This window comes from Strongylocentrotus purpuratus, unplaced genomic scaffold (assembly GCF_000002235.5).
Source record: "Strongylocentrotus purpuratus isolate Spur 01 unplaced genomic scaffold, Spur_5.0 spur5_scaffold_9, whole genome shotgun sequence".
Lineage (NCBI taxonomy): Eukaryota > Metazoa > Echinodermata > Echinoidea > Camarodonta > Strongylocentrotidae > Strongylocentrotus > Strongylocentrotus purpuratus.
Window position 1 is genome coordinate 29,358,441 of NW_022145615.1, and position 144,179 is coordinate 29,502,619.

At 36.8% G+C, this 144,179-nt stretch overlaps 4 protein-coding genes across 6 annotated transcripts in view; 3 read left to right on the forward strand and 1 right to left on the reverse strand.

The window, feature by feature from the left end:
- The first annotated feature begins 10,569 nt into the window (after positions 1-10,569).
- LOC105436409 (polyubiquitin-C) lies at positions 10,570-16,283 on the forward strand. The gene is made up of 2 exons (XM_030976721.1): positions 10,570-10,696; positions 13,070-16,283. The coding sequence occupies exon 2, from the start codon at positions 13,076-13,078 to the stop codon at positions 15,587-15,589; it is 2,514 nt and encodes an 837-aa protein (XP_030832581.1). The 5' UTR covers positions 10,570-10,696; positions 13,070-13,075; the 3' UTR covers positions 15,590-16,283.
- A 1,331-nt stretch (positions 16,284-17,614) lies between these two features.
- LOC105445538 lies at positions 17,615-21,399 on the forward strand. The gene is made up of 2 exons (XM_011681210.2): positions 17,615-18,333; positions 18,837-21,399. The coding sequence occupies exons 1-2, from the start codon at positions 18,027-18,029 to the stop codon at positions 20,987-20,989; spliced, it is 2,460 nt and encodes an 819-aa protein (XP_011679512.2). The 5' UTR covers positions 17,615-18,026; the 3' UTR covers positions 20,990-21,399.
- A 2,511-nt stretch (positions 21,400-23,910) lies between these two features.
- LOC582487 (fibrillin-2) lies at positions 23,911-112,292 on the reverse strand. Of its 3 annotated transcripts, XM_030977241.1 has the most exons (63): positions 111,890-112,292; positions 98,490-98,661; positions 90,568-90,650; positions 89,945-90,046; positions 88,317-88,415; positions 87,602-87,697; positions 84,884-85,084; positions 83,763-83,888; positions 82,957-83,097; positions 81,595-81,783; positions 80,397-80,675; positions 79,577-79,699; positions 78,257-78,382; positions 76,537-76,662; positions 73,644-73,766; positions 72,664-72,879; positions 71,891-72,016; positions 71,263-71,388; positions 70,688-70,813; positions 69,942-70,130; positions 68,927-69,052; positions 66,406-66,558; positions 65,401-65,490; positions 64,795-64,920; positions 63,899-64,024; positions 63,147-63,272; positions 61,913-62,038; positions 61,208-61,330; positions 60,518-60,643; positions 59,525-59,650; positions 58,724-58,852; positions 58,020-58,142; positions 57,375-57,500; positions 56,750-56,875; positions 55,714-55,839; positions 54,772-54,942; positions 53,825-53,896; positions 52,952-53,077; positions 52,142-52,273; positions 51,477-51,650; positions 50,701-50,772; positions 49,708-49,833; positions 48,885-49,013; positions 48,095-48,220; positions 47,173-47,295; positions 46,369-46,494; positions 45,772-45,897; positions 45,142-45,267; positions 44,129-44,275; positions 43,418-43,612; positions 42,588-42,713; positions 41,479-41,601; positions 40,714-40,839; positions 39,336-39,461; positions 38,397-38,549; positions 37,480-37,638; positions 36,431-36,553; positions 35,662-35,778; positions 32,991-33,119; positions 32,098-32,217; positions 30,786-30,908; positions 29,887-30,007; positions 23,911-26,245 (listed from the first exon to the last, which is right to left on the reverse strand). In XM_030977241.1, the coding sequence occupies exons 2-63, from the start codon at positions 98,564-98,566 to the stop codon at positions 25,795-25,797; spliced, it is 8,520 nt and encodes a 2,839-aa protein (XP_030833101.1). In that variant the 5' UTR covers positions 98,567-98,661; positions 111,890-112,292; the 3' UTR covers positions 23,911-25,794. The 3 variants fall into 3 exon arrangements, with proteins under 3 accessions (XP_030833101.1, XP_030833102.1, XP_030833103.1); XM_030977242.1 differs by lacking the exon at positions 88,317-88,415; XM_030977243.1 differs by lacking the exons at positions 42,588-42,713; positions 43,418-43,612; positions 44,129-44,275; ... (1 more) ...; positions 45,772-45,897; positions 46,369-46,494.
- A 10,524-nt stretch (positions 112,293-122,816) lies between these two features.
- The window catches only part of LOC100892095 (ankyrin repeat and death domain-containing protein 1A), a 42,495-nt gene continuing 21,132 nt past the window's right edge, over positions 122,817-144,179 (forward strand). Inside the window, exons 1-10 of the mRNA XM_030976603.1 lie at positions 122,817-123,209; positions 124,341-124,444; positions 125,830-125,928; positions 126,487-126,585; positions 127,044-127,196; positions 133,098-133,232; positions 136,559-136,657; positions 137,690-137,788; positions 138,329-138,427; positions 139,582-139,590. Coding sequence (XP_030832463.1) covers positions 123,176-123,209; positions 124,341-124,444; positions 125,830-125,928; positions 126,487-126,585; positions 127,044-127,196; positions 133,098-133,232; positions 136,559-136,657; positions 137,690-137,788; positions 138,329-138,427; positions 139,582-139,590 — 930 coding nt within the window. The 5' untranslated portion in view covers positions 122,817-123,175. The remainder of the gene's footprint in view (positions 123,210-124,340; positions 124,445-125,829; positions 125,929-126,486; positions 126,586-127,043; positions 127,197-133,097; positions 133,233-136,558; positions 136,658-137,689; positions 137,789-138,328; positions 138,428-139,581; positions 139,591-144,179) is intronic.

The window sequence follows — 144,179 nt, forward strand, 5'->3', positions numbered from 1 at the left end:
ATTTAGCTCAAGAAGAACGGGTCAGTGTTTTAAATGTAGCATATGAAAACGTTCTACAATATACATTATATAATGTATACTTATCAAAGAAATATTCAGAAAGGAATAAATGTTTCTCAAATAATGAACAGAAACATCCGTTATCTGAACTGAAGGAAGGTTATGCAACTAAGTTGCGGAAAATAGATATTACGCAACTGAAGAATAGGTTTACAAGAGACGAAGATAACAATTTTGAAATGGATAGAAAACAAAGAAAACAAAGAAAACAAAATGATGAATTATCAAATGTTGATTTAGCCCGAGAAGAATGGGTCGATGTGTTAAATGAAGCATATGAAAACGTTCTACAATATACATTATATAATGTATACTTATCAAAGAAATATTCAGAAAGGAATAAATGTTTCTCAAATAATGAACAGAAACATCCGTTATCTGAACTAAAGGAAGGTTATGCAACTAAGTTGCGGAAAATAGATATTACGCAACTGAAGAATAGGTTTACAAGAGACGAAGATAACAATTTTGAAATGGATAGAAAACAAAGAAAACAAAGAAAACAAAATGATGAATTATCAAATGTTTATTTAGCTCAAGAAGAACGGGTCAGTGTTTTAAATGTAGCATATGAAAACGTTCTACAATACACATTATATAATGTATACTTATTAAAGAAATATTCAGAAAGGAATAAATGTTTCTCAAATAATGAACAGAAACATCCGTTATCTGAACTGAAGGAAGGTTATGCAACTAAGTTGCGGAAAATAGATATTACGCAACTGAAGAATAGGTTTACAAGAGACGAAGATAACAATTTTGAAATGGATAGAAAACAAAGAAAACAAAGAAAACAAAATGATGAATTATCAAATGTTTATTTAGCTCAAGAAGAACGGGTCAGTGTTTTAAATGTAGCATATGAAAACGTTCTACAATATACATTATATAATGTATACTTATTAAAGAAATATTCAGAAAGGAATAAATGTTTCTCAAATAATGAACAGAAACATCCGTTATCTGAACTAAAGGAAGGTTATGCAACTAAGTTGCGGAAAATAGATATCACACAACTGAAGAATAGGTTTACAAGAGACGAAGATAACAATTTTGAAATTGATAGAAAACAAAGAAAACAAAATATTGAATGATCAAATGTTGATTTAGCCCAAGAAGAACAGGTCAATGTATTACATAAAGCACATAAAATTTTTCCTTTGAATTTTTTTTTAACCGAGCATTTTAGAAATGTCCCTGATTTAGCAGCTAATATTGATTCAGGTGGTATGAACTACAGAGTAAACAATTTTGAAAACGTATTATTTCCTACTCCAACCAAAGATTATAAAATGATTAATGTGGTTTATCACCTTAATTCTACAAAAGCTAATGGCCATGATAACATAATAATACAAATATTAATGATAATAATAATATTATTGATAACAATTATTATGATCATAAATTAAAATACTATGGCGTGAGAGGTCAAGCTCTTGCTTGGTTTACTAATTATTTACCAGACAGAAAACGTACAATACGTATCTTTAAATGAGAAAAAGTTATAGAGGAAAGAAAGAAAGGATAACATCGGAAGAGGTTTTAGAAGGAAGAAACCGGGCATGGGGGCTCAGTGGTTAGAGCGCCCGCCTCATGAACGGGAGGTCGTGGGTTCGAACCCCGGCCGAGTCAAACCAAAGACTTATAACAATGGGACCTTCTGCCTTCTAGCTAGGCGCTCAGCATATTAGATTGGCGAAGGGTAGTAATAACATATTATGTTATGCAGGGCCCACTGGAAGAGCAGTTTCATAACTGAAGTGGCTACCCTGGGTAAATAAAACGTTATTATTATTATTATTATTATTATTAAACAAAGGATAATGCTAAGTTCACACCGACGCCGAATTGATGGCGCATTAAATCGGCGAGCAAAGCGGCGGCAAAGCGTAAAAAAGCTTAATTAAAGACTTAATTAATTGAAGACCGTAATAGAGCATGAGAAAGCTTTGAGCAATTCGGGACATTCGGCAAGAGCGCCAAATTTGTTTAAACTGTTTAAAAATTTGAGGCGATCTGTCACGAATTGCGTAAAGCGGGGAGAGCGTATTAAAGCTTATCAAAGTTTTGCTCAAAGCGTAGGAAAGCTTAACAGAGTTTAAATTTTTGGCGCTCTACCGAATGTCCCGAATTGCTCAAAGCTTTCTCACGCTCTATTACGGTCTTTACGCTTAAATTAAGCTTTGTTACGCTTTGCCGCCGCTTTGCTCGCCGATTTAATTCGCCATCAATTCGGCGTCGGTGTGAACTTAGCATATTATGCCTAGTTCACACCGACGCCGAATGTCGCGCCTTAAATCTTAAATCTTAAGCTTAATTAAAGCGTAAAGACCGTAATAGAGCGTGAGAAAGCTTTGAGCAATTCGGGACATTCGGCAAGAGCGCCAAAAATTTAAACTCTGTTAAGCTTTCCTACGCTTTGAGCAAAACTTGTATAAGCTTAGTGACGCTTTGATAAGCTTTAATACGCTCTCCCCGCTTTACGCAATTCGTGACAGATCGCCTCAAATTCTTAAACAGTTTTAAAAATTTGGCGCTCTTGCCGAATGTCCCGAATTGATCAAAGCTTTCTCACGCTCTATTACGGTCTTTACGCTTTAATTAAGCTTTGTTACGCTTTGCCGCCGCTTTGCTCGCCGATTTAATGCGCCATCAATTCGGCGTCGGTGTGAACTTAGCATAACATATCTCAGAAGATCGTTAGATTTTTTGAAAAAATGACGCCGAATTGATCGCCGATTTAAAGCGCGACATTCGGCGTCGGTGTGAACTAGGCATTATGCCTAGTTCACACCATTCTTATAACCATAAGAATGGTTATATAAGGAAGAAACAAAGAATAACATAAGGAAAGGTTAACATTAGAAAAGTTTAAAGAAGGAAGAAACAAAGGATAACATAAAAGAAGGTTATCGAAGGATGAAACAAAGGAAGGATAACATAAGAAAAGACGGAAAAGAAAATAACAAAAGATTGATGATAGCAGGTTATAGAAGTAAGAAACAAAGGATAATAAGGAATGTCTATAAAAGGAAGAAACAAAGAATAACATAAGAAAGGTTATGAAAGTATATACAAAAACAAAGGATAACAAAAGGAAAATGTTATAGACGGAAGAAACGAAAAATAACATAAGGAAAGATTATAGAAGGAAAAAGCAAAGGATAACATATAGGGAGACACAGAAATAGAAATTGCTTAAGAATATATAATGAAAAGTAGAAGAGAAAATAAAAGATGGAAAAACAAAGAATAACATAAGAAAAATAGAAAGAGAAATGATAGAAAGCAAACAAAGAATAACATGAGGAAAGATAGAAATGATAGAATAATTATTTGTCTCCACTCCACCATACAACACAGAATAAATTATATTTTAAAGAAGAATTATAGAATCAATGCCAGATTATGTCAAGACTAACATAAACATGTAGAAGGTTAAGAAATGACTATGTTGTTATTAATAGTATCAATTGTTTTCAGTTTAGTCTTGTTGTTTGTTTCTTTTGGCAGCTAATTTAAAGAAGAATTCATATAATGAGAATGTAATAAAGAGACACAATCAATTTTTCAATTGAATTCTTCAATTTGTTTATTGTCTTGAGACTGGCTTATGTGATTAATATTGATAACATTAGGTCATAGAGATAATGTTAAGGTGTAGACTGTCAAAATCAATTTATTTAATAACATTAATGAATTAAGGAGAATCAAATGACAATTTAAACACACAATGTCAATAATACTTAGGGTAATATATACTACAGAAATCACTTAACTATACTGAAGTATAATTGTCAATTGTATTATAAGATGTATGAATGATGAATATTTTGGTCAGAAGAGTATCTGATTGATTGAATGAATTTGTGCATTGATGTGAACAATAATAGTTGGCATTGGTTAAAAGACATTGTTAAATTCAATAATTGATATGAATCATGTACTGCTTTGCTAGGAGGTATGATATATGATTAGACATAATTATAATAATAATAATAATAACTTTTACTTATATAGCGCTTTTCATAAAACATTTATATCAAAGCGCTTTACAATATTGATACAATTAAAACTTAACAGAGTAATGACAAGAAAACAAATGAATGAAAGTGAAATTATGAAACATAAGATAACAAGGTAAGGTAACAATATAAGAACTTCTCTGATTAATGATAGATTGATGATTGGTTGGCTGGTTTAATAACCAAATGAATGATTGGTTGATTGATTGCCTGCGTGGTTGATTGAATGATTGATTGATTAAATGATTGTTTGGTTAATTGGATGATGGGCTGAATGATCGATAGATTGATTGACTGATCGGTTGATTGGTTAATTTTTTATTTGTATTTAGTTGGTTGGATAGTTAGTTCATTGTATCTAATCGTTTACTAATCGCACAAGCAAACTTTATTGTATTACAATGTGCAAATGTTGAATAAGGGTGTTATTTTATTATTTTGAATTATTATTTTAAATCGGGATTTCTTTTCTTTCTCAACGATAATGTGGGGCAGAAATCATTATTCTACATGATACAATCGACTCAGAAAAAAATCTGATCAGGAATGACGATACATATGGCCAGAGGCAACGCTCCCTGGGGGCAGGGGGCACAGTGCCTCCCCCATTCTTCAAATGCCCTAAAAGGTCATAGGAAAAGAGCCCCTTGATTTTGACAAGTGCCCCTATTACTTTGTAAAAGTGCCCCTCCCCTTTTTCACCTCTGATAAGTGCCCCTTTTCCATCGACGAGTTTCTATTTTCCTTTGCAATGAGTATCCGTTTTTCATTCTAATAAGTGCCCTTTTAAATATCTAGTAAATGCCCCTTTTTAGGTACGAGAAGTGCCCCTTTTAACCTTTGATAAGTACCCCCTTCACCTCTGATATTTGCCCAATTAAAATCCGAGTTGCCCCCTTCACTTTGACATGTGCCCCTTTTCTTTTGTAAGAAGTGCCTCTTCCCATTGTAATAACTACCTCTTTTTAACTCACCTTTTAATTTCTAATAAGTGCCCCTTTTTCCTTATACGGCCCAATTAAAATGAGAGCTCTTTCCCCTTGTCACTTTTCATCTTCATAAGTGCCCCTATTTCATTTCTGGAAAATCACCCTTTTCAGGTACGAGAAGTTACTCATTTTAACTTCAGGTAAGTGCCCCTTCCCCGGCCTCCTGATAAGTGCTCTTTTTATTTCTGATGAGTGCCCCTTTTTAACTCTAATAACTTCACCTTTTATTTTGACATGTGCCCCTTTTACTTTCTAATAAATTATCTTTTTCTTTTTGATAAGATCCATTTCCCCCTTATCATAAAAACCCCCCTTTTGCCGTCTAAGACTGTACGTTTTCCTGTATTAAAAGTGCCTCTTTTTCGTTTCCATAAGTGCCCCTTTTTATATTTGATAATTTCCCTTTTAACAATGATACGGCCCCTTTTACTTTATTAAGGGACCTATCCTCTTTTCATAAATGCCCCCTTTTGACCATTTTTAAATGTCACCATCAAAATCCTTTTCTTGTTTAATAAGTGTATTATCCCTGTCGATAAGCGTCCTATTTTCCTCTCATTACACGTGCCCCTAATTTAAAGCGACCAAAAGACTTTTCCCCCTAAGCTCGATCGCATCTATAGATGATAGAATAATGTTACTTATCAAAGGTCTGTTCAGTCTTCCGTTATGAGAATGTGCTTATAACCCCATCAGGATTGTTTTTTCTCTCTTTATAAGATATAATTTTTCGCACTGCGACCTTGCAAATCTTTAAAAAAAAATACTCGCTCGCTCGCAAATAAATGTTCATAGTATGATGCTTACGCAATGTATTGTATGATGTATAAAGAGAAATAAAAACTGAAATCATCCCTGATAATGTAATCACAAGGTAGGGGTATACACCAATGTCTAAAATTGTATATTTTCGCATTGAGATTTTCCTTTGTAGTTGCCCTTTTTTGTTGGTGCCCCCAACCCCCACCCCACCCCACACTTTGGAAGTCACTTCGCTGCCCCTGCACATGGCATGCCTCTATTCTGATATTGAACCTTTCTTGGGCTATCACGTTTGAAACAAAATACTGATTGTATGAGTAAGTATCCCATAACAAAGCAGGGTGCAATAGGAGTCTGAGGGAAATTGCCCTTCAAAATTCTTTGAAAATGAGAAATGCCTCCTGTTTTTCTCACAGCTTTGTATTAGTAAAATGTAAAGCTTATGACTATTGAGTCAAGTGACTGACCGGGGTGACTGACTGGCTTTTTTTCTTCTTTGGTATATACATAAACTGAGCTGTAAAGGTATGAGCATTTGGCTACACCAATAACCGACTTCTTGTAATGGCCAATTATTAAACTGACTGAATCTATGCGCAGCACAAAACGTACGACCATTCAGTACAATCAGTGGCGTACGCAGGATTTTTTAAAGGGGGGGGGGTTAAAATCGGGCCCGAAAAATTTGCTCCCGCCGGCCGAAAAGTCGCTCAGTGGGGGGGGGGGGGGAACTTTTTTTTTTTTTTTTTGTCTCGAAATTTGAAAATTTGACATTTTGTTCCGTTGGGGGGGAGGGGGTAAGGTCACCTTTTTTTAGGTCAGCCATTGGTATAATTTTTTCACAAAAAACCATACACAAAACATATACATAAAAAAACTAAAGGGGGGTTAACCCCCCCCCCCCCCCCCCCCCCCCCCCCCCCCCCCCCCCCCCCTGCGTACGCGCCTGGGTACCATAGTCTGAAAATCAGACTATTACTTATTGACTTGGTAGCACTTAAAGGAAAAGTTGAGTTCTGTTGCAGAGGGTGCTACACAAAATAATTTTTGTGTGAGATAGTGAAAAACTGAGTGTCAAATTTAAAAGAACATAATATTTAAATGACAAAATCATCTTTGTTTAATCAAAATCGGTTCAGAGACGGCTGAAATATAACGATTTCTAATACTTGTGTATCACCACAAAATATAAGGTATTTTGAAAAATTTGAAGAAAAAAAAACCGTTGAAAAAACGAAATAACGCCTTTTACGTCGAATTTCATCCAATGCCGATGTTGGCTTTTTTGTTGGCATTTTCGTGTTGCTTATATTACGCACAACCAGCCAGCCCATGTATTGTTATATTTAATTAAATAATTAATTAACCGTCACCGTGTTTTTTTAAGAGGAGCTGAATTGGAATGCTCGTATTGGCTAAATTTCACATATGTTGGGGTCTAAAGGACACTAGAAATGTCATAAATAAGAATAAGAGCAATAACAATGCACTTTGAAGGCATTTGCGGTCTGAAAACAGAGCTCTACTATTCCGTTAAGTCGATTCGACAACTATAGTAGGCTAGGCGTTATTTTCCCATTTAAAGACATTTTCAAGCCCCCTCTTTTTTCAGGCAAGTTGTAAAGTAGTATTATCTTTCATATGCCGTTGGAATTTAACCTTTTCATTTTTTTGGCCTGCAAATGGGACATAGTACCTTTAAATAAGAGAAATAATCTTTCCGGCCTGCTTATGAGCCAGAGGAAATGAAACAGCGCCATCTAATGATCACTGATAAATAACTCGAAAAAAGTATAACCAGGCGGAAATAATCTTTTCAGATTGGACCAGGGAGCTCATCTCCCTGATTGGACAGCCTTATAAACCCCAAAAGAACAACAGCATCATCAATTTCCTAACTTTCGAAACCGAAATCAGCAGGGATAGAACTTTCCCAGCACAGACCTTCCCCACTCCAGTGCTGATGAAATATTGGTCAGATTTAATTAAATATCTGATTATTTAGCATAACGTATAAGAACAGTGGCAGTGGCGAATGTTGCAAATGGTGTGATAATTGAATAAATATTGTTTTGAAGTTTGAACCTAAAATCTTTGTCCAAAAACCTATGTCTTTCTCTTGTTTGTTATATGTTTACTCCATTTCACAACAACCGCTCACCTCTTCTACCATACTTTGATTAAAATTACTTCATGTCAATATAGATCAGGTGGCGAGTTTTAGTTACCATGAACAAACATGTTTAACATGATATCATTTACAATCAACATCCTTGACATGCATGGTATTAAGAAAATGAGTAAAAACAAATTGAGAAGAGAAGATTTAAATAGAAAATAATTTGTCTTCTCTCAGCGGCTAGGCAGGCCCGCTACAAACATTAAATAGCGAAGGTTTACAACAGAGAAGAAAATTAAAATGGATACCAATGACAATTATCATAATAAAAGGAAGATGATAATAACTATATAATAATAATGATATAAATGATGATGATGATGATAATAATAATGATAATAATAACAATAATTATGATAATGAAATAATGATATATAAATAATGCTTTTCTACTAGTTAACCAATAGTACAGACTACTACTACTACTGCCACCAATAATGATCATAATAATAATAAAAACAATAATAATAACGAATGATAACAGTACAGATAGAAGAATTAATTAAAGAATTAGATTTAGGATCGAAGAAGCCTGAAGAACTAGATAAGAAGGAAGGTGAAAAAGAAGAGAAGTAGAAGAGGAAGAAGAATTGGGAAGAACTTAGAAAAAGACTGGAGGAAGAAAGTCAAGCCATTTACTAAAATGGGGCTCCTGCTCCCACTTGTTTTATTTGTTGTTGTAAGGGGCCACATCTAGACCTCTACCTATATATAGGGAGGCACATCTAGACCTATACCGATATATAGACCCCCCCCCCTATACCCTTTAATTTATTTATTTTTGAATAAAGAAAGCAAACTACGCCACTTAAGTCTGGTGCACGATTGGACTTAATGCGTGCACAACTGTAATTGTGAAATTAATTCTTTCATAAAACCATTCACAGAGGGATCCAGGGGCAGCGGAGCATCGTTTAAAGTAGAGAGGGGGCACCAACCAACAACAAAAAAGCATTTTCTTGGAAAAGGGGCACCCGACAAAGGGAAACCTCAAAGCGGAAATATACAATTTTACGGCTTTGGTAAATGTACCCCTATAAATTGTGATTATTATCAGGGATGATTTCAATGTTTGTTTCTTTCTTTCAATTGCTGTTCAGAGCACATGTCAAAGTAAGAAGTGGAATTACCAGAGGTAAAAATGGGGGCATTTCTCGAACCTTTCAGTGGCACTCACCAGTGGATGAAAAAATGCACTAGTATGACAATGGAAAAGGGGCAGTTATTACAAAGGAAAAAGGGCAATTATCAGAAGTAAAATGGCAGTAATAAGAAAGGATAAGGGGCACTTTTCAAATTAAAAGTGGGCTTATCAGAGATGAAAAGGGGCACTAATTATCGGAGATGAAAAGGGGCACTTATAAGAATGAAAATAGAGCATATAGGAAAAGAGGCACTGCGCATTGTCAAAATATAAGGGACACCTCTCAGATTTGAAAAAGAGGCAATTACAAGAGGGGCACTCTTAGAAAGAAAAAAAGGGAGCACGTGTTAAAATAAAAAAGGGTACTTTTCAGGGATGAGACTAAACGGTAAAGACCAGTAATGGTAAAATTGGGGTTCAAGGGTTTTAGGTGCAAAATATCCATTCAATATTGTATAAATATTGCCTTCAGGGGTTAAATGGCAATACTTCACCCTAAATTCGCAAAAAACAGAAATAAATGCCCAATTTCCAAAACTGGTCTCATAGGCATCACTCATCACTGAAGATGAAAATAGGGGCACTTATCAGAAGGGGAAAGGGCACTGACCAGTTCCAAAAGAAAAGGGCACTTTTTAAAGTAAAGTGAGCACCTCTCAGATTTGAAGGGGGGGGCAATTATCATTGGTGAGTTATTAAGGGGGCACTTATCAGAGGTGGTATAAGCATGTATAAGAATATATTAGAAATAAAAAGGGGCACTATAGGGGTAAAATATCCATTCAATATTGTATAAATATTGCCTTCAGAGGTTTAGATGGCAATACTTCACCCTAAATTCGCAAAAAACGGAAATAAATGCCCAATTTCCAAAACTGGTCTCATAGGCATCACTTATCACCGTGAAAATAGGGGCACTTATCAGAAGGGGAAAGGGCACTGGTTCAAAAAGAAAAGGGCACTTTTTAAAGTAAAGTGAGCATCTCTCAGATTTGAAAGGGGGGGCAATCATTGGTGAGTTATTAAGGGGGCACTTATCAGAGGTGGGTAGATCGAAGCATGTATAAGAATATATTAGAAATAAAAAGGGGCACTTCATAGTAAAAGGGGCACTGAAAAGGGGGCACTACAGGGGTACTTGAAAACAGTGCCCCCCCCCCCCCCCCAAGCCCCGCCTCCGACTCCGCCGCCTCTGGAGCGATCATTCCAGAAAATTGCATAACTTTTGGAGTTGTCGAGTCACTGTATATCCTTTGTTGCACCATAATTATTCCGACGCGGGGTCAAAATGACGTCATATGCCATAGATACACGTCCTATCTTTATTACCCAATGACAATGTGTAAAATAGAGCATGTGACACAGAATGACCAATCCCAAGCCAACGCAAGGACCGTACCCATATATATCACATACAGAAACATCGCCGCGTCAATAATAGTGATTTCCGTGCTCTCGTCTACACCCTAGTATCTCAGCTCAAGACGAAAACTTGTTCGTTTTTTCTGCCTGGAAAACCCGCTTTTTGAAAGTAAGTAATCGTAAAATCAACTTAAAACAGATACCTTAATTATAAGAAGTAGTCAAGAGGGAAATTGAGCAGCTGTATAGGCTGAGTAAAGCTTTTGTTTTAGCCTTTTTTAGCGACTTACATTTACAAAAAAAAATGCCTTGCAAGTTTCACTTCACTTCAATTAAATTAAATCTATGAGATAACTCATTATTCCCAGACCACTTTTGTCATATTTTAAAGGGTTGTTTACTTGTTTAAATGTGTATTAATTAATAAAGATAGACCCTAGGCTAATCAGTTTTTTTAGTTTTACTGATGGAAAATGCCAGAGCCAGAGGCAGAGAATTGGGAATGAGCATGATCATGATGAGCGAGCGAGTTGTTGAATGTTTGGAACAATTGCAGAATACCCTACCACGGTTTTACAGAATTAGATCTAGAACTAGTCTATAACAGTCTGAAAAATATTAGAAATATAGTCTAGAACTAGAGTCTAGGTCTAGAAGCCAAATTCCAACGACCATCGACCAACAGTCTGACAAATATATTAGAAATTGAAACCAACGACCATCGACCAAATACTATTGAATGGAAGAGTCCAACGACCATCGACCAACAGTCTGACAAATATTAGAAAAAGAGACCAACGAACATCGACCAAATAGTGAGGCATATTTGTTTAAAAGAGCCAACGACCAACGACCATCGACCAAGGACTCCCAAATATTAAAAAAGAAGCCAACGACCAACGACCATCGACCAAGGACTCCCAAATATTAAAAAAGAAGCCAACGACCAACGACCATCGACCAAGGACTCCCAAATATTAAAAATGAGGCCAACGACCAACGACCATCGACCACCCACCAATACTAGTCTAGTCTAAGCACAAAGCTAATTTTTTCTTTTGTATTTTTAGCACGAGACATTCCACTATTATAAGCACAAAACTATTATTTTTCTTTTGTAGATCTATTTTTAGAACGAGACATCATTTTTAGAACGAGACATCATTTTTAGAACGAGACATCACTTGTTGATTAAAAAAGCACAACACTATTATTTTTCTTTTGTATTTTTAGAACGAGACATTACTTGTTGATTAAAATATCTAATAGGGTCTTAGAAAGCAGACTAGCAGTGTAAGAGAGGGCACAAGGTACAAACAAATACGTGTGTGGGACTATGTACGGGCTGGAGATTTTGTGTTACTGAAATGTGCTTAGAATTCCAGTAATTCATCTATTAAATGATTATAACAGACAATAAACAAGACAAAGGTAAGGACAAGAATCAGTGCTTATCAATATAACAGACATTTTGCATGAAATACCATCAGGAAAGCCATCTAAATTGGTCACAAATTAGCGACAAACACACCAAATTCAGCGCTGCAATGACGCACAAAACCGCGTAAAATTCAACTTTTCATCCACCAAATGAATTCAAACACTTGCATTATACAATCTTCAATACCTGTATCACCGTTATCACAAATAATAAAATCACAATCTATATCTACGGCTAATATATGAAGACTAACGATATGGTAGGGTATTCTGCAATTAAGCCGAATGTTTTGTTAGACCGAAATTTCTGTCTCTTTCGTTTGTTAGCCTCCGAGTCTAATTTGGGTAGGGTCGGCTCCTCTCTGACCCTACCCAAATCAGAGGCTAACGAAGGAAAGAGACAGAAATTTCAGTCTAGGGTCAGGGAGGGGGTCTAGTTGAGTGTTGTTTATTTGTTGGAATCGGGATGCCTTGCACAGATGGGAATGATGTCGCAATCGCATGAAATGACCAGCCATGCTACTACATGTTTGAGTAGAATATCGCATCTGGAAAAATACTAGAATTCTAGACCATTAAATATACATGTTGTCTATATCTGACTCATGAACGAGAAGAAGGTCTAGGCCTAGCTGAACCTTGTCAAATGCACTCACTACTAGACCTACTCTAGATGGACCACACCCTAACTATTTTTGTTGAATGAAAAGTACATGTGACATCATAATCATATTCATAATCATATGACTGTAGAAAGATTGAGGAATCGATTTGAAGTAAGTAATACTTTATGGGAATGGATCCCTATCATTTTAGATAGTAGACCTAGACAGAAATAGTTATTTTGATGAAATATTATTCTGTAAATTTTTGTGTTTGTTTTCAGTTTGGTTTCAGTGTTTCTTGTATTTTCCGCACAAGAAGTAATTTTTATCAACTTGCCTTTGGCTTTGTTTTACCTTGTGTTAGAAAATATGTGGAACCACTGGGTGATTGTGCCAGTATTATTTTTGGGTGTCAAATTAAAATTATAAGGTTAAAACTTGATAGTTAATATTGTACAGGAACTATCCAAACATTTTTGTTCTTTTACTCTTTGCAGGTCAACATGCAGATCTTTGTCAAGACCCTCACCGGCAAGACCATCACACTCGAGGTCGAGCCAAGTGACTCCATCGAGAACGTAAAGGCCAAGATCCAGGACAAAGAAGGCATCCCTCCCGATCAGCAGCGTCTCATCTTCGCTGGCAAGCAACTTGAAGATGGCCGCACTCTCTCAGACTACAACATCCAGAAGGAGTCCACACTTCATCTTGTTCTCAGGCTTCGTGGTGGTATGCAGATCTTCGTCAAGACCCTCACAGGCAAGACCATCACACTCGAGGTCGAACCAAGTGACTCCATCGAGAACGTAAAGGCCAAGATCCAGGACAAAGAAGGCATCCCTCCCGATCAGCAGCGTCTCATCTTTGCTGGCAAGCAACTTGAGGATGGTCGCACTCTCTCAGACTACAACATCCAGAAGGAGTCCACTCTCCATCTCGTTCTCAGGCTCCGTGGTGGTATGCAGATCTTCGTCAAAACCCTCACAGGCAAGACCATCACACTCGAGGTCGAGCCAAGTGATTCCATCGAGAACGTAAAGGCCAAGATCCAGGACAAAGAAGGCATCCCTCCCGATCAGCAGCGTCTCATCTTCGCTGGCAAGCAACTTGAGGATGGCCGCACTCTCTCAGACTACAACATCCAGAAGGAGTCCACTCTCCATCTCGTTCTCAGGCTCCGTGGTGGTATGCAGATCTTCGTCAAAACCCTCACAGGCAAGACCATCACACTCGAGGTCGAGCCAAGTGACTCCATCGAGAACGTAAAGGCCAAGATCCAGGACAAAGAAGGCATCCCTCCCGATCAGCAGCGTCTCATCTTCGCTGGCAAGCAACTTGAGGATGGCCGCACTCTCTCAGACTACAACATCCAGAAGGAGTCCACTCTCCATCTCGTTCTCAGGCTCCGTGGTGGTATGCAGATCTTCGTCAAAACCCTCACAGGCAAGACCATCACACTCGAGGTCGAGCCAAGTGACTCCATCGAGAACGTAAAGGCCAAGATCCAGGACAAAGAAGGCATCCCTCCCGATCAGCAGCGTCTCATCTTCGCTGGCAAGCAACTTGAGGATGGCCGCACTCTCTCGGACTACAACATCCAGAAGGAGTCCACTCTCCATCTCGTTCTCAGGCTCCGTGGTGGTATGCAGATCTTCGTCAAAACCCTCACAGGCAAGACCATCACACTCGAGGTCGAGCCAAGTGACTCCATCGAGAACGTAAAGGCCAAGATCCAGGACAAAGAAGGCATCCCTCCCGATCAGCAGCGTCTCATCTTCGCTGGCAAGCAACTTGAGGATGGCCGCACTCTCTCAGACTACAACATCCAGAAGGAGTCCACTCTCCATCTCGTTCTCAGGCTCCGTGGTGGTATGCAGATCTTCGTCAAAACCCTCACAGGCAAGACCATCACACTCGAGGTCGAGCCAAGTGACTCCATCGAGAACGTAAAGGCCAAGATCCAGGACAAAGAAGGCATCCCTCCCGATCAGCAGCGTCTCATCTTCGCTGGCAAGCAACTTGAGGATGGCCGCACTCTCTCTGACTACAACATCCAGAAGGAGTCCACACTTCATCTTGTTCTCAGGCTTCGTGGTGGTATGCAGATCTTCGTCAAAACCCTCACAGGCAAGACCATCACACTCGAGGTCGAGCCAAGTGACTCCATCGAGAACGTAAAGGCCAAGATCCAGGACAAAGAAGGCATCCCTCCCGATCAGCAGCGTCTCATCTTTGCTGGCAAGCAACTTGAGGATGGTCGCACTCTCTCAGACTACAACATCCAGAAGGAGTCCACTCTCCATCTCGTTCTCAGGCTCCGTGGTGGTATGCAGATCTTCGTCAAAACCCTCACAGGCAAGACCATCACACTCGAGGTCGAGCCAAGTGACTCCATCGAGAACGTAAAGGCCAAGATCCAGGACAAAGAAGGCATCCCTCCCGATCAGCAGCGTCTCATCTTCGCTGGCAAGCAACTTGAGGATGGCCGCACTCTCTCTGACTACAACATCCAGAAGGAGTCCACACTTCATCTTGTTCTCAGGCTTCGTGGTGGTATGCAGATCTTCGTCAAAACCCTCACAGGCAAGACCATCACACTCGAGGTCGAGCCAAGTGACTCCATCGAGAACGTAAAGGCCAAGATCCAGGACAAAGAAGGCATTCCTCCCGATCAGCAGCGTCTTATCTTTGCTGGTAAGCAACTTGAGGATGGTCGCACTCTCTCAGACTACAACATCCAGAAGGAGTCCACACTTCATCTTGTTCTTAGGCTTCGTGGTGGTATGCAGATCTTCGTCAAGACCCTCACAGGCAAAACCATCACACTCGAGGTCGAGCCAAGTGATTCCATCGAGAACGTAAAGGCCAAGATCCAGGACAAAGAAGGCATCCCTCCCGATCAGCAGCGTCTCATCTTTGCTGGTAAGCAACTTGAGGATGGCCGCACTCTCTCAGACTACAACATCCAGAAGGAATCCACTCTCCATCTCGTTCTCCGACTTCGTGGTGGACAATAGAGCTGTGACGTATTTGCCAGATGAACCCATTTTTCCCATAGGAAACATCCCTTTCTAATAATGTTTTGAAACTTTGAGAAGTACAGTTTTCAATTTAATTTGTTTTTAATCTTAAAATGAGATAGCTATAGACATATTGAGAGAGGGCATATACTTCAAAGCAATCAGTTACTTTTATTCCATCAAATCTATGGTGATTAATTAATAGTTGATGAGATGCAGGGACCAAAAATCAAATTGGGGAAAAGAAGGTTTTTCATACAGATGTCATGTTATTCCTCAAACAAAACAAATACAAAAAGTGGCATTGATTGTGATTATTAATGAATATGGTACCTTTTTACTGGTCCCATTTTACCCTCGTTTGTTGACCTCCATGCTAGATCAGGAGCATACAAAGGTACATGAACCTTTGTGCATCTCATCAAACATATTTTAAAAGAACACCGTTTTACAATCATGATTTTTAAAACGGTGTTTTATTTCCTGCAAGTATATCACGACATGTTAAACTGTTGGGATAGGGACAAGGGAAAGGTCTACACGTGTATTACGCTACTGGCAAATTAAACCTGAAATGATCTACTTTTCTTTTTCAAGTTAACTTCATTCCAATTTATTACTTTTTATAACCGTTTGGGAAATTTCAATCTGGAAGAAAGCTGATAAATTAAAGAAACAATGCAATGTGAAATATGAATGTGTTTGTAATTCTGTTACCTTTTCTGATATTGACACTTGATATATTTGCTTGATGTCCATGTGATGGTTTTACTTCACTAAATTGTGCAGGAGTTGTGGAATATGTTGATGATTTGTATGTGAATTACAGTTAACCCTGCATAGCGAAAAAGTCGAATTTCCCCCAAGTCGTATCAATCTTTTGGACCAAACCATGCAAAAGTTTTTTATTTTATTTATATGAAACCATGCAAAAGTTGTTATTTATGCTTTCCTAGTCAATTTTTCAAGCAACACATTCGACTAATGCAGAGTTAACTGTGTTTACAGTGAAAGACATGTGCATATTTTATTTTAAAATGTATTTGAGTTTGGTGCCAAAGCATTTTTTTGATTATCTGGATGAAATGTTTCTCTGTATGGTGTTTGATATTGTACTTTCATACTATCTCCTTTCTCTCTCTCTCTCTCCGTATTTTTTCCATCTTTTAAACTAGCATAAAGTTCATGGAGTATAGTGTATAGATTTTTATCTGTCGGCCTCTCATCTATTTTCTTTATATTTATCTTTATTGTCTATCTCTCTCCTTTCTTTCTTTTCTTTATATTTATCTTTGTCTATCTCTCCTCTCCTTTCTTTATTGTCTATCTCTATGTCCCTCTCTCCTCCTTTAAAAAAAAAATATTTATCTTTATTGTCTATCTCTAGATTAGGGCGCTAGATTTTTCTTTTATCTAATTTTTTTCCTTCAAATTATTTTTTTATCTTATAATTATAGTATTTTATTGTAATTTTTTTTTTTTTTTTTTTTTTTTTTTTTTTTTTTTTAATATATCCTCTCCTTCCTTTCTTTTCTTTATCTTTATTGTCTGCCCCTCTCTCATCTCCTCTTTCATTTCTTTATTTTCTATCTCTCTATCCCTCTCCTTTCTTTCTTTTCTTTATATTTTTCTTTATTGTTTATCTCTGTCCCTCTACCTCTTTCCTTTCATCATTCTATCTCTATTCAATACTCGCCTTTGAAGATACGTCGACAAGAGAGAGAGAGAGCGCCCAAATAGGTCGACATTGTTCATCTGTTTCCTTTTCTTCTTCTCTCTCTTATTCGCTCTATTCTACTATGTTTACTTTCCACTTCTCTCTTTTATATCTTTGTCCTGCCCCCCCCCCCTCTCTCTCTCTCTCTCTCTCTCTCTCTCTCTCTCTCTCTCTCTTTAAACGAATGGTGATTGTGTTATAGTGGGAAATGTATATAGGCCGATTTAGGCCTACATCATATATAGTCGGGACTAGTAAGAAACGCATAATGAAAACCCAAAGGTAATATAGTGATATAGGAATTGAATATTATGCAGGGATGTGAGAGTTCCGCGTTTCCGCGAATTTCCGCGTTTTTAGATCGCCCCGTCGCGTTTTTATTTTCTCCATTGAAAAAATCCGCGTTTTGCCCCAAGACAACTTATTACTTTAAGGGTCTGCGAATGCGAGACTAATACAAAAGCAAAAGCGCGCGCGCGCGCCTGCTTCAAAGATAGTACAGCGCCTGCATCGAGTATTGCTAGCTCAGCGCGCCGCGTGCGCCGGGCGTACCGTGCATTTCGATCGCTATACTATCTACGGTACGGTGTTTGCATTGATTCACATGTCTTCGTGCAGTGTGCTATTGATTTTTGTTACGATATTTCAATCAGAATCGGCGTTCTCTTTTGGAAATATGTATTACTTTCAAAGAAAATCTGTGAAATATGAGACAACATGGCAACTCGAGATCGGAATTTTATTGAGCGAGGAACGAAATTGGACTCGGAATCATTGGAGGAAGATAAGCGGGATCCACTGGTTAAAAATCCATGGAAATGGTCTTGGATGGACTTCACGCACAAAGATCAAAAACTTTCTCACTCTTTCCGTCTTGTAAAAAAAGCTGGCTACGCCGTGTGCGTAGTGTGTGATAAGGAGTGCAAATATGGTTCTCGTGGACGAGTTTCATTGACTGATCATTTGGACTCTGTTGCACACCAAAAAGTTTTGAAACTGAGAGCAGCAAATACTTTACTTCCAGGTGAGTTTACAATTGTATTTTAGAAATTAGAATCGCGGACCCCTCAAAATCCTTTAACTGATCAAATTGTTTTCTTGTGTGTGTGTGTGTTTTTTGTTGTTGTTTGTTTGTGCTGTAGGCCTATGCATTTTTATAATTATACTGGAAAGTTTTATTAATAAGACTGGTACATTCAAGTTACATGTGTCAAATCATGTCATTTGAATGGCATCAGTGATTTTGCTGGCCAGTGCCTAGGGGGGTGTTATGCTGCCCAAATTTTCATGTGATGGGTGTGTGTGTGTGTGTGTGGGCAGGAATTTGATTTGTTCATTTCTACATATAAATGTTGGCATATATTGTCATGCATTATTTCGTACAGAACATACTTATTTTCAAAGAATTTGGGGTGAGTACAGTGATACTTGGGCAGGTGCATGTATATGAATGTAACCTTGTTCATGAGTTTGCCTTTTTTGTATTTATTCATTTATTTATATATTTTTTTTTTGTTTGTCTTGTAGGTCAAAAACAACCAATGACTACTACATCAACATATGGAATTCACCCCATGTTCAAAAAACAATTGGATAAGCATGAACAACAGTTGAAAGGTGGACTCTCTGAGCCAAATGTGTCATTGCCCGACAGACAGGCATATGCAGAAGCAACCATACTTGCGTTTACAGCTGAACATTCCCTGCCATTTTCAATCGTGAATGATCTTATTCATCTTAACCAAGAACTTGCCAAAGATAAACAAGTGCTCGAAAATTTATCAATGGACAGAACTACAGCTTCGTATAAGATGACCCATGGATTATCAAAAACATTTCATGAAGAACTCATTGAGGATTTGAAATCCTCTCACTTCTCACTGAATATTGATGAATGCACAAGTGAGACAAATCAACGCGTTGTAACTGTCCTAGTCAGTTATTTTTCAGAGAAGGAGAACAAAGTAGTCACAAAACATCTGTCATCTTTTAAAGTAGTGACCGTAAACAGCGAGACTCTGTACAATCATTTAGTAGCTCTATTTGATAAGTATTCCCTTAAATGGGAGAACTTGGTTTCTATTTTGATGGACTCTTGTGCCGTCATGCGCGGTTCAAAAAGTGGACTTGAAACACGCATTAGAAGTAAGAAAGCTCCTCAGTTGCTTGACATAGATGGAGACTCATGCCACCACGCACATAATGCTGCAAAAGCCTTCTGCCATGGATTTGATAACTACATCGAGGGACTTCTCAATGACATCTATACTGATTTCAAGTGGTCCAGTGACCAAAAAGAGGTCTTGCGTTTCATCTGTGATGCACTGGGCATCAAAGCAACAATTCCAGAGCGATATGTGCCCCATAGGTGGCTTTCTGTATACGATGTTTGTGTAGATACATCTCGATTGCTAGATGCTCTGATACTTTTTTACTATCCCTTTTTGTCTGGATCAGACAGTTCAACTTATCTCCCAGTTGTTGATAGCATGTATCAAAAACATTCAATCAGTGAATCAGTAAAGAAGGAAATCTGTAAACATCAGTCTAAAATGTCAAATAAGACAAAAACAATGACCCAGGCTGGAAAAGACCGTAAGAAGAGGATTGTGAAGAAGCTGTTCCATACCCCGAGTAAAACCAAAGTACTTCTCCACATTTACACCTCCATTCTTCCTATGCTCAAGAAGTATGTCCTGTATTTTCAGTCTGTGACACCACTTGTCCACAAACTCAATGACAAACAGCAGGATTTACTGAAGGACTTTCTTGTATGTTTCATTAAACCTGAAATCTTGAACACACAAGCCTTGCATAAAGTAAATGTGAGTGAGGAGAACATACTACCTGACAATGCGGTGTTCCTCGTCAGGTACATCAAGGAGAATTTACAGGGACCTGCTGCAAGTGAACTAGTGAACAAGCTAAAGACTGCATATCTGAAATGTGGTCAAACCTTACAGAGAAAGATGCCAGTGAACAACAAACTGCTGAGGTGTGCTTCAGCTATTGATCCAGCATGTAGAGGCCACACAATCACACTCCAGCGCTTACTCCAGCTACCACAATTAGTGGCATTTGCTCTGAAAGATGTGCAAACTCATGAATATGAGAAGGAAGCAAGGCAGTATAATACAGACAAAGAAATTGTTAATACAGAAGAGAGAATAGACATATTCTGGAGTTCATTACGAGAGAAATATCCAGTTATGACAAGAGTGGCACTGGCACTGGTTAGTTGCTTTCATGGACCACAGGTGGAGTCATCTTTCAGTATAATGGGGAATGTTCTAAACACTGAAAGGCCCAACTTGCACATTGAAACATTTTCATCCATACAAACAGTGAAGTATGAGTTAACAGCAAGTGGAAAATCAGGAATCAGATATTTCAGAAGAAAAAATTACCTGAAAGATCAGGTAAATCCCAAACTCTGCAAGAATATGAGATCAGCATACAAGTCATATGTACAGGAAAAGGAACACAAGTCTGGAATGTCACAAACTGTACCCAGAAAGTCTGCTTGTCCTTCAAAGAAACAAACTAAGGAGAAAGCAATTGAAGATGCTGACAAGGCACGGGTGGAGCACACACATAAACTGATGAAGAAAGTGGAGAAAAGGAAATCTGAAATGCATGAACTACCTTCTAGTAGCAAAAAAGTACTGAAAAAAAAATGACTGGAGTAAAGAACTAGCAAATGAGAAATACTTAGAGCATCAAATACTTAACTTTAGGTACGTTAATCATTTTTTATTGTAGACCATAATAGAAGATGTTTCTGGATTTGGTATCATATGGAATGGTGAAGAAATTTAGTAAATGATGCTCTATGTACTCTATTATGTATATTGTAAATAATATGGAAAATTAAATGTTTAAAACATTGTAAAATTATAATCTTACCCCTATGAAATAGTGTTTTCTCTACATTTTAAAATGCAAAAACCTCTGGTTTCGGGGGGCTTTGCCCCCTCGACCCCCATTAGGGGCTTTGTTCCTGGACCCCCAGCCATTGGGTATGAGTCTGCTCGCTACGCTTTGCAAATCTCCTCTTTTTTTAGTTTGCTGCACTCACATCCCTGATTATGCCATTGCAGCCATTATTGTATAGGAATATATCTTACAGATAACACAGACACAGCGATACAGACAGCAGTGGGTCCTATTTATTTTTTAAAGGAAACTTCTGTCCATCATAATTAAACGTAGCCCATACGTTACGAACTAAAGGCATGTTTTTACATGTAATTTGGCAATGTGACTCATTTATATATCATTGTACATTATGAGCGAAGACATGTCTGTTAACAAGCAAACATAATACATGTAGGCACACTTGGAAAAGAAAGAGCTCTATAGGCGGGGAGCCAAATACACGAAGCATGATTCATTGCAGCATATTGCATTTTGAACAATGGATCCTACTTTGAGTTTTGGTGGTATGATTTTGCATACAATAATGATTCAATGCAAATAAGATTAGGTCATAGCCATTTTAAAGCACCATCGATCGATCCCATTGTATCCGTTTTAGATATTTTCAACGACTCATAATCAGGAGCGGTTCCAGGAGAATGATTTTCGGAGCGCTAGATTTTTCTTTATCTAATTTTTTCCCTTCAAATTATATTTTTATCTTATAATTATAGTATTTTATTGTCATTATTTATTTTTTAAATATTTTTTTTATTTTTTATTTTTTAAAATATATATCTCTCTCTGTCTCTCCCTCACTCTCTCTTTATTTACTGTTGATATATGGGGGAGAAGGTGATTAAACTCTCAACCCCCCCCCCCTTCCTCCCCCGATTACCACGACTGTCACTAGCAGTTTCCGACTTGATATGCCATTGGATTGCATGTCGGTGGTCCACGTTTCCCGCCTGTTTAATCAGCGAGGCCGATCAAGGTTGACGGACAATTTGATGTGGTACGTGCATACATGCAAACCAAGTACAGACAAGTCTGTTGAGGTACCCAAAGGGGGATGCATGACGGTATAGCAATATTATGTGTTATTCCTTTTAAGATTAAAAAACAACAACTGTATGTTGTGCGTATAGGATATATGAAATCTATTCCAATGAAGTACACGATGGATATAGAAACTATATTACTCGAAAATATATATCAGATTTCAGGATTTCATAGGGCAATCGAAAGCGGATCTAATAGATGAAGATATCGAGGCAGTCAAAAGCGGATTTGTTTTCCTCTCCACCCTGTGGTTAGCCAATATATAGGCCAATACATGTTTGTCCCATTATGAGTTGATGACGTACTTCAAAACAAACATTGCAAAAAGCGAACCAAATATGGAACAGGCGAATAAATATCAAGAAATGCTCCCGTCAGCATAATTTTAACAGTCTTTAACATTCGTTCCTGTTATGTCATAATAGAAGTAAATCTTTTCCTGTAAGTTCCATGTGACTCTGTGTCATGATATGGTTTGGTATCTTTTGATATTACAAGTAGCTTGTATATTTCCATTTCCCGTTGCAACTATATATTTTGGGGGACGATGAAGAAAATTGTATAAATGTAAATTATAATACTGAGTTTGCTGTAGGCGAACATTGAATATACCGGATACCATCTATCTATTAGGGAAAATTTAACATAAGGATAGGTTTAATAGACACAATATTCAAATATTCATTATGCGGAAAAGATAATTTCTTTGAATTTCCCTAAGATAAACATTTTTGTCACTAAGACTCGTTTTGTTTAAATATTTTCCCCTGAACTAAAAACATGTTTTGATGGAGTTTGGTCCCATTTATGTATAGTTCACCATTTATGTTTTTTGTTTGTGTAATGCTGGCAGGTTTGATTTATAGTCTTAGTTTCAAGGATACAAACAATCCCCTTTCCAAACGATTTATAGCCGTTTGGTCTATCCAAATTGGTCTATTCCCATATGGTCTACACCCAGCACTTCTACTATTTAAATGGACTAACTTCCAGTCGGTCTAATTAATCTCAAATAATTCTACTACCCATTTGCTCTATTTGCTTATTTAGTCTAATTACCAGTAGGTCTGATTCAGTTTGGCTAATGCCCATTTGGTCTACCATCCATATGGTCTATGAATCATTTAATCATAAACTATAATAATAATCAGATGTTTACGAGAATTTATGATAATGGATGGTGGACAAAATTGGCATTGGACAAACTGAGAATGACAACAACTACCAAATGAACATGCAATAGACTAAATGGAGATTAGACCAAATGGCTGTCATAAAAAATGATAAGTTGACGAAATGATTATTAGATAGACCATGTGAACACTAGATGAACTGGTTGTGGACCAAACAGCAATTCACCTTTCAAGTACAATGTAGTACCATCACATTGGCGATAGATACTAATTCTTGTTTGGCAAAATGTCAGGAAAAAAGTGTTACATTCAATTCACTGTGAAATAAAAAAATAATTCTGTTTCAAAAGCCAAAAAAAAACCAATAAACCTTTAAATCAATAATTTTGTATGCCTTTTCTGTTGGTGTGTTAAATATAAAGTCGTGTCTGACCATACATATAACGGAATGATTTCAGTTCACTGCGAAATTACGACAGTACACTAAATTTTCAAGTCATAAAACTGTTTCATTTATTATTTATTCACGCAATTTATTACATGTACACCTTTGTTTGTGAGACTGTTACAATGAATATTGTTATCACTTAATGACTCTAAAGTACAACAATCTTTTCAGATAGTGTCTTGAGTTCATATCTTGGCATCCTTGCTTGTATCTGAACACAATGACAATGATGAATAATTTGTCCTTCTTCTTCATCGTACTCATGTTAGAATAGAATGGTTTTCCCCACAATGACAGTGACTGCATGGAGAAAGAGGATAAAGCTATAAACACTGTTCTATCAATTCCACGATTACTTTTGATGACATAGTTTACTTCCTCATTCATTTTGCCATGTGTAGATACATGTATAAATTATGATGGTTCTGTCCATGCTATTTGGAAGAATAAATCTATGCAAAACATTATTATTATTACATAAATATTGCCTCTAAAAAGCAAGCACAGACATCTTTGACAAATAATCACATTCATTATGTGTTAAATGTTTGAGTTAATTTCTATCCCACAACCCACAGCTAATTTGGATACAAAATCAATATGATTAAAGTAGAGGAGGCCTTGCATAGTTGACAGCAAACATGATGTGCAGTGCATTGTAATACTTCACTTTGAGTTAATTAGATGCGGAATGTTTGGGCTAATCAATGGAATGGTTCGACTTGAATTCAACAAGTTTCTCAAAAAACAATGTGCTTGAAGGCTCACAATGTACTGTTTGTTTTATGTAGCTATAATTGTTTGAAAAGTGAACAATATTTGTCATAGTTAGAAAATGGAAGATCATTTTTCATCATCAAACTTTGTTTTCTTTATTGCTCGATAATCATATTCCATATAAGACACTAATGATTACTGAAGGCACCTTTGGAATACGAATCATATCAACTGCTCTTTTTACATTAAATGAGTAAAAAACAGACATATCCGGGTAAAAGAATGCCCGATATAGCCATCTACTGATAAGTTAGATAAATGAAAACAAAAACACATATTAATAACTGTACATGCATATTAGTTTTAAAAAATACACTCACTCTTTAAGCAAGCTTGTATTAATCATCATTATTGGTGATATACCTTCTTTTTTCATGACTGAATATTTACGTATCTAAAACTCTACTACATAATAGACAAACACAATGATACAAATGTTTTTTTTAGTCATAACGCTCCCAGCCCATAACCCATATATATATAGTCCTACCTACAGTACATATAATACAACAGGTGATTGAAAGAAATAGCACACATATGAAGATTAGGCAGCATTTGAGCATGTCAAGAGTATTTTGCTACGTTACTTAATGTCAGCCTTATCTGTTAACCCGAATAATACTGCATATACCCTTCGCTTTAATTATAATAAGTGTACAGAATTGTTTCGTGTTATTACATGCATAAACAGGATCACTGGTAATAATTACCCAAATGATGCACCACGAATATTAATTCCTTTCTCTCTCGTATTGGTTTTTGTTAACCGTAATGATTATCTTTAAAATCATTCTACAGATAAATATTAAAAAATCAGGAATTTCTTAAGTCTCCAAATTTTGTGTTAAAAATTCAATTTCATCATCCGAAATTACTTATTCATATTTGCCACTCAAACAAACGGAAACCAGATACCGATAAGTCTTTTTTTGTTGTTGAGTAAGCAAAACTCTCTCTTATCCTCTGCTTGTCTAGTAACTCTTCTATCTAACCTACATACTTTAGAGTCTTGATATGTGACGTGCTATACCGTATCCATCACATATTGGTATGTTTTCCATGCATTATCCTTGTTGGATAGAGCAATTCTGAATCAATATTTAAGCCAAAACAATTATGAAAAACATAATAACTACTGGGAGACACTCTATTCTTCTTCATCTGCTACTATTTGAACTTGAATCTGCATTGCAACAGGTTCCTCTACTACAGTTTGAACTTCAGCTAATATCGTGTCATTTTTCCTTTTCAGCACACCTTCAATTTCAAGTTCATAGAGACCCGTGGCCTTCACATGTTTGCTGAATCGTAGCAGGGACATGCCATCAGATTTCTTCTTCATCATAAAGATGTTGTCTTCATTACCGCTCAGGATGACGTACTCGTAGCGGGCCACGATCCTGGTGTAGCCGGTCTTGAATTTAGCGATTTGTTGCTTGGGGACGGCTTTGGAGAGCGGGATATGATACAGGATGGCGGTGTTGTTGGATATCAGTGTTGATTCCTTGTCGTTAGTCTCTGTAGCACTTCTGCGCTGTCTTGGTTGTCTATTGCAGCTGTAGCACGGTTGGACAGAGTCTCGATCTGTCACACAAGCTCTGTCAAAATAAAACAAATTCAATATTTGGGTTAGAGCTCTTATCTGTGCCATCGGAGAGAAAGAAAAAAATCGGCATGCTCTATGCAGTACCTTGGATATTTAAAAGAATGCAGTGATTTCCTAACAATGGAGGGTATAGACTTTACCAGTATGCAGTAATTATTAATACTAGAAATGGATGTTTTTCACAAGAAACTGGCTGAAATCGTTTCGAATTATTCATTGCACACTGACACATAGTAGACAGAAGTTTTGAATAAGCAAAACGTAAAAACATAGATAAAAGAATTTTAAAAAATTATAACAAAATCACATACACTGAAAAAACATAAAAACACACATACTTGAGTAATTACATTACATGTATATGTACATGTACTAGTTCTGGATCTACTAAGTGCTTTTCCTTGCTCATTACTTTATAGCTAACACAAATTTCCTAGCAATTTGTTGGTCACAATTTTACTAATTTGTAGTACTGAACAATTATTTCAGTGTAAATGTTGTTGGGTTGCAGGAGAGTTTTGCATTTCATTATCAACATTAAAAACAAACCACATTTCATGCTAAAAAACATAAATAAAACATGTATGATTGAGGAATTTGTTTGAAGTCTTAGTATGTATGTTCGATCTTCATTCTAATATGACTATAGTTTACTCAGACCGCTCTTTGATTGTCAACGATGACACATCTAAGCCTCTCACTGTTGCTGGTTATTATGATTGTTAGCATGTCAAAACCCTGTACACAGGAAACTGTAGCTGTCCTAGCTTCCTGTGAAACGTTTGCCAGTAAAGCCTTAGCCAAATGTACAACAAACAAAGGCTTGATTGGAAATTAAATTACAGCATGTGTCCCTGGGCACATTCTAAATAACTAAAGCTCCAGTTATTAAGTAATTTTTGTGAATGGAGACCCTGACTGAGCTTAATCCTCCTATATGGGTACACAAATGAGAAAAAAAATAATTTGAAAACATCTCACTATCTTGAAGATTACATCTCTTGTAAATATTTTTGATCAGTAGATGACCATTTTTCAAGTTAATCAGTATACCTGTGTTTATTAGGTAAAATGCTTATCTTCAAAGCATCAACATCTTGGTCTCTAAACAGACAGACTTAGGAGATTACCCAAGGATGGACAATATTGTTTTTGCATAATGTCCGGGTGTGCTTTTAAATTAAATCTGTACAGTGCATAGAGGTCTGTACTTCCACATATGAAGACTGGATTTGCTGGTAGTAAATGGATAGATGTTACCGTTATTAACCTGATACATGGCCATTTTTCCTACTTCGTTCTTTTTTTCTTCTTTGATTCGTTAATATTTTATTATTATCATTATATATATTTTTTTTTTGGGGGGGGGGGATAGGTAGGTAAAGAAATGGACAGCGATTAACATGAAAATATGACATAGAAAACGATTTAACAAAATCTAAAAATTTCTCTCAGGTAAAACAAAAACGGGGTCATTGGATCAAACTGGATCAAACTGGCCACCCTGCTTTTAAAATCTTGATAACAAAGAAAAGCATGTTGACTAGAGATCAAACTGTCCATGATCTATATCGTTTGGAGGTTGATATGTTTACACACACTGACATACAAAGATACCTCACAGTTCATAGGTCATTCTTGTTTATTAGTCTACTTAAAGTGAAATATAAACTGGTAGATAAAAATCTGTATTGATGCTCTATGGCATACCCTCTTATAGTACTTTACAAATTAATTGCTCTACATAAAATCTTCCCATGCAAAAAATCGAGGTACACATGTTTGGCCAGCAAATATGATTGCTGGTAGATTTAAACTGCTCTTTCAAACAAACTCGAAGTCCAAAATTGACTGGGCAGGGATGATTTGTATATATTACTTTCTAGAGAAATACCCTCCTCCCTTTTTAATCAATACATAAATACTCGGTCAAGAAAATAAATTCAAAATTCCTCTTACTTGTTACCATGTACTGGTATAAAATAAGACATAGAGTGTGAATATTGGGAAACATAAGTGTATATCACATGATTGGAAGTTTGTTGCCCTTTGTCTATATTATTCTGCACTTGCACAACAATGTGAAATAAACATGGTGGTGAAAATGAATTTTGTAACATGTGCTGAACTTGTATTAAACTTAACTGGGACCTACAACTGCCTGCAGGTATAATACTTCATAGTGTAAGCTTTATACATGTATTTGAGTTGAATAGTTAAGAGTGCTTTGTTCCAATATCTTTTGTTGAAACTTCCTGAGAAACAAACACTGGCAATAAGGCATGCAAGCAAGTAAGGTGCCCCCAACTCTTCACATTCCTCCCAGCTAATCCCTTCTATCAAAGGCCTTTGTCATCATGGTTGGATAGGTCCCAAGTCCATAAAAACTAAATTTTTAAAAGATCTTGTCTTTTGTTTGAGCTTCCTGCAGTGTGCTAATAGCCATCTAATGGTTCAGACAGGGCCTTTTAAAAGTATTATGGTCGTTGTTTACAACATAGGAAGTAGACCTTTTGTCCAAGATTTAGAAATGCTAGGCCTATAATTGGGAGTGCCTATACTTTGTACAAAAAAGTATTCTCTTTCTTTCTTATTTCTTAATCTACATCGTATTTTGGGGAAAATTGCAATTAAGAACAGGAAGAAGAGAAGTCTTCAGAAATGTTCTGATCGGCAAAAAGCATGTTAAAAACTAACTACATTTCACATATAATATACATGTAGAAACTAGAAAACAATATCTGTTGCCCCTATTAAATCTTCACAGAGTCCCCAGAGTCCCATATTTTAAAATGTAATGTGCTTTCCCATCTGGTGACATTTCTAAAAGTGAATCGGTAACATTGTTGAAAGTTGAAGAAAAAAACTGGCTAATTTTTGTATGAATTACTGTTACTAATTATATTCTTTCTACTGTTTCTACATGTTAGAGGGTTAGTTTCTCTAACATGCAATAAATCCTGAAAAAATTCTCTCTTAAACCACAAAGTTTTGTATGGTTTTGTTTGAAAGCATCAAAGAAAGCCTCTAACAGAAAATTCTCACAACCAATTTTTGAATTACTGGTATCCCAACTGTTTTCCATGAAAATATGACATAGAACAGGCTTTTTAAAATCTGTCAGCACTTAAATGTTTGGAAAGGTATATAAGGCAAATTTATTGCTTTGTGACGATTAACATTCACCTAAAATTTATATAAATTATAATAATATAGTTGGCAGAATTTTGGAATCGATCCAATCACTTTTTCCCAATTATTAATGGTCTGTTTTCACTCAAACTTTCAGAGTATCTTTCATTGTACATCTAGCATTGAAGTCACTACCTTAACACCATTTTCTCTCATCTTAACAATGTTACCAAGTCCCTTTAAAGCCCATCTGTACTAGTTTAGCCAGGAGGGATTAGACCACCCAGCATGGTCACTGACAGGTGGCTATCTCATCAACTCAGCTCTCAATTAACATAAGAAAAAGAGGATCATGGGGGACCAATGGGCACTGCTTAGGGATTGTTTTCTATATAGATGGAGCAAGTAGCTACAAGTAGGACAGTGGGGCTGTAAGTAACTTTTATACAATCTTATCATATATTTCATAACCTTGCATGCATGATGACAGTGTGAACTCACCCCTGCACCACGCTGGTGTACCCTGGAGGACAGCCGCAGGAGAAGCTACCATCTGTATTATCACAGCTATACTGACATGGACTGTTCGTATTGCCATATGACCCTTGACACTCATTCACATCTGCAACAACAAAAACAACAAAAATAATAATAATGGTGATGAAGTAATTTCACATTTGAAACATAATATTCACTTCTAAATTATTTTTGAGAATTATGCATTAGCTCTGACAGCCAGTGCATTGCAAATAATAAATCCTACCAGCTAGCCGTTTACTTCTCCTGGGTATGGAGAAACAACTGTGAATAAAAAGCCTGGTCTAAGGACAAAGTACCCGGTACATTTTCATTCACATCCGTCTATTTGCCATTATAAATAAATAAACCAAAACAAAAACAAAATCTAGTTGTATATTGTGTGCTGAGTACCAATACATTATTTCCCCATTAAAACGAAAAAATTAGTTGATATAACCCATTGGAAATATTGTTGACATTGATTTCACTATGTGACACCTATAACAATAATATAGAATAGTGAAATGTGTTTTGGCAAAATGGGGAAGTTTGAAGCACCATAACCTAATGGATGACACAAAAATGTTACCACCCTGTATTTCTGGGTAATGCACCTCAGTGTCACAAGATGGCGCTATACACAAAAATCCACAAGGCCCTGTATGAATCAACTCTATTTTCACAACAGCTTATTTCCTTTCCCCCATTGCTAGCATATGCATAATAGAGTTAAACTTAAATAGAAGGAGTAAGGTTCACTTCAATGAGAACATATTCATACAGAGCCAGTGGTGAATAACCTATGATAAGGATCAAATAATCTGATAAAACGACGAATCCAGTTTTATAGAAATGAATTACATGACCATTTTTTGACATACCATTGCAAGCAAGATTCTGTTGATCAAATGCATATCCATTGTTGCATCCGCATTGGTAGCTACCCTGAGTGTTATAACATGTAGCTTGACCACATTTACCGGACTGTCTGCACTCATTGTTATCTATAAATACAAACATAATATAGACAACATAAAATACACATTCATTGTCAAAGTACGTGTTCTACAACATTATATCATTAGTGCCGTGTTTGTGCCATCGAACTGGATCGACCAAATCAATTGATTCATAATATATATATATCATATTTTTTCCCGTAACATGAAAGTAATTTTAATAGTTTCATACTATTAATTAAATGTAATGTTAACTGTTATTGTATAATTGTTTTAAATGGGGGCACGCTACAGTCCTGTCTCGCACCCTGGGGCAAAGTGTCTGACACGGCCGGTTGTAGCAACTACTCCGAAGATCAAGATTACAGTAATCTTGATCTAAGGAGACACGAACGAACGAACAACATTATAGTTCATTATTGTCTTTGGCAAATTTATATACATGCCTATCAGCAAGAGAATGATTTAGCTTTTTCAAGGACCTTTTCAAAGCACTCAGCTTCTAGACCTCGATATATCCTTTCCTATCTATACTGATATATGTTAGCTCATTAAAAATACATACATTGATATTTGAGTAGAACTGTCTGAGCTTCTCACGGTAAATGTTGATTTCAGAGGGTAAGTTTCCATGTTGCTTACTCTTTAATGTGTGAGTTTCTCGCAATAACCTAGTTCCTCATAGTTACTATTATGAGTTTATCATACCACTTGTTTGAATTTCTCACAACAATTTCGAGCTCACTATAGAAAACTGAGTTTTTCTTTATAACTGCTAGAGTAGAGGTTTCGTGGTCGAGTGGATACCTCACCGGACTGTCGATCACAAGGTTCGCGGTTCGAGTCCCGCTGGGCACTAATGTCCTTTGGCAAGATATTGATCTACATTTGGCACACTCAACCCAGGTGGTATAAATGGGTACCTGGCAGGAATTAATTCCTTGAAATGCTGGAGCGCTATAATGGCAGCTAGGCTAAAGCCGGGGTAATAATAAATGCGCCTCGGAATAGAATTTCTAGATAGACGGCACTATTGAAATCAGTCATAAATGCGCCTCGGAATAGAATTTCTAGATAGACGGCGCTATAGAAATGCCTATTATTATTATTATTACTATTGCCTCTTACAGTATCTATCTAGGTTTCTCCGCAGTGAAAATTTGGGTTCCTTACAGCAGCTATTTGTGTGTCTAACACCAATGTCTCGCAGGAAATTACAGTATCTGTTACTCACCAATACACCTTCCATAGAAGTTTTCTTCAAAGCCATCTGGACACACACATCTGTACCCACCAATGGTATTCTGACAGCCATACTGACAAATGTCTGGTTGATCCTCACATTCATTGATGTCTAAAAAAAAAGACAAACGTGAAATAAGAAAATAAGCCAAACCGTCTACAATTTGTTTTTATTCTCTCTTGTTGGGAGGGGGAAGGGGATGTTGGGTTCTCATTTGCTGTGAAAATTGTCATTAATGTATTCTTTTCTTTTCTCATTGATATACACATTGCATCACAGTACATACTTTCATCAACACATGAATGCTTTATTGTCTTCATCATGATTCTGCATCATTACTATTCTTTTATCTGTAATATTATTTGTTGTGAAAAATGTTATTGATGTATCCTTTTCTTTTCTAATTGATATGTAAATACACAATCCATCACAGTATATACTATCATCAACATGTAAATGTTTTATATTCCTAATCATGATTCAGATCATAATTACTATCCTATTATCTGCAATACCATCACATCATTCTCATTCTCAGATTCAATTACACATTAAATAATGCAGCAGATGAATTTTTAATAAATGCCTGACAACTGACAGCATTTGCTATTATCAAAGGATACTTTATTATATAACTTCTATTGATGTTATAGTAATTCTACAACCAAAAGTAGAGCGATTTTTTTGTTGTTGTTGTATATTTAGAAATGTTTTGTTTCAAAGATAGCATTTCATTCAAGTAAGATTTCCATTTGAATGGATTATGTACTTTAACTTTTTATTGATGTTCTCATTTTACATTGCAGACAATAAATCCAGGAACTACTTGGTATAATAAAATAAACCAAATTGAATTGCTGCGAACTGAAATGAATTGAACTTACCGACGCATGTGTTAGTGGATGGATCTGGTCGGAAGTTTCTCTGGCATTCGCACCTATGCCCACCCTGTGTGTTCTGACAAGTACCGTATGCACCGCAAATATCTGGAGTCTGTATACACTCATTCACATCTAGGAATACAATATTAGAAAGTAGTAAAGAATAACTGTACTTAAAAAACTACATTAATGTTTATGGAAATTCTAAAACAAGAAACTATTTCACTGTGCATTGCAAACTTTAGCACTGAATTGGAAAGGCAAAATAGGATTCTTTTAAAATTGTATAGAGAAATTGATTTGATTTGTCTGAGAACTCTCACGTTAATTGATTACAGCAACAAGGATGATCTGGTTAGTGACTCTCATATTCTAACCATTTATTTAACTCTACAACCATTTCTAGACATTTAAAGAAAAATCAATTTTTTCCAAATCTACATCCGTGGCCTGTACCTAAAATGCACGTAATTTACCTTAACCCTTACTGTACTGGGGGGGGGGGGGGGGCCTGGGAGGCCCCCCCCCACGACATTTTCAGAGATTGCGCCGCAACCGCTTGGAATTTTGAATTGTCGTTTCATGACTTTTTCCCCTCAAGTCTTACGCACATTTTGATACCATTTTCGTCGAAATCGGATATACCTGTAAGGCGTTACATAACAATTAGTATGCGCATGTCATCAAAAAAAAAAAAAAAAAATGAAAATCGCATCAAAATTTGCATAAATTATCATTATTAATTACATTAAAATAACTTTTTTGTGTTAGAAAAGAAGTTTCATATGAATAATGAGTTTCAACATTCAAAAAGTGGAGTTTGACACGTTTTCGGTAAAATGCATAAAATTAGTGCATTTTGCATAATTAATTAGGCTAACGACAAAAATTTGCATATTCGGAAAAAATTATACCATCTTGTTCCTTACGTAAATATCTCCAAACATGCAAATTTTCGTGTTCATCGGACAATCGACGGCCGAGATCATAGGGGGGGGGCCTCCCAGGCCCCCCCCCCCCCCCCCCAGTCAGTGGGTGCTCAAAATAGCCCAGTACAGCAGGGATATGTGAGTTAAATGGATATTCCGTCTCGAAAGAATTTCCCGAGGGAAAGATATTCAAGATTAACTTGGCTTAACAACAAGTAATGTAACCCTCTTCAGCCATCAAATCCATCAACAGCCGCCCTTATCAGACCACAGATGCCCTCTGGCAATCCAAATGTTACGAAATGTTACGCAACACGGTCTGCTTCCCTAAGCTCTCCAAACACTTGGTCGTAAAAAAAAGGCTTTGAAGCCATGCGAGTCACCGAGAAAATGACGTCATACTCATGGAAGATGTATATAGCTATAACATATAAAATACAAAAATCGACAACTTATGGCACAATACAACCTTCTATTGGTTATCAAATGCTTTCGCTGTGCTCGGATAACTCTACTGAAGACTTAGCCATCTGAACCAGCGAAATCGACCAAGGAAATCGTGAGTTAGAGTGAATGCAACTTTCTCATCATCATCGTGTTCTCTTCTAATTATTGACATTTTCCGAAAGTTTCCGAAATTTTTACATAGCTAGGAAGGTAGTCCATAAGTTTATCTCTTAAAATAACTAAATGAAATTGTGTTGTATATTTGCGCATTTGGTTTAATGAGGGTTAGAAGTTGTCAATTCATCACCACTTTTCACCCAGAGTACGGGCAGGCGACGCGCAAGCCGCCGTGCTCGCTGGGCTGTACATGCTGGATGTTGTGGGAGGAAACACACATAGCTGCATTACTACCCTGGCCGTATATTAAAAATTGTGCTATTGATTCTCAACATTTCAAACATCACTGTACAAAACTCAACTGATTTCACTCAAAGTCAGTACTTTAGTGACAATTGATGACACCTAAAGAGCATTAAAATACAATTTGTTAAACTTTCCGATGTTAGAAAGAATAATTTAAAAATTAAAATCGTGAGTCTACTGTCAAACTTGCCGATCAACCGCATCGGTATAATTATGTGCATTTGTATGTCGTGAGTGTATTGACTATTCATGTATTCAAATGCTGCCTATTAATTTACACGTACTGCAGTGCTAGTAGTCAATACGCATCAACTATCTATGTTTTGCTGGAGTGGCCTACGCATTCACGATGAAACCATTTAACCATACGTTCTGGTTTGCTGCAACGATTAAGATTTTCCGTTGATGGAATTTCACACGTGCATATTAAACTTGTGTTGGTCTCCAACTTCCCATAAATTAAATCTTCCTCAAAACCAGTCAGAAAGTCTAAATCGTCGCCTAGCAAATACTCATCCCTACTGTATGCCGCCATTTTTGTTGATAGCAGCCGATGTGTATTTCCAACAATGCATTTCGCGAGCCCTATGTCACTCAGTTTCGGGAGTGAGATTTACGAGCTGTGCGGTCCGGGAGGGGGATTAAGGGGATTATGATAGGGGAAAAAAAGACTCTCGGTGCCTCGCAGTGCTTCAAAGGGCCCTCTTAGATGGGGTATCCATTTAAACTCACATATCCCTGAGTACAGTAAGGGTTAATGAAAGTTCAATGTTTTAAATTCACTTTCTTCATAACAACTGTGTATGTAGAATTCATACATGACAGGATTTCTTCTTTGTGATAGCATTACTTATATCTAGACTAAGATGCCATACCTATACATGTAGATCCATGTTGTATATATCCTTCTGGACACACACATCGGAAGCCGCCTAGAGTGTTTCTGCATTCAAACTGACATTCATGGATTCCCATTGAACATTCGTCTTTCTCTGCAAGTAGACAAGAACAGAAATTAAACAAAGAAAACAGTTTTTAAAAGTTGACACTTTAACCCCATCTGAGAGCATCCAAAGGATCTATGTGGTAGTAGTAATGGTTTATTGAAATAAAAATCAATCACAGCTCAAAAAGCCGAATTACAGGTTTTGTAAAAGCAAACATCAAAATTACAGGAAACAAAACAGGTAATAACATGTTAATTAAAGCAATGAGATCATAATGACAAAGATTAATTACAAATATAAGCATACATTATTTTCTTACTACTATCAAATATGCTTCAGCATATCTGCATATCATATCGGCATCAAGCATGTTAAAGAAAATCTGAAAATCATGTAAATATTCTTAGGTACACCAGTATTATATCAAATTGAGTCAAAGTATTGGTTTACTCCTACTAACCGCACACTATAAAATGAGCCATGTATAACATTATAACTTTCATGCAATGCTAGGTTCCTCTGAGAAAAGTGTTGCAAGAGGAGCAGAAGCAAAAGCTCCTTACTATTTATTGCATGACTGTTATATGTAATATGTCAAAGGTCAGAACTTTTTTGGGGGGTGAGAACAGAAATCAGTCACTGGCTGCATGTGCTGCATAATTGTATAATTAATGTCGAAGTGTAGTCGGAAACCTACCTCTGCATGTGAGTCCATCTTCACTGAGTAGATAACCCTGAGGGCAGCCACATCTAAAGCTCCCTGGAGTGTTCTTACACTGGTAGCTACATGGAGGAGGTGCACGGTTACACTCGTTCTCATCTGTATTAAAGACGCATAGAGTGAAATCACATCAGCCATATTGGTAATCATTAAACATAAATATTAATGCTAAACTTGGCATTAATTTGAGTAAAGATAAATTAACAGTCATCATCTTTTAGAATGATCACATGCCTTCCTACCTATATCTAGCAAAAGTAAGAGCCAATTCGCTGGCCTCTGCCAGGTCCCTCCCAGTGCATGTGTCAGCCAGCATGGCAGAGCTCAGAAGATGGTCCGTGCATGGTCTGACGGCCCTGCCTGCCTGCACTCACAGTCTTCCTCTCCATCATTAACCTCTTTGTACATGATAGAATTTTAGTACAGACGCATGAATGACTTTTTGGCTAGCATCTTTACTTTTTTTGACTTCATCTAAACCACAATGACGGGCAAGCACATGTAGATTATATTAAGTTAATCAAAGTATTCAAAATTGCTCCTCTCCCTTTACGTTTCACCTTTAGGCCAACCTATCTTATACTTCCACCCATGTTCTCTCTCCATTTTTTGCTCTATCCTACAACAAACAAAAGACAAATATCTATTTGCCAGAAACTACAGTCAAGTTACCTCGGGTTTGTAATGATCTAGTATGATCTTACTCAATGAGTGAACATTCCTGCTTTGAAACTGTTCCTGTACCTTTACATCTTGGCCTCCGGGCATGTACAGTATAATTTTGAGATCATCTTGGGCAATAGCTTTAATCGTGCCCCTCAAAGTAATCGATATGTCTATAGTTATTTATCATCCGATGGGTGAATTTTCCAGCTTTGTTCCTGTACCTTCATACCTTAATCCCGGGGCACAGTACAGTTCCGAGATCGCCTTGGGTGATAGTTTTAACCATGCCCCTCAAAGTAATCAACATTTGTATATTAATCTATCATTTGACTATTCCAGCTTTGGAACTGTTTCTTTACCTTCACATCTTGTGCCATCTGGGCTAAGGATGTATCCTGGATTACACTGACAAAGGTATCCACCGGAGCCTCCCAGACAGTGCCCGTTTTCACACAAGCCCTGAACGATCTGACATGGATCCACTGGCGTGGTGGCGGTGCAGAGGCGGTTGTATTCAACTGCAAAGAGAATGATCAATGAATTTGATTAGGTACACATTTAATTCCACTGCAGCAGCAATAATGAATTTTTTTGATAATGTATATATTGTGTATATGCTGTCATTGAGGGAATTTTTTAAAAAGGTCCTTCATTATCAACTCAACTATTCCAGTCATTACACAAATACCGGTATCAACAATAACATCGAAGTTGGAAAAGCACCATATAGTGAAAAGTATGATTTATCTGAATAGATGTTATTGATTGCTCTAATAGCACAACAAGTGTTGCATATCATTAGAAAGTTCAGAATCTCTAGTTTCAGAATAAAAACTATTTAACAGGTGTGACTGCAACTTGGGTTAACAACTAAATTATTCAAACCCCTTGTAATTTTGATGCTCTTTTTTCTTTCTTTACATAACTCAACAATGAAAGGTTAACTGGTTGAATTAGGGCCTTTATTGAATACTTTTAGATGTAAGCTGTCATATGTCACATTCTCATGAAATATAAATTAGGGACAAATCAATTTTTCACATACATAAAAAATTGAAAAAAATTGGTAAGGGTATGAATGATTAAAGCCTCGGTCACAAATGCCATTACGAACTGCTACGAATGCCGTACAAACGATTTTCAGACCATGAAAATTTGGGAAGACCATAGAAAAACAGGGAGATTCGTACGAATGCATCGTTCGTACGAACCTTTGTGACCATAGCTTTAGTCGTAAACTGTACATATGGTTTTTAGCCAACATCTACAAACTCACTTGTTCCATATACAGGGCATATCTGGCACGTGGATCCCCAAGCCCTTCCGCCACTGCAGCAGCATGATTCCATAGTGACTGGTTGCATACCTCCCTGGCTGGACTCGCATCCACTGGGTGGCACGTAGGCGTAGCAGAAACCTGTGCGTCGATCTGTCATGTCATGGTCGAAACATGTTTATTTCATTTCATTTATTTCATTCTCCATAAAAACCTTTCAAAAATACAAACATGGTATACAGATAAAAGGTTGATTACAAGAAAAATACAAAGGGAAGGAGCAAACAAAATTTTATGGGAATGTGGGGTAAACAAAAAGGGCAATTAGCCTTATGAACGTCAACCCCTTAAAAAGTATACACATAAATAAGGAAAGCATATGCCTTCATTTTATTTTGTGCATGACAATAAAGAAATTCAATTCAATTCAATACAGCATAAGTCATCTTCATCCTTGGATTGATTTAGTCAAAAGCTTTGTATTTTAGTCTGATATTTTAATAGAGATGCTTGTAGAATCCAATTTGATACTTCTGGCTTAGGATATGATGAATGAAAGAAATATCAACATCCTCGAATGTATGATGAACAGATACATCCAGATGGAAGAACAATCAATCCAACATACGTACTTAAAACATTTTTGAATGAACATACATTTCATCTGTACTTTCCCCCTTTTTGTTATTTGCATTTCTCTGACAAAGCTTTATCTGTAAACGTCATCTCAATTTACTAAAGGGCCACTAATGATGGCCAGCTTTAGGGGTTTGTTTCATAAAACTTGGTATCTATAACAACTACTAAATTTCTATGACAAATTTATTCTCAGCCAATCAGACGCCAGGATTCAGTAGCTTATAACATTAGCTTGTAACTTGTATTGGTATTGAGTTTCATGAAAACAGGGCCCTGGTTTCATCAAAGATGACAACTCACCTATGCAGTCTTTGCCAGAGGGACCAAGTGTGAATCCTTGGTTGCAGATACACGTGTGGCCGCCTTCTGTATTCCTGCAGCGTCCATTCTGACAGACACCATGGTTGGTGATACATTCATTGATATCTGGTAAATAAAAGGGAGATTTCAGTGAGTTTAATTCTGAGTTGCATGTGGCACAAGATCCAATAGCAAAATCATCAATGTACTTGACATACTGATATTGATTAATAAATGCATACCTTTCTATCTTTCACAGCAAAATATAGGAAACCCTCAAGGCAAAATAAGGAATACAGTCGCTTTGTATGCCGGTACCTTTTACACAGAAGTTTTCAGAAAAGAGAGGAATCTATGATTTGTAAGATTAGTCTCAATGCCCCAAAATAGGAATCATTGCTCCAAAATAGGAATGGTTGGCAGTTATGCTATATGTAAATATTCAATATGCATCCATTTATTTGCCCTTGCATCTCCTTCTCACCTCTGCAGGTACTTCCATCTTCATTATCAAATGGATGAAAAGCCTTCACCACAGAAACTTGTAAATTCTGTACCCCAATCTCTTCAATTCTTCAGTCATCTTCTTTCTGATCTAGTGACATACATCTATCCATCCATCCATCCACCCATTCATGAACTATCTACTCATCTGTCCATCCCTCTCATCCTCCCTCTCATCCATCCGTCTATCCACCTATCCCTTAATAAGCTTTCTACTTATCCATTATCTACCCATTTCCCTATCTGTCTATCTATCAATCTACCCATACATCAACCCCTCTCATCCACCCTCTCATCCACCCCTCTCATCCATCCATCTATTCACCCGTCCTTCCATCAACTATTCATCCATCCATTTATCGACTATCTACTCATCCATCATCTACCCATCTGTCCAACTATCCATCCCTCCCATCCATCCATCTATCCATCCATCCCTTCATGGACTATCTACTCATCCATTATCTGTCCATCCATCCATCCATCCATCCATCTATCCATCCATCCATCCACCCATCCCTTCATCGACTATCTAGTCATCCATCATCTATTCATCTGTCCATCTATCCACCCCACTCATCCATCCATCTACCGGTATCCATCCATCCATCTATCCTCCCATTCATTCATCAACTATCTACTAATCTATCATCTACCCATCTGTCCATCTATCCATCCCTCTCATCAATCCATCTATCCAGCTATCTACTCATCCATTCATCAACTAGCTAGTCATCCATCATCTATCCATCTGTCCATCCCTCTCATCTATCCATTTATCTATCCACCCATCCATTCAATCAACTATCTACTCATCTGACTGTCTATCCATCTACCCATACATACCCATACCCAAAAAATCCAATCTACCTACCTCTGCAGTTGTTTCCATCCCCACCAATCGGTGTGTAGCCTTCATCACACTGGCACATGAACTTGCCGATGAGATTCTTGCAGCGGTAGCGGCAGGTGTTAAGGTTAGTATCACACTCATCCAAATCTATAAAAAAACAATGAGATATACAACTCAACTTCTACATATCCAGCATTTCATATACAATGAATGACAAGACAAACTATCAATCAGCTTTTCAGCAAACCTATCCATTACACTATTTGGGATATAATATTAAGGTGTACTCTGCTGGGCAACATCTTTTGGTAAATGAAAAATTTAACACGCGATTAAAGCTTCCAGGGCCCTGTATTATAAAGGGTTGCGATTGATTCAATCAATCGCAACTGAAATAAATTGCTACTGTGTACTTAGGACATAGGAGTTGTAATTAATTTCAAGTTGCAATTAATTTAAATTAATCGCAACTTTTTCTGTCATTTCAGGTGGCATAATGACCAATTACCAAGGTCTATGTAATCACTGTTAATGCTTCTTCTTATTCTTCTGATTAGGTCTGCCTCCTTCAATTGCCTGAAGATTCTTGCAAACTATGTGCGTTTGTGTACATATATGTTAACCGCAATTTACGTCCATTCGAGTGCTATTTATATTATAATACAGTTTATTTACAAATATTGACAAGCTCATGTAGTTTCAGAATTCTCTATGAAAGTTCACATAGGAACATTGCATAATAATATGGTATGCAAGTCTCTAGAATACCCTGCATAACCCACGTACCTCTACAATGCCTGCCATCATCAGTGAGGGTGTATCCATTAGGGCAGAGACACCGGAAGGATCCAGGCAGGTTCTGACAGCGGAATGCACACTGGCCTCTCCTTCGACGGCACTCATTGATATCTACAAACAAAGAACGTAGGAAAGATGGTAGATTTAGATTACAGGTACATGTAATAGTATAGAGACAAAGCTCTTAAGAATAAGATATTGAATTTGACCTATCGTCCAATGCAATAGGGCATTATAAATCCCATTCAGGTCAAACACAAATTAGAAAATACATTGCTTTTGTTAACAGAGGAATAGTCAAAGGTTAAAACTTTTGTTCCTCATCGACTACTTTGTCTCAGACTCTCAAAAAAATTCCTGGATTTAGCTCATGCTGCAATGATACAAGCTGATCGCCTGTCTGATTATCAAGATATATATGATTGGAAATCGAAACCAAATTTTGCGTTTTCCTAACACTAGTCTATTGGGGAAAACTAGTGTGGTAAAACCGGTCACTCAAAGAATTTTACTTTTTTGAGGCACTTCTTGATCATTTTGAAGCGCAATTTTTTTAGGGCTTCAATATTACACCATATGGCAGACACTGATAACACGTAGGACCGTGCATCTCAGATTTAACATTGTTAAATGATGGCTTTAATGGCTACTGTTGCCCATAAACCATTTGAAACAGAAGGAGAGATACAATCTACAAGGTGCTATTGATACATTTCTTTCTATTAGCTGCAGAGAATATCATATTCATTTATCAGCTAATATACAAATAATACACAGCAGTGAGGGTATTAGTAAGAATTATCCACACAAGGTACCTTTGGAACAGTCTAACACGCCCGAGGTGATATATGGGTGATATTTTTTTCATTTTTGGAAAGTTTAAGATCATTCTTTGCAAGTTTCAAATCATTCTTTGCAAGTTTCAAAATGATGTGTATTATTTGTTTTATAAAATGATGTTTTATAACTTGATTTTACTTATGACCGGTCATTAGTAAAATAACGTGTTAGGCAAAATAAATGCCTGGTCATGTGTACGCTCTCAACCAATCATTTGATTAGGATCCGCTTCATCATCTTATACGGTCTTTTCTCACCTTCACAGGTTCCTCTCCTTCCTACTTGGTATCCCTCTCCACAGTTACATTCAAAGGATCCCAGAGTGTTGTAGCAGGTGGAATTGAAGCCACACACATTGTAATTCTCTTGACACTCATTGCGATCTTAAAAGGAAGATTGAAAGAACATGTTCATTGTTCGTGGGTGCAAAAAATGAGAATGATATTATGTGAGGCAATGATATTATTGATTTCCTAGCAGATCATCTTAGTATATATATTGGGCGGTAAAAATGAGAAATAAAAAAAAATTCCTCACAGAAATTCTTTGGACTTATCATTTTCATCTGCACACCTTATTTAAATCTCTGTATTTCTATGCGCATAAAAAACTTTAACTGGCAAGGTAGTGCACTATTCATGATCCTCATCAAACAATATCGTATCTGATTATGCAATCAAGTTAACTCCAGTTACAATTACATGTACATGTGTCTTTTTCAATGCTTACCAAAATAACAACATTTTCAACATCATCAAATGAACGCATGATTCAAATAATTTTAACGCATCTGAGTGTGAGAATGAATATTTCATAATGAATCCTGGACTAGTTGGTGATTTTAATAATTTTATTGATGGAGAAACTTGACCATAAAAGTTGTGCAAGACATTGATCTACATTTGCCACACTCCACCCAGGTGAAGTAAATGGCGACCTGGTAGGACTTTATTCCTTGAAAGCAGAGTGCATGACAGCTGCTCTGCTAAAGCCAAGGTAATTATGCTGCATTATTGTAGAGCGCTTTATAGAGACTTCTGATAAAGTAAATGTTAGGCGCTATATAAGCAAATATATTTATTATTACCGACACAGATGCGACCAGTGGTATCGAGGATGAATCCAGGTTGGCATTGGCAACGATAGGACCCGTCTGTGTTGATACATATACCGTTCTCACAGATTCCAGGGAACACCTTGCACTCGTTGATGTCTTCGTAGAGGTCAGGGGTCAAGCTCGGTGCGTAACCAGGACCATCAGGGCAAAGTTCAGTGAAGCTTGCTATAAAGATACAATCAATAAAAATTTCATAAGTTTTGGTCACAGTAGTAATTGAGATTTTAAGCGCCATGAGCTTATTTATTTTTAAACAAATGTAATTGTACAAACATATAGAAGTCAATACATGCACTATATTACAAAAAAAGAAAAAAAGATTAATAGGCTACCAGCTAAACCAGGGCCATTGAAGTAAAGATCAGTGAAGTAAAGGACGTTAAATGGAGGCCCTGTGTACAGGAGAGTCACCACCCTCACACATTAAGAACCCATTGCACTATTCGTATAAGGGTAGGGGGAAACCCCGGTGTAATGTTCCACCTGCACAGCCCAATCAGGCCGAGTATATACGGCATCTGCAAGAATCTTAAGTATTGAAGGAGGCAGATTATCTTGAAGAAGAAGGAGAAGCAGCTGTCTGTAGAGGTCAGGAAAATTAAACCAGAAATATGTCACAAGCTTCAGACACAATATTCAATACCAAGCAAAGGTACAAAATAATTTGAATGTTGGACTCACCATCTGAGGGTCTTGGGCATAGATTGCAGGGACTACTCCAGCCAGCGCCAAGAGAACAGCAGCATTCCTTACGAGTGGCATTGCCTGCCCTAGCATCAGTACACTGGCCACCGACAAAGTCATTGTAGCAGTAACTCCTACGCATGTCTGTTTAAAGAATGAAGGAAAGTGAGGAGTAAGACATTTCTGAAAAGCATAGGAATGTATAAAGCAAACTAAGAATGAGACTACAAATTCCTTTGAAAAAGTAACTACTAGGTTCTCTTAACATGGTAAAACACTATACTTTATGGACATACATGAAAATGAGATCCATTCTTCTTCAAAATATCAAATCTATTAATCAATCCAAAGTTACCTTTTAAGAATGTTCATCTATACAAATGGCATGGGTTCTATAATTAGAAAGTCTGAAGTGGCTGGGACTTCACCCCATTCTAATATATTCAAGTTGTTGAATAAATGGCAGGGAACTGTGTCTACCCCCCCCCCCCTCAAAAAAAAAAAAAGAAAAGGGGGAGGGGAATATAACATGAAATATATGTTAGATTCTATTGACATAAAACAAAATCCCTATCACCATGAGCCTGAGGTAATGTCTCATTTTCATTTCATTCATTTATTCATTAATGGGATGCCAGCAAACATGTACATGTAGTTATTATGGTTTCATGAAAGGACACTTAGGTATTTAACAATTTAAATCTGTTCCTCATAGAATGAAAGTCATCGGTATAGATTGGAGAGGTAAACATACGGCACGCTATAATCAGTGAATTATCATAAACCAGGTCTATTGAAAATTACTTATGAATATGGGCAGCATTTTTCAAAATTGATATTGATCTATTTTGTCCACAATGTGGAAATATGCTTCCTACCAGCACACATTATCTGACATCGGATGTAGAGCGTGTTTTAAAATCAAGCCGTCATTTAATGGGATAAAGGCAACCATGTATTCATGAAAGTTTTATGAAATGATACTGTGGTTGTAGTGATGTTTTACTGACCTATACAGATGAGCCCATCACTGCTGAGTAGGTAGCCTGGAGGACAGGTGCACTGGAAACTTCCTTGAGTGTTCTGACAAACACCATTGCGACACATGTCAGGAATAATCACACACTCATCGGTATCTAAACACAGGGAAAGATTGTTGGATTGAATTAGATTCTTTGAGGTATCAAAATCACTGATAAGTGAATCACAATCACTGACAAATAAATAAGGTATCATTACGACACATGTCAGGAATAATGGCACACTCATCGGTATCTACAAGCAGGGAGAGATTGTTTGATTGGATTAGATCAGGTATCACAAAACTAGATATCATAAGTAATTTTTTTTTCTAAAGAAGATAATAATAAAACACTGAAAATCCCAGAGACCTTTGTAAAAAGGATTGGTAATAAGACCTGCAAAAGCATTGATGCTGCAAAGTGACAGAATCACAGCAGTTGACTTTTTTGTGGTTCATGGAAATGTTCACAACTTGTGGAAGTTTGGGAAAGTCATAAACTATGTTTAAACTATCTGGGTAGGTGACTCAATGCCGAGTTTTGCCAAATCACATGGTTAAACTGTATACAACTCAATAAAATAGCTAATTAAAAAGAAATTGGCATGTATGTTCTTACCGATACACTCTTGACCAGAAGGTGAAAGTTGGAAACCATCGAAGCAGGAACACCTGAAGCTTCCAATAGTATTATCACAGCGACCATTCTGGCAGATATTCAACCTCGAGATACATTCATTCTCATCTATAACAATCAAAATGAAACAGTCATTAACATGAATCTAATCCATATAAAGCCGATTAAAAGGAAACAAGGGGACCTTACAGGCAGGTAGTCTGAATAGCTGAATTAGCTATACATGAAGGTTTCCTTTTATACATGCATCAAACAAACAAAAAGGAAAACTAGGAAAATCATCTATTACAAGAGGTCTAATTTTCAACAAAATAGCAGATACCTTGTTTTGCTGGGACAGTGCATTATGTCAAGGGTTTAAACAAGCATTCCTATTTAAGTATATTTAATCGCAAAATCTTGTAGATCAGTGACTAGGGTTGAATAAAATCTTCAAGCATGGTCATGTAGCAACTTGAACTTAAAAAAAGGTCAGCATAGTCAAATATCTGTTTTGAGATCTCTTTACTTGTAAGTTTAAACTCATAGCTACTGAATATTTGAATACAAAAAACAAGAAAATCAGAAGATAATCATCACCTTCACATCGGAGTCCTGATAGAGATAGAACGTATCCCTCAACACAATCACAGAAGAAGCTGCCTGGAGTGTTAACACACCGACCGTTGGGACATGTGCCTTGCATCGTTGCACACTCGTTGATATCTGCATGAAGGAAAGAGGACACATCCACAAAATCATTCTAAATCAAATCTGATTGATTATACGCAGTAGCCAAACCAAGCATATCCATGAAACAACTTCTGATTTTTATGGGTTTAGAATTCTGTTACATCTGTACAATACAATCTCTCATATCATTACAGGTACAAGTAATTATCATTCAAGCTGGATGTAATCAAAGAATGGATTTCATAATCAATGATTGAGAGAAAAACTGTTTTTTATTAGAACTTTCACATTATTTATTCACTGGAAGGCTTAAATTTAGAGGGTACATCTCAAGGAAATCAGCAAATAATAATACCCACAAAATGGTGCTGGCATTTTGTTCATACCCTTCATATCGACAGTTTAGTGTCAAAGGTTGTCTCGTCTCATATCCATACTGCCATTATTATTTTCCTTATTGTCATGACACTTCGTAAATGCCACGAAAGAATATATAAAATATGCCACTGCATTGACAGACTTTACAGAGGGAATCCCTGATAAAAACACCCTTAAAGTGGGGCACATTTTCATTACCTACACTACGTTATATATAAGCACACAGTGTATGGCCAGTTTCTTGACCTTAGGATTAGTACTTTAGTACATCAACGTTGCTATGAAAGTGTTCCTGCTTGAGATAACGCTCTGTATAAAATGCCCAGCACTCACCTGCACAGTCTCCATTGATAGTGAGTTCAAAGCCTCTGTTGCAGCTGCAGGCAAAGTCTCCCACCACATTCTGACAGGTGCCGTTTCCACATCGGTCTGGGAAACGGAAGCACTCATCAATATCTGTGAGTACGGACGGATGGAAAATCATCAAAATAGTGGCATCTTTCAAAGTGTCTTAATGTAGAGCTAAATGGTTAAAGAATGTAATTGGTGCAAACATATATAACAACATATCATTTTGCATCAAGGCATCTATTGCAAATGTTACACATAACAGTATTACACTGTGGGGTTGTACAGGTATATCAGTGGAAAAGAACAATATATACTCATTTCTAAAATCAGCTTAAAACAGCCAGAGCTATCCTGCGATCAGTGCATTTAATCTACATTCTATTGTCCTATCTTAATATATATATATATATAAATGTAATTTGGTTACTTAAACTTTATATATATCTGTATATACCATGCACATTAATATGGGCCTTGATTAAAAGTTTTCTTTTGTTAGTCTTCAGGGCATCGTTTCATGAAACTGTCATAATATACAAGTTCACCGACATCCCACTGAAACACGTTTTAATAACAATACACACATTTCAATGGGATGTCGGTGAACTTGTACTTATGACGGTTTCGTAAAATGATCCCAAGATCACTAGCTGTCGATGATGAAACTCAACGTTAGAGTTGAGCAAATTATTAAGGAATCCAAGAATACTGGATGTTATTGTACACTTATAGAAAACACAATCCAAAGTTTGGACTGTTCTACATATACTAACAATATTTCAGTCCCTGTATTGTCTAATTATTGAGAGGGACAATAATTTCAGCAATCAAAACTAAACAGTTAAGTAGAAATTTGATAAAACCGTTTTGTTATGACTTTCTATCTGGAACATGATGAACTTACCGTTGCATTGGGTCCCATCTGCAGAGAGTTGGAAGCCTTGGTCACAGACACACACAAAGGAGCCAATTTGGTTGGTGCACTGGCCGTTTATACAGGTACCAGGTCTGGTCAAGCATTCATTAATATCTGGTGACAACAGGGTGGAGTTAAAATCACAGTAAAATCAAGTAGGCAGCAAGACGTGGGAAATAGTTTCAATGTATCTTCTATGATCATCTGTTACAACATTCTGCAGTTTCATGGACTGAAATCATTGTCTTCATCTTTCATCTCTTGCTACAACCTTTATTCATCATCCTCATAACAGTTAAACAGCCATGATCTACTATAACCATGAGAATCATCATCCTCATTACTGTCGCCATCAATAGTAATCATCATACGCTACCATTCCTTAAAACTTTCTATTAAATCTAAAATAAAATACTGCTATCTTCCCCTTCTTTTCCTCCTCCTCTCCTCCTCCTCATTATTAGCATCAATATCATCATCATCATCGACGTCATTGTCATCATCATCATCCTCATCATCATCATCATCATCATCATCATCATCATCATCATCATCATCATCATCATCATCATCATCATCGTCATCATCATCATCATAACCATTACAATCACCATCACCAGCATCACTATTGTCATCACAATCTTTCCTATTTTCTTTCCATATCCATTCTAGACGGGTGACGGTCTACTCTGAATGTTTGTCATCAATATCATCATCATCATCATCATCAAGGTCATTGTCGTCATCGCTGTCATCATTGTCATCATCATCCACTTACCATCACAGGATAATCTGGAAACAGAAAGTTGGTATCCAGGAGGACAGATGCATTCATGGTTGCCGGGTGTGTTCCTACAGATGGAGTTTCCTACACATCGATGCATGCCTTCAAAGCATTCATCAATGTCTGCAAGTGGTAACAAGAGGAAACACAGACGTGGCCATTTTTAAGTATCAAATTCATGGTACATCACCCTTATGAGACTATAGAGAGATGCACTTACAAAGTATCTTCATATTACATTATAAATGGGTGTCATGATCATTAATGTCCTTTTCAGCTGGTTGCTTTGAAGTAAAAATCCAGAAACACAACAAAGTCTGAGCAAAATTGGCTAAAAATACTTCCAAGCTACATTATTTTCAACTGCTTTAATATGGGAGAAGACAAATAGAAATTTGAAAAGAATAAGGAAAGCTATGGCTAGATATGAATGTAATTTAACATGTGATAATCACAAGATACTAAGATATTATGGGTCCGTATTCTACTATTCCAGATAAACCCAACCCTGGGTCTACAATCCTGTATGAAAAAGGAAAGCTTAGACCTTAAACTAACTTCCTGTGTTAACACATCTTCACCAAGAACTTAAAGGCCAAGTCCACTCCAAAAATAACTTACTCTCAATAGAAGCAGAAAAATCAGACAGACCAATCAAAAAAAATTTGAGCAAAGTCAGATAACTAATAAGAAAGTTATGATTTTTTGAAAAAGTATGTAAAACTATGGAATAATGACCTGTACTTTAAGCCTAGAATTGGTTTAAAATTTTGATCGGGCATATAAGTTTTCATAGATGGAACAAGCGTTCTCCTACCTTCACAGATATGTGTAGCCATGTTTGCCCTGTAGCCTGGTTGACAATCACAACGGAAGCTTCCGGGTGTGTTCACACAGATACCATTAGCACAGATACCATCTATAAGCCTGCACTCATCCACATCTATGTACAACAATGCAAAGAGATTCAATCAGGTCCATAGTTTAACAATACACTAGCATTATGTTCACACAGAAAAAATGTATATTGACTGGGTTATTTCCAATAATCAAACATATGGTTGAATCACATAACATTAAATCAATTTAAATCAAATGAATAGGCATCATCCTCAGATTCAGTTTGGTAAAAGTATCAGTATAAATCTTCATTGTATTTTTGTTAAAAAAATTATAGTAAGAACCTGAATCTGTTTGAATATAAAACAAAAATATTCCTCTTTCTTGTACAGCATATTCATAATGTGCAGGTATGAAAGATCATCTTAATCCACTTGCAAACTCAATGAAATCATTAAACTAGATTGAGCTGTGGCAAAGTATTCATACATTCCAAATTTCAAATGTTTCATCATGTGTCTTTCTCTTACAAAATAAAATCCCTTTTTAACTGATACCATGTTTTGGCATATGGTTTCTGGTATCCTTCATGTAGATACAACTCTCAAAATATAACCAGGGGGGTGTCCTAAGCTGAACTTATCTCTAAGTTGGACTTAATGATTATGGAAAGCCGTTAGCATTTTTGAAAATATTTTGTAAAAGCTATTTCAAAAGGCATAGAATGTTGATTCAAATCATTCAAACTTTCTATTATCAAGGAGATTTCATGTTCTTGATGTGCTACAAATGGCTCTCCATAATTTTTAAGTCCAACTAAGACTTAAGTTAGACTTAAGATCTTTGTAAAACACCCCCAAGAGCCAAATACACTTCTAACCCTCTGAGGGTCTGTCAAACCTTATCTATTGAGCTTGTTTGTTCACTTTAAATTTTGAGTTTATTTCTTCGCTGCATATAATGGCTTTACCTTCAGGAAGGCCAGTTTCGGGATTTACAACAAAGCCAGGTGAAGTCGCACCGCACATCCTGTAATAATCCTCTGAAAGAAAAAGAAAACAAGAAAAAAGCTAATTACAACAAAAAACTACAATTATTAAATTATGTTCATCAATCGAAAGAGTTGATCGCTTTCATCACAATACTGCCCCCTGTTCCTTCTCCTCCTCCTCCTTCTACTCTTTTCCTCATCCTCTTCTTCATCATCCTTAGCACTATTGCCCTCCTCCTCCTCATCGTCATCACTTTCTTTATCATCAACATCATTATCATCATCAGCAGCAGCATCCTCATTACTACAGCTACCACCATGACAATGGAAATCATATCAATTTATATATATATTTATAAGATGATGACATGGATCCTAAGCAAATGATTGGTTGAGAGCGTACATGTGACCAAACATTTATTTTTCCTAATGCGTAATTTAGATTATGACTGGTCATTATAATAATAATAATAATAATTAATAAGATTTATAAGGCGCCAAATCCACTTGACAGTCAAATGCTAAATGACTGGTCATTATCAAAATCATGTTATAAAACTTCATTTCATAAAACAAATAAAACATAATCTTATAAAACAAATAATACACATCATTTTGTTCAGGCATTAGTAAAATTACCCACACTTGGTACCTTCAAAACAGTCCAAACACCCTCGTTAGACTGTTCCAATCGTACCTTGTGTAGGTAATTCTTACTAATGCCCTCACTGCTTTTTATTATTTGTATACTGTACCTGTCATATGAGCTGGACAAGGAGAGCACTCCTGCCTAGTTCCCCATGCCGAAGCCATGAGTGCACTGCAGCAGCACACTTTCTTGGTGAGACTCGTCATCAATGGACTCCCACACTCTGGCAGTGGGAACGCTGATTGGTTGTAGGACATGTAACATGTCAACTCTCGGATGTCTGTGGTGGTGGAACATAAAAAGTGAGCACGGTTCCATCATTAATCATAATCACGACCAGTAGGAATACACTGAATACACAGAACTACATTGAATGATTGAACACAATTATCATCATCATAGACCAAGGTATAAAATGTCATTAGTGTTGAGGGGCAAGATGTATTGGCCAGTCAGAGTGGCACAAGTCCAAAGAAATATTATGCTGACTGGACGCACAAAGAGAAATCCATTGTTACCAAATTCATGATTCTGATCAAATCTTCTGTATTATGGACTCTAGGGAGAGAGAGAGGGAGAGAGGGGTAGATAGAAAGATAGATAGAGAGAGAGAGGGAGAGAGAGAGAGAGAGGAGAGAGAGACAAAGAGGGAGAGAGAGAGAGAGAGAGAGAGAGAGAGAGAGAGAGAGAGAGAGAGAGAGAGGAGAGAGAGAGAGAGGGGAGAGGGGGGGGGGGGGGAGAGAGAGGAGAGAATGAAGATAAGATACTCACCCATGCAGTTCTTTCCTGTAGGCATGTTCATGAACATGAATCCCATTGGACACATACAGGTATAACTGCCTTCCATATTCATACACGTCCCTGCTCCACATATATAAGCACTCAGCTGGCATTCATCAATGTCTGAAATCAAAAGAAATCAATAAGATGAATACTTTAATATTGATAGCATTTATCATTATAGAGTACTTATCCAAGTGCACAATAAACTGATTTAGAAAATGTACCTTGTATCATTAACCCTTGAAATAAGCATAGGAAGGTAAATTTCAGGCTTAATTTTCACCATGCAAGGTTCGATCAGGCTTACCCTTCAAACATCTGATAGGGGTTCAATGGACAAATACTAAAAGAATTATATTTTTGACTACTGCCTACCTTTGCACGATACAAATGCCAATTTCAGTCCAACATGTTCACATCTATTTGCAACACGCTCAAAGCGTGTTGTGTACACACATCTGAAGGTATTTCTTCATCTTTCTTTATGAAGTATGAAGCCATGTTTCTTCTTACCGGCCTACACACATATCTGTTCCTCCTCTGGAACATGCACATATGAGGGCATTTCTAATTCTATCTTCAAGTTTCAAGTTTCAAGTTTTATTTCAATTCAAATCCATAAAAAACACATAAGATACAGATTATATACAATATAGAAAACAGAGAACACACTCAAAATGGAAAACATGTCTATAAATATACTGGAATTATACAAAGTTAATCAGCAATAGAAATGAATTGGGGAAACTGTAAATAAAACCATTAGGTTCTGTCGAAGCAGCATGGCACAGTACTTACCAATACACATCATCTGTTCAAAGTCATACTCGTATCCTGTAGGACACACACATCTGAAGGATCCCTCTACCTGCTGGCACTCTCCACCGCGACAAATGTTGGGGAAGTCCCGGCACTGGTTGATTTCTGAGAAGGAAACAATATTTCATTGACTCACAGAATCACTAGGAAAATAGCATGCAAATTTATAAGGCTACTGATTAGGGGGAGGGGGGTGCACTTTTCCCCTTCTCCCTTTTGCTTTTTCTCTTTTCTTGCTTTTTATTTCTTCTTTCCTGTTTGTCTATCACTCGATGGGGGTATTAGTATGCAGGAACCAGACTCTTCTACCATAGAAACATACAGTTTTGTTAAGAGCTGCCCTGAAAAACTTATATGTCTTGTATATGGTATTTTTTCTGTGAAGTAATGATATGAGAAATGATTTCTCCTCAGCTAGCTAAATTTGTTTTGGATATGAAATAACGCTGACGCCCCCCCCCCCCCCCCCCGATTTCTTTCTTGCTATAATAGTAAGATATGACCTATCGATGTACATCTATCAGACAGCCTGGGAGACATTCTAAAGGTTCACAAGTCAATTTTAATGAGATCAGCACTGCGCATGTGCTTTTTAATACAGTCAAACCTATCTACAGCGACCGCCCAAAGGAAACACAATGTCATCTTTGTAGACAGGTTCCTTTAGTACATGTTTCAATAAGAAACCATTTTCAAGGGAAACAAAAAATGAGGTCCTTGTAGACAGGTGGTCTTTGTAGAGAGCCACAGGTGGTCACTAAAGCAGGTTTGACTGTAAATATATTTATAATTTTTCAAGAGAGAGAGAAAAAAGAGAATGTGACATTTCAGCATTTATATCTTTGTACATACCATTGACTGGGCGGGTGGCATTAGGATCAATATGTACACCGATTCCATATGGGCAGAGCAAGAAGAATTCAGCTGTAGGAAAGAAAGAACATCATAGTTGTGTTGAAAGCTATATTTACATGATAAGCAGATGACATTGAGGAGTTTAATTGTTTTCGTACCGTTCCATGTAATCACAATTTTTTGGAACTCTTTTTGAATTATCCCATCAATTCATATCAATCTGCTTTGTTGGTATACAAAAATTACTTGAGGAAGACATGAAAAATGGTCTTTATATTTTGATAGATGGTAAAGCCCTGGTCAGACCTCGCTGATATGCATTGCTTCTGTCCATCAAACGCTATGAATAGAACCTCCATCCTTTCTTCTGCCACTGACATCACATCAAAGGAGTGCAATTTTTAGCTCACAGATGTTATCGGCGAGGCTTTACTTACCCTAAAAGAAATTGATGGCCGAGCGATAAAATGTTTATGGGAGGCTCCTTTGCATAAATAGTTGAGTTCTGACCTACCAAAACAATTTCCAATTCATTTTTCCACATAAACAACAGTTATGGTTATGGATGAGGTCTGACCAACCCTTAAAGATAAAGTTGAATTCTGGACGTGCGTTTGCATTGTGAAAGAAACATTGTGGAATCGATCAGAAAAGGGTGATCATCTAGCATATAAGTATTGGTGTGTACTGCCATGTTATGGAATCATCAAAATGATAAGAAATTTGTTCGATTTTTATGATGTTACATGCCATATTTAGAATATTAAGGCATTTGAAGAGCCATGCTTTTCAGGGAACATTTGTTATCTGATGTTCTTCCACACTTGCATAATACAATGATAACACTCACAAATTATTGTTCACCTCTTCCCAGAACTCAACCTTCTCTTTAAGACAGCTTTGACTTGATAAGAATAAGTGAACATAAATTAGACGGAACTCACTGGTATTGACTAGAGGACACAGCTCACATGGATCTCCCCAGCCTTTGCCAAGTTCTGAGCAACAGCATTTAGTCCTTGGGATACTGGTACCAAGAAGGAGACTGCATTCGTTCACATCAAGTCGAGACTCCGCCCCTGGGCCATGGGCGTAGCACAAACCGGTTCTCACATCTGAAGAAAAAAAAGCAAGTCACATAAATTTTCCATCTCACGGCATATCCTTCAATTTAATTTCCATATTTTGAGGAGTAAAAGAACAGTAATGGATTGATACAGAGAGAGAGAGAGAGAGAGAGAGAAAAAGCAAGTCACATTTTTTCCATCTCACTGCATATCCTTGCATTTTAACTTCCATATTTGGAGTAAAGAACAGTAACGGAACAGTAATGGATTGATACAGAGAGAGAGAGAGAGAGAGAGAGAGAAAAAGCAAGTCACATTTTTTCCATCTCACTGCATATCCTTGCATTTTAACTTCCATATTTGGAGGAGTAAAAGAACAGTAATGGAAAGAGAGAGATAGAGCAAGAGCGAGAGAAAAAAAAAACAGATTGAGAGAATATTGAGCAGAAAGTACATGAAAGACAGAACGTAGACATGGATGACACAAACTTTATCTATAATTTCAAATAATTTTGATGTAGTCATTATTTTGTGTAATGTCATATTCTTCTTTGCCGTTTACTTGTAATTCAATATTCTTAACATGTTTCTTTGGTATCTCTCACTTTTCCTTCCTTTTCCTTTCTTCTTTTTCTTGCGCTTATAAACATTAAAATTAAGCGCTTTATAAATATAATGTATTATTATTATCATAAAGTTGTTCAACATGTCTAAAGAGAGAGAGAGAGAGAAAGAGAAAGGGAAAGGGGAAGGGGGGGGGGAGAGGGGTAGGGAGAGAGAGAGGGGAAAAAAGGGAGGAGGAGGAGAGACTAATCTTACCAGCACAAGTTGTTCCATCACGAGATAGCACCCAGTTTGGAGGACACTCACAGACGTAGGATCCCATGCTGTTGGTGCAGAGGCCACTAACACAGTATGTGCCAGGGTCCTCACATTCATTCACATCTAAATCAAGACAAAAAAACACGAGTATTCATTAACTAAAATTCTTGTATCAGAAAGTACTTTTGCATGTACCAGAAGCCTTTTTCGTGCCACTGTGTGTCACAGAAGCACCCACAGCAGATGGCTCACATAACAGAACTGTCCAAACTGATATATAAAATCAGAAAATAAAAAGACAAATGAGAAGGAAATCTTAACAGTCTAACATCCTAACTTATCTTTTTACAACTTGATATCTTGAATTCAGAAGCCTCTTTGAGCATTGTTTTGGGGAACAGCTACAAAATATCCCACCACATAAATAATCCTAACCCTGACCCTGACCTTAAAACATACCGGTAGTACTGATGCATGGTGGGGTATTCTGCTGTTAATCTTCGTCTTCAATATGAAAAAACAGACAAGGATGCATGGATTCGACATACCTACGCAATTGCCTCCTTCTACATTCATTTGTAATTCGTAGGATGTCTGCAAAAAGGCCATAAGTGCTATACATTGTCGACGACAGTTCAGTTTTTGTTTTTAAATATCAAAGTACGTATGAAGAGCTCGGCTCCAAAAGGTACTACATGTACATCGATAAATTCAAGTTCTGATAACACAATTCTTTAATTATCATAGTCAGCAATGTCAGTTTGGAATAATACTTTGGCTGATTATACTATTGTATGATACAAGTATGAAACCACTCTTTAAAATAATCTAAGTCTGCACAAATATTTTTCGTGAATTTTTTGTTTTTTAAATTTTAGTGGATGTAGTACCTTTTGGAACCGAAATTGGATGTAGTACTTTTTGGAACCTAAAATCTTTCATACTGTATGCAAGTTAAAATGCATGACTTAAATGAATATAGTACCTTTTGGAACCGAGCTCTTCATATAAGGGATACACTGAATGGACATACCTGTGCAATTGCCTCCTCCTATATCCAGCATATATCCTGGGTTGCATTCACATCGGAAGGTTCCTGGTACATTGATGCACTGACCAAACACACAGATATCCGGGAAGTTGGAGCATTCGTCAATGTCTAAACAATTACAAAAAGATATTATATAAAGAATATGATACTGAAATTGTTAGGAAATCAACTTGAAAGGATCTTGGAAAGAACAATGAAGCTAACAATTGATGATGGGTCAGGGATTACTGTCCTTTTTTACTGGGCCCTGTTGCATAAAACTGTAACTTTGAAACTACCATGGTAACAGGGCTCAACAACCAATCACAATCAAGGTTTCCATGGTAGTTGCCATTGATGGCAAAGTTACCATCAATGGTAAGTTTTGTACAACGGGCCCGGAAACAGATGAACAAATTTAAAAGGTTACTACGTATAGCAAGGAGACAAACAGATGATTAGTATTCAACTATCTCGGGAATAGGAACACGATTGCCTCCTCTTTCCAACACTCAGATCATCACTGCCATCTTCCATAAGCCATCTAACACTTGCTTGCTTAAAAGTAAAGATCAATGGTGATAAACTCCACTTATTATTGTGATGAAATAATTGGAGTAGAACTTACCTTCACAGCTGTCTCTGCGCTCGGTTGGATAGAATCCCATTTCACATTCACACACATAACCACCGGGATTGTTGATACATTGCCCATTGACACACAGGGCTTGGTTCTGCATGCACTCATCCACATCTATTCAGATATCATAGATAGAAAGAAGACAAAAAAAAAATCAAATTTAAGAAATCAATCAATAAAACGTTTTTATCATAGAATTATTCAATAGACTATAAACTATTCAATATTATAACAAAGAACACAAAACATGACAATTTCCTCGACAGATACAAAAAAATACTGATACAAGGCCCTCTCTTATCTGAAAAATTTCCATGAAATAGCAATAAATGTTGTAGCGATTTTATGGATGTAAAGAAGAAAAAAACAAAATTAAAGAAATCAATCAATGTTATAACAAAGAACACAAAACATGACAGAGACAAAAAAGATACATGAAACAGGAGGCCTTCTCCTTAAAAAAATCTAATTGAATAGCAGAAATGTTGTAGCCAGTTTTAATATGGATACACCACCTATAGTAGCAGATATAAATGTGTTCCAGTGAAAAATGCAATATATTTTGACCATGTGATGCCTTTAGTTTATACATTAAACTCAATTTAAAAACAAATGGAAACTAAACCAACTTACCTATGCACGAAAGACCATCTCCAATGAATCCTTGATTACATTGACACTGGTAGGAGCCAGGGATGTTCACACAGCGAGCATCTTCATGACAGTCATGGTTGGAGCTTTCACACTCATCCACATCTACGAGGAAAAGAGAAGAGGTCTTCGAGATTAACAAGCTCACATTCTGAAACATACTGGTAGTAAGTATTTAGTGCTTTACCAGGAAAGTTAATTTGGAGTCTTTGCATGCTTCACAGAAATAAACCGATGAAGATACATACTGAATTACCATGGAGATATTTGTTGCATCTTTAGTAGGTAAATGGAGTGCAAGATTTTGTACATGTAAAAACCCCTCAATATTTTCTTCAACAGCATGCAACTTTCTACAACAAGAGAAATTGTGATATCAATTCAACTACAGTATGGTAGATATTAGCAGGGGTCAATGCTACATAAACAGTAAAATCTAAATATTTAATAAGTTCAATCTCCTCTATCTATGGTATCACCTACTTAAGAGTAAGACTGGATTAAAAAAAGAAAACAAGAACTGTGATTCAAAGAACTTTTCTGATCAAAGATTGATCCAATAGGATTAAGCGTTCGCCTACATGTACTTATACAGCATATCATATATAGACAATTTTTCCTCCTTTCTTCAGAATTGTGATTTCCTGAACAAATATCAAAGTATAACTCGATGGGTTGTGACTTACCTATACAGATGTTAGCATTCTCATCAACGATGAAGCCTGGGTTACAGCGACACTGGAACGAGCCGATGGTATTCTCACACTGTGAGTTGATGGCACACTGGTGCATCTGTAGCATGCATTCATCAATGTCTACGGAGACAACAAGATTGAAGAAAAAAGCAATGTTAACCTTGGTTGTTTTTCACTTTTTGGAACAACAGATAGATGAAAAATATATTTAGAGTTGAAAATAGTAACATAAACATATTTTCTGTGCTGTTTCTAAACTATTTTCTGACTATTTTATTTTGACTAGAGCATAACTAAATATGTCTTAGAAGGAAATGATTATGAAGATAGATAATGAAATACACCAATGAAACATATTTGGAAAGAACAGGATTGAACACTGGTCCTGAAACAATTTCAAAGTCAAGGCCTCCATGGCTTTGAGTAAAGTATTATGTCATTCCAGCCTAGTGATGCGCCGATGGAGCTTACTTCCGTGATAGCATTAATGGTGCTGTTACAAGTTAACTATTTCATCTTTATATGCACATTCTTAGAATCAAAAGTGATGTGAGTTCACTACTTGCTTTATTCGGGATACCAACTACCGGTACATTATATACACTGTACACATTTTTACAATGAGTTTCTTCTGAAAAAGATGAGATTTGGATGCAATAGAAAGAATTTAAATGAAATGAAATAAAAAAGATCATGACACAAATTCAATTCAATTTTTTATTTTAAAGAATAAAGGATGAAACATTTCCCATCAGTTGATTATTTCTTATTCTAGAAACAACTGTAAGTTACCTGAGCATCCAGGAATGCCTGGTTTCATAGAGTATCCTTCAAAGCACTGACAGGTGAATGAACCCCGGGTATTCTTACAAACACCAGCAACGCAGACACCAGCATCTGTACTACATTCATCAATATCTATGTCGAAAGGAATATTGCAAAAGAAAAGCAAATGTAGTCAGTAACGATTAGTTTGGAGGCAATGGAAAGGAATTTTTGTTTTAACATCTGACAATTGACATGTGGACTACAGTTGTTACTTGTATATTATCAATTCAAGATAATTTCAATCTCTCTCTCTCTATATATATTTGTCTGTCTGTCTCTCTGTCTCTCTCTCTCTCCTATTCAAACACACATGTGACTTAAATATTCTGAACCAATATTCACTTCATGTTTCCTGGAAGAAAAAAAGAAGAAAATGCAGAGAATGCTAATTAAAGAAAGATACTGTGCGCTGGGAATCAAAAGACATTTAGACAAACAACCTTCAAACAGAATTTGTGTGTCATTGGACAGAAGAGCAGTGAGAGATCTCAAGATAGTAACATCATCTCCATCTTCCTATCAAAAACCTTCAGCAGATGAAATGAAATAAAGTAAACTCTGCATAAGTTGAAATTTCCTTAATTTGAATCAACAATTTTTTATCAAACTATGCAAAACATGGGATATTTACACTTCAAATTTGGCATAAAACTTTTGCAGTCCCAACAGCTCCAACCTCTGTCGTTCACAAATACCGTAAACAGGCTGGTTTCAAATTCTTTAAGTCCTTAGCCCTGCGTCTCTGGATCAAACTTCCCTCATTCTTAAGAAATAGTACTTCACTAGATTTCTTCAAAAAACTGAAAACATACCTGTACAACACCTCTTAAATTGTTGATAGTCTTAAGAGACAGCGCCTTGTATCCTTTGGAAAAGGCACTATATAAATCCAATTGTTATTACTATTATTATTATTATTATTCGACTTCTGCCGATTGAACTGAACATTATCTTTACCTAGACAGCTCCTGAAGTCATCTGCTGGTCTGAAACCCACGAAGCAATCACATAGGTAGCCTCCCTCTTGATTCTCACACTGTCCACCACCACAGATATCAGGGTTGTCAGCACACTCATCAATATCTGAAAAGTTCATACAAAATGATACAATCAATGAATCAACAAGGGCTAAGAATTTTAAATAAATGATGTTGAACTAACCAAAGAAAAACATGAAATGACACTTTTAATATGAAATATTAATGTTCATGTACATCTAGAAGAACCATTTTGATGTCTTAATCTTAAAAGCACATGAAGAGTGCCTACATTCCTGAAAGCATTTGTCTTCATTACCTTGAAGCAGCACTTACACTGGAAGAAGAAGCATATTATTGTCATAACAATCAAGGCAATCACATCAGGGACTGCTGGTGGGGCAAAGTCATGTGCATGGTAAGAAAAAAGCTGAAAGCTGAAACAGTAATTATTACACCAATCTAGATTATAAAGACAAATATTAAAATGGTAAGTGCTAAAAAAAACATTATACAGTACTCTATGACACTAAATCCACATCCAGAAAGGCTTTTGTGTAATTATGCAGACTATAAAAGATTAAAAAGAGGAGATATTAGATAAAATAGAAGAAATATTGTCATCACTTGTCCACTGCAAAGAAAAGAACCATAGAAGCAAGCAACTCACCAACACATGTTCTGCCGTTGACTCTCAATGAATATCCAGATTGGCACTGGCATTCATAACTTCCTTGTGAATTGACACAGTTATGATCGCAGCCACCATTGTCCATATCACATTCGTTCATGTCTACAAGAGAAAAAAAAACAAGGAACACAAAGCTTTTTACAAGAAATATACTAAAATAAATCAAAAATATACAAACTGTAACCTTGTACAGAAAGTGACAAATGTAAAATATAAAACAAATACAAGTTTTATTAACCTTTTCAGTTTTCAAAGTGTAAAAACCCTGCTCAAGTCAGTTTATGGAGGAGTTGCTCTTTTTTCTTATAACATGGAATGCATACACCTAAGATTACACTTCTAAAATTTAGTTGTGTCTAGACCTACAACAGAGAAGACAAAAGAAAATATGGGAAGTCTTATAAATAAATACCGGTAGTGCCTTGTTAATAACTAAATTGTTTGTAGGGGTTAAAATGCAATTATCTTTGCGAAATATTAGATCATTTATGTATTTCTAACCTGTAATGACTTTGTCACCTTCAATTATTCAATATGATTGTTTAATAGGAATTGATGATTACTACATTCCAAATAAAATGGTTTTAAGTTTATACATTATTTTGTAATTAATCCCTACCTTAATTAAAACTAGGATGTCAATATTCAGACTAGAAACAGTAAATGGATAAAACTTGAACTTACCTTCACACGCCCTGTAGTTTGCTGTTGGCCTGAATCCCGGATTGCACATGCATCGGTAGGTACCAACGATGTTGTGGCATTCACCGTTGGAGCAAATACCTGTGCTGATGGAGCATTCATTGATATCTGTTGGAATTCATAAAAACGAAACAGACCTTGGTAATAACATGGTTCTTCAAAATGTAATATGCATCAATGGTAGATGACGTAAACTATGTAACTTACTACATTCTTTCCATCTTCCGGTAGATTTAATCACTTGTACATGTATATCTCTTCTGGGCCCCATTTCACAAAACCTTTTTTCAATGACGAATGACAAAAATCTGTGATAACTCTGCTGTTAACCAATCAGAAGCAAGGATTTCAGTAACTTATAACAAAAACTGTCATTTGTCACTGATGACAAGTTTTGTGAAACAGAGCACTGGATCTTCCTTTACTCACCTTGTAAATATCTGAAGGTGCACAAAATTCTCAGTTTTTTAATGCAAGGGTTTGAGAAACTAATTGATTCAGATTCCACCAAATTAGTGCATAAGTGCATTCTAAATCACTTTTCGCCAGAGTTTTAGTCCCTTTTTGTAAGTCTACCACTTGCTGCATGTATCAGTAAACATAACACTTTGCTTTCTAAGTATGATAGACTTGATTGAACGCACATTCAAACCACATGAAAGCAAACCAAAACAACCAACCCAACAAGTTGCGTCAAAACTAACCCAATTGATCCATCAAATAATGAACCAATCAATCAACCAATGTAACAAAAATCAATCAATAATCCAATCAAATTTTGAAAAATGGATACAGTTTATGACTACTTAAAGAGACGGTTGAGTTCTGGGAAGAGGTGAAAAATAATTTGTGAGCGTTATCACTGTTACTATGCAAGTGTGGAAGAACATCAGAGAAAAAATGTTCCCTGAAAGCATGGCTCTTCAAATGCTTTCATATTCTAAATATGGCATATACAGGTGTGATATCATAAAAATCGGGATGGATTTTTATGTCACATGTTCGTGTAGCCCCATATACATTTTTCTGTGTACAGTGCTTGTAACTTTACAAAGACTAGGCAAAATGTCTTATCATTTTGATGATTCCAGAACCTTCCAGTACACACCAGTATATATATGCTAGAGGGTTAACCTTTTCTGATCGATTCCACAACGTTTCTTTCACAATGCAATTACATGACCAGAACTCAACTTTATCTTTAATGAGTACTTACCCCTACAAGCCTGTCCATCTGGTGTCAGCTCTTGTCCCAAGGGGCAGTCACATCTGAACATTCCTGGTAAGTTAGTGCAGGAGCCACCTCGGCAGAGACCTGGTACTGTCTCACACTCGTTTATATCTAACATGATGGAAAACAAACATCAAACCATCACTCATAATCTCATGAAATGAAAGATATTGTTGACTAGTCCACAAGCTACATGAACACAGGACCCCGTTGCACAAAACTTACCATTGATTGTAACTTTGCCATCAATGGTCACTGCCATGGAAACCTTGATTTTGATTGGCTGTTGAGCCCTGCTACCAATTGCAATTGATGGCAAAGTTACCATCAATTGTAAGTTTTATGAAATGGGGCCTAGCTGATAAGGAAATGTTGTGAAAGTGCAACAAAATAGTGATTGACATTCTTGGCTTATGATTTCATTACTAGAAATGTAAGAATTTCACACATATAATGACTTCTGAAATTCTCAATCTTCATTATTATAATGTTAATTGTAGACATCAGCAACAATAATAGAAACAGCAAACCAACGACAAAAATCAATGCCAAACCTCAACAAACACAATGTTAAAACATAACCAATATTGACCACAATATTTTGTATTAAAAATTATTTTAAAAAATTGCTGTGTAACTGATAAATAAAATGATCAATGATGCCAATCGAAGAAGAACAGCCAATTCATTCAGTCCTACATGTATTCATTGTCTGTGATGAGTTCGTACATACATACCCATGCATGAGCGCATAACTGGATGAGCTTCAAATCCTTCATAGCAGTTACACCTGAAGTCTCCAGGAGTATTCTCACAGGATCCATTCCCACAGGCACCAAATGTGATTCGACACTCATCAATGTCTACAGAAAAGAAAGGTGTAAAGTTACATAGAAGAACTGCATGTATTACCCCATCTTAAAGCCTATCTGCACTAGTTTGGCCAGGAGGGATTAGAACTCCCTGCATGGTCACTGACAGGTGGTTATCTCATCAAAGTAGCTCTCAATTAACATGGGGAAATGAGGATCATGGAGGACCAATGGTCACCGATTAGGCACTGTTTGCTATATAGAGGGCGCAAGTAGCTATAAGTAGTACAGTGGGGCTTTTAATCATGATTATGCTCAGTGCTCATGTCTAAATCATCTTGTCTGTCATCATATCACGAGAAACCCGAAGGACTCAGTTGAAGTAAAATAATTTAGCCCTTAAACAGGATATTACAATATATTCCCACATTTTAATTAATATTTTTACAAGTTCAGAAAATGTATTTGATAACCCCTAAATTATTAGCTAGACAGCAACATCATTATCATCTACATCATTAGCATGCACAGGTTTCAGTATTTAAAAAAAAAATGATCATTACCATTTATATCATGAACAAGTTTACAAAAAAGAGAGGAGTATTAAATAGAGAGAGAGAGAGAGAGAGAGAGAGAGAGAGGGGGGGGGGGGTGGAAAGAGAAGAGGTGAGAAGAAACGTAAGAGCAAGAAATAGAGCAAAAAAGAGAGACAGAGAGAGGGTCGAAGGAAAAAATGGAGAGAACGATATACCAAGAAAATGAAATATAAATTGTTGCACATTTGATTTGGAATAATTGACAGCAATGATTTCTAGACTTACCCACACACTGATAGCCAAACTCATCCATAGCAAAGCCTACATCACATACACAGTCATAGGATCCAATGATGTTGGTGCATTCTCCATATTTACAGATTCCATCATATGCGTTGCATTCATTGATGTCTGTACATAAAAGAAGCACAAAGAGGTTATGAATATAATATTACAAGCACTTAGAATTTTAAATATACATTTTGCTGAGTAACTAGCAATGAAAGACAAAAAATACACAAGAGTAAAAAGCATTTTAAACCTAAAAACTAAAAGAGAACTTGGGGAAGAAAATAAATAAAAATCATATCCAAAAAAAAATATCACATGTAAAAAGAGAACCCTAAAGTGCTCCTGTGAAAAAAAGAATTTTTCAGAAAAATTATCCTACTAATGAATATCAACAATTCATGTAATTTAAAACAAAAATAAATCAAAATGTACATTTCCACAAATTTTGAATACTATCATTTGTTGGATAGCCCTAAATTTTCACTAAAAGAGTTTGTTTGTAAAGATAATACATCTTTTTCAATATTTTAAAGACAGGTTGCAACTTGCTCAAGAAAATTAACCAATATTCAACTGTGCAGCTTGTAATCCGTATCTTACCATTGATGTAGACAGTGCCATCCAAAAGATCAGGGCGCGGCCTGGTATCAGCAAAACCACGTCCTCTTGGGCATAAGACATCAAACTCAACTACATGGCAGGATTAAAAAGAAAAAAGAAGAGACACTTGACAAAAATATGTCACAAACAATCAAGCAATTGAATATCCTTTTTTTTCCATTTAAGGGTTTAGAATGCTTATTCCCTAGAGAAATTCAACATATTTTGCCCAATCCGACTTTTAAAAACACTACATTATTCTAGGGTGACTTCTTGTTCTGCTGCCAGCTTTTCAAAATCTTCAATGAATCATCAAATTTGTATCAACTAAATTATCTTGTCTAACAATTCAGTATGTGAACAAATCATTGATAACCTTCCTTACAAAATTTATATTTTGAACAAAAGCAAAACATGTGTTGATCTTTGCAAAGTGCATAAACACAAACAGAGACAATTGAAACTTCACTAGATTGAAATTTTGGCTGAATATCTTTCATCCTTCTCACATGTTATCTGGGCCCTGTTTCATAAAACTTGTTATCAATTAACAACTGCCACAGATCTATGACAAATCTGCTCACAGCCAATCAAATGCAAGGATTTCAGTAGCTTATAACAACTATTGTTACTTGCTATTGATAACCATTTTTATGAAACAAGGCCCTGGGGGGGGGGTGTTTCATGAAGATCCTAAGTTAGAGTTAACAATCATGGAAAGCTGTTAGCATCTATGAAAAGATTTTGTACAAATTCTTTTAAAAGGCATAAAATCAAATCATTCATATTTTCTATTATCAAGGAGATTTCATGTTCTTGATGTGGAATTTATAAAAAGTTTAAAATACTTGAATTTTGGCTTTTGAATCTATTTTATTTTAAGGCTACAAATAGCTCTCCATGATTTTTAAGTCCAATTTGGAATTAAGTTTGACTTAGGATCTTTGTGAAACACCTTCACTTCTACACAATATGTTAGAAACATTTGTATGACGGTCAACATACCACTGCCCTCCTGTGGGCACTCATAGCATCTTCCCTGGTCACCGTAAGAGTAGCCCAATGAACAACAGCATACAGAGTTCCTGTAGAGACCCGGGATAGGACTGGAACACTGGCCTTCAGAGTAGTCCAAGAAGCACTCGTAAGAACGCAGGTCTGAAAGACATTGGGAACAAAGAGAAAACATGATGGTGATACAGACAAAGGAGAGAATAGGAATGGTATGAACAGATATTCAGAAAATGAACCACAACAAATGAGAATATGGTGAGTATTGTAAATTGAAGAAAATGTTAAATAGAAGATGGATAAGTACAATATGTCTGTGAATATGACTCTCTCATTTAGCCTACAACACATTAATTGACTTTACATAATTCTTTGTTTTCCTTTCTTATGCCATTTGTTCTCTCTTCTCTCAATAGTTTAAGAAGAAAGGGATTATTCAGTTCACGAGCACTCGTATGTATGCTGAAGAAAATGTTAAACTGTTTCGTCTTGTGAAGACACTCTCAACGCCCACTCAATCTTCACCTCTTCCAGATCATTCTTCTGATAGTGAACTCGCCAACAGATTTGCTACATTCTTCAGGGAAAAAGTCGCCAAAGTTGTATCCTCTTTCCCTAATGTAGTACCAGCACCAGCTTCAAGATCTTTTGCTCCAGGCCCTCGTCATGAACTCTCTGATTTCTGCCTTGTATCCCTCTCACAAGTCAGGAAGCTCATCACTTCACTTCCTTCTAAACACTGTAAGCTAGATCCGATTCCTACCTGGCTTCTAAAGGAAGTCCTCGATGAACTCCTTCCTCACATAACCAAACTGTTCAATCTCTCGTTATCATCCGGAATAGTTCCAGAGTCTTTTAAGACTTCTCTGCTTCTTCCCCTCCTAAAGAAGCCGAGTCTCGACACGAATGGACTTAAGAACTACAGGCCCATCGCAAACCTGCCATTCCTTGGGAAGGTTTTGGAACGTATTGTGTCACTACAGCTGAAAGCCCACATTGACAATCTTGGTTTGTTTCCAATCCACCAATCTGCCTATCGGAATCATCATTCTACTGAGACTGCAACTGTCAAGGTCCTAAATGACCTACTTCTAGCTGTAGATAAGGGTAATGAAGCTGTCCTCATCTTGCTTGATTACACTGCCGCATTTGACACTAACAACCACGACCTGTTACTCCATCGCTTAGAGAACGACTTCTCCATCACCGGCACCGTACTTCAATGGATTCGCTCCTATCTCATGCACCGAACTCAGAAGGTGATCATCAATGACACCAACTCGGAATCATTTCCCCTCATCTGCGGCGTTCCTCAGGGTTCCGTGGTCGGCCCCCTCCTGTTTATTCTTTACACCAGCCCTCTCTCAAATGTTATTAACCTTCATCAGAATATTCAACACACTATGTATGCAGACGACACCCAGATTTATGTAACTCTTCACCCAAACAGCAGGACAGTAGCCGCGAACAAACTCACCAGTTGCCTCAATGAAATCAAAACCTGGTCTTTTCAAAACTGTCTCTGCCTTAATGATTCAAAATCTGAAATGATTCATATTACTTCTAAATTTCGGAACTCAGACCCCTTTCCTGATCTTGTTATGAGTGATGGCTCTCTCAGTTGTTGTGCTTCTGTGCGTGACCTTGGTTTAAATATTGACAGCAATCTTACTTTCAAACAACACATTAGTAATATTTGTAAGTCTGCTTCCTTTGGTATATATAAGATCAGTAGAATCAGGAGGCTACTTGACCGACCCACAACTTCAAAATTAGTCCATGCTTTTGTCTCGACCCATATCGATTACTGTAATTCTTCTCTTTCTGGCCTCCCTCAGTCACATCTAGTCCCACTTCAAAGGATACAGAATAGCGCTGCTCGGCTTGTGACTCTCTCGCGTAAATCAGAGCACATAACTCCAATATTGAACTCACTACATTGGCTTAAAATTCACCACCGCATATCCTTCAAAATTCTTCTCCTGTGCTACAAAGCTATCAATGGCTTAGCCCCCTCTTACCTTTCCGATCTCATATCCTTACGTTCCCGTACGTCGTCACGAACACTTCGTTCATCTTCCACATTACTGTTAACACCTGGACCCCGCACTAACACCCGGTATGGTGACCGCGCCTTTTCAGTTATTGCCCCCGCTCTCTGGAACAAACTGCCCGCCTTTATTCACTGCGCCCCCTCTGTATCTCAATTCAAATCTCTACTCAAAACCTATCTTTTCAAATTGTAAATTGCAGTTGTGCGTCGGTCAATGGAGGTGCGCACCATATTTGTCTTTATTTAGTTGATTGCCACTGTTTTTCTTACCTTATCTATGTTACTTTTGTATTTTTGCTTTTTCTTCTAATTTAATTCTACGGGTTATAGTCTTCTCTTAATCAGAACACTGTGCGCTTAGAAACATCAGTATTAAGCGCCTAATAAATGTTATGTATTATTATTATTATTATTATTGACCTGGCCAAGCTTTCAAACCACTAACGTAAAGAGCTAACTCACCGACGCAGTTTCTTCCGGAGGTATCCAGGGTGAGTCCCTCTTCACATACACATCGGTAGGAGCCCATAGTGTTCTCACATAGCCCATTGTTGCACACCATCGGGTTGAGTTCACATTCGTTCAGATCTGAAGTAAATAAACATCAAAACATTACACATTGTACATATACAGTGAAACCTGTCTATAAAGACCACCCAAGGGAGACAAGAAAAGTGGTCTTTATAGGCAGGTGGTCTTTATGTACAGGTGCTTATAGTACATGTTTCAATGAGAAATCTTTTTCAAGGGAAACAAAAAATGTCACCAAAGCAGGTTTGACTGTATATACATAATATGTCTTTATAAAAACTATAGTACACCAATATATAATCTACTTGTAGCTTGACTCTTTCCTCCATAAGGTAGAACTCATCAATTTGATTTAGTTGGCTACATGTACATGAACAAGTGATAAAACCATAATCTATTTTCACATTTCTTGTAAACTATTGATAAGGAAAAATGTAACATTATCTACATATTGATCAAAAAGCACCTATACCTAGGAGAAAAACAAAGCAAGCTTTCAATCACTCTCATTCTCCAGTCTTCTCAACATGGATCACTGATTGGGGATTACTCTATCACTGATGTGAATGTTTGAAAGTGTTTTCAGCTACTGCAGTGTAAAAACGTAACAATGTCTCGTCACATATTTCTTGTTGTTGCAGATAGTCTGACATTATCCTTCTCCTACTCCTTCGAACTTGCAACCAGCAGTACAAACCAAATCACCAATGTCAGTCTTACTATAAGGAGGCGTGATAGCTCAGTTGGTAGAGCAGTGGTCTTGTAATCTGGCGACCCAGGTTCGAAACCAAGTCAATGTGCTAGTGTCCTTTAGTAAGGCATTAATCCTCATTACCAGGTCCCTCAGAGAGGACCTAAAGCCTTTGGTCCTCTGGTTGATTACTAACAAGCATTTATGCTTTCTTAGCAGTCAGGTAAAATAACCACCACTACTACTGCAACTCACCAACACATTCACTGTTGATCTCAGAGAAGCCCCGAGGACAGTCACCGAAAGCAAGAGGGCAGGCTTCGCAGGGACTACCCCAAGCTCGGCCAAAGGTAGAGCAGCATTCATCTCTCCTCATTGGTCCCATGATGTCAGCCTCGCACTGACCGTTACTGATGCGGGTCCAGCAAGTGGCAATGCGGTTATCTGTCGGGTGAGACACAGAGAAATTAGGAGACATTAATTGACTTTACAAAATGAATTCAAAGAAAATAAGATATGATATGAATAAAGAAATGGAGGAGACATGAGATAAAACCAAATAAAGTGGGATACAGGCATGGACAGAGAGAAGGGCAAGGAAAACAATACTGATGGAGAAACAAAAGACATAGACAAATATACACATACAATAATACAGGAGGGGACAAAAATAATGCGATGGGCGGAAACAGAGGGAGAGAGGAATGCATAAGGCAGGTATAATCAGAAGGTAAAGGAAAAGAAATAAACAAACAGAGGAATGAGGACGCAAGAAAATCAAATGGAAAAATTACAGTATAATTGAGAAGTGCCTTCAATTCTTTGACCTTACATGTGAACGAATGTGAAGTTAATAAATCAATATAACACAAGACACCTACATGTATGGTTTAATATTGAATACAGCCATTTTTAAGTGGAGTTCGTTGAAAGAAGGTAGGGCATTTTACTAACATGAATATTGCCAACAACTACCCTTCATATGATAACTTGAGACTTACCGACACAAATGGTTCCAGTGGGGTCTAATTCAGTGCCGGGATAGATACATTCACATCGATAGCTCCCTCTGGTGTTGATACAGCGACCATTGTTGCAAAGACTTGGATTCTGACACTCGTTGACATCTTTGAGGAGAAAATGTACATGTATGAACAAACAATACTGTTAATATTCTAATAAGGTTTTTCTAGAAATACAATAGTTTGCGTATTCTGAGCTATGTGATATTAAAACCTCTCTTTCAAATCAACGTTCCTAATAGAAAACTGGTCAATATAATTTTAAATACACAACAGAAAAAATATATATTAAGGTGCTAAACTAAAATGACTATCGTTTTATATTAAACACTTCCATTTATTTGCACATTACATGCACTTTTCATTCACATTATTCAAAATGACATTCAATTTCCACATTATAACTGGTCAAAAAAGAGTTTAGAAATACACATTTACACATCTGGAACATCTAATTCTGTAACAACATGTCTTACAGTTACATTTTTTCATCATTATGTTTGTAATTTCTCTTCGATTAATATGAGTAGATTATTATAATCATGAAAACCCACCTTGACAAACTGAGCTCCTTGCATCCAATTCATAGCCATCTGGGCATTCACACACAAAGCTTCCTGGGGTGTTTCTACACGCACCATTGTGACAGAGTAGTCTGTTGTAAGAACACTCATTCTCATCTGAAAAAAGGGCAAATTGGATATTAAGTAAGACAATGCAATCATGCACTAGTATATATTTCTTCCTCAAACAGGTCTTAATGATTTGTTGAAATTACAGAACTCAGTGGACATCTTGTTATATCACACTGATAGAATCACAACCATAGCATAAAAACTATGGACTTTTATCATGAAAAAATAGTCTCTCTCTAAACAAAAACCAGATCGTTAAAACTCAAAGCTATTGTGAGATATTAATTCTGAATCATAGCCATAACATTGTTTAACAGTGCGTTATGAAAACACCTCCCAAGGTGACAGAAATGTGGCAGCACTTACAATGTGGAAAGACTACAGTTTACCTACAACTAACTTATGGTAAATGAACAGATTCTGACAGCTTAGAGTCCTGGCTAACACAAGATAGTCTTCTAGAATTATGCCAGAAGGAGGGAGGGGACCTTTGGGAGATTCTTTTGCCCCATGGACTATAAACCATTAGCAAGGTTTACCGACTTACCAATACACTCCTTGCCATCAGCTTGGGGCTGGAATCCAGAGTTACATCTACACTTGTAGTTACCAGTCAAGTCCTCACAGACGCCATTGTCACACAGGTTGTTGAACAGTGTGCACTCATTGATATCTACATGAAACACAAAAGAAGGTGGTTAATCTTCCAAATATAAGATGGTGAACCACTATTTAATACACAGGAACAACAATTATTGTAATTTTACTGCTCTTTTGGTAATCCACAGGCATTTAATAGTTGATTGTTTCTTTCTTTTGTTATTGTATTCATTACTGTGCTTTGTTTTCTGATTTCTTTGTTGTTATTATTATACTTCTTTATGTTCCTGGAAATGAAATAAAATAAACTGAAAGAAATATAAAACAAATAAAATAAAATCAACAACAACTAACAAATTTGTTGTTTGCTGCTCCAAAAACAAAATTATTTTATAAGAAAGCAGTCCAACAGGTCTGCATGCATGAACTATTTTGAGTGGGATAAGCCTGTTGGATATGATTTGATTTTGGACATTGAACAAATTTTCCACAGACTCCAGTCCAGGTTATCTAAGTTTTGGTACAGTCAAACCTGCATTAGTGACCACCTGTCTACAACAAGCACATTTTTTGTTTCCCTTGAAAATGGTTTTTCATTGAAACATGTACTAAAGGAACCTGTCTACAAAGACCATTTGATGTGTTTCCCTTGGGTGGCCGTTATAGACAGGTTTGACTGTATTACGATTAAAGCGACTGAATCTTGTAGAGGTGACTTACTGATTCTCTGGCTTGTCCACCCGGTGCCATGTTTACAGAGCTGCTCAAACTGCAGCGTACCCTGCGGGGGGCAGGATTCACAGTTTGGTCCCCAGCTCAGGGCCTCTTGGAGTAGGACAGCACTACAGCAGCAGGATGAGATGGTCATCTGACCCATAGACTGGTGGGTGCATCGGCCAAGGTCTCCGTCCAAGAAACAGAAGCCACGACGGTTCTCTGAATAAGACATTAGTTAGTTACTTCTCAGTAAAACCATGTGAAGAAGTGATTTGACTGCGCATACGCAAGGTGAGTTCTCTTATGTGAGTTCTTACGGAGACTCACAAAATGAAATTACATGTACATTTTGAAATGCACTGTCTCAAAGCAACTGGGAAAAGATTGTTCATGTCGTACGTACATCTACATATGTTGGATTTGGTGTACATTGTGGAATTTTGGAATCATCGTTCAATTTGAATGAGAAATTCACTGAACTTTCTCCAAATCTCATACGCTGCACACTGAAATGAGTACATGTCCTTTATACCACATACATGTGTGGCATGAGCCTTTGGTCCACACTTTGTTTAATAGCTAGCTTTCATATTTCAAAAGTGTTGGTATTGAAGAGCAATCATTTTCAGAGCGCATTTTTTTCTGCCATTTTCTTCCAAACTAATATAAAGAGAGCGTGAAACCTCACAAGTTCTTTATCACCTTTACTAGAACTTGACCTTCTCTTTATAAATATTAAGCAATACTTTGAGAGTTTTGCATGTTCTAAGTATTCAATTGTTTTGAGTAATATGGTAAATACAAGGTTTTCAAACCTCCTAGTATTTCATGACATTTCAAGCAAGACACTTAGATAAAAAGGTACAAAGTAAATTTTATTGACAAATTCTCAAATTGCTCATACTTTATTGTACTAAAACAATAATTACCTGACCTTATTCTCCAGCTCTACTATCTAAAAACCAAATTTGATGATTACTTACCGACGCAGGTGCCATCCTGTCCTGTTGCATAACCCACAGGGCACTGGCATTGATAGCCTCCCAACGTGTTGATGCAGAAACCCAGAGGACATGGATTGGTCTCCTGAGCACATTCATTCACATCTGAAGCAAATGAGGAAAGAAAAACTTATACAGACAAACCTCACAAAGTAAATGAGGAAGAAAAAACTTATATAGACAAACCTTCATGAAGCAAATGTGGAAAGAAAAACTTATACAGACAAACCTTTATGAAGCAAATGAGGAAAGAAAAACTTATACAGACAAACCTTCATGAAGCAAATGTGGAAAGAAAAACTTATACAGACAAACCGTCATGAAGCAAATGTGGAAAGAAAAACTTATACAGTCAAACCTTCATGAAGCAAATGAGGAAAGAGAAGAGTACATAGTCAAACCTTCATGAAGACCACCTAATTATAAAGACTACATTTCTTTTCTTTCATTGGAATAATGTGTGTCATTGGAACTTGTAAAAGTAAACCTGTCTACAAAGACCACCTGCTAATAAAGACCACTTTTTGTCTCCCTTTGGTGGTGGTCTTCCTATAGAATTATGATTGTATATTATCATCCAATGTGAGCCTGTAGGGCACTATATATTATATATAATGTGATATAGAGGAATGCCCTTCTGTTCTGGCTCTCATTAGATAGTCAATGGCCTTAGTTGTCTTGATATAAATATAGTGCACAAAGGCTTGTTTATTAGTACAAAATGTTGTGGAAGAGGATAAGAATAAAAAAGGAAAAGAGAAAGGTAATTAAAGAGAGAAATGCAGGAGATAGATATATAGATGGAGAGAGAGAGAGAGAGAGAGGGGGGAGGCAGAAAGAGCTCTAGACACGGAGACAGAGAGAAAAAGGGAGTAAGAAAGAAAGATGGAGGTAGGGGAGAGAGGGAGAAAGAAAGTGCAAGGGAGTGATGGGGAAAAGGAACAGAATAGAAGAAGAAGAGAGAATGAGAGAGAGGAGAAGAGAGACTTAGTTAAAAGGGGGAGCATAAGTTCAAGAGGCAGATAAAGGGAGACATAGAGCAAGAATATACTAGGTCCATGCATAGAGACACAGAAAGAGGGGAGGAATCTATAAAATCCTAGTTTTGTTCGTATAACTCATTATAAGACTGAGTCTGCTGGGGTTACTAGGTCCCCAGGCACCTGTATCGATTTGCAACAAGAATTCCAGGCTCATCCCAGTAGCTTTCATAGGTTAAAGGTCAAAGTGATTGACATGAACACAGAAGCTCAGCTTTCTCCCCTACTCTCTCTCTCTCTTCCTCTCTCTCTCCCTCTGTCTCTGTCTATCTATCTATCTATCTCTCTCTCTCTCTCTCTCTCTCTCTCGCACACACACACACACTCTCTCTCTCTTCCTCTCTCTCCCTCTGTCTCTCAGTCTATGTCTTTTTCACTCTTTCTCGCATATGATCTAGTAGTATAATGAACATTTTCTGTCCACAAATGTAGTGAAGGGTATGGGGAGTCAAAGAGAGAGAAGCAGGACTCGAGAATGGGAGGCCAAAGGAAATATCTGAAATAGTAGCTTGAATTGGGGGAGTGGGTGGTTGGCTTAAAGGGAAAAAATCCCTCTTGGGGGTAATGGTTACCTTCAAAGTGGAAAATCCTACCCTGTTTTTAATAACAATGGATTCAACATTTTCTCACATCTGTAAATAAACATTCGTCCAAATTTATGGGAACCTGACAACTTTGATCCTTGAAAGTCTGAATACCAGGCTGCATCCATTTTCAGATAGTAATGATCTGTATCGCATATTTCACATTACAGTAAGAATCAAACTGATCGGTGTGAATATCTTTATGAGCAGGCTACATGACGGAATGTCGAGGCCTATAAATCATGATTATATGACATTCAATACCTCTAATATATGAACATTTAGTATTCAAGAGTACTGGACAAGCTATCTTGTACATGCTGGCCTACATGCAGATATCTGCATTGAAGCTCAACACCGCTCATTTGTGCTAACAATGTAAAAAATATTTTTTTAAAGGGAGACATACATGTAGCCTACACTTCTTTAGAGTAGAGTTAAAGAGAAATGACACTACGTAGGAAAATAACCTTTCTTTGTATCAGATCATTTACAAAGGCATATTACCCTAAGCAATGAGGGTGAAACTACATGCTCAGAACAAATTCGTTAACAGTCATCTTGATATTAATAAACTTCTCAATTAGCAGCTGCATGTAATAGTGCCACACAATGGAGCAATTCATTCAAAGTTCAAAGCGTTACATAATATTGTAAAAATCAAGGGAGAAGCAAGCAAAAAGACAACATACAACAAGGCTTTTATTTTGAATAACAAATCAGTTATCAGAGTCGGACATCCTCTGGCATATAATGTTTCTATAAACCTGCCACTATGTGTGTGTGTTTTGTGTCTTTACAGACGTGTATCAATCATATACGATTATTTAAGTCTGGGGACCGACCTTTAAACGTCACCATCCGAAAGACGTGACTCAGTTTCGAACCTGTGTCCTCAGCTGAATCAGTTTGTAACTTCCACTGTTAGCTGGATTACAGGCGCACGCCACAACGTCTAGTTGTGTAAATTCAATGGATATAAATATCATGATATAATACATTTACTTTTGTTTATAGATGTTGTCAGGTGTCATGGTGATCTGACATTTGCTCCAGCGACAATTGCTTAGGGCTTAAGTTTGTAGAAGGCATTGGGTTAGGGTTAGGTTTAGGTGTTGGGCCAGAGTTTGAGTTACGAATTTGATTGGTACGGGAAATTGATGTAACACAACTGTCGCAGGAGCAAATATCGCTCAACTGTTGCACACATAACCCTCTAACGCATAACATCTCTCGATGTGCTACACTCACCAATGCAGACGCCTGATGATCCAATAGCTTCATAGCCTTCAGTACAGATACATTCATAGGTACCGGGAAGATTCTCACATTCTGCATTCCTACATCTATGTGAGCCCAATGTGCATTCATCAACATCTGGAAAACAGCAGAGATGAGAGGAATAGAAAAAATGGTTGGTTACTTGCGTGTTTCAAATACAAGCTTTGATTTCCGGGATATCGCATTGTTTCATTTACTGAATGATATACTGTATTTGCCATTGATTATGTTAACTATTATAATGTTTAGGTAATGAGAAGGAAATAAATATGAAAATGTGAAAATTGAATCATAAGTAGAGGAGGAGCAATCAAGAATTCTCAAGAAAACTGTAAAAGAAAGGGAAGAAAAGAAGAAGAAGTAGAAGAACAAGAACAAGAACAAGAAATAAAAGAAGGAATAAGAAGACAGACAGAAAGTGAAAACAGCAAAAGAACAAAATCTACTTTAATTCCTTCCGGTTCCTTTGACAGATTCCTTATCCCTTTAAGGAACCATCTGCAGGAATAGCATCTCACATTCTGCGTTCAACTCTTAAATGTGTTTCTCATTACGGCAGCAACCCGAGGTCACATCAATGAAGATAAAGATCAAACAATTGACCAGGGGGTCAGATAGAAAGCAAATGGATTGACCTTTCAATTACAGAGGGCACGTAACAGGTGCATTGTGTGACAAAATGAAACAAATGTTGGGAGCATGATTTCCCTGATGACATAATTACATTGCCCTTCCAGATAGAAAAAAAAGAAAAAAGATAATCTCACAAGCGAGGAGCATGAGTACTTTGAAAGAAGCAAAAATGTTGTACTACTACGCAATCAGAAGTATAAACAACACGACATACGCAATTCTTATAGTCCTAAAATTGACAGTTCTAAAAACACTATTCATAAAACAAAATGAAATATAAACATATCCTATGGCCTATTGCAAAAGCTTATCTTGCTATTACAGTCATATGTAGGTCAACTAGGATACTTCCTCTTTGAATTTGGTCCACAGCAGGTATGTACACATGTCAATGAGTAAGTGTATACCTCCTAGTCAGCTCTCAATAGTATTGACCTTGCTATATTAAGGTCACAGTCAACCCACTGGGGGATTTCCCCTATTTTTCTATTTACAAATTCTACTCCCCAACAACTGTACGGGTTAACAAGATCAAGAGAATAGTGGGTCAACGGCTATTCCATTGATATGAGTGACAAGAATGCATGCAGTATCATGAAATAGGAACTAAAATAAATTGTCAGAACTGTTTACTTTCTGTTAAGGAATATTTTTCACTAATGATATACAAACAGATGAAGCACTGCTCTTAGAATATCAAATATGAACTGAGTTTGAATCAATGTATCTTCTGTTTTTGCTTGAAAAATAATCAACTCTGTGTTTGTTTTACTTTGTAATTTTCATATCCACAATTCTTTGAAACAAATACATTAGGGAAAATTGCCCAAAATGGTTGATGAAATGTTGAAAGTGATTGCAACTGAAAGGTCATGTGATTGTGAGGTTCTATCCCATTTAACCCATCGACCACTGGATTCTCTCATTCCATAAGCTCTGTGTGTGAATTACCTGGTTCCCTGACGCAACGCTCAAATAATCATGAAAAAATAACAAAGTTAAACAAATGTAAAAAAGGTAAATCAAAATCCAACATATGAGGTGCAAAAATACTTACCAATGCAGTAACGTCCATCTATTGATTTCTGATAGCCCTCGAAGCAATCACATGTATGGGAGCCGACAATGTTCATACATGTACCGTGGTGGCACACATTAGGGTTGGTACGGCATTCATCCACATCTACAAGGAAAATAATGCAAAACAATCAAAATTAATCCTTTGAATGAAATTCCACTGGAATTCTAAAATGAAAGTGTTGGGCGTTGAAATAACAGCTATCCTACAATAATTATGTTTTTGTAATTACTTACATTGTACATCGAAACTTGAATAAACATTAAAAAATCCACATTCCTGACATACAGTGTATGTGTCTAACCTTTAACCCTTACTGTACTGGGGGGGGGCCTGGGAGGCCCCCCCCTCGACATTTTCAGAGATTGCGCCGCAACCGCTTGGAATTTTGAATTGTCGTTTCATGACTTTTTTCCCTCAAGTCTTACGCACATTTTGATACCATTTTCGTCGAAATCGGATACACCTGTAAGGCGTTACATAACAATTAGTATGCGCATGTCATCAAAAAAAAAAAAATGAAAATGAAAATCGCATCAAAATTTGCATAAATTATCATTATTAATTACATTAAAACAACTTTTTTGTGTTAGAAAAGAAGTTTCATATGAATAATGAGTTTCAACATACAAAAAGTGGAGTTTGACACGTTTTCGGTAAAATGCATAAAATTAGCGCATTTTGCATAATTAATTAGGCTAACGATAAAAATTTGCATATTCGGAAAAAACTAATTATACCATCTTGTTCCTTACGTAAATATCTACAAACATGCAAATTTTTGTGTTCATCGGACAATCGACGGCCGAGATCATAGGGGGGGGGGGCCTCCCAGGCCCCCCCCCCCCCCCCCCCCCAGTCAGTGGGTGCTCAAAATAGCCCAGTACAGTAAGGGTTAACTGACTACATCAATATATCAATTACAGTACCTAACAATTGCTGAAAATGTAAATATCTTGAATTGTTTTCAGTAGTAACAGAACCTTCTAGTGCAACAAACTTTCTGGAATTTCAGATGCAATTCAAACCCCCAAAGTTTCATACAACAAAATAATTGAATCACAACTGGCACAGCAGTGAATTTTGGCAAAATGGGAAATTTATTGAGTGAAATTGGCTGTTGTTTACACAATTCACAAAACTTTTTATGTCACAAGGATGTCTAGTTTTAAACCGCATTTGACACAATTATTCACTAATATACCAAGCAATGGACAAATCTGACAAACTGTCAAGATCTGAAGTGGAAATCACTTCAAAGTGTATTGTTACATGTACGATGATATTATCACGACTTACCTTCGCATGACCTCTGATCGAGAGATAACTTATATCCACTGGGGCACACACAACGGAAGCTCCCATCTGTGTTCTCACAAGCTCCATACCTACACAGGGACCTGTCTCGGCACTCGTTGATATCTAGTGTCAACAACAAACAAGAAGAAATATGGATAGTTTTGTTTCATTGTCAGCTCTTTGTATGATGATGAATTAAAATAGTTTCATATCTTAATTGACATCATTTACGTGTACCATCAACAAAAAAGGATATTTTGGAATGTTTCATTATAACACAAGTACTGGAGCATTTTTCAGTCCAAAAGGCTGTGTAGCAGAATTACATGAAAAGATAGCCTCATGAAATTTCTTTGTGAGTTTGTGCCATAGCATAGAGTTCTTGTTGTACAATCAACATTCATTTTCCTATTTCTGGATACTATACTTTGATCATTTTCTTAAAACTTTCAAGGATTTCCTGGCATTTTAATTCTATGACAAAGGGATAAATAGTAAAATAACTTCAAAACCGTGTCAAAATTAAAGACAGACAATAATTTTTTTAAAGTAAATAGTCAGGGGAACATTTACTGCATATTCATAACTTTATATTGAGCATGAGGAATCAACAACAAAAAAGAGAGAATGAACAAGAAAGAAATAAAGATAATAAAATACACAACTAATTACAAAATACAATGGTGAAATATACATGTATATACTAGAATAAGGAATATATACAAACTAGAGGAAGAGAATTTTTTTTTTTTAATTTTTTTTTTTAAAGATAACAGAAAATGAGATTATTTGATGAAGGAATTGTGTAGCCTTTGCCTACCTTGGCATGTGTACCTGCCAGCATTCTCATACCCCTCAAAGCATTCACAACGATATTCCATGACTCCCCCCAGGGACACGCACAGACCATTGCGACATATGTTAGGCACCATGAGACAGATCCCTTCAGGGCGGGGCGTGATCTTTCGTGGAGGGGTGACTGTGGGTGGGGTCAGTGTTACCACTCCAGGTCCATCGGTCCTGGTCTGTGGGTTGGGCGTTCTCCTCGGCTGGGGTGTGGTAAGTTCTCCTACACCTTCGCACAGTCTTCGGTAAAGCTCTGAAATAATAAGATAGGTAGAGTTAGAAACTAAGTGTATTGGTTAATACTATCACATCATCAGAGATGCTAGAGCCCTAGAAATTATTGTCCTAGAGCTTCTGTACGATATAAAACCTAAAAAAGAGCCTGAGGCAAACAGATGACAAGGTCTGAAATCAGGAAGAAGTCTGAGAACTGGTATATCTTTGTTATGAAAAATACCAGAGTTATACACTTGAATTGGAATATATGTTGTAAGAAAGGAACAGAATTGATATAAAAACTGTAAGTCTATCATTAAATGGCTTGCAAGAGGCAATCACCTAAAGGTAGAGTTGCCCATCATCACATGGGTTACTGTAGAATGGCCAGAAAATATCTCAAGTAGGCAATTTGATGAAATAAGTTCCTCATTATTTGTTTAAAATTACCTCAGACTGATAACAAATACTTATCAATCTACTACATGTTATTTGTTATTAATTTTTATTTTTGTCATTTCATAAGTCAATAGTCCAGGGGGTGTTTCACAAAGATCCTTAGTCGAACTTAACTCTAAGTTGGACTTTTATGGGAAGCTGTTAGCATCATTGAAAATATTTTGTAAAAATGATTTTAAAAGGCATAACATGTTGATTCAAATCATCCATCTTTTCTGTCGTCAAAAAATATAATGTTCTTGATGTGGAATTTATGAAAAGTCTAAAATACTTCAATTTTTTATAAATTCCACATAGGATTTCCACATCAAGAACATGAAATCCCCTTGATAACAGAAAATATGAATGATTTGAATCAACATGTCATGTCTTTTAACATAACTTTTACGAAATATTTTCATAGATGCTGACGGCTTTCCATAATTTTTAAGTCCTAGTTAGAGATAAGTTCAACTTAAGATCTTTGTGAAACACCCCCCTGGTGTAATTTTCCTCACCCTCATTCTCTGTCCGGCATGGACTGCAGTCACTTCTTGACAATCCCCAGCCCTCGGCGTGATCCACTGAGCAACAGCAGTCGAGGAAGCTCATCCTCACAGCCAACTCTTGACTGCAGGAGGTACCCCGAGAGTTCCTGTTACGGAACCTCATGTAGCAGTAACCAATCTCTTCAGGAGTGACAGGGGCTGAAAGTAAACAGATCATAAATCTTGTCATCATGAATATCCAACATTGTCTGCACTGGCTTGCCATGGCAGAGGAATCCAATCTAGACTTGTCTAGAAGAACTTGTACTCATGCTGGGAATAGTAGAAGACTTTATCCAGCAGAATAGGAGCTATATAGAATGCTAGTATAATTTTGAGACAGGAAACTTTCAAAAATCACTAACATTAGCCTTTTTGACAGCAAGAATCTTCTTCAAATTATTGAAAATTTCATGGTGTGAATCCTACTTGAATCTACACCACTCATAATTTTCATCACAGGCCCAATATGACAAACGTTCAAGCTCCCATCAATATAATTATACCTTTATGGTAAAGGCCTTTATGGTAAGGCCCAAAACTCCACAATATACACTTTTCCTATACTTCCCATCTGTGCTTGTGTCTTGCATCTCGTATAGACTCAAAGGCCCGAATTCACAAAGGAGGTTTGTCGACAAACCTTGGTTTTCTTACGTCATATGACGTGTTTTTACGTGTTTTTTACAAACCTGGTTTGTAAAGAACAAAAGGAGGTTTGGCGAAACAAAAGGAGGTTTGTCGACAAACCTCCTTTGTGAATTCGGGCCAAGGTGTTGACATACTTGTGCACTTGCATCATCACTCTACTTCAACATTTGTCATATAAGATAAACCAAACCAACAATTCTTGAGCTAGTAATATATCTTCTTTAACTTACATGTACATGAAAAGCAAATAAATTGCACTTCACAAGTTCAGGAACATCAATCACTGAACCAATGAACAACAACCTCAAACCCTCAAAGTTAATATCCCACAATGTCAAACCTAAGAGCCTTGGACTGACCTCAAACAGAGGCCGAAAATTTAATTCACGATGAGATTAACAATGACTGTAAGGGATAACAATAACACAGCAGTATTTAAGTACTTTTCAAAACCATAACTTCACAATCTGTGAGTGATCTAGAAGACTCAAGAATCAAGGAGAATTTGCACTTTGAAAAGATTGAATTTACAACATCAATTTTTCATCAATAATTTGGAGAAGATTATTGCCGTTTAAAAAGAAGGCTATTGTTAATGATTTTTGAAAGTTTCCAGTCACAAAAGTTATACTAGCATTCTATATAGCTCCTATTCCACTGGATAATATATAATATACTCACTGTTTGGGGTGTCAATATCGGTGCAGTGATGACCATCTTGACCCAAGAAATATCCCGGATTACAATCACATCTGAAGCTCCCCTGTGTGTTGATGCAGCGTCCATTCTGACATAGGTAACCTGTCTGACATTCATTCATGTCTTCCAATGAAAAAGAATAACTGTTTTTAGAAACAACCATCAATTATCGAATGAAAAAGAATATGTGTTAAAAAACAACCATCAATTTAAATCGTTTTAAAATTTAAAAATATGCCGGAAATTTTGCAACGACTCAGCCAGCCGCTGAATAAGCAGGGGGGGGGGGGGGTGCCACAAATTTAGCAACGACTCAGCCAGCCGCTGAATGGGGGGGGGGGAGGGTACAGGGTACACATTTTTTAAAATTTTTACAATCAAACAAATTTGAGGGAGGGGGGGGGGGGAGTTTACCCCCAAAATCCCCCCTCCCCTGCGTACACGTCTGGATGTATGCATGCTAGCTTGAATGTAAAATATATAGGCCTACACACTCTAAAGATGTTAATAGAGGGCCAACTAAACTACAATTTATTTGTATTTCTCTTTCAGAATATGAATCAAATTTTTATAACAATAACTTTTAAGGTTAAACGTAAACTGGCAACTATTAGAGTTGTGAACAAGATGGGGTTTAGAGGTTGATGACATCCACATGAAAACAATCACATGATGACTTCTAAATGTTAAATTCCAGAGCAACACCCTTTGGATCAACGATGAGCACATCCCTAACTCCCAAGAGAGGAAGACGGTGAGGTATGAGGAAATGGATGATATTGCCTTACCTACACACGATAGAGTACTCATACTCAGTTCAAAGCCTGCGGGACACTGGCAGGCGTATGACCCTTGGGTGTTAGTGCATTGACCTCCATCACAGAGACCTGGGATCATCAAGCATTCATCAGCATCTAGAAGATGATGAAATTAAAAGGAAAGCTCTTTGGTAATTAAAGGCATTGACTAACAATGTTAAATCTGAGATGCATGGCCCTTCGTGTTATCAGTGTCTGTGATATGGTGTAATATTGAAGCCCTAAAAAATTGCGCTTCAAAATAATCAAGAAGTGCCTCAAAAAAGTAAAAATCTGTGAGTGACCGGTTTTACAATACTTGTTTTCCCCGATAGACTGTGGTGTTATGAAAACCATTAGGAAAACGCAAATTTGATTTTGATTTTTAATCATAAATATCTTGATAATCAGACAGGCGATCGGCTTGTAAAAGGCATGGGGTTCCTGACTGACCTAAAGGTTTACAATTATTATGGCAGCATGGCAGTTTCAGAATCTGAGACAAAGTTACCCTATCCCTTTGAAGAGAAATGTTGCTTCATGGGATGTTCATACCGGTATTCTAGGAGATGAAATTAGGCATATGATTTGCTTGCACTGTGGTGCACAAAATATGTCTGGCTGAGCTCTATGCAAATTGTGTGTCATACCAAAATCAAAAGATATTCAACAAGTTTAATAGAGGAAAAAATTCTCTGATGAATTACGAAAAAGTTAACCTAAAATATCAGGCATTCATCAGCAAACTAAGAGGGAAATTTACCATGTATTCCATTCTATATTCCCTCTTAGAATTGCTGATCACCATTGAGCCAATTTACACAAATAGTTATTTTGGGAAATATCAAGGCTATTTTATCCGTATATCAACATATAAAGATTTGTGAATGATATTAAATGATTGGGTAATTTATAGTAATGATAAGCAATTCTATAAAAAATGTGACAATCATTTAATTTGCAGTATTTTAAGACCATGAAATGGATACATAGGCTCTTAAAACAATAAACAACAAAGAGCTTAAAACATCTTCATCATCACATGCAGCTATTTGATTTGATTTATTTATTTATTTACAACTTAATATTCCCAAATGCATATTTTCACCCACCAATGCACTGTCCAGTTCGTCCATTGAGAATATAACCCCTGTCGCATGGATTATCAAAGGTATCACAGTTTTCACATGGGTCCCCCCATCCCTGGCCGATGGTAGCACAGCATAATGCCTTGGTGCAATGCAAGCCTTCTACTCCGGCAGAACAGTAGCCATTGCTTGTTGATTGGAGGTAGCACACGCCTGTCCTGTAGTCTAGGAAAGAGATATGGAGAAGGACAATGATTCAATGTAAAGCACTTGGAAATAGTAGTATTACTATTGAGTGTTATACAAACAATCCTAAAAAAATAATAACAGCTACATTATTTAAATGCATATATATCCATCCCAGGGCACTGCTCAAGGCCACTGCAAAAGAACTACATTTACTCTAACTTTAACTCTAACTTTAACTCTAACCTAGTTCCTAGAAGATGATAAAGAAAAGAAGAGAGAGGTAGAAGGGGAAGAGAGAGAGAGAGAGAGAGAGAGAGAGAGAGAGAGAGAGAGAGAGAGAGAGAGAGAGAGAGAGCAAGATAGAGAGAGATAGAGAGAGATAAGGGAGAATACACAAACTATTTTTGAGCACTGTAGCACAAAATCCCAATGGAAATCGAGAAGAAAATTGAAGGAAAGAGGCCCAAGGTAAAAGCACAACTCTCATTCATTAATCATTCGGTGAAGGTAGCCTTTGTTGAAACCTTGTCGGAGAGTGTAGGCCTGTATTGTGTGTACACATAACAGAGGTTCTAACAACTAGGATCAAAGCCAACTCTGTTACACTTGTCCATTCTCCCTTTAGGCTAGATGTATTAAACAGCTGGTGCAGTTGGATAATAACATCACATTAAAACTTGCATTGAGCTTTTGATGGGGAAACCAGTGGATGTCTTACTCAGAAAACATGTTCACATTGTAAACAAAGTAGCATGCTTGAACCCGATCTTAACCAACTGACTCCTGATTTCTCTTATTCCCATAAACTGTGTACAGGGGAAATCTGATTTCCATAGGCAACATGTTAATTTATCACTTCTGCGGGCAAAAAAAAGGGTAATACCTTCTTCACCAGTGTTGAACAGACTGAACAGACTGAAAAGGGGAAATTCCAATTATTCATATCATTGCTCAGGTAAGAAATATAAATGAAACATATAGCATTCATTTAAAACATAAAGTGTTCAAATAAATTCTTTATGTTACCTTTAGATTTGTGTGTGTGCTTGTGTTGTGGGTTAGTCTCCCTTATGTGAATGCCAGCTAAACACATAAGAAAGGCCCAGATATCAGCTGGACTTTCTCAATCATTTCAAACCATAACAACTTTATAGGGGGCAGATTCCTTACATGTACATAACATATCAAACTACAGACTATCAACAATGTTTATTTGTGACTGAATAAAATAAGATGGAATTCTTGAGCAACTTTTGGGAAACATCTCAAACCCCAACAAGAGAAATGAAGTGTGAACATTCCTATCGAGGGGAATTCAGTATAAATTGATTTAGTTGGAAGGGGCACAGGGGCAAGGTGGCTGTCACTCAGTATTCATTTCATTGCCGTTTTACTAACTGGTCCCCCAGAAAGGTTGGTAGCTATTCCTACGTTATGGAATAGTCATTAAATAAATAATGATGACACATATGGCGGAGAGGACACTCATAGGAAACAATCATGTAGAGTCATCCATGAAAGCGGAAAGAGAGAACAAGATAGAGAAACAATGCAAACCAATACATCCTGCAGATACTGGTAAACAGCACTAAAATTTCAAGTTTACATTCTTATTTGTGGTTATAGAAAGAAGATATGTTCAATATAAGAATCAACAGAAAGATCAGGTTTGCACGATAATAAAAACAAATGAATAAAATAAATGAATAAATAAAAAATAAAAAATAAATTAAAACAAAATAATGATGGACATACAAAAATAAAAGGAAACAAATCTGAAAACACATACCAGTACATAAATATATTTTTGTAATTCACTCCTTTCATAGAAGCTTCTCAGACATTCCAAAGGCCTATACAATAACTGACAAAATGATTTCATACACTCCCAAAACATTCACAACTTCCCTTAATTTCCATGCATATCATTAGTGTGTTTACAAAAGATAGTGAAGCAAAAGGAAAGAAACAGAATGTGCACTATTGACTAAACATGTTTAGTACAAAACAGCACAAAGACCTAGCCCTGCATAACGCTGGACACAGACAAGGATACTGGCCGAAAACTTAACAAGAACTGAAACATAAACAAACCTTGGTGTATACTGCCTCATCATCAGAATATTTATATCAGGCAAGCTTTTAAATTTCCACCTTATATTTGTTTTTCCTATTTTCCTTGGGACAAAATATGTTGTGTAGAAAACTTGGTGGAAATTCTAGTATTTACAGGCTCTGGAAAACATGCCCATGATTAGAAAATTATAATTGTGATAAATTTTAAAAACAGCAATATTATCTATTCATTGACTGATTGATATTCAATAACTATTACTCAGTCAATCTACATGTAGGTAAGTGATTATTTTTCTTCATGATGTTGTTGTTATTGTTCCTGTGGAAAGAATGCAAAAACACAGTAAGCTGTCAGAGCTCTCGATACATATAGAATGAAATTAAAGCCATATTCAACAACTTTGATTTCATTCAATTCTCCTAATCGCTACTAAAACTTTATGTCACCTTTAAATATACAGAGATTATAATTCTTACCTGTCTGGCATTGACTCCCACCAAAACCGGGAGGGCATGAACACCTGTTTCCTCCGCTGCACTCACCCCCATTCTGGCAGGGCGGATTGCACGTGGCTGAGACATAACAAAAACAAAGACCGGTAACAGACAAGTGAAGGATATACCCACTACCACTTTTAATAGTTTCCTGTCATCAATAGCCCTCCATTGCACATGGGCTGAGTATCAAATCTCATAATCTGCATTAAACAGGACAAAAGAGTTTACAGAGCTCTTGCTTCATAGTCATAGCAAAGATAATGAACTTGGCTCCAATCATTTCATACCAATGTGATTCTGACTGGAAAATGGAAAGTGCATTATCTAAATTGCTTTAAAGATGTCTACTGGTAATCTAAATGTACTTTCTTTGTATGAACCATGCAAACCTCTGTTGGTTATTTCCAACTGTTGGTTATTTCCAAATAGTGATTATGGCATCAAAAAGGTTGAATTCATATTTTCGAGCAAAATTGTACTTTTGATGTTTTCTTAAATAGCAGAAAGCATTTAACTTTCTGTGAGAGGAGAATACCCTTAAATATATTTCAATGCAACAAAGGTTGGTCACTTTTCTTTCAAAATGTCTGTTTCCTTCATTCATCTGAGATCTACCAACATTTACCCCATATGCGTTTATATAAACAAGTTTTGGTATTGAACATTCAGAGTCATGGTCATGCATTAAACTTACGCATGCCACAATTAGTTCCCGAGAATCCATTGGGACAGTTGCAGGAGTTCCCTTGACAAGACCCTCCATTTAAACACTGCGTAGTACATGGGTTTCCACCTACAATGATTCATAAAGTTAAATTTCATACTTCCTTTTTATAATTTTACAATATCTATTCTTCTTCTTCTTCTTCTTCTTCTTCTTCTTCTTCAAGATAATCTGCCTCCTTCAATACTGAAGATTCTTGCAGATGCCGTATACTCGGCCTGGTTGGGGTATGCAGGTGGACCATTACACCGGGGTTTCCCCCTACTCTTACACGAATAGTGCAATGGGTTCTTAACGTGCAAGGGTGGTGACTCTCCTGTACACGGGGCCACCATTTAACGTCCTATCCGAGGGATGGAGTGTTTTCCAGTTTCCACTTGACATAACCTGCATAACCTACATAACCGGCACGTTAACACACAACGCAGGCTTCAGTCATCCGCCTGGGTGGGAGTCGAACCCGGGATCTTTGGTTCGACAGGCAGACGCTTTACCGACTGAGCCAACTCGCCTCCTCACTGGTATTTCACTGGTATTTAGATTTTAGAGTAAACATATTCTGATAATATGTGTTAAAGTTGATGCAGTGTTACGGTAGATAAGACTATTTTATTATTCACCATAATCTTCTTCTCCTCTTCTTCATCTTCTCTCTCCTTTTTCTGACCTTGAGTTTGACATCAAGTTGTCAACCAGCCAGCTCCAGTTGACTCTATCATCAACCCGATATCATAATTCATCATCACAACATGGTAAAAATCTTCATCATCATCATTCTTGTTATTGTGTAATGTGTATTTTAAATAGCGTAGCTGTAAACTAAAGACCAGATCCGGGACCAGATATAGATCTAGAATAGACCCCTACCTAAACCACTTAACATTTTAAAACATAAAATTCTACAAGTGGGCACGTACTAGAACCATCTTGTACAAGATGACATGAATTTTGATTTTTATACCTCAATGCAGATAGAAATTTCATCTTTATAAAACATTACGCAAATAGCAAGTTACAAGAGTAATGCAAGAAACAAAGAAACATGTAAATTGAATCTACTTGCGACTGTGAAAATGAAAACAATTACACTTTACGTCTTTGCCTTTAGTTGACGTTTTCCAGAAGCAGACGGCATATCGGAAAGCTATCGATCATTCGATCGACGGGTAAATAATGTAGGAGTCTTTGGCACAATTATTTTTTATCAAAGGTAGATTTCTCTAAATAGTTTTTGTAGATTTCTTTTTCTTTCTTCATTTTTCAAGATAATAGGCATTCTACTTGTGAATACGGAGCTTAACAAATGAAAAACAGTTCTCTGGACTTCTGGATCCAAACACTGGTGAAATTAGCCGGCAAATTGTCCACAAAACCATTGTCCTGGGCGTATATGAATTACCATTAAAATATTAGATTTCTCTCAAAATCCAGTTTGCAATATTCATTTTCTTTGATGTCCTTTCTGTTTAACATTTCGTTGAATCATAATGTACCACCCTCATAGGCCTATGTCTGAACTATTAAGCACTGCGATGGCATCCTTGATGATAAAATTGGAAGGAGAATCGAGCAAGTTGCTTGGTAATTTCTCTACTTACCAGAGTAGCCATCGCATCCACTGACTGAGATCTGTCCACCCGGACAGGAGCAGGAGTTTGGACGCTGACAGTAACCCGACCCGCATGGACGATTGCAAACAGCTACAAATCAAACAAGTTAGAATTTAAGTTTCGATTGATGAAGTCAACAAAATAACAGTCTGTATCAGTTTCAGTAACACAGGAAACGTGAACCTCCTGCACAGTATTCCACTGTTTTCACATCATTTCAGCTCGTGGTTGGAGCTCACTGACTCTGTGTATTATCATTTAAAACCCAGGGTTCAATATTGAATTACACCTTTTGGCTACCTTTAAAAACATATTAACCTAAGTAAAAATGGATAAATTGACTGAATTGAATGTCTATCGTATCCCTCTTCTTTTGTTAGCATGCCGATGCGTATAAAGCCTTGAAGATACTGAACGTTAGACTGGAGCATAATGGTTCGGATTACAATTTAGGCATATTAAGGAAGGATAATATTTTATCATGTTTTAGTTTTACAAATATAATGCCCACTATTATTATTCACGATTTGCTATTTTTTTTTTTTATCATCTTAGGAACTTTTGATTTAAATTAAGTTGATGAAATACTGACGAAAACAGATAATACTTACGGACCACACACTGTTTCGTTCTTGGATGAAGGCGCCATCCAGGGCAACAATATGAATAGAATCTCATACCACAAACATTCGGGCTGTAATTACACACAAAAAGAAAGGTAAATAATTAATAATAATACTAATGGTGGCTTTATTAGGGCTCCAGGCACTCCAACATTATTACCCCGGGCAAATCTGTCGGCCTATTATGTAGCGCTCTGGTATGATTATTTTGTGCCCCCAAAATATGAACTGGGGTATATTGAGAAGGAATATTGTTAGGCAATATCATATAATTCAACATTAACAGAATGTTAATTTAAGTCACACATCTAGGCCCATGCAGAGTATAGAAAGAGACCGACCGAGGGAGGGGAAAATATTGACTGATGGTGGGGGGTGGGGGGGGGGGGCTAGCATGACTTCCTTAATCATAATTATGAGGGGGAAATATTATCGGGGGAAATTGGTCATGTTGGATCCGTCCTGAGCCTGAGCATTGAGACAGGATTGAGAAATAGGCTAGATAATATTCGGCTGAACAAACCTATCTTCTATAACACAGACTGATGGGGAAGACATGTACTGAATATTATCTGAATTATATACTTAAAGTCTTCTGTAGGAAAAAAAGATGAAGTTTTCTGTTGATTAGAAAAAAGAGAGAGAAAAGACCTTTCGCATTTTCGCTCATATAGTTATTTCATTGAGTAAGGATGTACTTCAAACGTTTTCATGTGATATTCGTATTCGTGGATATATCTCTCCAATTTCTTGGTGGGTAACCTCTTAGGGGCCCTCCACTCCTAGATCTGTTGATAGATCGGAAATGGCTTTGATGATCTTTGGGATTTGGTTGACATTCTATCCTGGTATGCCGAAAATGTCAGTCATAAGGGGGGAAAAGACCTCTTCTCTCTAACTTTCTTTCCTTTTACGAAGACAAAATAATTTTCGCTTAGAAGAATAGTCGTTACTTCGCAAAGAGCACAATATGAACTGGATCTTATGCAAGTACCAAAATAGAAGAAAGGGCCAGGTTAACTTTATTTCACATAATCCTTTTCTTTGTCTTAGACTTGGCCCGATATAAGTTAAGTATTTTATTTTATATGTATATTATAAATGGTATCATTATAAAAATGCAAAAGGTATCTTCAGCAAGTTCTTATAATTTACTTTCCTTTATATATTTTTTTCTCCCCTGTCTTTCCTCTTGGGATCTAACATTTACGCCAAGAAATGGGATTTATTTCGTGAAACGAAAAGGGTCATTCGTTAAAGGTGCAGGTGTTTGTTTCAAAGTTACGTCGAGCATAACTTTGTTGAACATTCTTTTTTTTTCTTCTCCCTAATACGCTACTATTATAACTAGTCTTGTCTCTACGGCTCTAGACACCACAAGCTCGTGTTTCGACTGTAAATTACTGCAGAAACCATTACCGAAGAGATAAATCTTTCAAAAAGTTCAAGGGTAGCTCTGCTACCTTAACAACTCTCGTCAAAGACCTTACTTGTACTACATGTATATGCAGGATTGTAGGCCCTATAACTTGTGCTGAACTACATGTACACGGAGCCACATTTTATCATGCCTGACAATATCTTTCGAGGTCGAAGGCAAAAAATATGTCCTGAAGTCGAAGGTCATATGTGATTCCAGAGTGAGTACATGGAAAAGAGATGATGGAGAGTTGAAGAGTCTAAAATGCTTTACACTACATGTATTTCGTCTCCCATATCACTATATAGAGAGTCAGTACTATTGCAGTAGTTTTGGTCAGGATAACGAATACAGAATAAGTCGAATAAGTCTGTTGTATAGGAGGTTTATGGTTGATACAAACGAAATAACAGAATAATACTTTTAAAAATGATGTATTGCTGTAGTAATTTAATGGCACATTCAGGTGATATCTCATTAGATCATAAAGATGGTGTATGGTTGTCATTCCGTTCCTCCTATTAACAAAATGTATGTCTGCATTGATTGTCGTCACCAAAATTTCAGAATCCAGGCTGGGTGGTGTGCATGGTGGTGGTAGTGGGGGGGGGGGGGAGGGCTAACGAACTCCAGGCAAAGATTTTTCTATTCATTTCTGAATTGGAGTAGATATGTATGATCATGATGATAACCATCTATGCAGCATTCGGTTTCGAAACAAAGCACGGGCTTAGCGAAATTGGGGAAATTGGCATATTTAAAAGAACGTGTTACACGCCATTGGGGGATATATTCCTCCCGATGGCGGCAGTGTTGGGGGATGGGATCCAGAGCCATTTGTACACATAATTTGGCCAACCAACCCGGTTTGAGATGGACACATTATTGCGACTACTGCTTTTTGGGGCAAGCACAAAACAATAGAATATACGCCATGTTTGTGACACAGTGAAACCAAGTTGGCCAAGATGGCTCTGACGGATCATGGAAAACCTGCACCTGTGCATCCTTGCGTATTCTTGACTCATAAATTATATCAATTTACAATGATTTTTACACAGGCCTTCAACTTTTCTCTCTTTTTTTTTGGGGGGGGGCACACCCTCATTTCATATTATGATGAATACGCCATCGAGGAGTACCTGTAGTTGTTCCTACATTCCACGACATTCCATGTTGCTTGGAAAAGGCAGAACAACAACATTCAGTGGAAGTAAACACAAAAGACAGGCAACTAGTGCGACGTGTTGAAAACGATTACTGTCTTCTACTTCTCCAACAGGTCGTGACACCAATTTGTTATGATCACACGTTACGTGACTCAATCGAGAAAAAGCTATGATTACCATTGTTGGAACTTGGCGAGTTTGTTTGTAGTAATTATCTTGTTAATTAAGAAACGGGGCTTTTTTTTACAGAAACAAACGTATCAGATGCTCGAATTATGATTCTTATGCGTGCAAATCAAACTTTTCTCACGCAAAGTAGGGCAATTATTCCAGGAAGGTTACGTTCAATAGGTCAACGAGTTGCTCTAATTTTCCTTCTGAATCTAACAGGGAAACTTTATTAAATGGGATAGTTTCAGAAGGCCATGGTCCAGACAGACGACCTGATCGGACTAATTGATGCCAAGGAGGTAGTTTATACCAAACCTTCTGGTCAATCTGGTTGCCATTTTCATTTGAGCACTTCCTCCTGGAATTTCTGTCCATGGACCAAAGATTATGATAGAGCCTTTATTACACTATCAGATACAATTAATACAAGAGAAGGGAAAGACAATTTTATTACAATTCATCTGATATGATCAAATTTACTGTACTTTCCAAGGATGTCTACTTGGTAGCTCGCGTTCTTCTCAATAATTTTTTTTTTCGGCCAGGATCGATTCCCATTATCATTAGTACTATTAACAAAATTAAAACCTCAGATGGTGCTATTTGCTGCGATGAAAAAAGGATAACTGAAGAAATCCGGAAGTTTTACAGCATGTTGTACAGTAAAGTAGAGTACGAGTGCTCGGATAATTGTTATAATAGTTTCTTTCAAGGTTTACCGAAATTGACTGAAAAATCTCGAGAAAACTGTGAAGGATCTATAAGTAATAAAGAATGCCTAGAAATCTTACAAGAATTAAAACAGAACAAATCACCTGGAAATGACGGTTTTTCTTCAGAATTTTATCGTACCTTTTGGCCGGATATTGGAGATTTAGTTAAAGATGCCTTAAATGAAGCATATAGATTAGGAGAATTAGCATCGTCTCAAAAACAAGCTGTAATTACGTTAATCGCTAAAGATGGGAAAGATCCCTTTTTACTGAAAAATTATAGACCCATTTCCCTTCTTAATGTCGATTATAAAATTTTAACAAAAATTTTGGCTAAGCGAATCAAGAAAGTATTAAATGAGATCATTATGGGAGATCAGGTGGGCTACATGAAAGGGAGGAATATTGGTGAGGCCATTCGCATTATAGATGATATTATTTTTCATACATCCCGTTACAATTTATCTGGTTTTTTGTTAGCTATAGACTTCGAAAAAGCTTTTGACTCAATTTCACATCAATTTCTTCAAAAAGTTCTGTCGTCATTTGGTTTCGGTCCATCCTTTCAAAAGTGGGTTAAAGTTTTATACATGAACACTCTAAGTTGTGTATTAACTGAAGGAGGGTCCACTGGTTATTTCAAAGTAGAAAGGGGAGTAAGACAGGGAGACCCTCTTTCTCCGTACCTCTTTATCTTGTGTATTGAAGTAATGGCACACAAATTACGAATAGATAATTTGGTGGACGGAATTAATTTTGGAGATAAGGAAATTAAACTAGTAACTTATGCGGATGATATGACAATTTTTGTTCGCAATAAAAAAATCAATTAATAGGTTAAAAGTATTATTTGCAGATTTCGAAAAAATTTCTGGACTGAAAATAAACAACGACAAGACTAAAATATTAAGGTTAGGTTTATGTCAACGTTTAGATTGTGATTTCGCTTTTGGCGAAATAGTTGACTTTCTTAAGGTTTTAGGGATTTTCTTTTCCCTCGATGAACACAAGAAAGAAGATCTAAATTATAAAGAAATCTTAAGTAAAATAAAAACACTTTTAAATTTTTGGAAGCAAAGAGATTTAACACTTATGGGTAAGATTCAACTATTGAAGGTGCACATTTATTCTAAAGTTCTTTATCGGGCGTCACTTACTCCTGTTCCAAAATGGGTTTATGATTCACTGGATGAATTAACTTTTGATTTCATATGGAAAGGAAAAACAGATAAAATCAATAGAAACACCATGTTCTTAGACTATAAGCAAGGGGGGTTAAAGATGTTAAATTTTTCTGCACAAGTTAAATCGCAGCGAATTATGTGGATTCAAAAACTTCTAAACAAAGATGAAGACATGAAATGGAAACAATATTTTAACTTTGTCACTGAACACGTGGGTGGAGATTTGATATTTTCATGTGACTATATACCAAGTTTATTAAAAGTGACAGCTCCACAATTTTATATGGATTTATTAGAAGATTGGGTGAATACAAGACATATAAGGAGTATAGACATTGGTGATGTGGTAATTTTTAATAATAAACTTATTCGATATAAAGGAAGTTGTATATACGATAAGAGGTTGTATGACAAAGGAATTTACAAATTAAAACATATTCTGGAAAACGATGGTAAACTAAAATGTGACAGGCATTTTATCGATTTAGGTGTTGAAGTAAATGAAATTGAAAAGATCAAGCACTTTTATGCCTGTTTACCAGTTTGTTGGAAAAATAATTTTAGAAAGGGAGAAGAAAAAAATAATTCTGGAACTGATTTCACTTTGGGGAAGAAAACAACTAATATAGCTGATCTAAAATCAAAACAAATTTATGTACAATTAATAAAGAAAGATGATGTTAAACCTTTGGTTTTTGAGAGAATTGGAAGGAACTATGGTTTTTCCTGTAAGGAAATAGAAAACATATTTTTAAGACTAAGACAGTGTACACTTAACAGTCGATTAAGAGAGTTTCAGTTCAAACTTATACATAATATATTATATACAAACCATCACCTCTTCCGTTTTGGTCTTGTCTCGACTAAGTTATGCTCATTTTGCGAAAAAGATGAAGAAACATATAAACATTTATTCTATACTTGTGAATTTGCACAATCAGTGTGGGGAATGTGCACGAGATTTTTAGACTTTGAAATACATAACTGTAGTTTGGAGGAAATTCTGTATGGGAAAGAGGAGAGTAATAAAGGAAAATATCAAGTAATGAATCATGTTTTAATTCTTGTTAAATATCTGATTTATAGAAATAGAGAACTTAAAAAACCACCCTCTTTTAATGAAATAAAGAATAGTATAATAGGGGATAAAGTAGAAGAAAGGAAATTGGCAGCAATGAGGGGAACTCTCACTATTCATTTTTCTAAATGGGAAAACCTGAGTATTAGACAAACAATTGGAACCCAGAGCCAGTCGTCCACCGGTTAAGAGGGGGGGGGGGGGGAGGGGGATAAGGGAGAGGTCGGGTAGGGTAGAGTTAACAAAAAGAGAAAACTTTTTTCTCAGGACAACAGTATAAAAGAAGTATAAGTTGCTACATTGTTAAAACACAAATTTTGGATTATATAACTGCATATGTTTTCTTTGAAAATATGAATTTTTGTGTCGAATATGATGTATAGGAACTAACTATGTAAGTTTTCTTTGAAGCCGTTTGTAAGACAAAAATTTATACTGATTTATAATGTCATCACATTTGCAGTGAGCGTTACATATGATGATTGTAACTTGTACTATGATTATAATTTGTTTCAAGAGAGAAAAGAATAAAAACTGACCATTAAAAAAAAAAAATTAGTAATTCAAATGTTGTGCTATTCATTGTAGCTGTTAAAATAAATACGGCGCTCTTATCATAATATACAATTTCAGTAAAATAGGGAAATGTTTGGCAACCGCTCTAAAAATATTTTAAGGCCTTAATAAAAACTAGACTACACTTTAGTAGGTCCTAATAATTGGTATCATCGAACATCGAACAGTACTAGAATGTATTTTTCAAAGAATTTAACAAGAGCTAAAAGTCGAGGTGGAATGTTTCACAAAGGGAGAAAGTTGGGCTATGGGACATCGTTTTTTTTGGTGTTTTTTTAGAGTATAATATACATCTAGCTTTTTCACAATGGAGTGTTGAGGAGGGTGGGAATGAGAGTACATCTAGCTTTTTCCCAATGGAGTGTTGAGGAGGGTGGAATTGGGGCAATTTACGTGCCCAAAAAGTTAATAAGAATAAAAATAAGCTGGCATTTAAACAAATTCCCGTAATAATTGAAGAAGAAAAAATGGCCCGACAAATTCTCTACATATCGGGGGGGGGGGGTGGGGGATTCCCCTGCCCCTGGTTACCCAATCCCGATGAGTGTGACTGATCTTAGCGTAGTCGATTCCTCGTCATCCTTCTTATGTAAACAGGATCAGCAGAATTATTAGAAAATCAACCACAAAATTGTTTGAGCAGATTGATGACTTACTTTCATCGATGTTGACAAATGTAAATTCATAATCACGCCAGGTCTCTGTAAAATTACCCAACAGGTGTCTTTGAACGTTTTCACATGGATGATGCATGTCAAACTTGGATTGGGGTTGACACGAATGTCACGGCTTTGTTTCCTTTGATACTCGCCCTTGGAAACAAAATTTGTAGGAGACGACTGTGTTTTGTTTTAATTCAATGCTGGCCTGGTACAAATTTAGAACAAACCCATCGGCAAACTTTCCCTGTCTTAATCTAGACAAGATGGATAGAAAAAAGCTAAAGTTACTTGGGGAAAAAGTATATCATTACATAAAAGAACCCGTTGTTTCAAGTTGTACATACATGCATGTATCTTTTTTCGACTATTTCCCGAAAAGGAAGGTTCTGAATTCGAAGGCGTATACTGCACCTGGCTAAAATGGGAGGGGACAGATCATCATACGCCATTAGACCAATCGCCTTGCAGCCAATGGAATGGGGGCAGGTGGGGTGGGGATGTCAGCTCCGCTTTATACTGTTTCATTGTCGTTTTACATACATGCATGTACCTTCTTTTAATATTAGTTTCTTTTCAACCATCTCCTGTATCAGGGTATTAAAGGCAAAAGACTGAAATAGATGGCACATACAGTCTGTTGTTGATTGAAAAGGGGTGACAGTGCCCCCCAACATGCCGTTAGACCCACTGCCTTGCAGGCGGGGCGTATTTCTGCTCCGCTCTATGATGGATACGCCACGATCAATGTTTACTTCTTCAGTTGGAAGTTGAATCATGTCCCGAGTGGATAATGAATCTCTTCGTTCTAAAATAAGTCTAGGATTTGAAATACGAAGTATGCAGGCACTTATTAGCAATTAATCAAAGCAGTACTGAATTAAACATATGTTAATTATGGATTAGTGATATTCAATGCTATGTTAAATGCTTGGCTTACCCATTGATAACATTCGACTGAGCGACTACGACGGTCGACAGACACGCCAGGAGCACAAGTAAAGATGACCGCATCATCTTGTTGCTAGGGGTGATTAGTTGCTAGGTGACGAATAAACTCTCCTCCCGATGAAGGACGATTTCGATCTGTAAGTATATTAACTGGCCAACCTCTGCAAAGAGAAAAAACATGGAAACATGCCATTGATTATTGTATTGACAAATGTTGGAACAAAAAAAACAAAATATGGTAGCAAATATACTAGCAAAACACATCATCAACTGCATCAGACCAAAATATTATACTAGGCCTATCCTTTATCATATGAATTTCAATGAACAAACAACTCGTACGTTTGAAATTTAAACATTTAATATATAAACTCACTGCAAAATCTTTACCTCCGACATTATCAACAACACTATTTCAATTAATAAAACGCCAATATTTGGGATAGGTTCATATCATGTTAGGAAGTAAAGGAACTCTTGATCTTTATTAAGCTGAAGATATCACATATATAAATTTCTACTCGCAAATATATCATAATTTGGATAACGAGGAGAGCCATAGACAAAAATAGAACCGGTCCGGTACGGAGCTGCATCCGATAAACTTTGAAAATCACTTCTTTCTTTTTTGTCACGAGAAATATGACTCTAAATATTTCGCTTGCTTAGGTTTGAATACTTGCCAGAAAGAATGATCAAATATTACTTTTCTCGCTAAAAAATGACTAGAATCAGTTATTGTCTTCCTCTCCTACTTTCTTCTTGCATAAAAAAGTTTCAACATCATTACTCTCCTTGGCTTGACTTTCAAGACATAATAAGATAACTGCTTAGTATTACGTCTAGACTCTCCTGAGGCTATATACCTCAGAAATAAGCACACGCACAAATTCGGTTATCGTGATATATCTCATAAATGCATTTCCTGCTGTCAATCCAAACGAGTGGGAGTAAAAAAAAAAATTCTCTCATATTTTGTTCGACCTTCCCTGAAAAACGAGCCGAGAGAGAAGGTGATGAAATTCGCGACACATAAGCTGGATCCAAAGGTAAAGTCGAAAAATATTATTGTTGATGATGTATTGCATTCCAAACTAAACATTTTCCGAAACCTTTGGGATTTACAGCAATCCTTGGTCCGTGGATCGGGTGGTTTGAGCTTGTGGGAAGCCATCTTCGATTTTTGTACTGTTGAGAAAGTTGTCCATGCTAACACGAGCTAGTACTCGGGTAGAATGTGTAACTTTATCTAATGTTTCATGGGAAGTATTCCAAATTTAATCCCTGTCGAGTAATTTGATTTAATACCTTGCGCAATTTTAGGGCAACACCACATACAAACAATCCATTGCATAAAACTTTCATTGTTCTTTCATTGTGGTTCGCTGCGCTTTCCAAGACATGATGAAATTTCAGACTGCCACACGAGAGATTTGTCAAATCGTATGGAAGAAAACGGGTGTTACCATGAATACAAATACTGAAGGAAACTAAATCCTACAACATAAGTAAGATTCGAGTTAAATAATAAGCACCGTTTAGGCACACGAGAATGGAGAATGAAAATCTGAAGCGGAGAGATTGGTGGGATCATGTGTTTAGGACGTGAAAAAAGCGACGAAAAAAAAAAAGAATACAAAAAACAGGGATTGTTGTGGTTATATAACCCTTTATTATCTCTGCTATTGTTGCTGCTGCTTTTGCTGTTGTTGTTGTTGATGTGTACATATAACATATTATTAAAAACTTCCTTCAGTGTAAATCATATACTGTAACGTAACGAATTGTAAATACAGGCCTATATAAGAAGGGTATCTGACAAAGTTTAAAGAAAAAGTACACAAGAAAAATGAAGAAATGAAGAAACGACTGTTTGTATCATACAGAGCTCTGTCTAAGGAAGCGGAATGCGAGATTACATTCCTAGACAGAAAAACAGAAAGAAAAAAACATCAACGACGACGTCGACAACAAGTCGACGACAAACATGACAATTATCTGTTTCAATAGTTTCTATGTCCATTCCATTTCGTTAAAAAAGCATTCAAACGCTAGCAGCTTTCTTACAATACCTCTCCCCTTCAAATACGACTGTGAATGGCTGTAGAAGGAGTGAGGCAATAAAGGGAAAACATACAAGGGTGGGGCGAGAAAATTGCTTCATTTCGTATTTTAGCAATGGAAGGACATCACGATGAAAGTTCACAGCAAAATGTTAAAACGTGATAGAAATCAATACGAATCCAGACCATGATCGCCATATCCTTTTCTTAACCCACGACCTTGAGATGTAAATATCGCATACAGGTCGTAACCTGTGAACTTGTCATGGATTTTTATTGCTTCTCATCTCCATTTTCTTTCGTTCGACAATTTTCTGATGCAGTCGCCAAACAGCAGCATATTGAGGGGACATAATAGTTCTTGATGGAACCATGGAACTTCTAGTAGGTCCATGATGGAACCATGCACTTTGTAAATTCTAAGATTTCAATAGTTTTTGTTTTTGTTTTTTTTAAACATGATTGGATTTGGTGCGATTTAGCCTGTAAGCTGCACACTGTAATTTAAAGCAATCTCCCCTTCATACCCTTTGTCTTTTGACCCTGGGGAGGGACGGTGGTGCGACTTGTATCATTCAAACATTTGTTTACGGGTCTCGTATAGCCTCATATTGATGTTTTTAACAGTAACACAAGCGCAAAGCGCCTCCAACATGTTGAACTATGTAATACTGGATATCTTTTCATGAATTTCCACCACCACCACCACGCAAGGTGCTAATGATAGCTAGGCTATCGGATTCGGTTCTCATAGCATTCAAGGAGTCCCTTCCACCCGGTACCCATTTGACGTACCTGGGTGACGAGTGGCAAATGTAGACTAATGTCTTACCCAAGGACAATATGAATTTAATCCTGCTACTAGCAAAAAGTTCTTCCGGAATCCCATTTGTAGATTTCTATTTCGTTCATTACGGGTTATTGAACCCTCACAAATTATGTCGAAAATGAAAGCAATGACGTCATGCATATCTGGGTAAAATTTCTTTTGGGAATTCAGCTGATCTAGGTTAACGTTGAATGATGAAGTAATGAAGCTAAATTGATATACTTTTACTTCACTATTCAGATTTGTTACAGTTCTGTCTCCAGAGTACAAACAGATGTTTTTGTACACAATTCCTTGTCTTCAAGGAATGGCTTTCAAATGAGCGCAACCTCGAAAATCAACCCTAATGTCATGAACCAAATTTAAGGGTCAAAAGTCGTACACACTTTATAGCAATACTTCTCTGGTTATGGGCCTACATTCATTCAAAAGCGCACGCATTTTTGTCGCCATTTTTATTTCACTTAATGCAGTAACGGTATAGAGAAAATATCAAATAGTACGATGCATTTAACGGGTCATAGGGTTATACCACATGAATACAGGAATAAGTAAAACATATGACCAAAGCCAGAAAATGTCTTAATGTCATTACCATTAGCCGCAATGATGTTTAATAGTAATACATAGACAATGTTGAATACATCAGATGGTGGAAGTGGTCGAAAACGGGAATCTATTTTACACTTTACTTGGAAAAACGGGGTGAAAATTCGAATGACCATCGCTTGGTTCCATGTACTTTTTTTCTTCTTTGTTTCCCATCCGGTATGGATAGACGCAGTCACAGATGTAGATACAATATTACGACTCTTGGGAGTAGACAAATATTTTTCTCGAGATTTGTTTATCTCATCTCATTATTTTGTTGACGACATGTTTTAATTTAGATAATAGTGAGGCGTAGCCCATGATACTTTTTTTGTTATAAACAATAGCCCCGTTTACATCATGATAATAACAGTGTGGTATATATTATTAGCAACGTGATATTAACATAATGATAATATTGGCATCGCGATATGAACATCATGATTTTGCGATAATACTTCTAATATACTTGCATCTAAATATAATTGCGACAACCAAACAACATCATGATGATAACAGTATAGTTGGCCCTAAACTTTTTTTTGTGTATAACTTTATGCTATCAAAATTAAAGGCGCCATCTCGCTTCAACTATTTTAAAAAAAAATTAAAAATGTGAAGAATATTTGCTCTTAAAAAGCTCTCATAGGCCTACTTTAAATATGAGTAGAATAAGTATGTTTGTGTAGTCCGAAGTAGCCATATATCTGTATATAAACCAATAAAACCATTTACTTTGTATGAGTTTCAAAAATATCTCACTTTCACGACTTCATCGGGTGAGCCTTTAAATGAACCACTCTGTATTTCTACACAACATTAGTTAGAGCTTCGTTGTTTTTCCCATGTTCTTTTTTAACTCTCTCTCTTAGTTTCTTCACTAGATTAGAACAAGAAAAAAAGCATCCATTAGAGGATTTGCTAATAAGCGGCTAAATTTGGCGTTAAATTAGAGCACAAAAATATTATGGTGGATTAGCTTTGAAAAGTATTTCCCACTTCATCTTTGACATTAATGTTGTGCATATTGATATGATTCATAGAGAGTGCATGCGAGAGATAAAATCAGATCGAGAGATAGACATATCGATGCTGAGATAGAAAAAGGAGAGGGGAGCGGAGGGGAGGGGAGGAAGAAGAGAGGGAGAGGGGGAGGGGAGCATTACCATCGTGTAACTCAGATAATAAAATAATTAATCGGGGATGTTACTTAAAAACGAATAAAACAAGGCTCATAGCAATTGAGGCTTTTTTTTTCTTTAAAAGTTTTCCCAATTCATCCTACAAAAAATAGGCCATTGAGTCAGAGATAAGGATGTTTGTATAATAATGATAGTTGTATATTCACCTATTTTTTTTTTATTGCAATTAAGCTAGATGCCTATTGAATCTGAAACCAATATAGGCGTGGAGGTATGTGTTTTAGCTCTATGATTCATGTAATTAGGTTAAACTACAAGTAAAATCTAGGTTAACTCCTTGAAACATGTTCCAAGAATTACCAGAGTCCCACTAGGCTAATCTAATTGATGTTCTTGGAACTTAAAGGGGGATGGTAGTCAGTTTCCTTGTGCAGTAGGTCACAACATGGGTAACAAGTAACAACAATATCGTCAACAACAACAACTACAAAAACACCAAACGACAACAACACGCTGGACTCATCGTATCCCTATTCCCCTTCCTGCAATATTTTCTCCTCTCTATACCCCCTCTCCTCCCTTACCATCTGCCAGCGTATCTTTTTTTTCTGCTACCCCTTCCCCCTTCCCTCTCTCTCCCTTTTAAGTTTCTAACATTTCCTTCTCTCTTTCTACAGCTCACCCCCTCTCTACTTATACTTCCCTTTCCCAACCCTCTCCCCTCTTTTTGTTTTAGCTGAGCAATTTTGGCAAATAGAGAGATCAAATCTTGCTGTTTGACTTGAAAACAAGTAACAAGTTATCTCAAGGGAGAAGTGAGTCAGATTAATAAGAAACCCGAAGGAGGCTCGTAATGTCATATTCAATGAAGACAACACGCAAAGTGGGACACCATATTAAAGGTAGTCTGTTTGCTCATTCCGTTAGTACTGTTTTGAAAGTTCTATGCCTGGGAACTGAAATAAGGAAATTATGGAACTTCGCCGTCCTTTTTAATTATCATTGTTTATTGCCTTTGTTGCCAATGAAGGCGACAACAACAACAACAACAAATAATAATATAGTCTCATTTGTAAAGTGCTTCATGGTATGTTTATAAGCGCTTTACGTTGTAAGTATTACTACTTGGTCATTGGATTCAATTGCTAATCCGCACATGACAGTGCACACGCTCCACTTCCTGGGGAGTACAAAAGACTGATCATTTGATTCCGACTATAGACAATTAGACATTAAAGACAGCATTACTTTCGCTACGTAGCAATTCTAGATAACGACACGTGAAATAATGGAATTTCACCGCTTTTCCATGAAAAATTGAAAATTTCAACCCTAAATCAATAGTTAGAATATTCGGGGAAAGAACGAGAGTTATACAAGACACGTCATCAATCGTCACGTTTAGCAAAAGGCCAAAGACAACGGAAAGACATTGTACAATAGTGACTAACACTTCTAAGGGGAGAGGGGGGGGGGTAAAGAAACTGATAGATCATTGAACTGGGTAAGTAAACAATTCCTTGGCCTGGGCTTTTCCTTGTGATTCACCGCGCTTTCCAGCCATCAGCCTTCCTAGAAAGGTTATATTGACGAAAACTGGCCATTCTATCGTTCAGCATTTGACATTAGCTTGTCTTGTAAATAATATAAAATCAAATGAATAGTCACAAAAGCGTTTTGAAACTACCAATGCACGCATTAGGGAAAATCGTATTCGAGCAGCTAAGATGTTGACTAGATTTTCCATCATGTTTTCGTATTACTTGAGAAAGAAATTGAATCGCTATACAGAAACTGATAGATCATTGAACTGGGTAAGGTAACGATTCCTTGGCCTGGGCTCTTCCTTGTGATTCACTGCGCTTTCCAGCCATCAGCCTTCCTAGAAAGGTTATATTGACGGAAACTGGCCATTCCATCGTTCAGCATTTGATATTAGCTTGTCTTGTAAATAATATAAAATTAAATTAATAGTCAACAACAAAAAGCGTACGAGGCGGGGTTAGGGGGCGTGGCTCTCCCTGATAGTTTTAAAATTACCAATGCACGCATTAGGGAAAATCATATTCGAGCAGCTAAGTTGTTGACTTGATTTTCCATCATTTTTTTCGTATTATTTACCTGAGAAAGAAATTGAATTGCTATGAGGCCTATAAGGGCAATCGTTCAAAGGCTGATAGCGGCGCGTCCCCGTACGCCTACGATACCCAGGGTCTAAAATCGCGTTATAAAGTGACAATCATGCACGTCAAAAAGTTCCTTCATCAATAAAATTTTCAGCCTTTAAAATATTTTCTTCCAAAAAGTTCGTTTCTCTCTACTACTACTCTCTACTTCTTTCGATAATTTCTTCCAACTTTTATGAAATAGTATAGGCCTGCAATTTTACAAGTTAAACGTGTAGGTAATATGATTTGGAAAGGGAATTGGGAGACCATCAGCTGAAGAAAACGTTCTCAAAAATATCTTGCTGATCGCGGATGATAAATTGATAATTATCTACTTTGATATGAACAATGCGATTGCATCGGATGCGTGAAAAGAGTGTAACTATACATGTGGCAAAGAGCCGGGAGTTCCCCCTTTACGGAAACAGCGCCCCCTTCTCGGTGAGCCCCCTTCAAATGCTCTGACACTTATGTCTTAATCAATATTTCAAACTGTTTGTTAACTCTGTTTACAAATATAGAAAGGAAGGTGAGGCTTCATTTTGATCAAGTGCCAACGTTTCCCAAGTCGAAGCAGCGAAGTGACAGGTGACAAAAATAAAATAATAATTTGCTGTTGAGAATCGGCCTGCCAAATATCAATCATCCGGGTACATTTTTCATAGGTTCTGAAACAGCTATTTCATCATCGAGAAACGACTATTTCGTTGGGACAACTATATCATCGACAAACAGGTATCATCGAGAAACGACTATTTCACTGACTAGTTCATTGAGAAACAACTATTACATCGAAGATAACTATTTCATCACAGACAATCATGTCTCTGATTTCACTGACTATTATTTTGAGAAACAGCCATTTCAGTGAGAATTATTAGTCATGAATGCTATCATATCATTAAAGTATAATCTAGGAGGTAGAAGGAGACTCCTCCTATACCCCCCCCCCCCCCCAATCTTATAAATCCGGAAGTACATGCATAAAAAGTTGTTATGAACTTATGATATCCCCTCCCCCCCCCCCTCGGTTCTTCATCATCGGAGGGTGGGGGAGGGGGAGGGGTGGTGGGCGATCGAGCTTACATTGTCCTCATCATAATCATGCATGCTGGATTGGCCACTGCGCTATCGCTGCTGCGGACTTGACTATTGCCTTGTCATTCTATAGGTCCTGGATATAAATTATCCTCTCCATCTATTACTGTCCAAGATGTCGAAGCCATCGTAATCACAACTGACACAATCATGTAAATTCAAGGATCGCTCACACATGATGTAGGCGTTCCCTTACCTAAATTAACTCTAGTCACGAGTCGATGGAACAGGGCATCCCAAGACAATATTCGACCGTGAATTCTAACTCCGCTTACGTCCGCAAAATTAATTCTGAAACAAATTGTCAAACCACAGACTTTTAAAACTTAAGTCCATGGTCAAACAGTTCTGACTTCTGAACATGTTGTCAAACACTCTTACATGATGAGCAAAGTTTTGCAGCTTTGTTGCTCGCACTTTACGAGTCCATGGATATAGGCCCTACTTCGTGATTCCTTGAAGAGTGTGAACTACAATACTACATGTATGTCTGGTAATTTGGCGGCAAACAAGTGCTATGAATCCTCGCTATCGTTGTAGCAGGAAAAATAGACAGCGTGTGTTACGTGATTGGCTTATATAATAGAGAGTTGCTAACTCTCTGCTTATACAATACGTTCGTCCAGGTATCATCAGGGATATGATTATGAGAGTTTTAAATCTCATATCCCTGGTATCATTATCTCCCCATTTGTCACAAATTACTTTAGTTTCTGAGCAAATTAAATTAGTATTACATGTACTTTAGCTTGTTTTGGTTAATTACTCTTAATTTACTCATACACGCTTCCGTAGGAGTCGGGTACCTTAAAATAAAAAACATCAAACCACCAAACCATCAACTCTTGGTTGGAAAATGTTGGGGGTACTCATGCAATTCGGTGACTGGCACATCCACACGTCGTGTACTTTGCGACCCCCCCCCCCCCCGCACACGCGCACACACACACACGCACATCCCACCCGGACCTAAATGCGGAAGGACATTGCTTTTTTCACATCACACCATGGACCTATGTAACTGTAAGCTCCCTCACAATATACTCCGCTCAAGTTGGCTCTGGTCTGGTGTGGTTTAGTGACGACCATAATTACCTTCATGGATTGGCTAACTCCCACCACAATTTTATCTGCTTGGAACCAGAAAGGCGTTGTCTCTGTGTAAAATGGGGTGAGCTAACGTCCTTCTCGCTCCAGAAAGATGATTTACTGTATGACTGCACGGTCGTACACATTTAACGAGTAAATGAGACATTTACGTCACTACACTTTCAAGAGGATGTACCCCCTTGAAGCAACCATGGACCTAGGTCCATGGTTGCAACTGACGACAAATTTAGATAATTTAAAAAACAAATTAATTACGCTGGCGCATGCACTTCAAGGTAAGAGAAGAGAGGTAACTGAATTTGTATAATTTCTTGCTGACAGCACAACATTCTGAAATTGAATCTCAAGGTCTTATTTTAGCTTTCTTGCCCTTTTATAACCTGGTCGTAAACGAGGGACTAAAAATACCTTGCTGAAATTGGAAGGGCATCCGGGGCACTGAAGTTAAAGGCAAGGTGTAGAGTTTTTTTGGTGGTAAATGGCCCTGTATCACGATGGGCCATGGCTTACAGTTATGATGATCTTAGTAATAAAGAATATAATCATGAATCCTAATAATATTGGGTTGTTCTTGGAAAAGGTCAGCCCGAGATAACCACTTTTGCCTAAACTGACAAGCAAAACAGGTAAAGCAAATACAGAACAAGGGTACATTATATTATATCTTACACAGAAGCGGTCCTATACTGTCATCGTTCATGCATTCCCCTTTGTAATATCATTTAACATGCTTAGACGACGATCGCACACACTTTCTAAGTACACGAATTACACAACCTAAGGTAATTTCAATAGCCATGATTGTAACTTACTGTGCGAACATTACAACGATATAAAACATAATGTTAACTGGATTTCTATAATATAGGCAATACTAACCATGGCATGGCATAGGTATTGGAATAACCCTGAGGTCATTTATTGAAAGTCTTTTTGATCAGGATTTAAGCATCGGCTGTGAACATGTACAATGTTCCCCATCTCTGACATGTTGTCTTCTAGTAATTTTATGGCCTACTTCATTGGAATCTATGCAAAACTTCGTCGTCATATTTCAAAAAGTTCCCAAAATACTTTTGAAACCAACTTTCTTAACTTCTGTTGAAAGGTCGTCAACCACGATCTGCATAACAATTTATCATCACCTGTTTCGTGTCCTTGCGAAGTTTTTGACATCATTTTTGGAATGTTAAAACCCCCAGCAATTAAACGTAAAATCCTTCAAATACCGCTGGTATAGCTTGTCGGCGGGTTGGTGGATACGGGAAACAGCCGTCACTTTTACAATGCACGTCTAAAGTTTTTAGGTTAGGACTTGGGACTACATTGTATTCTGTTTAAGCCCCGTCTTATGCGGTTGATCTGAGTCAATCGCAAGTCTTCTAATCAATCGCAGTTAGCAGTCGCCTATCTAATAATAGTTACGATCGATATCGATCGCAACTCTTTAAAAGACGGGGCCCTACACTTGCCATTGCACCATAACCATTTCCACTTTCTATTGACTACAAAAATTACAGTCAAGTTTTAAAAACCGCCTACTACTTTTTAGATCAGCATTATCCGTCTCATTTTGAAGGCAGCGAGTAGATTTCCTAAAGACAGAATTTCCATACGCATTACGCAGATGAAATATAAATTTCTTAGGTCAATTTACTGATATGTAATGTGATAATTGTTGTTGGTTATGTTCTATTTTTGTTACATTGAACAAACAGAATAGTGATAAGTTTGTTGTGTAAATACTTGGTGAATATCTAAAGATTTTCGAAAGACGAAGGTGACTTTCGAGAACTGAAAACAGTTGAAAGAAAATGAAATTTTGTTGCAAAATAATATCATGATTCTACAAAGATGTTTCTGAAACTGGTTAACTAAGTAATCATCCAATAATCATGCAGCCTCTGTGGAGCGACCAATATGTAATCTTACTTTAAAATGGAAAAACGAAGATCTTCAGAAAGTGAGTTTTGAGTTAAAAACAAGGTCTGTGCCATGAAGAAACGTCAAATGCTCCCTGACCTCATGACCACCCCTTCATGAAATCTCATCTTCGAAACTCCTCCATAAGATGCTCGATGTCCCCCAATGGTTACTTCATCTAGCTCCAACTTCAAACGAACAGCAAATCTCTCATCCCCTACCAACAGGTGTACACAAGTACAGGCAAACAATTCACTCTTATAATGGACCTTTACGAGGACCTCAGATCTACACTCTACAGGGGAATCTACAGTACATGTAATAGAAAAAAGAAGATGATTTTATGGAGGAGAAGTCTGTTGGGGTGGTTTTTGGTCGTACAGACAAAATAAATCTAACTTTCGAGGGTTAAATTTATCATGTTCTTGGGGGAAATAGGGGAAATGAGAACTTTTTCCTTGAGTGTATTTCATTGCACTGATTCATCATTTAACGGACTGGTTCTTGCATCACGTTTACGTAATATAATAGCTTAACGATTCATTGAACTATACCACAATTTATTTATTGGAAAACTCAGCGCAATAGTACAAAACCAACAAGATTACCACATGAATGGGTAAAACTAAAATAAATAGGGTAGACGGGTAGCCAAATTGCACACTGGTACCCCTTCTCCGAGCTCTCAGAGTCCATTGCGGTATAGCTGGGAGCACAACTCTGCCCCATCTTTTGTATGCCTAGGAGATTCCACCAGTTCTGTTAATCCCTCTAACACAACTTGTTTGTTCAGGGGGACCCAATCTAAATGTTGGTTCGCTTTTACAAAAAACGTAATGTTTGACGGGCTTCCCTGGAAAAAGGCTTCGGCTCGGTATGTTTGCCGAACGAATATCGTGAAGGGGGCAAAAACCTCTTTTACAAATACACATAAGGCTCTCCTGTGCTGGAGATGAAAGAGAGGTAGATCTAGACTTTAGCTTTGGGATAAAAGGACTCGTTTTTATCACAATAAAGCATTACGTGAGCATATTACAGTGGAACAGAAAACGAATTCTACCACCGTCTTTTGGGGGGGGAGGGGGGGGGGGAGCAACTTCAGAAAGGGAAGACATTGTAAGTCAGATCGCTTCGGGATATTGCATAGTGATAGATTTCTTTAAAAGGTGTTGATTGAAAAGAAAGAAAGGGGGAGACAAGAATAAAATGCGTATTTCATGACACCGTAAGTGAAGACATGACAGCGTCGCAATAAATAAGTTGCAGTTTACTCAATATAATCATGAACATTTACCTGCTTTCAAATTGAAACATACTACATGTAAATGCTCACCTTCATTAAATATAATCAAAATTTAGAGAAAACGTAAGTTCCAACAAATAAAAACAAAAAGGTACACAGGAGCGGAGAGGAGTTTTATGTCTAAAATGCTGCAAAAGTGGAAAAGAACCGCGACAAAGAAAATGTAGTACTAAATAACATAAACTAAAGAAAAAAAAAGGGGGGAAAAGGATTACGGGGAAACTTTCACTATAACACTGAATAAACTTAGATGAATTGAAATCGGAAGAACTGAAATAGTTATGAAACTATTTTCAAACAACACATTTAGAAAACAATCGCTGTAGGCCGCGGCTATGTCACAATGCTGCATGCTGTAAGACACGAGTGGAAAAACAAGGTTCGACATAAACACAAATAGGAAATTGGTTTACCAATACCAAGGTTTCTTTCAGAGATTCAAATAAACTGTCATGCAGAATGTGTCATTCAGATCGGTAGCGTGAAGCGTGTCTGTGAAAGTAATCACGAAAAGAGAACACGCAGGGCTTCAGTGAGTCCCATCAGAATGGAATCTAGATAACAAACAATTCACAAGGCCTCCTGCCTGATGTACTAGTAGACGAAACGGAAGAATGCTCTGGTTGCGTTTTCCTGCACTCATCCAGCTTTCATCGACTCTTCGGTTTATGGCTTACATATGTATAAAGAAGCCATGTTAAAACACATTGTCATGTGTATGTGAAAATAAAAACAAACATTCTTTGTCTACTTCTCTGAGTTCTCTCACATTGCGATGCTACTCTTTATATACCTCTTCATGCTTCACCCATGCCTGCATGGCTTCCCCAAGGCCCGCATGGCTTCTCCGAGGGATTTCCTGAACTTTTCTATTAACTTACTAATTACTTCATCTCTTCAAACTCGACTGCATAAAGTATTAAACTAAGATAATGATTACAATGCATCTTGGTTAAGTTGCTTAGAGTTAGACCGGAGAGCTAGCTAGAGTAGTGAAAATTGTAAACCTATCACTTTTATTAGCCTGTGCAAAGTTTTCAGGGCTGCTGAAATTGTAACCTTAAAATTTAAGGCTTACATTGACTTTAATGCACGATTGAATTCCTCATAAATCCAAACAAAATATCAGTTTACAAATACAAGTAGATACATTCAAACAAACCTTTTATCCCTGGAGGTTGAACCTATCTCCGAGCTCCGAGCACTCGCCTGGTTATACAGGATTTCCTCCCCTTCTTCTCCAATAAAATGGTATAAAGAGGTAAACCTGAATTTAATGGAGAGACGCCGAAACTGGAGAAGAATATCAGTCACTTTCTATCAAAATAGAGTCATGGGTAGTTATCCCACCAATGCAATTGGACCTTGAATCTTTCAGAAGTATTTCCACTCGATGCCTCAATTAATGTGGAGTAAACTTCTCCGCTATTCTGCGAGATGCAGAAAAATCGAAGAAGAACGCGTCTCTTTCTGCAGCTAACTCAAATTATCCAATCGTTACCACAGCAATGCATGGACTCCTCGCCGTGTTCCAGGCATGGTACGGTATGAAACACATACAGGATAGCGGAGGTAACAATGCACCCCTGTACGTGCTCTCGCGGGGAGCACTCCTAAAGCGAACGCACACTCTCTTTTGGGGGGGAATGATTACCCCTACTTACGCAGGAATTCTAGGCAATCCCTCGGGAGGGGCAAACTTTGGGTGGAGTGGGGGTATTTTTGAAGGGAGAAGCATGAAAGAGAACTAAAGTATACATTGTGCCGAATTTTGAGTTCAGTTATGCCAGGGATATGAGAGTTATGCAGTGGAGCCTTGAGGAAAATGCCCACATGAACACATGGATAAATCAACTTATTGTGTTTTCAATGAATGTGAAAATGTATACTCTTCATGATTTCCTTTTCGATGGCACAATAATTCAAATGAAACCATGCATTCCCCGGCTCCTGTGATACCAATGCAGGTTTCTTAGTACTATCGTGACTGTTTATGTGCATTGGTGAATGGACATGTTATGTTATGTATCAACTCTTTTATCAACATATTCCTCTAATATTTGTTTGGGCGTTGAATAATTTACTTCGTTTTGTACGCCAAAAAAAGTAAAACACACATGTTTACTTTGCAAAGACAATTTTCGTTCCCGTGGATTTTGGTACACTATAAATCTATAATAGACCAATAAAAAAAGATACATATTAATGGGATAGAGATAGTAACACTTCAACTCTTGTTATACAATATCAAGAAAGGGAATCCTTTGAAATATCTAGGTAAAGTTATGTGACAGTCTGATTCTGTAATATGGTGCAGAGTGTGCACTTCTCTACCAACATAGGGCACTTATGGTCCAATCGCTTCCGTTCAATGCACTTATTGTATAATATTAGTAATGAAAAACTTGCACATCGAAAGAAGCAATTATCTTGTGTCATCAGCCCTTGGCGTGCAGAATGTGTTTTCGGACCCGAGAAACTCAGAAATTGTTGGCTTAATACAACGAAGAAATAAAATGGAAGCACTATCAAGTCTTTCTTATTGCATGATCTCCTTTTAATATGATATGCACATATTTAAAGTTATCTTGATCGGGGGAAAGGGCGGCTCCAGGGGGCGTAGGGCGCACGCCCCTCCTTTTACTTAAAAAAGCTAAGAAATATTCTCATACATTTTCCGTCGCGCTCGCAATTTCGTAAATTTAACGCCCCCCCCCCCCTTTGGAAAATCCTGTATTCTGTGAAAAGGAGAGGGTTACGATGCCTAACAAATCTCCGACAAGCAGAATGTTTCTCTCTCTCTCTCTCTCTCTCTCTCTGAGAAATTCAGTTTAAAATGGGCATGGGCCATTTGTGTCCCTTAAAATTGTGAGATAGAACTTGATCAGTTTCATTTAATCACTTCAATATGACCCTTACCTTTAATGGGGGAAGAACATTCAACTTGAAGATGAGCGGATGATGGAGGGGGTTGCTAGAGAGCCAGAGCTGAGCGAACAGCACGATATTCCTGTAAGATGAGAGGAATCGCACGATGATTCATGAAAGCCACCCTCTGAAAAACCCTTCCTTTCTCGTCATGGTCATGGTTTGGCACTGATAGATATGACATTAAGGTGACATACACAGAATTAACATCTAGTTTTCTCTTCCCCTCCTTTTTTGTTGATATAACATGTGATAACCGTTCTAAAATGAAATATAAAAAGAATTTCAGAACATCTAGACAATGGAGTTAACAGAAATCATTAACAAAATGCACCTTCAGCTTGTTTTAAGCCTGCGTATAGTGAATGTACAAGTTAGACAGGAAAAATATTAAACAACATGGACCCCGTAATCACTTTTGAAGACAAAAATCCGGACGAGACACTTGGAATCATTAATATTGGGCCCCACGCTCTATATACCGACTTAGGGTACATTATATTGTTGATTGCTGGTCATATATAATGTAGACAGGAATATTTTCTCAATGTGAAAAACACTTTTCTTTCCTGTTTAATGTCACGCGAAATGCAAATAGGAAACAGTTTTTATTATTCGTTATTGTTTTTGGTTGAGGAAACATCAAAATGTCTGCCGGTACTCATAACAAAATGTGAACGAACTATAAAAGAAGAAGATAATGATGAGAGCTATTAACCCTATAGAGACATGTTTCTCTTGTCTGTACCGGGGGTTTTAGATAGGGCGCGCTTCCTGTCAATCTTAACGACCTCACCTGGGATATTTATACAGCAAATTTATCAAAGTTGGATTCATGAATGAACTAGCATTCACTTTCCTATATAATATAAGGAAATGAAACCAAATAGAGGCTTAAAGATATTATGTCCCTTTTGCAGCCATTATCAAATTCTGTAGAACTTTGCAGGAATTATGGATATGACATGTACATCCTATCTGTGAAATTTAAATATTAGCAGTGTCCTAGTATTCAAATTATGCAAGGGAACCCGTTTACTTTCTAAACTTTCCTGTCAGACACTATTGAGTGACTGACTGACACCTTGTTTTCTTTGGTAATAACATTCATAAAATGAGCTGTAACGATGGTAACAGGAACATGAGCATTTGTCTACATCAATAACCCACTACTTGTAATGGCCAAAATTAAAATGATTAAATCTTTGTGCAGCACAAAACGTACGACTATTCGGTACAAGGGTCTGAAAATCAGACTATTACTATCATTACTATATTACTATTGGACCAGGTGGTTATTCCCCACAAAAAGCCATTTTCAAACCCTTTCGTTTTGAGGGAAGTTCTAAATAAGTAGTCTTTCAAATGCCGTTGAAATTTAATCTTTTCATTTTCGACCTGCAAATAGGACATAGTACCTTTGAGGAAATGGAACCAAAATAGCAAATATGGGAGTGTCGTGGTCGAGTGGTTATAGGCGCTTGACTGTAGATGCGAAGGTCGAGGGTTCGAATCCCGACACTGCACTAATATCCTTTGGCAAGATATTTACCTGCACTTACTACTCTCCACCCAGGTGTTAAATGGGTACCCGGTAGGATGCGAACGTTCATGTGGTTGGACGAGCAAGTGTGCGCTTGTAAAATGGCGACTGGCTGGAATGCTCCCCAGGGAGTGGAAAATGTGCACACACTGTGTGCGGGTAAGCCTGAATCCGATGACCGGGGTAATGATATATCTGTAAAGCGCTTAGGCATATCGTTGGATCGGTGTATTGAGCACTATATAAAAACGGATTATTATTATTATTATTATTATTATTACTAAAGCCCCACTGCACTACGTATAGCTACATCCGCCCTCTTTACAGCCAACAATGCCTAAGCGGTACCCGTTGATCCCCCATGATGCCCATTTTCTTATGTTAATTGAGAGCTGATTTGATGAGATAACCACCTGTCAGTGACCTTGCAGGGAGGTCTAATCCCTCCTGGCCAAACTAGTGCAGAGGGGTTTTCAAAAATTTAAATAACGTTTTGCTAATCAAAAGCGAAATGAGAGAATTTGATAACATTGTCTTTGCGGTGTTTGATGATAATAATGACACAATAATGAACTATTTTTAATAGATCTACTAGTATATGCCTTCCAGATTTTATTCATGCTATTAAAATAGAACATGAAAGAACATCTCCCTCTTGCATGTGTTTCATATTAATTATTTCAGTCGATGCTTCTTGAGACAGCGTTTCCATGATAATAGGTCTACCGGTATTCAAAAAAGTGAATATGAAAATAATATGAGACAAAATATGAGAAGCTGATTTAGAGACCTGTTGAAAGGGGACACGGGGATCGAGTGACACCACGATTCGCTCACTTTTGTTATGTTTTTGGACTGCTTTACGAAAATCCTTTTTTTTTTTAAATCAATCATCCTATTATTTAACATAGCAAATAGGGGAGGTTTAAACTCTTATACTTTGCAAGTAAATCAGTAAATAGAACATAACCGTGTCTAGTGGTGTTTACATGACCCAGTAAAGTACCTGCTGTTTTCTATTTTTGTTTTATCATGACGATTTTGTTTTCAATGCCCCGCTAGACTATTAACACGCTGGGTGCGTCCTGTTTATATGTGATATAGAGTAATACCTGCCAAAAAGCAAATTATTAACCTAGATTTTGTTGTTAATCAGATCAATTTGTCTGCAACATTTCCCTAACGACAGGGCGGAGTATATTGCCTCATTGAATTAATCACTTTCCTTCTTATTTAATCTTGAATTGGTTCAGGTGAGCCAATATTTGTAATCTTAGGTTGAGAAGCTGATTTAAGGAAATCTTATCAATAGTAGAGAGCTGTGGTGAGCTGCATATCCTGACTGCGGTGTTTGGCTTAATGGTAAATAGTATAGATACCGCTTAATGTGTCAATGAGGTTACGATTGAAAAGGTATAAATGAAAACACGAAATATAACAGACTTCATAAAAATATAAAGAAAACGAGGCCTGACATTAAAGGGATAGTTGAGTTTTGTTGCAGAGGGCGCTACACAAAATATTCTTTTGTGAGATAATGAAAAACTGAGTGTCAGCTTTGAACAAAACATACAATTTAAATAACAAAATCATCTTTGTTTTGTTCAAAATCGGTAAAGAGACGGCTAAAATATCCATAAATATAACCATTTCTAATATTTGTGGGGCCCCACAAAATATTCAATAATTATGAACCGGCATCCGTTGAAAAAACGAGATAGCGCCTTATACGTTTGATTCCAGCCAATCCCAATGTTTGGTTTTTGTTGGCTTTTTCGGGTTGATTGTAATACGAAAAACCAGCCAACCCTTGTATTGTTAACATTAATTAACTGCCACCGTTTTTTTTAATAGGGCTGAAATGGTATGATTGTATTTAATTTAAATTTCACACATTTTGGGGTCTGACATTACTGTCATAACAATTTTAGGTCCTAAAAGGCACTATAAATGTCATAAATAAGATTAAGAGGAATGACCATGCACTTTGAAGGCATTTGCGGTCTTAAACAAGAACTGAACTATCCCTTTAAAAGCACACAAACGATTAAAAACACAATTAAACCCACTTTAACTTAGCGACCACATCTGTCTCAGGCGGAGACGCACGGAAATCTGCGGATATTCTATTTACTTGGAAATGCTATGTCGGTATACTCCTAAATAAAAATCGAACATCTCAAATACACTAAAAGCTTTTAGAGAGATTGTGTAACTGCTCCTAATTCGGAAACAGGAAATAAGATAACTGTCTCCAACGGAAATTCCTTATCGTACCTATAACCAGATCCTCCCTAGCCATGCCCTTTTCACATCACATCTAAAATGTATGTCATTTAACTTATGGTTTCTTTCATGATTTTCAATGTCGTTAGAGAGGAAATGAAAAGGCCGTGCAATGATAACAACATTAACAAGTCAATATGGATCATGAGTACAATGATTTAAATCATATATACAAAGTTACACAAAGAGGTTACAAACAAAGTTTCATAGATCATGTTTTGTTATGTTTACGTAACTGTCACATAAAATCACGTTTAAACTGTTTTTCTTTTCTTCTTTTACATACATTACAAGAGGCATCTTGTGCGTTATCTTGAGATGAACTCCAGACTTTTGCTCCGACATAGCACCACATTAGACCCCATATACTCACTGAGGAATTAACAACAGAAGAATGTAAAAGATATAAAAGTGGTATTCCAACTGTCGTCGATGTCAATCTTATATTCAAAGACAACACTATCGCGTTATTTAATAATACTAATAATCCGTTCTTGTAGACGCATAACCCATTGATCAAAAGTCCCTACGCGCTTCCAAATGAATTATTACCCTAGCTCTACCTCAGGCAGCCGTTATCCGCGCACAGTGCATTCCAAGGAATAATCCTACCAGGTACCCATTTACCTCACCTGGGTAGAGTGTGGCAAATGAAGATCAACGTCTTGCCAAAGGACGATAGCGTTGTTTCAGGTATTCGAACCCCATACCTTTTAGTTCACAGTCCGAAGACTTATTCACTGGACCATCCAAACAACACCTTTAAACACCTCATTCGATATAATACAATGTAATGAAGTGCTCCTGCAGACCTGCACAATAAGTTACACCCCAAATTTGGAATCCGATGGGGAGTTCCAACGTATGAAGATACTCTTTGTCAAATTTGTCCAATGAACAGTCTGATAAAATGGGGTCCCGGCCTTGACCATTATCATCAACATCAAACCCCTTCCCCTTCCCTCCCTTCTATATTCCTCTCCCCTCCCCTCTAGGGCTCTCCCACCTCAACTCACCTCTCCCCTCCCCTCACCATCTTCCCTCCCCTATCTCCTCTCCCCCCCCCCTCCCCTCTCCTCACACCCTCCTTCGAACTTGGCAACTATCTTGCCTTTCTAAATTGATCAGGATATTAAGGAGAGAGAACGAGGGAGTTGCTTCAGCCAGGGATGTTCGATATAAGTATTATTGATGTTATACCGTTGCTGAAATATCCAAAAGTCTATATTTACCATATTGAATTATCTTATTTGGCTCTAAACATGATAACTCTCGCGCTTGTCTTTATACTACAAGAAAGGGATTCATGGGCAATACAATTTTCACCGTCTAAGTAATAGTGAGTTGCGCTCAATCTCATCTCGATTTGAGATCAATGTCAATGCCGACTCTGTGCATAAAAGATACAAAACATAACTCTGTGATCTACTAGTTGCAATAAAATATATCTCCCTCCCTCCCCCCTCTCTCTCTCTCTCTCTCTCTCTCTCTCTCTCTCTTCTTTCTTTCTTTCTTTCTTTCTCTTTCTCTAATATTAACTCTCTCTTTTCCCCTCTCTCCGACAAGGCATACAGGCTTCTATTTGTCGGTAAATTACTTAAATTCACTTGCCGTCGTTACCGTATTAAAGGGCTTTTTCAGGAGGCCAATATTATTTTATGGGCCTCTTTTTTAGGGGGTGGGGCGGCGCTGAGAAAGGGATTGTTTTGCCATTTGCTCTGCTATTGCCCTATATTTCAAAAGTTGATATATGGGGGGCGGAACCCTGGGGATATTTCCGGGATACCCGCTATCCTTGTGCAAGAGTTATTGAGTTAACTTTTGTTTTACGGAAACTTTAAAGAGCAAAGTATATATTGCTTCGCTTTTTTCATTTTTCATTTTTACAAACATGTTAGTTTCTGTCTGTAAAATATAGAGTTTGATGGTAAAGAAGGTTACGCGTTCTTGCTGTGCGACGAGGGCTGCACACTTTTAATGTCCCAAACATATTTACTTCCTGGTTGTTTGTCGTATTACGGTCAGAAGCTGGTACATCATGATAAGCGTTGCTTTGGTCTTCTCTTCATAATTTGTTTTTAATTTAAATCCCCTGCAATGTTGCAAACACAGCATGTATCTCTTCAAGTGTATGCACCAAAATGCAAATCGAAATGTATGAAATTTCCTGTTTTTAGGCACGCGGGTAGCCGTTCTTGTTTTAATAACAGGATATAGTATTGATCAATAACCTCTAAGTACAAAAATATATCTTGGTTCTACAGATTAGAAATAAAATGTTAACCATATGCCGGTCTATATCATGGCCATGTACGGCCATGCTGAAGAACAGCCATTTGACTGAAGTATGCCACCGTGCTAAGATAAAATAAACAAGCATACAAACATTGTCTTTCGAATTTAATATAATTTTCTGGTGATCTTATGATTTTAGGTACTTGCATAGTAAAACAAGTACTTCTCATAATTTATGATCAGGCGATGCATCGTTATGAATGTGAGCCAATCTATGCATTGAAAAAAAATGTCAAAATTGTTCTTTTATTTCGAAATTATGAATACTAAATTATGTACAGTATGTTATACAATCAATACATGCAAACAATACATTAAAAACATTTTAAACTTGAAATTTTCATTCTAAAATTCTCGAAGATACAACATTTATCTTACTATAAATAACAAACATCTGTGCATGCATGCATTTTCTCACCATCCTAAACACATCACCCAATGACATTTTTTAGAGGATTTATAAATATATATTTTCTTTAATCCATGTATTTCCATTCTATTGATTTTTACTGCGAGTTGAGTACGTATAGTTCTTTTGCAATGAAACATGTTTTCAATGAGAGAAAATTGGATTTAGAAAAATCAGTAAAGACTTCCTGCTTCTGATTTCTCTAGATAACCACTGCAGTCTCACGATTCAGGAATGCAAGGTTTTCACAACAAGTATCCCTTCGTGATTCTAGTGATTTTCTTTTCTTCATTGTTTTAATTTGAACCTACTAGATGGAAATCCTCATCAACACCTAAATGATTAAATTCCCCATATTAGGCAATTTCTTGCAGAGACTCATTTATTGTTAGGTGGCTAAGTTCACTCATACGTGAATGGAATGATTCCGATTGAATATCATCTTTAAGTTGATTAATTAATGCTTATTTTAATATACAACAGATGAGTTTATTTTAACTGTCTACTTACAAATCTTAGTTATAAGTAGTGTCCACTTTAAACAAAAATTCCTGAGTGTATTTTCCTATAATTATACAGATAATATTTTGACTTCATACAAAATTATTCAGGTAATCCTCAAAATCCACCAGCCCCGTTAATCGAGGGAAGCTTGTGATTTAGAACTTTACTGAATTTTGCTCACCCTTCAGAGCTTATTCCTATTTGTTAAAGAAACAAGTAGTTATTTTATATTTACAACAATCTTTAATTCTCTGAATTCAATCAAAGTGATATTAGACACACACATATATATCTACATATCTGTGATCTATTTGAGTGGTCAATGCCACTTTGTAGACAGGTTAAGGTTTTTAAAGTGAAAACGGAAAGTACCATTGAACAAACAATTACATGTTTATCTAATATAGTTTCATGACATTGCGGCATAAAACCACATAATGAAACCAACAGATGGATATATATAGATAGGAGATGAAAGGGGAAAAGACAGCACAGAGGACATTGTCACACTGGATCATAATGACGAGCAATGCTTAATTACTTGGAGAAAAGGACATTCTAGGGTATCACGAAATGTATAAGCTATTCGTTATAATGATATTGATATATTGATTCGTCCTTTCTTCATTGTAAACATACGCCCACTGCACCCCAAATCCCGTGTTAATGATTATTGTTATCATCATTATTATTGTTATTATTATTGCTATTATTATCATCATTTTTATTATCATTATTATTATTACTATACATTGTATATTTTAAAATTACGATTTATTTATTAGTTTGATAGCTTTAGTATTATTATTGTTTTTATTAATAATGTTATTAATATTATAATTGTTGTTTTTTTTTTTTTGGGTAGGGGGGGGGGGGGGGTCTATTCGTTTCTTTTTTCAAAATCCCAGTTAAGACGAACATTTCGGTTTGAACCGTCGTTCGAAGAACCCCTGATGGCGCTATTTCAATTGGAGACGTAGCTCGTGGATATAGAGAGAGCACTGATTTACGTGTCAGTATCAAAACCTGGTCAGTAGGCTACACATGGAGGCCTTGATTGATATGATCAAATTGAATCATCGAAATAAACAGAAAATTGTGGAATTCATGGTACATTTTAGAGCAACAAATAAAACAAAAGCAAGAACAGGTTGTTGTCACGTTCTATTTGATTATTCGCGTGTTTTCCAAACATGCTAAAGTGAGCAGACTTTAAAAAAGGAAATCATGCCAAATTGTTTACTCCGTGACATTTATTTTTTCTCCAGGGTGCCCCTTTTGCCCTAATTTCCCCCCTCTCTCCATTACTTCTTTTTATCTCTGTCTAGCTCTCTGCATAATTTTCCAGAAGTGGCTATATAATATGGGCATGTCATTTGTCTGGTAACACTCTGGTTCATGCACCTCTTTACACAATCATACATTCCTTTATTTTTCCGATAACTATATCAGCCAGCATCCATGAATATGTGATGAATAACGGGATTAATGAAAGAATAGCAGAAAAGACATGTTGTATGTGTTGATTGAACCATGGACCTAGTAGGTTTTCTCTCACTTCACTTGTTCTACTCCGTCTCTCTATCTCTCCCTCTTTCTCTCTGCCTGCCTACCTGTCTGTCCGTCTGTTTTCTCCCTCCCCCTCTCTCTCTCTCACCCTCTCTCTCTCTCCCTCTCTCTCTCTCTCTTTCTCTCACTCTCGCTCTCTCTCTCTCACCCCCTTTCTCTCTCTCTCCTTGTGTATGTATCTTTCTCTATATTGATTTATATATCTACCCCGCTCTCCCTCTCTCTCTCTCTCTCTCTCTCTCTCTCTCAATTGCTTTCTTTCTCCATCTATCTGCCCCCTCCCATCCTCTCTCACCTGCAATGTCTCTCCACCACTCTCCCCTCTTACCCCTTCCTCCTCCCACTCGATTCCCCCTCTCTTTCCCTCCAAGACTCGACCCACCTCTCAGTCCATATATACATTATAGGATTGTCCCACTCAACACAACAAATACATCATTCATATGCAAATCAGTTTTATTGTTTGCTCACACAATAGACAACTCCGCTGGAATTTTCTCCAGCTCTTTGCACACTTCACTGCGTTTCGTCACAATGAGTACAAATCCTGGCATTCAATAATATCTCGCACTGCCTCAACTTAAATCTAGATTTCCTATAACTCGTTCTTTATCTTGTATAAGTACAAGCATTAGTTCGAGGAAAAGTTGAGCATTTCTTCAGCATAGTACTACCTGTTACAATCTTACACGAGCCTTGCGTCGAGAAAAGAAAGTGTGATTACAAGGACAAACAATTCTACATATGTCATACGAACTGTTGTTATTCATATGCTTGTTAATAATTGATCGCAGCAGCAGGTTGGGTTCCTACATGACACAAATCTGATGAGGTGGGACCAGCAAATAAAATAGTATCACATACTTGCATAACACGTTTGTATATTTCTCAGGTTGTGACGATAAGTGTCAAATATGGAGGAGGAATATGACGATGAAGATGAGATTCGTAAGTATTTTTACTCTTTTTTAATCGTTAATAATAATTGAATATCATCAATAACAAACTGATTGAGAGTAATCAGTATGCAGCAACAGGTGTAAATCATTATAACAGATCGTATCCCAATATTTCGTGACGGAGTACCTGTTTATTATTTTCTAAGTTCTATCCTTTTTTTTTCACATGCGGACAGGTAATAATTCTAATTGTATTTACGTCCAATGAGATGAATGTATTAATGAACCCATTGACTTGTAGGCCTATAGGCCTGCCTCATATTTCACATGAATATAGGCTTAACTGTTATTGTTTCGTCGTTGCAACAAAATCCTCTACGAAGTGAGAAATAATATGAAATAGAATGTTATATATTTACAAATAAAATTGCAAATCTATTCAATAAAATTATAAAAGCGAGATTTTAATTGTTGAAATGTGAAGTATATATTCATGATGGAAATATGAAAAGTACATCACACCTGTCACACCCAGATAATCTCTTATACTTCATAATTCTTCATAATGTTGAGAAAGTTACGTGAATACTGAACATGTTAAATTTAATGACAGATTGCGCTTCTGCTGTATTACTCGAATAGACTTTCATCGTCAAAAATGATTACAGTAAAAAAAAAAAACTGTGCTTGTATGTGAAATGTAAATTGAAATAAATAATATCATATCCTTTCTATCGACATGATCGATATGCTAATTTCCATATTGTTGGGGAAAACAATCTGACCCGAATTCTCCTCGTCTCATTTGAACAAATTTACTTGAAAAACAATAGATATGTGAAGCTCCTATAATATAAATTAATAATTAATAGTGCATGAACTGTTGCTTTTGAGTATGTATAAGCAATAACGTAGGTAAGGATTAAAAAACAGTCAAACCTACAGCCGAAATACAGTCAAACCTGCTTTAGTGACCACCTGTCTACAAAGACCACATTTTGTGTTTCCCTTGAAAATGGTTTCTAATTGAAACGTGTACTAAAGGAACCTGTACATAAAGACCACCTGCCGATATATATAAAGACCACTGTTTTTGTCCCTCTTGGGTGGTCTTTATCGACAGGTTTCACTGTACCTATATCATATTTCCTTGTTTCATGTTCCTCCTTTCTTCCTGTAGTTCTGCCCAAAGAGAAGCAGTTTCATGAAGCGTGTAGGACAGGGGACCTTGCGCTGGTGGACGCCCTGATTGCACAGAAAATCAACGTGAACTGCATGGATGAAGTAAGACCCTGTAGTGCATCATAATTATCATTATTAAGAGAAGTGGTTATTGTTTTATGGCAATCAGTCAATTTTGACTATTATCATAAACAATTTTTAAAATTTTATTTTTTAATCATATGTAATAATACAAGTGACTTCTCTTTTGTTTTTTGGCAGTTACTTTTTTTAAATTTTTTAATAATTATAATATTTGAAAAAAAAGATAGAATAGTTTTATGCCAGGTTACCAAGTCCTGTCAGTTCTAAATTGGCACCGTCCTGACAAACCTGCTCGTGTTTTGTAGAAAGGTTTCTCGGAATCAGGTTTCCTTTTTCTCTCGGGGGCAGACAGGGGGCTCCCTTTGGCATACCTCAATATCTAGAAACTCGAAAGGAAAGAAATTAAAAAAATAAAAACAAATCAAAGAAAGATCTTTTCCGAGGAAATTGGTTTCGAGCAATCTGTGCTAGTGATTTAGGATAATCGAGCTATATTGTTATGATGTTGATGTTACTACCAATAATAATAATAGTTCAGTTCTTGTATAGCGCATAATACGTTATGAAATAACATCTCTATGCGCTTCCAAAGAGCTTTGGACTTTATTACCCTAGCTTTAGCCCCGGCAGCCTTATCAGCGCACAGTGCATTCCAAGGAATAATCCTACCAGGTACCCATTTACCTCACCTGGGTTGAGTGTGGCAAATGTAGATCAATGTTTTGCCAAAGAACATAATGATGGTGGGTTCTTGTATAGCTTTCATGTCTGTCAGACTTGACACGCCTGCTGGTGCTCCACAATTATTATTACCCCCAGCTTTAGCATGGCTGTCATTATGGCGGTCTAGCATTTCACGGAATTAAAGCCACACTGCACTACTTATAGCTACTTGCTCCCTCCATACAATAAACAATGCATAATCGGTGACCATTGGTCCCCCATGATCCTCTTTTTCTGATGTCAATTGAGAGCTGATTTGATAACTACCTGTCCAGTGACCTTGCAGGGTAGTCTAATCCCTCATGTTCACTAGTATTGAAGGGCTTTAATGCCTGCCTGCCAGGTACCCATTTAGGCTACCTCACCTGGGTCGAGTGTGGTGATGGTGATGATGATGATGATGATGATGCATGATGGTTGAGGTGTCATTGCTGGAGTTTGTGGATCATAATGATGGTTTCATTCTGTTTTCTTTTTTTTGCATGAGAATCTTGATCGATTGCCTCATACTATATATTAATCATGGATTAAGGCTGTACATCTAAGAAGTTTGTTATTTAAACCTGTATACAACTCAGATTGCACATAATAATATTTACAGCAAATAATCTTGTTAATAAAGAAAATAGGTAATAATAATACAAGCTATTTAAAAACTATTACCTACCATTTCTTTACAGCGGGATCGTACACCATTGCAGCTGGCAGCGGGACAAGGTCATACGGAGGTCATTGAATCGCTAACTGATGCTGATGCTAGAATAGATTTGGCAGATAAGGTAAGGAGGTAGCCTATAATCACAAACATAATCAGTATCATGATTTAATATAATTCCCATCATTTTCATATTCCCGATCATTTTCTCTTTCATTATCGTTGACATTCTCGGCGCTCTCGTCGTCGTCCTGGTTGTCCTCATTATCATCATTTTTTCGCCGCCATCTCTTCCTTGTCAGCACTATTGCTATCATTACAAACAACGACAACTTCCACACCATCGTCGTTGTCATCAGAATTATCTTCATCGTCATCATCTTTATCATAGTTGTCATCATCATTGTCATCATCGCCGTGATCATTATTCTCATCATTATTGCCGTTATCATCGTCACCCTCATCATCATCATCATCATCGTAGTACTCGTCATTATCATCATCCTCCTCATCATTATCCTCATGTGAAATAAAGTCACCATCCATGCCGCATAATCTATCACCCTAAATCTACTTTAATATATAGGCCTACATATATATATATATATATATATATATATATATATATATATATATATATACGACGTCATCTATATTTCCTTTCATGTTTTATTTACTCTAGTTTGGGATGAACGCCCTCTTGTGGGCGACGTGGTTTGGGAAGCACGAAGCAATGAAAGCACTTGTAAGATCAGGAGCCGACGTTAAAGCAGAAAACAAGGTTAGTTTACTTCTTTATTAACTTATAGATATAAATTTGAAGAATAAAAAAGTTTCTGGTAAAATGTAAGCTTCTTTAATCATGCATTTGCATTATAAACGTTTGTGGTTTATCCAAATATGCTCGTCAAATACAAGAGTTACACATATTATCATGATATTCTATTCAGTTAATGATCTACATTGCTCCTTCTCACCAAGATAAATAGATAAGTATCCGGTGAGATAAACACATAATTCCTTGCTTTTACCTTGGTTAGCGTTATGCGTGTTTTAAAACTTGCAACTGGTCGTATTGCTCCCCATGGAGTGGAGAATGTGCCCAAAATGTATGTGAGCGAGCCTCAAATCTGATGACAGGGGTTACCGTCATGTTTTGTAAACGCTTTGATATACCGTTGAGTGCTCTATCAATCAAGAAGATTTTCATTATTACCACAACTTTGCTTAACCATACAGCAAGGGATGAATATCGTCCACTGTGCAGCATCGCGAGGTCATCGTAACGTCCTGGAGTACATCGTACGCGAACTCCTCGACGAAGACCCGATGGACAGCGACTACGAAGAGGACGACGGTGGAGGAATCAGTCTCAATGCTGTGTCGGGAAAGGTAAGATAATCTTCACATTTTATCATAATCTCAAGAGCTGGAAGACTTGCAGAAAATTCTATCCTCAAGAGTAACCCTTCTGCTAAAGTAATATGAATCATACCACATTCGGGGGGGGGGGTGGAAACTGAGGTGTCCGTTTAACCATTTACAATTTCAGTATTCCCATATGATGTAAGAGATTGGAAGTAAATTCGATACAACGTATACCTAAATAATAGGCAATAATTATTACACCGGTTTGGATGATTTGTCATGTTCCACTTATTACTTTGTGAAACTTACGTATCGAGTTGAACATTTTCATGATTTCGCTGCTTTATTAATATGTCCATTAATTAGCTAAAAAAGCCACTTGCAGTATGCTCTGCTGACAAATTAAGTTTCTTATCATTTTTATCAATTTTCTAATGTCAATGTGGGAAAAATGAAAATCTCCCTGTTTAAATTATCGTACATAGAGAAATCGGCCTATTCATGTTTGTCACGTATTATAAAGCAATACGCTGTAACAAAATAATTTCAGCAATTATGTATTTCTGTAAATATTCTCACGCTATCAATATAGCAAAATATTTCCGTCTAAACTATCTTGCACTGGTAGAAAGACTATTAACTGCGGGTAAACTGTTACATAATCTTGATCAAAACACTTTCTGGTTCTATTTATAGAATAATAATTTTCCTTTTCTAAACTATATGCATTCAATAGAAACGTACTACATGTATTTACTGCCGGATTTGTAAACACGATACAATTTCATATAATCTCTATCAAAGGTATTTCTGTCGCATACGATATATCACTGTCTGAATTATATACCATATAGGTAGAGATATCCTATTTAGTTTGCGTATCTCGATCCAAACTATTACTGTCACTGTCTATAGCATACTACTATTTCCATGTCTAAACTATTATATAGGTGTAATCATGTATACTTCGCGTATCATCAAGTAATTTCGACCCCAAATATTTCTGTCGGCTATCTTTACCTTAACATGACTCTTATATCTGATTAATCTCTGTTAATATTTTTAACCAGTCGATCTCTAATCTCTGATCCTCATTGGATTTTCCGTCTCTTGAAGACTTTTGACTGGAGATTTGTGCGTGAAAAGTCTCTTATTCTCTGCGACTAATGATGCTAATATTTCTTGCGTTAAAGCTAGCAGCAAAAAAAAATAAAATAGGATTAGCATCTTCATGAGTGCTCTAAAAATATTGATCAAAGTCTATTTAGAATGCAATTGCGATATTAATAAAAAAAACTTCTTTACAGGACGCTCATTATTATATCTATTTTGTTTCCTCTGAAAACTTTTTACCGTTCCCCCAAATACAACGGAAATTAAATTTTAATTATTATTATTTAATTATCATCATTATTAAAATATTACCATGACGAATATTGTTTGCTAGTGTTTCCCGAGAATTCATATAACTTCTCAACCATTTGGTCTTTTGCAACTGAAAACAGTGTAGAATATAACATGTTATTTCCAATTCCAGGGTGACGGAAGTCGCTTTACTATTTTGAATGTGCGGGGACCTACAATGTATATTGTTCGAAATTCAGCTTAAAGCCCCTCCAGGCAAGAAAAAAAAAGAACTTTACATTATCATGATTTTCACATATTTCTGACCACGCTTGCAGTGTTTCATAATCTTGTTTAAACCCCAAAAAAGGAAAGGAAACGAAATTAATGAAGGCTGAAAAGGCCATTTTTAGTGTTTATTTTGAAACAATATTAAAAATAAATGAAATTAAATGAAAGTGCTACAAACAGAAAAATGTAAACAAATTCAAATGGGAGGGTCACACTCCTGTGGCCACGCCCCCGTCGTTATGCTTACACCGATTATGTAGATATAATATACACAATGTTGAGAAAACAAAAGTCATATTTGTAACGAATAACTAGTATTATTGACAAATTTTACAAGACTGATTTGGAAGAGGCTAAAGAGAAATATCGTCAGGATCTTGCCAGGTTTCAAAAGCCAAAGGTAAGGCGCGGTGAAATGGAATGTTTACTAATCTTGATTCCCTCTCTTCCATTTGTATTTACCCTGCACAAAAATCTGGGGAAGAAATTTTTCTGAAATTATACAAAACACTATAAAGCAATGATGAGAAATCAGAGGCTTCATCTTACGTTTTCTGTTTTATTTTAGTTGTTTGTTTTATCATAGGTTTATCGATTCTTTTATCTTTCATTGGTTAAAAAAAATGAAAAAACTAAAAAACAAAAAAGGAGGTATAAACGTCAAAGAACGAAGATTTCGGACTCTCATCTATGTTTTGCGGCAGGTTTTTTTCTTCTTGATTTTGGAAATGTCTTGCACGAAATGGGATTCCTCACCTTTATTTCTCATTTTCTTACCGGTCCGCTATAACGTCTGATAGACACATGTGGTGTTGGAATAATGACGAATGAGTAGAAATGGCACTTTTTCTCAACAGGATATCGCGTCAGCATTAACTTCAAGTTTTTTCCCCGGAGTGGTATCTGTGCTTAACAATAGGAGTGGGAGCCATGAAGACTTGTCACGGCCTACGTCAAATATGAATCGGGTAAAAATCGGTCGGTGATCGGTAGTCATTGGGTGTATCAGGGTTCCTCTGGAGGAGAAAAGAAATCAGGCGGGTTTTTGGTTTTTGGTTTGCTTCATTTCATGGTGATCGCTCCTATCTTCTTCTTTCATGTTCCCCCTTCCCTTCCTTTCATTATCTCTTTTTTGCCTTCCGCTCGCGATCGATGGGAGGGGGGGGGGGGTGGGGGGAAGGGTCATTATGCTCCTATGCTTCTACAGTATCATCTTCTTTCATGTTCTCCTTCCCTACCTTTCTTTATCTCTACTTTGCCTCCCCCGCCGTTCGATTGGGGAGGGGGAGGGGGGTCATAATGATCCTATGCTCTTTTCATCTTCTTCCATGTTCCCCCTTTTCCTTCCTTTCTTCCTCTCTCTTTTTTTTTTTGGGGGGGGGGGGGAGGGGAAGGGTCTTTATGATTCTTTATCCTATGGAGCTCCGTCAATGGTTATGAATATCATATTCAAGTGTTCTTTATAGGTTTGCATAGTGAGGGAGATGAGTCAGGATACTGTAAACAGGTACACCATGCGTGTAGTCCTTTTAATGACTGGGATATTGTTTCTCGGAGAGATGTGTTAGTTCTTAAAAGAACTGAAATCATATTTCTAAAGGGAAAGCTAAAAACAGAACAGAAAGAATTGATAAAAATATATATGAATGTAAGTTCACATTCCTTTTTTGTAAGAGGCTTCACGTATTTGTTTAACAGGTAAGATCCCCATCATGTAGACATGCCATTCATTCAAATTAAGGTCTTCAAAAATGCTTTTCGACCTTGCTGCTTAGTGCTTCATTGCTTGGTGTTTTTGCTATTGCTGCAAAAGAGGACTATATCTATTTGTTTCGCATTTATTGTATCATAACTTGGTTGTGTAAAATCACATTTGCAGTGGCGTTAAGGGGCCACTGGATGTCGGGGGAGGCGGGGTGGGGGGGGGGGGGGTGTACGAATCCTTCTCTAAGTGGATACAATGCGACGCGAGGAAGCACGGCAACCAGGCGGCACGGAGAAGGGTGGGGGTGGGGGTATAGGAGAAGTGGTACATTTAGCATATTTCATTCCTTGCCCTTCTTCTGTACTTTATCACGTCACCGTGTCTTTCTCTCTTTACCTCATACAAATATTTTTTGCTTTGCAATTTGGTGGAGGGGATGGGTGTACTTTCCTTTGCACCTACACCATTGCTCATGTCTATTTCGATTGTGATTATGTTAAATGCCCACAAATGATAAATATACTTCATTTGCTTAATACTGTTATCAAATTTCACTTCATACAATGAATTCTTGTGCTACTTGTACATCTTTGTTCGATTCTTAAATGTAAACAAATGCATGCTCTTGCTCGCTACCTTGCGATTGAGATTGTATATTCATAGTTGCTTGATAATGGAATTTCCATGCTTTTGCTGAACAAAATAAAAATGCATAATTTATTTTTAATCTTTTGCTTCATAATTATGTCATGCTTATAATGTCACTTATTAATTATGCGATATATGGGATGCTTGGGTGCCAAAATATCCAGTACACTGCCATATTTTCACAGGAATATGTTTGCAATATCGATATTGACCGTATGTTGGAATCTGCCAAAGCTGTAGATTATTGATGTACTGTCATTTTGATATCATGTGTTATTTTGATATCATGTGTTATTTTGATATCATGTGTTTATATTTTGATATCATGTAATATGTGATTTGAATGACATTGAATGCTCTCTTCTAGAAATGTCGAGTCCGGCCTAGATGGCATATTTTTTAGTGGTCCTGGGGGGTGTTTCACAAAGATCCCAAGTCGAACTTATCTCTAAGTTGGACTTTTATGGGAAGCCGGCAGCATCATTGAAAATATTTTGTAAAAATAATTTTAAAAGGCATAACATGTTGATTCAAATCATCCATCTTTTCTGTCGTCAAAAAAATATAATGTTCTTGATGTGGAACTTATGAAAAGTCTAAAATACTTCAATTTTTGCTTTTGAATATATTTCATTTTAAGGCTACAAATGGCTCTCCATAATTTTTAAGTCCAACTTAGAGTTAAGTTTGACTTAGGATCTTTGTGAAACACCCCCAGGTCTTGGCATCGGACCGAGTCACGAGCACAAAGCCAATTGAAAGTAATATTTGTGACTCGGAACCGTCGGCCACGACTACATAACCTGGTTATATACAATCATGGACATTTCTCTGGTATCATGGTATATCATTGATTTGGTATATCACAAATTTGAACTGTTTAGGCAAATAAAGTGCCAAAATCGTGTCATAGACCATTTATTCAACAGACTGTTTAGAGGCTAGATAAAAAAAAAAAACACCCAGTCATAACCATAATTATTTCCTAGTTCGCCTGCTGGCATATTAGTCATGTTCATTTTAGTTTTGCAAATTATAGAACACTTTTTGTGTCTATAAATTATGAGTTTTACGTTAACTGAGGTTATAAGATATACATGCAGTTGTTTATATTTCTTGAGTATCATATATAATAGGTATAAGTGTATTCTTTGCAGTATGTTAATTGCACGTTTTCAATTGTTCTTCCCTTTTCTTGCCGTGTCTGTCTAAACCTAACACTTCACACACTTACTTTCAACAAATATTTGCATGGACAATAATGACTTTAATATTTGCCGTGTCATCATCACCATCATCAACATGATTAAAACAATTATCTAACATCACCATCTCTATACCGCTCGTCTTTGATGTAATTATATTTGTCATGTATTGTTGCATGGTAATTTTCTCACCACGCCCATCGTAAACAACCATTTTGTTTTCATAATGTGTCGTGTTCCGTTCCATCATAATACAAAAATAATTCACGACTTCATTCAAAACATTCGCCTAAACTTCATGGAAAACACTATCGTGGTTTATAACATCATTGTATACAACAACGTAATGATGCACAACATGACGGTATTCAACTTCATTTAATTCAACTTCATTGAACAAAACATGTGAAACATTTTCATGGTATACATCTTCATGATAAACAATAATTGTGGTACACATATACAACAACATGCTATGTAACAACTTGGTACACATTAACATCATGGTATGCAACATCACGTAATCGTGAACAACATCGTGGTACACGACCTTATAAAAAAACTCCATGGTACACATTGGTGGTATACAACACAATGGTAAAAAAAAACATTATGGTACACACAATTATGGTACACAACATCATGGTTTACAACATACCCTCTTGGTACATGGTTACCTAACTTCGCCATTTCACGGTGGACATTGTGGTGGTTTAACTTATACAAAACAAGGTGACTGGCTTGTTTAGTGCAGCAGGCAACATGATGGGCAACATCGGCAACATGGCCATGGGGAAACCGACAGAAGTGAAGAAGAAGACCAGAAGCGTAGATTCCTTCGCGGAGAAAAAAACAAATAAAGACGACGTAAGTTTTTCTAAAATTTGATTTCATTCCGTTCGATTTTGATTCAATTATTTGTTTCTTTGGTTATTCATTTTATTTCATAATGTTATGAATATTACATAATAGAGGTGCGATGGCGACTATCAAGTTTGCTGTACATATATTTCAGTACATGTTGTCTAAAAATCACATTGTACTGAGGTAATTATCAATCCTTATGGGTTATAACGTCGTCAGTTATATAGTTCATAAATTAACTCTATGATCATTTGTTTTGATTATTTTTTTTCTCGTTTGCTTTCAAATCATGGACAAAATAGGTTTCGTCATAATCAAAGATGTCGAAATTTTGTTCAGGCCAATGTTTTATATCACATTCATTACGAAAACAGGGGATGCAATAAACCACATCTGATATTTTAGGTCTGTGTTCATCATGTACCTGATGTTTATTCTATATTTCGTTATGTTTATTGCAGGACAGAAGTGAACATATTTAGAGTGTTTTCGTGTAGAGAGTTTTGATTCAGAGAGTTTGCCTTGTCTTATTGATCAGTTTTATCTTTTAACTTTACACTGCTGCTAAGTAAATTACGATGCCACTGAACAAAAACATAACCTGCCAATGAGTCTAAATACCAATTAATTATATATAATAACAAGAAATCATCTTTAAATAATTATTACATTTTGTAATTACTTTTTTGATCAAAATCTACAGAATGGTAAGTACACACTTGTTGGTGTTTTGTGAGTCTAAAGGTATAGACCAGTTTTGGAAACGCCCCCCTCTCTTAAAATGAAATGGAAGCTCTTATCACCAATCATGTGAAAGAATATGTTTTGACTAAATACGTGAAGATACAAATTTTGCCAGGAAACCGCCTACTAATTGATATATTTGGTAAATTATTATGCACTTCAATATTGGGCATTTGGGCATTTATTTCTGTTTTTTGGCGAATTTAGGTTGAGATATTGCCATTTAAACCTCTGAAGGCAATATCTAAACAATATTGAATGGATATTTTGCACCCAAAACCCTTGAACCGCAATTTTAACATTATCGGTCTTTATCTTTAAGACACCTGTATTAATTTGTGTGACGTGACCCTTTTCACTCCATCATCCACATCTCTTCGTGTTATTTGTGTTTTGTTGCAATGCTGTGGATTTTTACAAATATTTTAATAACCGTTTGGAGAGATAGAGGGGGAGGGAGGCGTGGAAAGAGAGAGAGAGAGAGAGAGAGAGAGACTTTAAATGTTATTTAAAAAAAGGTAGATCCATGCATGAAAAGTTTCATCCTATCTTTTCCTCCTTTTTAAAGATACTTGAAACTGAGAACCATCCCTCTTATAAGTCTTATAATCGTCAAAGTTTATGAAACCGCAAAGAATTTAACACGAGGTTCGTGATGAAAATGTTCTGTTTCACATGAAAATCAAATATTTCTTTATGGAGTTTGGGATTGTGGAACCCAAATTTGAGCTTCATTTAGGTTACATTCTTCTCTTTAAATATACTACTTTCAACACCCACTATCAGAGGTTGTTAAATCCAAACGAACTCGACCAAATTCGACGTCGGTCATCGCTGGCCGCGAACTGCCTCTCGAACAACGCGACGTCATCGGGCTGGTCGTTGATCGCGGCTCAAAGTGAGCTAAGTTCATCTAATCCCAACCTCTGCCGTCGCCTGAATGAGTCTTCAGTGCAGGAACTGAGTGAGGCTTATGATTATTATAACAACTACACACCAGAGCAACCGCGTGAGGAGTCGTTCTCACAGAGAATGGTCAGAAAAGGACGGTGGCAACCTGAAAAGGAACCGCATGAGAAGAAAAAGAAAAGGCGTCGGTCCGATTCCTTACTGGAGAAGAGATCAAAGGAGGTATACCGCATGCTTTGACGCGGTTGTTACCGGCATGTCGCTGTTTGTCGCTGTTTTGACCGGGTCTTCGTTGTACGGATACAGTCGACGGGGTTCATTTTGGTATTGCATGACGATTTGTTCTTTTGAAAAATGTAGCCGTGATGTCATCGTGTCAGGAATGTGTTATACTGTAGCATGTCGTCACATCAAATGATTGTTCCATCACATCACCATAATTGTTGTTACATCCGTAGGCCTACAAAGCTTGTGGTAATGGTACAGTTCGGTTGTCCTAGAACATTATCACATACGTGTAAGATGCAGATTATTAAGTTCATTACCTAAACAATTTCAATTTGAAATTAAATTTACAAAAAAAATACCCCCCCCAAAAAAAAAAAAAAAAAAAAAAACTTTCTTGACTATAAGAAGAAATGCAATTGAAGCTATATACGTTCATTTAAGTGCATATAGCAAAATGGAAAAAAGTATCTTCCTTCTTTTAATTCAGTCTATTTCCCAGTTATGCAATTTAAGGACTCAGTGTGAGCTCCCTTGCGCTATTTACTTATCATCGTGGTTTGTTTATGTTTTTTTTTCTTTTATTGCATGATCTCATTTATTCGTGTAAGATGGAATTAGCATAAGTTAAACATTTTTTCCTTGCCGAATTCATTGTCAACTTGTAGTGCGTATCGTACAATGCATTTATATTGTTTGAGAGATCATTGTTTTGCATATAATTGTTCTTCAGCATGTTGTGTCGTAGAGATTTGGAGGTTTGTGCGATCAATATAGCTGTAACTATGAACACATATTTAGCATCTTTCGCTAAAATAATTATGCCTGTATCAGTTTTCTTATATACTGCATTATAAATAATTATTTGATTGAAGAAACACTACTTACATTTGTGTATAATTGATATATAAAGACCTTCTAAAAGAAAGCTGTAAATGAATAAATGACATTATACAGACTAGCACCTTTCTTTAGTAAAATGAGTTATTTCACATTTTTAGTCTTAATCATAAGGAACTGTAGTTCCAAATGACTCGCAATATTTCGTTACGTTATATTTGTGGGAAAAAAATGAAATTTTAAGTAAGGTATAAAGTTTGTGATGCAATGATATATTTGCATTATGAGATTTGAAATGATTTCCCTCCGATAATATTCACGTTTAATTATACATCTGTTACGTATCTATTTATCAATCAATCAATCATTTTCCTTATTGCTGTTGTCCAAAAATATGATGAATAATGTTGGATCGTAATACTCTTTTGTATAGAAGGCATAGCCACGATGCATACTTATAACAATTAAAGGCACAGTTGGTATTATATGGAAGTGTTTTTACTTATGCGTACATTGTCTTATACTACCCTACGATGAATAAATATGATTGTCGACTGCAATTACTATGACTCTAATTCAACCATTCCTTTTTATTTGTATGTATTTTCAAGGGTGGAAAATCTCCTCTGCACGTGGCGGCTGAACACGGCCAAGTCTCAGCTCTCGAGTACCTCGCTAAAGTCAAATGCAACAAATTTGCAAGAGCAAACGTAAGTTTACACTATACATCATTCCATTTTCTTATCTTTAGATTGAAATTAATCACTGTTTCGGCATATTTTCCCAAAATGTCAGTAGGCGTGGTCTATATCACTACTTATCTTCATGCACATTTCCATACATGAAGACTGATTAATAATTGAAATGATTGATCATAATGATGTAGTTGTTAGTGTAATCTGATGTACATGTATACTTTGAATGAATGCAATTTAATACAGCTATAACATGAACATGAAATTACGTTAAAGGTACTATGTCCCTTTTGCAGCCAACCTCAAATTCTGTAGAACCTTGCAGGAATTATGAATATGTCATGTATGTCCTATCTGTGAAATTTAAACGTTAGCAGTGTCCTCATATTTAAATTATGCAAGGAAACCCGTTTACTTGCTAGACTTCACTGTCAGACACTACTGAGTGACTGACAGGCTTTTTTCTTCTTTGGTAATAACATACATGAAAAGAGTAAAAGGGTACATGAGCATTTGTCTACATCAATAACCCACTTCTTGTGATGGCCAAGATTAAACTGATTGAATCTTTGCGCAGCATAAAACGTATGACCATTTGGTACAATTGTCTGAAAATCAAGACTATTACTTTTGGGCTCTATAACCCTAAAGTCGATTTGACAACTAATAGTCGTTATTTTCCCACTTGAAGACATTTCAACCCCCACTTTTTTTACGGAAGTTCTAAATTAGTATTATTTTTCAAATGCAGTTGGAATTTAACTTTTTCATTTTTTTGGCCTGCAAATGGGACATAGTACCTTTAAGAAAGAAAAGGAAAAAAAAACAAACAATAATTTTACTTCAATTCAATCACCCGAATTAAACGACGATTCTGCCTATTGACACCAACTAGGGTTATATTTTTCCCTTTCGAGTTATACTATAATACAACAAAACTATGGTGAAAACTGTTGTTTATACTGTTCACAATTTAAATACATAATTAATTATAGGCATTTTGTTCAAGCTATAAGTATCGTTTGATATTTCTCTCTCCACAAACAGGATGGTTCTACATCACTCCATCTAGCGGCGGGTAATGGTCATGTTGACATGGTCTCCACACTCCTCGAGTATGAACTGGAGATTAACATTAGAAATGAGGTACGTTGTATAACAAAAATCATTCGTTGGGTTTTGGAATTATTTTCTGTTTTATAATATATTTTTAAAACTGGTCAGAACGCCTGCATCCAAGGGTTATAATATAGGTTTTCTAATCTATCATACGGTTATAGCTGTAATTAGGGTTGAGCCAATATGCTTTGGTTTGCACTGGAAATGCCTAGCCTATACTCGTGCAACGAAACTAGCCTTCATTCACAGAATTACAGTGGAACACAATAAATTTAGTTTTCATAAATATGATAAAATATAGACTGACTCAACTTGCATGCAGATATTGGTTTCATATCCGTTTCAAGAAATCTACGTACTCATCTTCACAGTTTCCAAATATGTTCATTTGAAGATTAATGAGATCATATGCTCAACATGCATGCAGATATTGTCCATTTAATTTATATCCGTTTCATGAACTCTACGTTATCTCCATTTTTCCTCCAAATATGTTGATTTAAGGATAAGTAAATTCACATAGGCGATGCTTATACAATTCAATGTGTTAATATCTCTTGAGTACAGGAAGGGAAAACACCTCTTCTTATGGCTGCCGAATCGGGTCATGCAAGCATCGTTGAACTGCTTCTCTCTAAGGGAGCTGACGGCAATGCCCAAGCAAACGTAAGTTCATGATTATTCTATTCATTCATTGTTCAGTCTGTCTGCCTGCCTGTCTGTCAATCAATCATTTATTCAGACAGTCAGTCAACCAATCAACCAAACATTCAATTAATGAATCAATCAGTCAACCGATTAATCAATAATATTTTCACGAAGTGACGGTAGTGAATAAAATTTGCATTCACTTTGCGTTACGATTTTCCTCACTACCGTCACTTCGTGAAAATAGGGACGAATTAGTCAATCAATAAATTGGTTAATCAATCAATCAAACAGGCACTCATTCACAATTTTAAAATCTACCACTATTTTGTTAATGGCACTTGAATTACTTCTCTAAAGATGATGTTGTTTCAAATGATCTAGATTCCATTTATAATGTCATTAAATATGTTGCGAGGCATCCTCTCCATTATGATTGTTTGATGTCATTTCGAAACGATATTCTCTGCTGTTATTAGGCTAACATAATTATGATTCGATAAATGTCTATCCAGTTATCAACATTTGACAGAATTTAAGGTAATCTTGAGCTCTGGTATGGACATCGTAATACTATGTTGAGAGAACATGGCTATAACTCATTCTGGATTGTTTATTCTGCATTAGCTTGATTGTTTGAACCCGTAAAATAAAAACAACCTCACACAAATTTGCTGGAAATCATCTTCAATAAAACCACAACTCTCATTAATTTTGCAAATGGTGACCTGTGTTGACCACTTGGTGTCGGGCCTACTTACCTAGCTTGATTTCTTTATCTTTTTGTGCTCAATACTCAGCCCCTATACATTTTCTACCAAAAGTGTTCGGCACATGTCATTTATTTGTAATTTTGAACATTCAGTGTAAGTTTGGTTGGATTCTGTAAGAATTCGATTTTATCATTACCAGAAGTTAACCTTATCTTTAGGTGCGATATCGGGGCAACCATTCACTTTTGTGTTCAGAGAAAGGTTTCACGAACTCCTTGACTTTCAAACGTGATATATTTCCAAATTGAATATCAGTAAATCAATCAATTCTGATCATGTAAACCGCCATGAAAACGATCCTTCTTACGCAAGCAACTATTATTCATTATGTCATAAAAATGGCAACGGTGCTGTATATTTATTTGTAATATCTATTTCCATTGCATGATCCGTGAACAGGAAAGAGCGGTAAGTAATATGGAACAGTTATAGATTATTGATGTTGGTGTGTGATGACTAACAAACTGGATGGCCTTGTGAGGTTGGGTAGCAGAAATCAACCAGGAAAATATGTTTATTGATCATTACCCGACACAGTTTTTTATAATTGAAGGGAACCATATTACCACACTAATAATAGAGTTCACATGCAAGTTTCAGTTACACGCACTACATGCAGCCTTAATCTTGCCTTGTTTGCTGACCCACAAAGCAACAGTTGGTGTTTAAAACCGAGTTAGATCATGGACTGTAGAAGGTCCGCGGTTAGATGGTGCGATGACACTGCCAGTGTCCGATATATAGCGCCATCTGTTGTTTTAAAAGTATACATGTCACTAATCCGCTTAATATGACTCATCGCACATCATTATTTAAATAATCAATCATCAGTCTAAAAGCTGGCCACACCAAGCACTCAATTGAAGTGTTTACCTCCCAAATGAGACAATAATGATTTGGGGGGATTTACACTCCGATATTTGTATCATAATAACCAGGTATGATGCAAATACATATAATATAAAAGTAATCAATCGGCGTGGTATCATGATTATAGATTGAGTACCGAAATGTGACATCATACTGGTCAAGATGTCAAGGTTGGTGGTCCCAACAATTTTGTGCCAAATAGAGGTGTGGTGATCACACCACCGCCAAACACAGAATTTGCCCCTGCTCCAGCCCGTTGCTTGAATGATGTCGCGGTGAACCTCATGCACAGGCTCTGTTGTTTTGAAACAATAACCAGGATGACGAGTGAATATGTCGTTAGCACTTCGGTACTCCATAATGTAATAGTGGAATAGACAGTGCTGTTAAACGATGAATGTTTGTTTAGGCTCTTGTAGTTGATGTTTAGTGTTACAATAGTTGATAAACAAGCTCTATATAGCGTGTAGTGATTCAGTGCATGATAAAGCTATATGCATAGTCCATGTACCCTTTCGCGACAATCATTCCACATTTTGTGGTTTGGCTCAATAACTTTTGATTCAGAGATTTAAAAATATGCCAGATGCATGGGCAAGGGAGAACATTTTTGCACACACTGCATTCATTTCTGTTTCATTGCTATATTGCGTTTCAAACCATCAATTTTCAATGTGAAATAATCTTTCAAATCCTTCAATTGGCAACATGTTAAGAGATTCAAAATTACCGTTTTTATATAAAAAATTGCCATTTAAAAAAACTTTTCGACAACATCGACGCCCATGTACATTACTTTTAGAGACATTACATTTTATTGTTAACAATGTAGCATTAAAAGAGCATTTTGTTACCAAATTGAAGAAATTTTGTGATCAATTTAGCCCTAAAAGTAGGTCCTTTCCTGCAAGGGTTAACTCTTCAAAAAGAATGCGCCCTAAAGAAAGCCATTTCGTCTCCGTACATGTAATCAAAAACGTCTTTACTAAACATGCTTTTTATTGCCATAATAATAATACAATGGTCGCCGGCTTGCTGAGAAAGACGATATTTCGCTCTACATTATTTTGTTTGATGTCTCCGTGAACAGTGATAGCAAAGACAATGGGTAGACGACAATTCGTCAGTCTAGGACGGGGGGCTTTAGAATATCGTCAGAGCTATAGACTAGCATTGCCGCTAACATTACAAAAGCAAGAAACACGATGAAATGCGTTTGAAAAAAGGCGTCATACATTTTGTGTTTGATCAAAATTCTCCCTAAATGTGTGCTGAAACACGGGAAAAGACTCACATTTAATTGCCCATCTCTACCGAGGAGAGCATAGGTAACATAGTAGGATGAGAAAAGTACTCGTTTTGAAGATGATAAAGTTTATGCTTTCTTGTTAAGTTTATAACAATACCTACAGAATTTGATCTGTAAATTGGAATTCCGTCCGCCCTATAATATACATTTGCATCGTTGAATTTCGATCAAAGTATGATACTGCTGTAATATAAGTCCAAATTCAATTTGTCTCATTTTTCAAGATTTTACGTCAATTTGCTTGCAAAATCAGTGAATTAGAATAGGTGTAATGAAAAACTTAGTCCATCAATTAAATGCATTCCTGCATAAGTCTATTTTAAACAATTCGTTATCAACCATCTTGCAATCTAGAGCAGTATTTCTTCTGAATACGCCAGCGCGGTATTAGGGACTTTTTAGATTTGCACAACGACAACTTGGATTGTACGACCGACGTCCTTTTAATGCACTGCCTTGAATGGACGTCACACGTATCAGTCCACGCAAATCTAAAAGTCCCTATTAGCTCATTCAGACACCCTACAGCTTCTTGGTCATAATGTTCATTATCATCCGATCCATTTATAGACTTTTTAAATCACCTGATTCCAGTTTGAAATGAAAATTAAACTTCTGCAATTTTGTATAAAGCTATTCTGTACTCAGAGAGCGTAGGTCGTAGAAAATCGCGAACAAAATTCGTATAAATCTTTTTTAAAACAGAAAGAAATTTGCTTATTTTTTGTTTTTACATGTTTCTTAAACTGCATTTATATCCAATATTGGTACATAGTTGCTCACATTATCAAATATAATTTTGTTAGATAAGAATTCGTCTATATTACACTACTACTAGTACTGCTACCAATACCATACTACTAGACTACTGCTACTACTACTACTACTACTACTACTACTACTACATTGTACTACTACTACTGCTACTACTACTACTACTACCAATACCATACTACTAGACTACTGCTACTACTACTACTACTACTACTACTACTAATACTACGTTGTACTACTACTACCTACTACTACTAGTATTATTACTGCTACTACTACTACTACTACTACTACAACAACTACTACTACTACTACCACTACTACTACTAGTAGTAGTAGTACTACTACTACTACTACTACTACTACTACTACTACTACTTCTAATATACTACTACTACTACTGCTACTATTACTACTCTACTGTTTTCATAGCCTTACAATACCACACCTTTGATAAAGGCTAAACACTTACTCATAATACATGCATAACCCATATATCCAGCGTGGCAAAGGGCACGTAGGATTATGAGCTTATTGGTTAAAAATCTGTGTCTCAATTTACATATTTTCTTCATTTGGGAGGAGAAATTTCATTTTTTTTCATATGATTTGCAAATTATGGTTATTTACGCCGTTTTTTCTTCCTTTGGGCGTTGTTTGGATAGTTTAAAGAATATTAAAGCTTTTTCTTTTAATTCGTGTAGATCGAAATGTACCGATCAGAGTAAGTGGAGGGAGAGAGAGAGAGAGAGAGAGGAGGAAGAGAAAGGAAATTTTTTTTTTTAAATAAAAAGAACGAAAAGAAAGAGAGAGGATTGAGTTCAGCACTTATATATATATATATATATATATATATATACACAGGAGTACAATGTGTTGCTTCCTCAATACATCACTCACTGTATTATTATATTTGTGTTATCAATATTTGGCCAATTTTATGCCCCACTTTGGTGTTGCCTCGCCAAATCATGACAACCTTTTATTAGAAATTGACCCCCCCCCCGAAAAAAAGGGGGGGGGGGGAGGAAGAATATTTATTGAACCGCGAAATATGAAGGAGAATGTCTGGTCGAAATAACCAAATTAAATTAACAACTACAAGGTTTTATAACCAAAAGAATGTCGTGAATACACAACTAGACGTGCCTTCATAACATTTTTCCTGCCATATATTTTGCAATTTATTTTTAACTAGCTGCCCCTCCTTTCTTTTTTCTTTGTGAGGTGTATTGTTTTTGTTCTTGTCGTTGTTTTTTGGCATACCGTTAGTCTTAAAATCAATAACTTTGTTAAAAACAAATCTGTTTTCATCAACCTCCTCCTGTGAACATTCATCAGACTCTGAACAATTTGCACATTTACTTGTTGATTTTGAGAGCAGAATAAGAAGTGTCATTCGACAATAAATTTTTCCCCTTCAGGCCATAATTATCTCAAGATTTGTACACAGCACAGTATAATACTAGACGTGTCTTTACAAAATCAGATCTAGATATTAACTGCTACGATAGGAAAATTGAGAACAAACAAAACTGACTTTCCTCTTCGCCCCAGAAGTAAAAGAACCCGGAAACATGATATGTTTTCAGTATTGGTTAACAATAGTAATAACTGCAGCACGGAGATTATATTTTTGCGGTTGCATGGTTATTAATCTCTAGGGATTTTTTTCTCCTTCATTATGATGAGGCGAGTGAGGAAGTAAAGTCGATTTATGACAAAATAGGGAGGGAGAAATGAAAACCTGAGTTTTTTTTAATTCTAGGGGATAGATGAGATAGAGAGAAAGTAAGAGAACGTGTTTGGAGGAGTAAGAGAAATACAGAGGCATATGGTAAAGAGAGAGAGAAAGAGAGAGAGAGAGAGAGAGAGAGGAATAAGAAAATAAACAGGAAAGTGTGTGAGAGACTTTAAGAAAAAGAGATACAAAGATAAACGGTCTAATCTAAAGCTTTGCTCTTTGGTTGTCAACGCACTGCTTTTTTTGGACAAACTCAATGGCCCGAATTCACAAAGGAGGTTTGTCGACAAACTTCTTGTT

Coding starts and splice junctions, on each gene's coding strand:
- LOC105436409 (XM_030976721.1), top strand. CDS start 13,076: ATGCAGATCTTTGTCAAGACCCTCACCGGCAAGACCATCACACTCGAG.
- LOC105445538 (XM_011681210.2), top strand. CDS start 18,027: ATGGCAACTCGAGATCGGAATTTTATTGAGCGAGGAACGAAATTGGAC. Junction 18,334..18,836: donor AGCAAATACTTTACTTCCAG/GTGAGTTTACAA, acceptor TTTGTCTTGTAG/GTCAAAAACAACCAATGACT.
- LOC582487 (XM_030977241.1), bottom strand. CDS start 98,566: ATGATGCGGTCATCTTTACTTGTGCTCCTGGCGTGTCTGTCGACCGTC. Junction 90,047..90,567: donor AACGAAACAGTGTGTGGTCC/GTAAGTATTATC, acceptor TTTGATTTGTAG/CTGTTTGCAATCGTCCATGC. Junction 59,651..60,517: donor TGACTTCAGGAGCTGTCTAG/GTAAAGATAATG, acceptor CTTTCGACATAG/ATATTGATGAATGTAGTACA.